Source organism: Mesoplodon mirus (genome assembly GCF_964341445.2).
Source record: "Mesoplodon mirus genome assembly, chromosome: 13".
NCBI classification, from domain to species: Eukaryota; Metazoa; Chordata; class Mammalia; order Artiodactyla; family Ziphiidae; genus Mesoplodon; species Mesoplodon mirus.
In genome coordinates this window covers 42314395-42436290 of record NC_138989.1, presented here as the reverse complement: position 1 = coordinate 42436290, position 121896 = coordinate 42314395, and the positions used below count along the sequence as shown (strand labels likewise).

The window sequence follows — 121896 nt, the reverse complement described above, 5'->3', positions numbered from 1 at the left end:
AGATGCAAGTCAGATGAAATCGACCCACATTTCTGACAAGGGTTTATCCTAAGAGGTGAACTCTTCAACTGTGGCCTTTCCAGCCAACTTGGCCGACCGCTCCCGAGTGCAGGACACAGCCTTCGTTTCCCGATTTTGGGTCGCGCTTACTTTCCAAGTGTTAAGAAAGACTGTGTGTGCGCGCGAGACCGTGGACTCGGAGGTGCGCACTCGGGGCGTAGCCGAGCCATTCAAACCAGCGAATCCGCGTTCTCCTCGTCCTCCCAACTCTGCCTCATCTTGGCAGATGCCCCACGGGTTGGCACGAGGTTGGCACGAACTCCCGGGTCCTGACCTCCCTCCTCCCATCTCCGGGGTACCCGGACAGCTCGGGGAGGCCACTTCTTCCCCGGAGGGGGTAAAGATGAAGTTGGAAAAACTAAACGCGGTCTACAGCAGAGCGCCGAAACGCAGCCGGAGGGACGCTCCAGTGAGCGGAGCGGGAGGAAAGCGGCCCCGCGCGAAAGGGGCGGGCCGGCTCGGGCGCTCGCATTTCCTGTGACAGGGGCTGCCCTAGCCGCTCCCTCTCCCGCGGCGGCGGGACCATTTCCTGAATCGCTGAAACGGAGGGAGGGCTGGGGCGCGGCCCTACCACAAGCGCAGAGGCCCGGGGGGTGGCGGGGAAGGAAAGGTGGAGGAACGAGTGGGCGATCAAGAGCAGGGAAGTTCTACCGGGGCTGTGGTCCCAAAGTACCACGCAGAAACTGGACTAGTACGGGCCAGAGTTCCCCGTCCAGGCTGGGCCGGCCGGCTGCCCGTCGGGCGCTGGAGCATCCCCCCTCCCCGCGTTCTCGACGTGGTTCGGCCCGAGAGACCGGCGTCTTTCCCCCAGTTTGCCGTTCACCCGGAGCGCTTGGGACTTGCCGATAGTGGTGACGGAGGCAACATGTCCGTGGCGTTCGCGGCCCCAAGGCAGCGCGGCAAGGGGGAGATCACTCCCGCTGCGATTCAGAAGGTGAAACCGCGCGGGGTCGGAGATGCCAGGCCCGGCCCGCGTTTGGGAGGGACCCGGGGGCCGGGCCGGGAGTCGGCCGGGCTGGGGGCGGAGGCGGGCCTGCTGGGAGGCGGGTGGGTGTGGGAACCCGAGCCGCGGGCTGCGCCCGAGTGGGTGGCGGAAGGGGGCGAACCGGTTCTCTCGAGGAGTTCTGCGCGCGTTTGGGCTCCTTTCTACAGGCACAAAAGCCCGAGCAACTGGCGCCCGATTTCTCTAGGGATGGGGCGGCGTTCTCGCGGCGGGGCGCGTGCACCCGGCGGTGGCGGCCGCGCGGGGAAGGGCTGTTTTCCGCGGCCCGCGCCCCCCGCGGCCCCGCGCGTCGCTCCGGAGTTACTTTGGCGTCGCCCCGCCCCGCGCGCCGAGGCAGCTCAGTGCAGACCCCACCTAGGGTCGCCGGGGGGCCGAGGGGAAGCCGGAGCGTTGCTCTCTCCCCGCGCAGAGCTGCAAACTCCCGCCGAGTTGGGGAGCTGTCACCAGAACTTGGGGGACGCGGCAGGGAACCTTAGTCGAGGCTCAGGGGTGGGCGAGGGAGAACCCTCTGGATTTCGGGGTTCTCTCGGAGTCCCTCCTCCCTTCCGGATCCACCCCTTACCTCTTTACAGCTGCAGCGAATACTCATTGAGCGCCTACTGCAGGCGCCGAGGCTGCAGTGGTGAACATGGCCCTTGGCTTCACAGAGCTTACAGTCGAGTAGTGGAGACAGTCTGATTCTCGTGACCAACTGCAGAAGTAGTGATAAATACACAGGGAGCTGTGCTGTCGTTGCTGTTACTTGCCAGTTGGGGACACAAAGGTTCTTTATTTTCTACCCCTTGTTGCCTATGAGCAAGGCAGCGTTCTGAGTTCTGGTTAACCAGACTTTGAAAAGTTACTTGGAAAATTCTGCAGTTTACCTTAAATATTTCGGTTTTGTTTTATGCACCGGAACAAAGGTGAAAATTGAAGAGAAGTCATCTTCTAGTACCACTCAGGATACCATCGTACTCCCGGTAGATTATGTTAATTGGCTTCTGTTGACTCTCAGGTTCTTTGTAGTGTGGCATTTGACATTTGCCCAACTGTTGCTTTATTTTTATGAACAAACCGGCTTGGCAGTGCCAGAAAATGCAGTGCTTTTCGTGTAGCGTACTGGGGTAAGTCTGCGGCCTGGCAAACAGCCCCAAGTACACATAGGCAAAACGTGTTTCTGGAAGGCTTCGCTTTTTATTTTTGGCCTGTAGAAAAGTTCTGAGTTTTTCTTTTCTGTAAAGAGTTTTTCTTACATACATCTAAAGATACTTATCATGGGTGATTAATTCAGGAGATGCTGATCAGTTAAAGTTTTCATCCTCAGCTGAGGAGAGAAAAAGGATTCCAAATTAAGTGCCTCATTCTATAGTGTGAGGGATTGATGTTAGGTATGAGACAAATATTCTAATGGTGAAGTTTATTAGGTTGAAGAATCCGAGAAGATAGGTTGTGAAATCGTTAGGTTGGAGATTGTATTAACACATTTTAAAGACCAATTTTTTGGCATCTGATGATTAAGAAGAAAACTACATTTTTTAGAAGGGCATGTTAATTTTTTTCCCAGCGATATGAATCATATGCACAGTATTTTTTTCTGCATATGAGTCATATGCAGAAAAGTCATACTCTTCAATGGGTTTTCGTGTTTAGTTAAAAGAATTACATTAACTGAATTAGTGGGAAAGTGGTTATGGTATTATATACTTCATGCTTTCGTTGAATCCTGGAAGGGTGGCGCAGTTTTAGGAGGAACATCTACTCCTGTCACTTGATAAATCTGAGACCCTGAAATCTTAAGTGGTTTGCACAGGGTAGCAAAGCTGGCACTAAAACTAACTGGCCTTTTAATTGCTGCATCAGTGCTTTTTCCTCAGTGCCACTTTGCTTAGATGAATTATTTAACCCTTAAAGCTAGTTTTGCTTTGAATTGTTATAAGATGAGAGTATGATAAATTGATATGCTTCTTATTTTTAAACTTTTGGGACAATTAAATTATAAGGTAGGCTCATAGAGTCTGCGATAAATATTACAGTACTTACCTAGAAATTATTGTAATTGATTATTGCATATTTGGAGAATCACAAAACCATGCTGTATAAAACTTGGAAACTAGCCAGCTGTCTCCTTAAGCCTCCTGAGCTGAAGTTTTCATGAGCTTATTCTGGATAAAGACAGATTTTTTTTTTCACTAAGACAAAGCATTACAATGATGCAAAGCCAACTTGGACTCTTAACTTTTAGTCTTTTTTGTTTGTGTTTTGTGGCTGTACCCCGCGGCTTGGGGGCTCTTAGTTCCCCTGCCAGGGATTGAACCCGTGCTCTCTGCAGTGGAAGCTCAGGAGTCCTCACCACTGGACCATCAGGGAATTCCCTCTTAACTTTTAGTCTTAGTAGGCTAAAACTTCTGTTTCAGATAGTAGAGGTAATTAAATGTTTGAACAGAAAAGAAACTCCAAATTTTCTGTGCTGAGCTTCAGAGGGAGAATAAGTGAAATAGAAATATTAGGGAATTCCCTGGTGGTCCAATGGTTAAGAGTCCACGCTTCCACTGCAGGGGGCGCGGGTTCAATCCCTGGTCAGGGAATAAGATCATGCAAGCCGGGCGGCACTGCCAAAAAAAAAAAATTAAAAAATGTTGATTAAACGTGATAACATTCCAAAGGTATAAAATAAGATCTTTTGTGCTGAGCTATATATAGTATGTATAAAAAAAGACCTGTGTGGATTCAGTTCCTGTAGAGATAAATGTTTCTAGAAATCTGAATTTTTTATTAATTGTTGCACTAGATTTACAGTAATCTTTTTCTCATTTCATTTCAGATGTTGGATGAAAATAACCATCTTATTCAGTGTATAATGGACTATCAGAATAAAGGAAAGACCTCAGAGTGTTCTCAGTAAGATTGATATGAATTTTTTTTGTATTTGTTTTTCTATGTTGGTTAATTTTTTACTTTTCTTTTTAAGAACAGCTTTATTGAGATATAATTCACATACCATATAATTCACCTATTTTAAAGTGTACAATTCAGTGGTTTTTAGTATATTCATAGAGTTGTACTGTTACTTTAATCAATTTTAGAACATTTTCATCATTCCCAAAGAAACCGTATCCCATTAGCAGTCACTCCCCGTTCTCACCTCCCAATCCCACATCCCGTTAACCACTAATTTGTTTTCTGTTTGTGTAGATTATTGTGGACACTTCATACTAATGGATTCATTCAATACATGTTTTTTTTTTTTTTTTTTTTTTTTTTTGCGGTATGTGGGCCTCTCACTGTTGTGGCCTTTCCCATTGCGGAGCACAGGCTCAGCGGCCATGGCTCACGGGCCCAGCCGCTCTGCGGCATGTGGGATCTTCCCGGACCGGGGCACGAACCCGTGTCCCCTGCATCGGCAGGCGGACTCGCAACCACTGCGCCACCAGGGAAGCCCAATACGTGTTTTTTTTTGACTGACTTCTTTCCCTTAGCATAGTGTTTTCAAGATTCATCCATGTTGAAGCTTGTATCAGTATTTCCTTCCTTTTTATTGCTGAATAATCTTCCATGGCTATACCACATTTTATTTATTCATCAGTGATGTTGTTTGGGTTGGTTCCAATTCTTGACTGTGATGAATAATGCTGCTGTGAACATTCGTGTACAATTTTTTTGTGCGACTTTTCTTGATTTTTTTATAAAAAAATTTTGTTCTTTGGGATGGAGTGGATATCAGTGTTTTTCTAATACTTCTTATCCTGCATTATAAAATAATGACTTCAAATTTGCATAGTCTGATTTGTGGAAAAGTTAGACCTTCACATTTATAAGGTATTTAGTTACATCCATGTACAGCTGACTCTTGAACAACATGGGTTTAAACTACACAGGTGCACTTCCACGTGGATTGTTTTCAGTAAAGATGTACTGCAGTGCTACATGATGTGCGGTTGGTTGAATATGGATGTGGAACCATGGATACTGGGGGCAGACTGTAGAGTTATACTCAGATTTTCAACTGCGCCGGGCTCAGTCCCTCCTACCACTGTGTTCAAAGGTCAGCTGTATGTGGTTGAGAATGCAAAGTTTATGTCTAGTACAGAATTGATTACCACTCATAAGAACCAAACTTCTTACTTTGAAGTGATGATGTGTCTGAAGTAAGCGGTATCCCCTAATAGAATCTGGTATAGTGGAACAAATTGAATATTTTATCAAAAGTCTCTAGAACAACACTGTCAGTAGGAATGTATTGGGAGCCACATAAGTAATTCTACATTTGCTAGTAGGCACATTAAACCAGTAAAAAGAAACATATGAAATTAATTTTTATAATATATTTTATTTAACTTACTATTTCTAAGATAATATCTCTTCAATATGTAATCAGTGTAAAAATACTAATGAGTTATTTTCGTTCTTTTGTTTCATAATAAGTCTTCGAAATCCATTGTGCATCTTACCCTGCTAACACGTCATTTTGTACTAGCCACAAGTTCAGTGTGTCTAGTGGCTACTGTATTGGACAACTCAGCTCTGAATATTTTACTCTCACCATTGTTTTGGGACATATGTATCTTTCCTAGAGATCTCATTGGTCTGCTCTCAGGAAGATTTTTTCAGCAACCCTGGCTCTTTCTCTGCGTGGCTTTCATGCTGTGCTGGTCGCCTGCTATCATCCGATTAACTCTTCACCTAGTTTTGAGTCCCTCTCCATGACTTTGTCTCTTTCCCCTTTGTTTAAAATTGTTTTTGAATTAAGAAACTTATAAACCATAAACGTTTGTAGGGATAAAAGTCGCTTTTTTACTTCTCACTCTTATATCTCTCTTCTCTCCACAGAGGTAATTACTTACAATGGTTTAGTACCTATCTTTCAAAACATTTTTCTGTGCATTTACAAATATGTGCTCACATTTATGTAAACACATTTAGACAGATATTTTAGTTTTCATAGATTAGGGTTTTCTAAATGGAATGGCTGGGTCAAAGACTGTTCTAAATCTCCAAATTACCCTGCAAAGAGATTGTATTGGTTTGCTTTCCTCCCACTAGGTTTCAGAGTCCTGGTTTTCAACCATATCTTCCAGCAACGGATACTGGCCATCTTTTAAAAGTTTTTTACACATCTGGTTGGTGAAAAGTGGTATCTCTTTCTAAAACTTTTTATTTTTAAATAATTTCACTCTTATAAAAAAGTTTCAAAGATAGTAGAAGAAATTGCTGTATGCCTTTCACTGAAATGCCTCAAATGTTAACATATTAGTCTGCCATGTCATTCACTTCTTCCCCATGTCGTTTTTCTGAAATATTTGAGAAAAAAGTTGCAGGTGGGGCTTCCCTGGTGGTTCAGTGGTTGAGAGTCTGCCTGCCGATGCAGGGGACGTGGGTTTGTGCCCCGGTCTGGGAGGATCCCACATGCCACGGAGCGGCTGGGCCCCTGAGCCATGGCCGCTGAGCCTGTGTGTCCAGAGCCTGTGCTCCGCAACGGGAGAGGCCACAGCAGTGAGAGGCCCGCATACCGCAAAAAAAAAAAAAAGTTGCAGGCATGATTCTCTCTTATCTTTATAACATCCATGTGTATTTCATAAAAACAAGCACAAATTCTTAGAGTCTAATTGCTAAAATCAAGAATACAGGGACTTCCCTGGTGCTCCAGTGATTAAATACTGTTATCAAATTTTCAGACCTTGCAAAAATTTTGCCAATTGTCCCGTTAGTGTATTTTTTCAGTTCCATGATCCAGTGCAGGATCCGATGTTATATTTAGGCGTGTGTCTTCAGAATACTTTAATCTGGAACTGTCCTTCAGTTTTTCTGTTATCTTTCATGATGTTGACATTGTTGAAGAGTACAGACCAGCTGTTGTGTTATATGTCCCTCATTTTGGGTTGACTGGTGTTTCTCCTTGATTAGACTCATGTTATACACTTTTGGCAGGAGTACCACAGACATGATGTTGCGTCCTTCTCAGTGCATCCTCAGTAGCCGTGTGATAGCTGTTTGTCCCAATATTCATGATAACTTTGGCTACTTTGTTAAGGTGGTGCCTGCCAGGATCTCAACTGTAAAGTTACTATTTCTTCCTTTGTTATTTCCGTGTATGTGTTGGGGAGATACCTTGAGACACACATAACCCTGTTTCATAGCCTATTTCCACACATTCGTTTTAACATCCACCAGTGATTCTTGACTAAAACAGTTATTACTGTGGCAGTTGCCAAAAGGTGACTGAACCCATCTTTCCTTCTACAGTTATTTGGAATCCTACTGTAAGGAACAAATTTCCCAGCCCCTGTCCCATTCATTCATTCACTGATTTATATCTGAATGAACTTATGGTTTCTTACTGTATTCTCTGGGTTTTAATTTGTTCGTCTATTTATTTATTTATTTTATTTTTCAAGTTGTCCCAGATGTTGGCCACTGGGAGCCTCTCATGCTGGCTTCTTGACTTGTCTCTATTATTTTTTGAGCATTTAAAAAATTTCTTGTATGACAGAATGTTCCAGGCTCCTCTTGTACTTTTTTCTGCCCCAGTCTAGAATCATTTCTCCAAGGCCTAGTTCTTTTTTTGGAGAACAGTATTTAGAAATTAAGATCTGGATGCTAGGATATCTTAATTTCTAATCACTTGTGCATTTTGCATTTTATGTAACCATTACCACTTCTTTTATGTATACTTTCTTTGATGAATCTTGTCTGTTTATATGTGAAAATTTCTTTTAAGAAATTACAACTGTGTGGGCTTCCCTGGTGGCGCAGTGGTTGAGAGTCCGCCTGCCGATGCAGGGGACACGGGTTCATGCCCCGGTCAAGGAAGATCCCACATGCCGTGGAGCGGCTGGGCCCGTGAGCCATGGCCGCTGAGCCTGCGCGTCCGGAGCCTGTGCTCCGTAACGGGAGAGGCCACAGCAGTGAGAGGCCCGCGTACTGCAAAAAAAAAAAAAAAAAAAACAAGCAAACTACAAAAGCATGATCTTGTTGGTGAAGAAACTTTAAGTTCAGTGAGAAGTAAGTTTTTTCCTCCCTAATAAGAAAACAGTAGTGAAACCAGTTTTTCCAGCAGGATAAAAATAATGCAGCGAAGAATTTACTAGGATTCCTCTTAACGGTGTCTGTTTTAGAAAATTACTTCATTTGGGATCCGTATTAGAAGACTTTATTTAGCTGAATAAAGTTCTTTTGACTTATTTTCATTATTTTAATTTGTATAGTATTAGTAAGTGAAATTCTGAAAGCTTAATTTGATGCACGTTTTACGTTTGTATTATTTTGTGGGTTTACCAGCACTAGTAATTGAATCACTACTAATTTCAGTCTGGTTTCATCTGAGTTAATTTTTTAAATTATGAAGAGTGGCTTAGCAGAACTAATTCACAGGTAAGTAAGATCGCAGTAAACATGTTTAACCACTGGACTCTGATGATGAGGATTTGCTTTATTGTTTAAAGTTAATTTGCAGTGTTGGTGTTGGTGTCCATTATTTCCTCCATCCCGGTGCTTTAGCATATAACTTTTTTCTTTTTTTTTGTAATTGGAGATGCCTCTTTATTGTCCTCTCTATACATCCTGATAGATGGGCAGCATAACCACAGCAGGCATAAATTGTTGGTCACTGCTGCAGGAATGAGAAGGGAAAAAATGTGTGGTTTCCACCTCCTTTCTGACATTTTAGCAGAGCGTGTTGACTGTACTTGGCTTTGAGGTTTTTGGCAACACGAAAATGGCAGAGGGTAGGGGATAAGCATATCAGTTTTGTTGATTCCTTCATTCTAGATCTCTTTGCATATGTTATATGTGTGGAGCCAGTACCTGTCTCAGTTATTCCATTTACTACGCTGTACAATCTTGTACAAGTTATTAACCTTTCTAAACCTCAGTTTCTTCATCTGTGAAATGGAGAAAATAAGAATCTTCACCTCATAGTGTTGGTTTGAGGATTAAATCGGATGTTTGAGTATGTAAAACAACTATAGCAATATCTAGCACATGGTAAGAGCTCCGTGTTTATTATTGTCTTTGAACATACTTACTTGGAATTATTTTGCAGAGGAACTAGGAAAAATTGAAGTGCTGTTGATGTTCAGGTAACAGAAATCGCTCATTAAACTTGAGAAATAAAATGCTGTTTGTATAATATGTAAGCAGATAGGAAGAAAATTATTTTTTAATATTGATATTTGTTTTGTTTTAATAGGTATCAACAGATGCTGCATACAAACCTGGTCTACCTTGCTACAATAGCAGATTCTAATCAAAACATGCAGTCTCTTTTACCAGCAGTAAGTACCTTTAAAATAGTGTGAAGTAGATAATTTTTATAGAGTTCTTTACAGAATAACACATTTTTGTTTGGTGATTCTGAGTTTTCTTTAGCAAATCCTGCCCTCTTCTGAGAACATGAAGATATTCTCCTATATGATCTATAAGCTTTATTATTTTGCCTTCATATTTAATTTGAATTCATTCACCTGGAATTGATTCCCTGACTGAGGAAGTTATATCCATCCATCTATTCACTAACCCACCTGTTTATTTATGTATGTATGTATGTAATTGCACAAATTATTTAGGAACAAATCTGTAATATTTTAAAGCAGATCCCCAGCCATCATATACATAATTTAATATGCATCTCTGGCAGATAAGGACTCTTATCCCACACCACAAAATTAACCAGAATCTCTTTATGTCTTATAATACCCAGGATGTTTTCACTTTTCACCAATTATCTAAAAAACTCAAATGTTTTAATGATTGTTTGCCGCAGAATCCAAACAGGGTCCACCTGTTGCATTTGTTGATCTGTGTCTTAAGTTTTTTTAAATCTGTATCAGTTTATATTTTTTATTCTCCATTTATTTGTTGAAGAAACTGGGTCATATATTTTGCAGAATTTCTCACATTTTGAATTTGGCTGATTGTATCCTTGTGGTTCTTTAACGTGTTCCTCCATCTCATCTCTATTTCCTCTAAACTGATTATTTATAGATTGATAGGCTCCATTAGAATTAGGTTTAGTTTTATGTTATTTCATTGGTGGCACCATGTTTGTGTTGCCTGTTGTATCTCATTAGCAAGGACATATTTTGTTGTCCCGTTTTTAGTGATGTCAGGATTGATCAGTGCACACAGTTGGTACCGGTCTGATCAGTCCATTATAAAGTTCCCCATCTATCTTTCAGTTAGTGGTTTTAGCAGTCATTGGTGCTTGCTTGTTGACCAGGTTCATTGTTTCATTTTGGGATCTAAGAACAATGAGTTTCTAATCTTACAGTTCCTCCTGCATTGTACTTCTTTTAAAAAGGAAAATTTCCTTTCATCAAATATTTGGTTATCCTGAAATAGAGAGTTCCTATAGGAAAATCATGATAAAGGCTTGATTCTATTCCTTTATCAATTTTCGTAGTAACAGGTTGGTCTCTAGCAACCTGCGAAAGATGACCAAGGATTTTGTCTTTTTTTAATTATCTGAACTTATACATTTTTATATTTTTAATGTGTTTAAATCCGTTGAGTCATTCTTTGTGATACTCAAGTTTTCTCACCTGTGGTCAGTGGGTACCCCTTCATTTGGCTCCTGTGTCCTTCTGACATGATTTCGGTATTGTATAGCTTCTTCGCTTCAGAATTTGTGAGAGAGATCAGACTGATTATATTTTCTGTCCCAGAACTATTCTGCCCCAACTGTTTTTCCAACCAGCCTTTTTCCTATGGGAATTGGTATTTAGAAACCACAATTTGGATGTTTGGGGCATTCATTATTATTGAGTTTCCATTTTTTCTTGGCATTTTCAGCAGGCAGAGGTAGTAAACATGCTTTTTAAAAAGAAAGAAAATATTAAATTAGTGATATTGCCACTTCAGGAAAAGTTTTTTTACCCAGATTTGATTTTATGTATTAGTATCTCTTCTGTCTTACTCTCAAAATCTTGATACCTCAATGACATTATTATAGTCACTTGTTTGCTTCATACTACTATATATGTAACATAATTTCAATATAACAATACCAAGGTTGCCGCTGACAATAATATGCTTGTCCTTAGATATATCTCACTAGGGATATATAATGAATAAATTTAGTTTTGAATCTGAAAGAATGTTAATGTGATTTTTGCCATGGGCTTCATTACCAGCTAGTATGAGCAATAGATTTGATTTCATTTGTTTCCAGGTAGGTAATTCTCTCCCAGCATTATCTGTTGGAAAAATAAAATATCTTTTCTCCATTTTGTCATGCCACTTGATATTATATATCAAGTGTCCATATATGTGCAGGTCTGTGTCTAATCGCTCTATTCTGTTCCATTGGCCAGTTTTTATAAATTCCACTATCTTGTCACAGTTGTCATAGTCCAATAAGTCTTGATGTATATTAGAGAAGTTCTTTACTTATTCCTTATATTCCTTATTTTTTTCAAGAATATCTTGTGTACTGGTCCTTTGCATTTCCATATACATTTAAACACCAGCATGTCCAACATAATCCACTTGTGATTTTCATTGAGGTGAACTTGACTATAAATCAATTTGGGGGGAATTGATGTCTCTACAATACTGAGTCTTTCAAATCATGATCATTGCATGTATTTTGATTTATTTAGTCCTTTACTATCTGTCAATGAAGTTTTGTGATTTTCCTGCAAAGGAAGTTTACACATCTCTCTCCTGCAGAGAAATTTACACATCTCTCTCCTGCAGAGAGATTTACACATCTCTCATTGGATTTATTGCTAAGTGCCTCGTATTTTTTTTTTTTTTTTAAGGGTACAGAATGTCATTTTAATAATACCTACAGGTAAGGGAGTACAGACAGAAGCCTGGTCGGGAGGATACCAGGTAACCTGGTAACAGAGCGGGGCGTGAAGGCTGACCTTCAAGGCCGCAGTGATCTGACTCCTTCATCCTCCAGGTGTTGTCAATGACCGTTCCCTCGCTTTTGATAAAAACGCATTGCAGGCGTATGGCAGTTTCCACGTGGGCCTTCCATGTGGCGAATGTAACTGTAAGCAGATAGGTTAGGGGGTCCCCAGAGAGAGAGAACTAGGAATGGCTTTCTTGACCTAAGAGAACCCATTTTGTGATCTAAGCCTGGCCACAGTGCTTGCCCTGAACGGGTCTTAGTCATTAATCTTTTTTTTTTTTTTTTTTTTTAATTTTTTTGCGGTACGCGGGCCTCTCACTGCTGCGGCCTCTCCCGCTGCGGAGCACAGGCCCCGGATGCGCAGGCTCAGCGGCCATGGCTCATGGGCCCAGCCGCTCCGCGGCATGTGGGATCCTCCCAGACGGAGGCACGAACCCGTGTCCCCTGCATCGGCAGGCGGACTCCCAACCACTGCGCCACCAAGGAAGCCCTCAGTCATTAATCTTAAGGGAACAGAGGAATGCAGGGAACAGAGAAGGGGCAGTGAAAGCAGTGCAGTGATAAGCAGAGTCCTAGCTTCTCTTCGAGGGACAGGCCTAATAATAAATACATCCTTGAGCTCTGAGGGAACCAAGGACCCCTCCCCAGTGGACGTTGGAAGAATAATGGTGACCCTCCTGACTTCAATCAACTAGAGCTTGGACTCTGTCGACCTTTGCCCCAATTCTATGCTGAGTTCTCCTCTGTTCAAGCCCCTCATGAATATGCGTGCACCCTAGCTTAAAACTTCCTCAGTTTTTCTGTCGGGGAGACACTGCCTTAAGATCCCCGGTGTTCTCCTTACTTGCTGCAAGTAACAGTAAATCCCTCCTTCTCTCCATCTTTGGCTTGGTTGTGTCTATTGGCTCGCCAACCACCAAGAGGCGAACCCAGTTTTTGGGTAACAAAACCACCAGCCTGTGGAGGCTCGAACTCCGTCGGGTATGCCTGGCTTCATGGCCCACGTAACTGGAATAACATGACTTCAAATCCAGCTGCCTTTGCTGCTCAGATCCGCCTCTGCACCATCCCCTCCCGGGGTGTGGACCCGTCTCTGGAGGCCGCTTAGTTCACTCAAGTTCTGGTTGCTGGAAGCTTCTGTATGGTGCCCCAGACAGCACTCTCCTTTAAAACTAATTTTGCCAGAGTAAAATCTCACTAAGTTGAGCCTTCAAACAGGGATGGCACACTTGATCTTTGTTAACAGAGTTCCTACACCAGTGAATTTTCAGGACTCTATTAGCCATAAGAGCAATTCAGGCTAAAATTAGTAGCTTCCTCCAAGGAGAGCTCAGTAAATGAAAGGTTCTGTAACCATGTCTTTCTAGATCTAGAAATGGATTCTTATGTGTAAGCGTTGTATTTTTCTATAATTAATTAATTAATTAATTTTTGGCTGCGTTAGGTCTTTGTTGCTGCACGTGGGCTTTCTCTAGTTGCGGTGAGCGGGGACTGCTCTTCGTTGCGGTGCTCGGGCTTCTCATTGCAGTGGCTTCTCTTGTTGCGGAGCATGGGCTCTAGGCATGCGGGCTTCAGTAGTTGTGGCCTGTGGGCTCAGTAGTTGTGGCGCATGGGCTTAGTTGCTCTGTGGCATGTGGGATCTTCCCGGACCAGGGCTTGAACCCGCGTCCCCTGAATTGGCAGGTGGATTCTCAACCACTGCGCCACCAGGGAAGCCCTGTAAGCGCTGTATTTTTGTGACACTGGATTGTGTCAAGCACACCTCTTATAGAACTTTAACAATAGCATGACTTAATTTTATAAAACTCATAAATGAGTAAATGAATGCCTAGGGCCAACTTCCTAGAACTCCGGAGAAGTGCTCAGAATTCCAGGATGCCTGAAGCTCAGTCACCATCCCCCTCCTGTTCGCCTCAGGCGCTGTGCTTTGGGTTGCAGGTCTTCCCTCCCGAGCTCTCCTCTCCTGCTTCTGAGTTTTGGTGAGAGGCCAGAGGACACTTCGGGCCGGTCCTCCTCTGCCCCAGGCTGGGGTTCGGGCGGGGGCCCTGCGACGTTCGCCGTGACTGTGGCTGTAACCTCTTACCTGAACGGCTGGGCTGCTGCGCAGCCCCGGGACCACCAGGCGCAGGGGCGGGGTGCCCTGGCGGGAACTCAGTGCCTCGTATTTTTGAGGCAATTTGAAATGGAATCATTGTTTTTTAAGTTTTATTTTGTAACTGTGATTGCAGTTTACATAGAAACGCAATTGATTTTGAATCTCACAGCCTTGTTCAACTCTTACTTCTAACAGTTTTTCTGTAGATACTTCCAGTTTTCTATATTCACGAACATATTTGTGAATAATGAGTTTTGTTTTTTCTTGCCAATCCTTACACCTTTTATTTCTTTCTCTTGCCTTACTTCTCTGGCTAGGACCTCCAGTACATTCCTGAATAGAAGTGGTGATAGAGGACATCTTAGTCTTGTTCCTGATCACAAAGGGAAAGCTTTCACTGTTTGACCATTATGTATGATGATTGCTGTAGTTTTTTTTGTGGATACCTTTTATCAGATTAAGGAAGTTCCCTTTCGTTTCTGTTGTGCTAATAGTTTATATATTGAATGGATATTAAATTTTATTAAATACTTTTATTACATCTGATGAGGTGATCATAGTTTTTTCTTTAATCTGTTAATGTGGTGAATTACATTGATTTACTTCTCAATGCTCAGTCAGTCTTGGATTTTTGTAATTAACCTACTTTTTCATGACCCACTTGGTCATGGTCTTTTTTAAAAAATTGCTGTATTCAGTTTGTTAAATTTTTGATCAAGATTTTTATGGCTGTTCATGAGTGTCATTGACTTTTAAATTTCTTTTCTTATAATGCCTTTGTCTGTTTTTTATTTTGAGCTTATGCTGGCTTCATAAAATGACCTGCAGAATTTTCCCACTTCTTCTTATCTGGAAGAATTTGCAGAGAGAGTATAGCCATTTCCTAAATGATTAGTATAATTCTTTAGAAAAGCCATCTGGATCTGAAGTTTTCTTTGTAGGCTTTTACTTACTGACTCAACTTCTTTATGGTTATAGGACAGTTTATACATTTCTATATCTTATGAGATAGCTATTTTGATAAGTTGTGCTTTTTAACATTTTATTCAAATTTATTGACAAAGTTTGTGAAATAATCTTTTTTCTAATGTTTGTGGGATCTGTAGTGATAGTTTATTTTATTCTTAATGTGGTTTATTTGTGTCTCCTCGTTAAAAAATTTTTTTGATAACTGTTGCCAAGTATTTATTGTATTTTCTTCTTTTAGTCTTTTTAAAGCATCAGTTTTTGACTTTGATCTTTCTCTGTTGCAGCATTTCTCAAACTTTTTGTTCACAGAACCCCATTATATTATACTTAAACATTACTGAGCACTCTGAGGAGTCTCATGTCAGTTATATACACTGATATTATTGATTATATTTTACTTATTATGCTAATATTCATTTAAAATGAACAACAGTAAACCCATTGCGTGTTAATATAAATAACATTCTTTAAAGGAAAAATAACTATCTTTGAAAAATTTAGTGAGTTAAATGACACTGTTTAATAATTTTGTAAATTTCTTTTAACTGGCTTAATAGGAAACATCTGTATTCTCATATCTACTTCTGGATTCAATCTAGCATATGTTTTGGTTGAAGTAGGAGAAAATCCAGTCCCACACAGATGTGAAATTTGAAAAGGGAAGAATATTTTTAGCCTTTTTAGGTTGTGGATAATCTGTGATAGTATAGCAGATCTCAGCAAGTGTTTTTTAAAGGTTAGTTGCAGTATGGAATCTGAAATTATATCAGTACATTTTTCTTATTCTGGTACATTAAATTCATTGGTCTGTCTTGCATTCTGTATGGATCTTTTACCCATGTGTGATTTCATAACATCATGCTTTGGTCATTTGGAAAATAATAAGTTCACTTAGTTATGCACCTTTTCCAAATACTGATATATTTCATTATATGATACCAAAAAATTGGCGATTTGTTCAAATCACCACCAATCTAATCAGAAAGGTCTCTTAAGTACTGGGATGTTGTCAAGCTCAAGGCAGTAAATATAAGTTTGCCAAATTCCCAATCCTTGAAAAGTCAAATTTGATCATTCGCAGAAAATGCCATCAGTTGTTTTCCAGGCTCACGGTGTTCAGTTTTGAGAAAATGTCTGCCAAATACCCAAGCCTGGATAAGTATAATTTGTCTAGATATTGTTCTTTTTTTTTTTTTTTTCTTTTTTTCCGGTACGTGGGCCTCTCAACTGCTGTGGCCTCTCCCGTTGTGGAGCACAGGCTCTGGACGCGCAGGCTCAGCGGCCATGGTTCAGGGGCCCAGCCACTCCACGGCATGTGGGATCTTCCTGGACTGGGGCATGAACCCGTGTTCCCTGCATCGGCAGGCGGACTCTCAACCACTGCACCACCAGGGAAGCCCTAGATGTTGTTCTTTTAAGTAAAATTGGTGTTCCATGAAAACAGTGCTTAAATCAGTAAGCAGCACAATCACAAAGTGTTTTCATTTTACTTTGATTTGCAGCAGATATGTTTATTATTTTCACATTTTGTCACACAGAATATTTAACTGACATGGAGAATTTAATAAATGAATAATTTTTACCGCTTCATCAAGGACATTCTTAAGTGAAAATGACTTTTTCTTTCTTTAACTGCTAGCCTGGGGCAGTCAATAGTACGATGATTTACAGTAGAGTTTGATACCTTTATATATATGCCAAGGCTCCATCAGTGACATCCACTTTTGCTTTTGCACCATGATGTTGTAAATATCAACATAGCCTAAAAGGCAAATGTCAACTTAGTATTATTACGGAAATAGTTGTGACCTTTTGGATTCCCTAAAAGAATCTTGAGAAGTAGACTTTGTGACCATTACTCTTTTGTATGTTTTCGGATATGATTAATTTCTGATCTCATCTTTATTATTTCATTTTATTTTCCTTCAGTGTATTTTGCTGTCCTTTTTCTGAGTTTTTTATTTTTTCTTTATTTTTATTTTTTTTGCGGTTCGCGGGCCTCTCCCTGCTGTGGCCTCTCCCGTTGCGGAGCACAGGCTCTGGACGCGCAGGCTCAGCGGCCATGGCTCACGGGCCCAGCCGCTCCACGGCATGTGGGATCCTCCCAGACCGGGGCACGAACCCTGCATCGGCAGGCGGACTCTCAACCACTGCGCCACCAGGGAAACCCCTTTTTCTGAGTTTTAAGATGAATGCCTTCTTCATCAGTTTTAATCCTTCCATACTAATACATGCATTTGAAGGGTGTAAATTTCTGTCTAATTAGTTCTGTTATGTAGTATATTCATATTTATTCAGTTCCAAATATTTTATAATTTCCATTGTTATTTCTTCTTTTTACATGGGTTGATAAATATATTTCTTAGTTTGCAAACATAGGGAGATTTTATTGTTTTCTTTTTCTTAATGATTTCTGACTTCATTGCATCGTGGGTAGGTAACACTCTGTATGATTTCAGTTCTTGGGAATTCTTTGAGATTTGTTTTACGATCCAGCATATGGTCAGTTTTTACAAATGTTCCATGTATTCTTTAGCCCCTGAGTGCAGAGTCCTGTATATGTTCACTAGTTCAAGTGTGTTAATCTTGTTTGAATCTTCTGCATAGCCTTACTGATTTTTTTTTTAACTTTGTGAAGTTTCATTTGTGTGTTTGTTCTATCAGTTACTGAGAGGTATATGTTTAAAATGTCCAAGTATAGTTGTGGATTGACTGTTTTTCCTTGTAACTCTTTCGAGTTTATTACATTTTGAGGCACTGTGGTGGATGCATATATGTTTAGAGATGTTATAGCTTTCTGGTTCTTTGTAATGTGTCATTATGAAGTATCCCTCCTTATCTGTAATTATGCTTTTGGTGTTAATGTCTACTTGTCTAGTTTTTGTGTAGCTGAGTCAGCTTTCTTTAGCATTTGCATGGTGTATCTACCTTTCCATTTCTTTGTGTTAGAGATATGTGTCTTATGAACAGCATGATGTTTTTTTAAAAAAAATCCAATCCAGCAATCTTTGTTATTTACTTGAAACATCAAATCCATTTTCAGTGAACATAATTGCTCATATATCTTAATTTAAACCTACCATCATAGAATGCACTTTATTTTTGTCTCATCTGTTTATATTCCTTTTTTTCTGTTCTTTTTGTCTTGATAATTATTAAAAAAAAATTTTTTCCCCACTAGTTTGGAAATTATATACTTACATACTTACTGTTATTTTAGAGGTTACTATATGGTTAACAATTCAAGGACCCTCAGATACTTTATTTCAGTTCATTCCCTCAATGACTTATCCATTGTGTTACACATTTTAAATCTGCGGATGTTTACTCACGAGTGATTTTTACTTTTTTTTAAAGTTAGTCTTCATTAGAAGATGATTATCATTGTTACCATTTTTGATGCCTTTCATTCCTCCCTTCATTTACAACCTTTTCTCTCAGATCATTTCTTTTTTCCTCCCTAGAGAACATATTTCAATACTTCCTTTTAGCATTGGTTTGGTGGTGACAAATACCTTCAGGTCTTTTTTTGTTTGTTTGTTTTTGTTTTTTTGTTGATCTGAAAATGCCTTTTCACTATCATTCTTAAAAGATGTTTTTGCCAGGGACAGATTTTAGGTTGGCATGTGAGCACATTAAATTAATCATTCTACTGTTTTCTGGCTTTTATCTATTGATAGTTGAATGTCAATGTAAACATTACTATTTTGAAGGCAGTTAGACTATTTTCTTTGACTATGTTGAAGATTTTTTGCTTTGTCTAGAGTTTTTTGTAGTTTTACTATGATCTCTCTAGGTGTGCGTTTCTTTTTATTTATCCTGCTTGGTGTTTGTTGAGATTTTTGAAACCTGTGGATTGATATCAGTTTTGGAAAATTCTCAACTGGCTTTCTATATTGGCTAACATGCCCACAGCAAATGTAGCCCCCAGGTTTGGGCCCATGTCTCTAGATTTTTTTCTTCTGGATCTTGGCCTGTTCATTTCTAACTACTTTGTCTGCTCTTCCATATCTTTAAACATATTTTAAAAGTATTTTCTCCAGCTTTTTTTGTTGTCCACAGTGGAGGGTTTGAATGACCTAATTTGCTGTTAACCTATGTGATTCCTAAGTATTAGAATAGAATTCTGTTTTGCTATCCATAGAATATTAGTTATTTTTGAGGCTTCTTAGATATGACTTTCACTGGAGAGAGAACAAACACTTGCAGAAGGACTACTAAGTATTGGGTCCTTTCAGTACTTTATTTTATCCTTAGAGTTTTTTAAGATATTAGTCCCATTCTATGGTTGAGGAAACTGAGTCTCAGGGTGATTAATGCGTCTAGGGACTTGTAGTTGGTAAGTGGTAGCATGGCATTTCAACCCAGGCCTTACTGAAAGCAGTTCATGCATTATGATACCAAGTCATGTTGCTATTAGGATGGAATAGAAATTAAAGTCTGACCCATTTGCTCTTAAGTTTGTGTATCAGGGTAGGACGTGGCTAGATTTTTCAAGAGCTTGAATCTAAATTTTACAACCTGCAGTGTCTTGATTGTTCTACTATGTTGTTATGGAAATGAATGCCTTGATCATTTTTGTTTCTTTCTTGTCTAGCATTATTCCTGTACTCAGGTGTTAAGTTTTAAAAAAAAGTTAAATTAATGAGTCTGCTTATAGTTTGGGGACTGTACTATAGATTTAAGAGGCAGGTTAAGAATTTAGCTTATTAGTGGGAAGCAGCCGCATAGCACAGGGAGATAAGCTTGGTGCTTTGTGACCACCTAGAGGGGTGGGATGGGGAGAGTGGGAGGAAGACGTAGGAGGGAGGGGATATGGGGGTATATGTATATGTATAGCTGATTCACTTTGTTATACAGCAGAAACTAATACACCATTGTAAAGCAATTATACTCCAATAAAGATGTTAAAAAAAAAAGAATTTAGCTTATTATCACCATGGTGGCCTATAACTCAGTGATTCTTTTTTTTTTTTTTTTTTTCCTGTTCTAGTACATCTGAAAGATGTGACACATTGTGAACGTGTTCTCATCAGAACAGTAACGCATTGCGCAGGGGTTCTCAAGTCAGGGCACTGAGTGTGGAGAGGGGACGTTCTTCTCCAGATAGTCTTATTAGAGTCTCATGGGTGGTTGGGGAATGAGGGTAGTTTGCAGAGTGTTCTCAAGTGATTCTGTTAACCCTTCCGTATCCCTTCTGCCCAACCAATTGAGAGTCTCTATGTGACTTATGATACTGTGCAATTCTGGATTTTGTCAGTTTGTCTTGACTTGAAATATTGTCTTCATAATATATGGCAATGTCTTAAAGTCTTAAACATTACAGTTTTTCATATATGTCCCATATTCTCTCCAGCTTCTATGCAGAACACAAAAATGTTGGGTCATACCACACATCTTGAGATTTAGTTACTCATTTCTCTTGCCCTTCCTCAAGGAGGTAGTAATTATTGAGAAGCCAATGTGGTAAAATTTAGCTTCCCATAGATATTCATTAAGGTACTACAAAATCTCTAATTCAGAATTTGCTATTCCATTCTCATCTGTTGCTAAGTTATACACTGTTATTGAAGTTTTTTTCATTTGTTTTTTATAGAGTTTACGTTTTTCCCTACAAATCAAATAGGACAGTAAAAATTATTACTATTTATATTCAGGGAATGTATTATGTTATTTTACCGTCACCTGGTTAAGAGCCATTACAAAGGAAAGACACACATTTCATTATAAACCTACCATTGTTTCAGATTCATTTAACACAGTCACTATTTTATATCATATTTTACTAAAGAATATAGTTATTGCCATTTGTGTATTTTGAAATAAAATTTTTCCTTCTTAATATTGGTCAAAGTTTTATTTAAAATATATGATCAAATTTTCATTTTAAAAAATGGGTATTTTGAAGGTTAGGTTGCTTGGGAAGCTAAGTTAACAAAGGAAGAGGGGTTTTAGAAAGCCTAGAAATAAATAGATCCTCATAGTAGGGGTAACAACAGAGAGTTGGACCAATAATAAAAGCGGGGCTAAAGAGGGGAAAAATCAGCAAGAAGGAAAGCAGTTGGATTAGAGATGAAATAGGAAGAAAGGTGAATTTGAGAAAACTAGAATAGTAGAATACATACAACCAATCTGCCAAAAGGGATAGAATATACTACTTACTAACTGTAGTTTGAGAAATTTTGACCCTGAAAAAGGACTGTGTGTTTTAGGGTGATTTTACTGAAGTTTTCCAGAACGGCATTTTTCACTTTATTTAACTGGTTAGTAGTGTGCTCATGATTATACGTATGCTCAACTTTTAAGTTTTTTAATGTCCTCCCAAAAGAGGAATTATGTATTTATAGTAATATTTCATGTATCTGGAACAAGACCAGATCTAGCAAACTTCTCCTATTTGAAAGAAAGTCAAGAATTAAAAAAACAGGAATAAATGGAAAAAGACCTAAAAGGAGAAAAACAATTTATAAAGCCAGTGTACTAACACTTAGGCATTTTGCTTCTTAGTTTGGGCCCTGGGTATTCTTTTCTTATTTCAAAGGCATTGTAAGTTTGTAACAGAAACTATTCTTAGTCTTACACATATTTGAACAAGTTTGCTTTTTCAATTTTAAGCCCATAGCCAAAAAGCAGCAAATCACACATCAGAACTTGGAGAGTGTATTCCGTAGGCAGGCATACTTACAAGCAGTGTACCTGACAGCTGAGGTGGCATTGAAAGAGACCAAACATTTGTACAAAACGGACATAATTCAAAATTTACACTATTCTGACTGCATTTAGTAGAGGTATATAGGATCCTATCTACCTTGGTAACTGTTGGAGGCATCATTAGAATGTTGGTTTTCAGAGTTGGTATTTACTTTCTGAAACAACATAAGCTATTGACATAATTATTTTCGTTATATGAACTAGGAACAATTTTACCAGTAGAAAATATGGCTATATTATGTGTATGTAAGTCCTTCCTACAAATGTACTTTGAAGAAATTGCATTTCTAAGTTTTAGGCTAATATTAGTTATTGTTAGTTTATTTTTGTCATCTGCTAGTATTATGAAGTAGTAAGCACCAATGATTTAAGAAAGAATTATGAGAGAACAATTTAAATTAAAAGAAAGCTTTTATCCATTGATTTAATTTTTCTTTGGGAAAAACTTGGGGAGAAAATATTCTTTTTATTGTGGTAGTTCATTTTGAAGGCATACAGTCTAGAAATATTCTAGAAAAACTTGGGGAGAAAATATTCTTTTTATTGTGGTAGTTCATTTTGAAGGTATACAGTCTAGAAATATTTCTACAGAATTAAAAGTTTTAGAACTGGAAGGAGCTTGGATAATCACATAGTCTAGTGTTTCTTTACCTTGGCTGCACATTTTAAAAGCTTTTCAGGTGATTCTGTTGTGTAACTAGGAATTGAGGATTTTATATTGCTACGCATTTTAAATGGAATATCCAGTGATGTTTGAGGATATGCAAAACTTTGGAAAAATATGATTCCTATTTCTGTAGTATCACCTTCATTTGATGTGTACCATGGCCATTTTTACAATATGAGAAAGATAATACTTATTCTATAATGCTATTAAATGAAGGATTAATTCAGATAATTCATGGTGTCCAATATGTAGGAGGTACTCAGTAAATATTGATGGTGATGAAGATGAAGGTAGTACGCAATTGGAACCTGTAAATGGAAAGAGAAGTCAGATTAAGGAGAATTTGAAAGAAGATTAGCAGGTTTCAGTTACTGAATACATATGCAGGATAAGGAAGGAGTTTGGAGACTCAACTGACATTAATGCCATTCCCTAAGATTGAGTATGTATGCATTTAATTTTCTTTTGTCAGTATGGAAGAAGGCAAAGCATATATTTGTAGAATCAAGTTTTTTTTTTTTAACATCTTTATTGGAGTATAATTGCTTTACAATGGTGTGTTAGTTTCTGCTGTATAACAAAGTGAATCAGCTATATGTATACATATATCCTCATATCCCCTCCCTCTTGCGTCTCCCTCCCACCCTCCCTATCCCACCCCTCTAGGTGGACACAAAGCACCAAGCTGATCTCCCTGTGCTATGCGGCTGCTTCCCACTAGCTATCTATTTTACATTTGGTAGTGTATATATGTCCATTCCACTCTCTCACTTCGTCCCAGCTTACCCTTCCTCCTCCCCGTGTCCTCAAGTCCATTCTCTATGTCTGTGTCTTTATTCTTGTCCTGCCTGAAGCTTCTTCAGAACCATTTTTTTTTAAGATTCCATATATATGTGTTAGCATACGGTATTTGTTTTTCTCTTTCTGACTTACTTGACTCTGTATGACAGTCTCTAGGTCCATCCACCTCGCTACAAATAACTCAATTTCATTTCTTTTTATGGTATGCATTTAATTTTATTATTTTATTTTATTTTATTTTATTTTTGCGAAACGCGGGCCTCTCACTGTCGTGGCCTCTCCCGTTATGGAGCACAGGCTCCGGATGCGCAGGCTCAGCGGCCATGGCTCACGGGCCCAGCCGCTCCGCGGCATGTGGGATCTTCCCGGACCTGGGCATGAACCCTTGTCCCCTGCATCAGCAGGCGGACTCTCAACCACTGCGCCACCAGGGAAGCCCCTGGGTTTAATTTTAAAAGAAGGCTGAAAGTTGATTGGAATTACTTGTCTTGCTTTTCACTTAATTCATTATGAGCATTGTTTAAAGAAATCTCTAATTTAATCAGATACACTTGAATTTTAAAAGTATTAAAGATCATTTTTGTTTAATAGGTGTTCTGTCCAAAAAATAAAAGTCTTAACTATTAATGAAAATTGGTGTGAGGAAGTAGCCTTACGTTTTATATATTGTTTTTTGTTTCCTAAATTTCATTTTTTGGTGATACCACACTTGATGTTTTGAGTTAGCATTGGGCACTTGATCAGCCTTTCCTTACACAAGTGTCAGTAAAAACGATAATATATCTGTCTTCAGGTTCAGTGACTGTGCTGGCAGAGCATCCATCTGTTAAAGTATTTCACTGACTAAAATTTGATATTATAGGATTTACTGTTTACAGGTGTGATCCAAGTGAAGTGAAGGAACACGTGGGAACACGTGGTTAGAGTTGTGGAACATTTTAAAGATTAGCAGAGTTTATTTTATAAATTTTAACTTAATTTTTAGCACAGGTAATACTTTGTGGTTAGAATATTAAAAACTACAAAAGGTCATACAGAAGCCTACTCCCACCTCTGTCTTATACCTGCTTTTTATGCAAATAAAAGGCAATGTAAATACATACTTTCCCCTTCTTTTCTAGGCAGGTAGAACCTTGCCATACACACTGTTCTGTACCTTGTTTTTTTATTACAGTTTTTTTAATGAAAGGGTTTAAGTTCTTATTTAGAATTATGGAAAGAACTTTTCTTCAATATTGTCATCATTTTCAGAATGTTTTAAGTGTTTGATGAACATTATCATATTTATTTGGTCAGTGTGATAATGTTGAAACTTGTATTCTTTAACTTCTGTGATAGTTTTCTTTTTTACCTTTCTAGCTGCTCGGCTCCCTATGTTTTACCTGCCTATCAAATGTTGATGATCTGTACTTGAACAACTTTTTACTATACACACCCTTCCTGGGAGATTTCACCCACACTCCTGGTTTTTTATATTCTTAACTTGATGTTCCCCTCCATATTCTTGGCTCCCAAATATGTATCTTCTTGCCCAAGTGTGCCCCCATGAATCTAGCTTCACTTGACATAACCAGTTTGGGTATTTTACAGGCCTCTCCACACAATGTAGGCAAAAGTCACCTGTCTCAGTTCCCCCTCTGTTCCCTGCTGTTAAAGGAAAAAAAAGTGCACAGCCTTTTTGCTATTTCCTATCTCAAGTGAGTAGTGTAAACACTGAGTTCTTTTAGTCAGAAACATAGTGATCATCTCAGGCTACTCCCCTTTCTTTCACCAGCCACAGCTGTCTTCTTTCTCTTCTACCTAATAAAGTGCTGCAAAATAAAAGGTGTCTAATTAAGACATTTTGGTATTAAAAACAGAAGCAAGACTACAGGTGAAATGGTCTTTTGAAATGTGTATGTGTATTTTATATGCCAAGAAGTTCTATAAATGATATTAAAGACAACAGATAGTAATTCTGTAGTATACTTATATGCTATTTTAGAATTATGTATATTTAAAGTACATTTGAAACATAGAAGTAATTAGTTCTGCTGTTGAGGATTAGGGAAGGTTTCATAAAGGAGGTAACCTGTATTTCATAGAGAATTGATTTATGGGGGCACATTTCTCTACATTAATGTACTGTAGGGAGCATTTTGCCAACATTGTTGCCTGTCTTGTCTTTTTAGAATCCTAGGAAAAACCATGTTAACTATTTGCTGGATAGCATATATAAAATTCAGAAGACTGTCTGAGTCCAAATATGTAAAGAAATTGGGTATATCTTACTGTGAGAAGTACAAATGTGTGTGTAATTTTCTTGCAGAACTATATTCGTGAATGAAGCTTATAAATGTACTAGAGAACCTAAAGGTTGTCCCTTTGTTATTAATTGAAAATAATGTATCTAGCTCACCTCTATAAAGAGCAGAATTTGTTTGCCATATAGCTAAGAAAGTAAAGAACCTAAATGTTGGAAATTAAGTAATTTACTCTTATTTGCACAGAATAAGTACAGAAAAGTATTTGTACAAGGTTGTTTAAGCATTATTTTTATTGGCAAAATAATAAAACAATACAAGGAAAAACTGTCAGTAGTAAGGGTGGGTTAAAAACTGTTATATCTTATTCAGTTGGGTTCTGTACTTTTGCATGAGATTGAATTATTTGCTGATATAGAATAATACCTACAGTAGAATTAATAACAGGATAGTGTGACCCTACTTTTAAAAACTAAATATATGTTTATATATATGAATTTTGAAAAAGATCCTGGAGATGTGCATACCAAGCTTTTAGCAATGGTTCCTGTGTGTATTGTTTCTATTTTTATAATGATTACACATTATTTTTGTAATTTAGCCAGACTGGTATAGATACAAAAGTAATATTTAAAAAATCCAAGATCAAGCAAATATATATTTCTTCTTTCTTTTTTTAAATGTATTTATTTATTTATTAGTTTTGGTTGTGCTGGGTCTTCCTTGCTGCGCACAGGCTTTCTCTAGTTGCGGCGAGCAGGGGTTACTCTTCTTTGCGGTGTGCGGGCTTCTCATTGCGGTGACTTCTCTTGTTGCGGAGCACAGGCTCTGGGTGCGCAGGCTTCGGTAGTTGTGGCTCGCGGGCTCTAGAGCACAGGCTCAGTAGTTGTGGCGCATGGGCTTAGTTGCTCTGCAGCATGTGGGATCTTCCTGGTCCAGGGCTTGAACCTGTGTCCCCTGCATTGGCACTGTGCCACCAGGGAAGTCCCAAGCCAAATATACATTTCTTAATGGGTGGTATTATTACAACTTTAAGAAAGGCTTAGAGTCCTATCTCCCAGTGTTTCAGGAGTAGATTAGTTTATTTATTTTTTTCTTTTCTTTTGAAAGAATACACTAGAGAAATCTTCTGCTCTGTGAAGAAAAAGACATTTACTTTTTGTTCTTTAGATTATATGGTTCTGGAGTGATTGTTTAGTGATTAACATCATCAGGGTCTGGAAGACTTGGTTTTTCAGAGCTGAGACAAAGTGTAATGTTGGATTTGTTATGGTAAAAATGTTTGCTGTTTCATAAAGTTGAATTTAGTGGGGAATCTAGTACTAAAACTGGGGAGAGTATTTTTAGTAGGTCAGTCATTCTGGGGCCTAAGCCTTTAGGACATTTGAAGAATCAAAATGCTGTGAAAATAACTGGGAGATATTATTAGTTATGACAGTTAAACTGATCACATTTTATGATAGGACTGAATATTAGCTATCTTTTTTGGAACAAGGTGCCATATGACAATTTATGAGATTGTTAAATCGAAGAAATCAATTGGTGAGGTCAAAAGCCAGCATAAATTCAAGGCTACCCATGGTGGCATCCTGAAATGTCTTGTAGGCACGAATGAGGAATCGAGGAGACCTTCCTAAACTGTTTCAGATATGTGTAAAATTCATTTTGGGGAGACTGATTTTAGGACTAGAAAGTAAGGCAAATATGATACAGATGGGGCTTTTGGATCCAGTCTTGGTTGACTAATCAAGAGTCTTGTGTGTGTATAGGGATCATCTCTTTATCAACTTTTGGAAGTATTTTATCTGTGTATATGTATCTATATATGTAAAATATGTGTAGCCTGTTTTGAATAATTTATTTTTAAATCTCCTATTTCTACATATCACTTTAGTGCCTCCTTTGGGGAACTATTTTAATGACAGCTATACTAATGATAGTTATACAGATGAAGAATTGTTAAAATTTGTATTTTTTAGTTTTTTTATATTCTAAAGAAATATTGAAGATAATTTTATAGTCAGAATTATTTTTAGTTTTATAGTAAATCATTTAAACTTGATGGTTTCTTCATTTATTTATAATTGAAGTGCCGTTTATAAGTGCCTACTGTGTGTCAGGCAATAGTTAGTTTTTGAAACATCAGTGAGCCAAACATTCCTGCTGTCTTGGGTTTTATATTCTAGCAAACGAGGCAGGCATAACAAATAATTAAATCATGTGGTCTGTCGAACAATGGAAAGAGCTAAGGAAAAGGAAAACAGATAGGAGAGGGAGAGGTGTATTGGGAATGCTGGAGGCGGGGGATGGAATTTGTAATATGAAGTAGAGTGGTCAGGGTATACCTCTTTGAGAAGGTGACATCTGAGCTAAGACTTGAGGAAGAGTGTTTTAGGCAGAGGAAAGAAGCAGTGGGAAGCTCCTGAAGTGAAACTGTGCCTGGCTTGTTGAAGGAACAACATGAAGGCTGCTGTGGCTGGGACAGAATCAGGAGTTTATATGAACAGAACCTGTTGTGTAGGCTATTGTAAGGACTTTTTCACAATGAAATCGGAAGCCCTTGGAGGATTTTGAGCCGAAGAGTGAATTGGTATATTTTAATAAGCTCATTCTGCTTACTGTGTGGAGAATTTACCATGGAGAAGTGTGGGTCGGAGCAGGAAATCCAGTAAGGAGGCCCTTGCAGTAATCAGCATGAGAGAGGTGATGGTGGCTGGTAGCAGGGTGGTAGCAGAAGAGGTAGTGGTAGAAGTGGTCAAACTGTGAGTATATATTAAAGGTAGAGCTCAAAGGATATGTTGAAAATTGGACGTAGGGGGCAGAGTGTAAGAAGAAAGGTGTCAAAGATGACCCCATGGTTTTCAGAGCAACCGGACAGATGAAATTGCCATCAGCTGATACTGTTGGGTAAAGGGATTTGAGGCTGAGGCAGAGATATCAGGGAGTCAGTGTTGTAGATTTTAAGTTGAGATGTCTGATAGACTTCCAGATGGAGATGAGGTAGAATAGGGAATTTTGACAATTAAAAAACATGAAAATTACCACAGGGATACTGGCCCCTGATTTAATTTTGAAATGCTATATTTTAAAATCATTTTTTCATTTAACAAATCTTTATTGAGTACCATATTTTACACTAGATGATTGGGGGCTACAGTGATAGGCAGATATAATTATGGACTCAGTCCTAACAGAAGTTAACATGTAGTGTGGTCGGCAGACATTCATTAAGTAATTACACAAACATTTTAAGTGCCGATTGTAAATGCTGTGAAGGAAGGGCATCTAGGACTAAGGAGGGAGCAGATAATGGGGGCTGATGATTCTGGTGGTCTTCCTTGAGGAAATGACATTTGAGGTATAATTTACAGAGAATAAAATTCATTCATTTAAATTGTGTAGATGGATTCATTTTGACAAATCCATGTAACCACCACTACAATCAGGATATAGAGCAATGCTGCCATTCCAGAAAAGTTTTCTGATGCCTGTTTTTTGCCCATTTTCCATTGGGTTTTCTTTTTTAAAATTTATTTGTAGGGGTTCTTTATTCTAGATGCAAATCTTTTATTGGCTATATATATTGCAGATACCTTCTTCCAGTTCGAAAGTTGCTTTTTTATTCTCTTTATGATGTCTTTGGATGAACAGAGTTTCTAATTTAAATGAAATCCAGTTTATCAATTTTTTAATTTCTTTTCTGTATCTTGTTTAAGAAATATTTTCTTGTATCAGGGTCATGAAGATATGCCTATGCATTCTTCTAAAAGTTTGTCTATCCATGATTCATTGCAAATTAAATTTGTTTATGATCTGAGCTAGGAGTCAGGGTTCATTTTTGTTCATATGATATTCAACTTATTCAGTACCATTTATTGGAAAGATCAGTTTTTACCCATTGAATATAAGTCGTTTTGTTGTAAGGTGACTGTATGTGTTACACTGTTCCTCAACTCTATTCTGTTGGTCTTTTTATTCTATTGGTCTGTTTATCTGTCCTTGCACCAACCAATATCTTAATTATAGCAGCAGGTAGTATTGTTCTTTGAGTGTCCTGGCTATTTTGTCTTTTGTATTTCCATATAAATTTTACAGTCAGTTTGTTAATTTCTACAGAAAGCCTGTTGGGATTTTGATTGAGATTACATGGAATCTCTAAGTCAACATTGGAGAAACTGGTATCTCCACAATATTTAGTCTTCCAGTCAATGAAGATGGCATATCCCTCTGTTTAGTAAACTCCTTAATTTCTCTCAACAGTGTCGCAGTGTAGAAGTAATGCACATCTCTTGCTAGATTTGTTCCTAGCTATTCAGTTTTTTTGGATGCTATTATACATGGTATCGTCTTTTAAATTTTAATTTTCTAGTTTATTGGCAATATATAGAAATACAGTTGATTTTTATATATTGACCTTGTCTCTAGTTACCTTAGTGATTCTCATAGTTTGTTACAGATTTTCTTGGGGTTTTCTATGCATTCAATCCTGTCATCTTTGAATAATAATTATATGTCTTTTCCAATCTTTTATTCCTTCTTATTTTTTTCCTACTTTATTTTTTTTATACTAATTTGTTTATTGGTTTATTTATTTTGTTGAATAGACTTGGTGTTAATGGATATTCTTGTCTTGTTCCTGAATTCTTGTTTTCTTTCCTGAAAGTCCAGTATTTCATCAGTAAGATGATATTGAGTATACATTTTTTTTTGTAAACTAGATTTGTTATATTAAGGATGCTCCTATTAATTTTTTAAAGTCTTTAGTGGGTGTTGAATTTTATTAGATACTTTTCCTTTATTGAGATGATTATATGAATTTTATTTTGGTAATTTGGTGAGTTACAATGATCAATTTCCAAAAGTTAAATCAGCCTGCACTCCTGGAATAAATTCCATTGGTTATATAATATATCGTCTTTTTAATACAGTCAGTATTTGATTTGAAAAATTTTGTTTAGGATTTTTGTGTCTGTTCATGAGAAATATTGGCATGTAAATTTCTTTTTTGTAATGTCATTTTGAGGTTTTGGTGTCAGAGTTTTGGTGACCTCATTAAGGATTGGGAATTGTTCTACATTTTTGTGTTCTCTGGAAGATTGTATATGGTTCATTGAGTACTTGTCTATTTTATTTCCTTCATTATACTACTTTGGGTTTGACTGATGTCTTTTCCTAGCTACTGCAGGTAGAAGCTTATATCATTAATTTTTCAACTTTTCTTTTTTTTTTTTTTTTTTTTTTTCTTTTGTGGTACGTGGGCCTCTCACTGTTGTGGCCTCTCCCGTTGCGGAGCACAGGCTCTGGATGCGCAGGCCCAGCCGCTCCGCGGCATGTGGGATCCCCCTGGACCTGGGCACGAACCCGCGTTCTCTGCATCAGCAGGCAGACTCTCAACCACTGCGCCACCAGGGAAGCCCTCAACTTTTCTTAAAAATGAATTTTAAATATGCATTTTAAAGCTATAATTTTCCTTTTAGCATAGCTGTAGCTGCGTCTCACAAATTTTGATGTTGCATTTTCATTACCATTCAGTTAAACGTATTTTCTAATTTCCATTGTTATTTCTTCATTAACTAACAGGTTATTGGTTTTCTGTTATTGATTTCTAGTTTAATTTCACTGTGCTCAAAACATACAGCATAAGATTTCAATCATTTGTTATTTGTTGACTTGCCCTGTGGCCCTGTATATGACCTAGTTTGGTCTATATTCCTTGAGTATTTGAGAAGAATGTGTATTATGCAATTGTTGCATATAGTAGTCTATGCATGTTAATTACATTGAGTTGTTAATAATGTTGTCAAATCTTTCATATTCTCAGGGTTTTTTTTTTCATTTGTTCGTTGTTTTTTTGGTCTCCTTGTTCTGTCAGTTACCAGAAGAAGTATATTAAAATCTCCAACCATTATTATGGATTATTCCGTTTTTCCTTTTACGTTGTAGATTTTGAAACTGCAATTATGAGATGTATACAAATTTATGCTTGTTACATTTCTGTTGAATCGATCCTTTTATTATAATAAACTATCCCTTTAGTATTTCTAGTAGTATTTCTTTTTATTTTATTTATTTGTTTATTTGGTCACACCACATGGCTTGTGGGATCTTAGTTCCCCAACCAGGGACCAGGGATTGAACCCGTGCCCCCTGCAGTGGAAGCACAGAGTCCTAACTGGACTGCCAGGGAATTCCCCCAGTAATATTTCTTGATTTAAGTCAACTATCTAATGTATGGTTACATCACCATACTTTTGATTAGAGTTTACATAGTATTCTTTTTCTTTTAACACATATGTGTTCTTAAGTTTAAAGTGGATCTCTTGTGAACAGAATGTAGTTGAGCGTTTTAAAAAATAATTTTGTTATTTTATTGAAATGAGGGGTCTATATACATTTACCTTTGAACATGATATAGTAGGCTTTCCGTCTATCACCCTGATACTAGTTTCCTATTTGTCTCTTTCTGGTCCTTCTTTGAATTAGTCAAGCATTATTTGTTCCTCTCTTCTAGTTTGTTAGTTATACATTTTTTATATGTGCATATGCATTTTTAAGTAGTTGCCTAACAGATTACAATATGCATCTTTGGTTTATTAGATTCCGCTCTAAATTTGTACTTTTAACAGTTGCTGAGAAATACAGGAAACTTGCAACAATATAACTTCATGTATCCTGCTGTCCTTTATGTTAGTCTTGTCATATTTTATACTTCTACATATGTTTAAACTATACTATTCATTGTTACTATTATTTAATTTAATTAATTAATTAATTTTTGGCTGCGTTGGGTCTTTGTTGCTGCACGTGGGCTTTCTGTAGTTGTGGCGAGCGGGGGCTACTCTTTGTTGCCGTGCGCATGCTTCTCTTATTGCGGAGCACAGGCCCTCGGCGCACGGGCTTCAGTAGTTGTGGCATGCGGGCTCAGTAGTTGTGGCTCACAGACTCTAGAGCACAGGCTCAGTAGTTGTGGCGCACGGGCTTAGTTGCTCCGTGGCATGTGGGATCTTCCTGGACCAGGGCTCAAACCCATGTCCCCTGCACTGGCAGGCGGATTCTTAACCACTGTGCCACCAGGAAAGTCCCACTATTATTTTAAATGTTAATATTTTTATTTATCTACATATTTACCTTTCCATTCCTATTAATCCCTCTAGTTCTGTGTCATTTTCATTTAGCTGGATGAATTCTCTTCATTTGTTACAGGTTATCTTAGCTTTTGTTCATCTGAAACTATTTTTGTTTCATTTTTGTGTTTGGAGGTTATTTTCTCTTAGTATAGAATTCTAGGTTGGTTGTTGATTATTTTCTTTTTCTGTCTTAGCACTTTAAAGATGTCATTTTTAAAATATTCTATTTCCATTATTTCTGATAAAAAATAGGTTTTTAGTCTAATTGCCATTCACCTGAAGGTAATGTGTTTTATTTTCCCTGGCTACTTTTAAGATTTTCACTTTGACTTTGGTTTTTAGGACTTTGAAGTATCTAGCCATGGTTATCTTCATACCCTGCTGAGGTTTGTAGCGCTTCATACGTTTGCTAGAGACTCATGTCTTTTGTTAGCTTTGGAAAATTCTTGAACAGTATTCTTATTGCTTATGTGTTATTTTCTCTTTTCTACATTTTTTCTCTCTTTTTGGCTGCACTGCATGGCTTGTGGGATTTTAGTTCCCCGACCAGGTATCAAGCCCATGTCCTTGGCAGTGAGAGCATGGAGTCCTAACCTCTGGACCTCCAGGGAATTCCGTCTCTTCTACTTTTGTAACTCCAGTTAGATGTGTTTTAGGCCTTTTCACCATGACGTACATGTCTTTCTTTACACTTTCTGTTCATATTTTCTCTCCTTTGTATCTTTTTGATGTGTCGTATTTTCTATACATTTGTTGCTCCCTTTGACTTAAGAATTCTAGGCTTTGCTGAAATTCTCCATTTGTCCTGTTTGTTTTTTGCCTTGAATATATTAATCAGTCATTTTTAAAGTCTCTCAGATAACTCTAAAATGTGAATGACCTATGTGTCTTCTCCTGTTTTCTATTATTTCTATTTGTTGTCCATCTACTCTTTTTTTTTTTTTAATGGAGATGAAATTCGCATAACATGAGGTTCATCATTTTAACCTTTTAAAGTACAGGCACCCCTCAGAGATATTGTGGATTCAGTTCCAGACCACCACAGTACAGTGAATATTGCAATAAAGCTAGTCACAGAAACTTTTCCGTTTCCCAGAGCATATAAAGGTTACGTTTGGGGCTTCCCTGGTGGCGCAGTGGTTGAGAGTCCGCCTGCCAATGCAGGGGACATGGGTTCGTACCCCGGTCTGGGAAGATCCCACATGCCGTGGAGCAGCTGGGCCCGTGAGCCGTGGCCGCTGAGCCTGCATGTCCGGAGCCTGTGCTCCGCAACAGGAGAGGCCACAACAGTGAGAGGCCCGCGTACCAAAAAAAAAAAAAAAGGTTATGTTTAGACTGTACTGTAGTCTGTGAAGTATGCAGTAGCACTGTGTCTAAAAATCAATTTACATACCTTAATTAAAAAATATTTTATTGCTAAAAAATGCTAACCATAATCTGAACCTTCAGTGAGTGATAATCTTTTTGCAATAGTAACATTGAAAGGCACTGCTCACAGACCACCATAAAATATATAATAATCATGAAAAAGTTTGAAGTATGGTGAAAATTACCAAAATGTGACATAAAGACATGAAATGAGCAGATGCTGTTGGAAAAATGGTGCCAGTCCACTTGTTCCACACAGGGTTGCCACAGACCTCTGATTTGTAGAAAAACATGGTATCTGTGGAGCACAATAAAATGAGGAATCCCTGTATACAATTCAGTGGGTGTTAGTATATTCATAGTGCTATGCAGCCATCACCATTATCTAATTCTAGGACACCATCACCCCAAAGAAGAAAACTCATGACCATTGACAGTCAACCCCAATTCTCCCCTCTGCCCATCCCCTGGCAAAGACTGATCAGTCTGTTTTCTGTCTCTCCGGCTTTGCCTATTCTGGACAGTTCATATAAATGGAATCATACAATGTATGGCCATTTGAGTCTGACTCCTTCACTTAGCATAGTGTTTTCAAGATTTATCCATGTTGTAGTGTGTATCACTACTTCATTCCATTTTGTGGCTGAATAATATTCCATTGTGTGGATTTTTACCACATTTTGTTTTTCAGTTCATCAGCTGAAGGACATTTAGGTTTTTTCCTACTGTCTGGCTATTATGAATAGTGCTGCTGTGAACATTCACGTATAAGTTTAGTGTGAATGTACGTCTTCAGTTCTCTTGGGTCTATACCAGGAGTGGAATTGCTAGGTCATATGATAACTCTATGTTTTAACTCTTTGAGAAACTGCTAAAGTGTACTCCACAATAGTTGCACCCTTTTACGATCCCATCAGCATGTACAAGTGTTTTTTCTCTGCATTCTTGCCAACACGTTACTTTCTGTAGTTTTTTTTTTTTTTTTTTTTTTTTTTTATGGCCATCCTAATGGGTGTTGGCCATTTATTCTTATTTTTTTTAGAATGCCTTGTAACTTTTAACTGAGGGCTTATTGACTTGTTAGGGCTGATCTGTTTCAATTTTGACCTTAGTCCAAGGAGAGGCTTTTTTGAAGTCTCAACAGAGAGACTGAATTGTTTTTGAAGGCACTTCTGATTTGGTGGGGCCTACACTCCAATCTTTGTCTCCCTCAAACTGGGCAGAAGCTGAAATCTCTTCTCAGCACTTTTGCTTCCTAACTGCTGTTTTCTGCTAGTTTTCTTGAATTTACTCCTTTTTGTGTTTCTTCCTCTCTGGAACTTGGTTCTTTAGTTTCCAGCTCTCTGTTAGCCAAAAATTCTGTCTTCTCTCAGTCTAGTAGGACTGCCACTTTCTACTTGGACTCTATTTTCCTGTTATACAGCAAAGTAAAGGAAAAGCCAAGTTGATTATGGGGCTGATTTTCTATTTTTCCCTTCTTTCAAGAGTTGTAGCCCCTCTTGTTCCTCTCTGTGTACATTACGCTTCAGTGCCTTCACATGGTTTCTACATTTGTCTAGATTTTATAACTTTTATTAGCAAGAGGGTTGGTTTGGTACAACCTAGTCTATTATGATGGGAACCACGCATACTGATGTTTCATGAATTGAATCACAAGAAAATGAAAAACTGATACCTATTGAGAGTGAGAGCATGAATTTTCCAGAGAAAATCTGGACAAGGATATAGGAGAAAGGAATTTTATTTTCAAGCAAGAGGGCCAAGTCAGCCATATTGAAGGATGGTAAAGGATGATTAAAAGTGAGATATGTGACACTAAGTTGATATTTAGTAAGTTTTTTGAAAACGGAACAAAGTGTTTAAAGAATACAAATTGGATGAAGAATTTAAGATAAGAATTGAAGAGAAAATATTTAATGAGCAATTATTGGATTGGATTTAGTAGTGAAGAAATTAAGATTATGAATTTGGAACGAGTGCTATTAGAGTAGTACTTGGTTAATTTTGTAAATGTTAGTGGTTATTAGGTGGTTGGAGATTTGAGTGTTTACTGTGATGTCTAAAGAACAATGTATGTCTGGTAAGTATGCCAGGGAGGATTGTGTTCGCAAAGTCTGGGTGGTACAGACACAATAAACATACGGGAGGAAGAGAATGACTGAAGTTCTAGGAATGGACATTATGTTTAAAACGTAGACAAGCAGAGAAAAAAGGCAGAAATAGAGTCGTAAAGAACAATACTTCCCTATCCTCTTGTAGGATTAAAAAACTGGGGTTTGGAAAGAAACTAACTATGTGCTTTCTCTACCCAAATATTCCCAAGAAGGGAGCCAGGTGTTATAGAGCACCTTGTATCTGTGTGTTTCCTTTCGCCCTTTTGTGAACTCTCAAGGTTAGTGATTTTTTTCACACTTTCATTAGGAAATTTGCCAAAGGCATCCTTTTGAGGCAGCTGTCTCTGTACCCTTGGAGGCCATCAGTAATGTTTCCAATCCATAGGAGTAGTCGGCACAGAAATGTTGGACTGAGCTGAGTCTTTGCGGTTTAAAACATTCCCCCTCCAAAACCACTCCCCCTCCTCAAACAGTATAAAATATATCACATTTTGAAGCTTCTGGTCCTTAGTCTTTTGTTACTATATCTTTTCAGGTAAAATTCATCATTAATAGTAAATATATCCAAATATATTAATAATGAAAGGAGACTTAATTTTTAAAACATAACTTAAATAACAACAATAGTGGGCACATTAGAAATCCTTATACATAAATAAATAAGAATTCTCTTTGTATAGAATGTTATAATTTTTAATTTTCACTGTAAAGTAGAATATACTTGAATCGTGGTGTTCTTTTGGTTTAAGGTGGTCGGATGATATATTCATGCTAACGATCTTGTGAAGTCTTTGGAGCATATTAAATATGATGGTGTTAAGTCCATGATTAAAATGCATTAGAATAACTTGAAATGCATTTGTGTTTTTGTCCCTACTCAACTGAATAGTATAGGCAACTGTTATACCATATGCATCTTTAGTATATTAGTTTGACTGTTTTTCTTATTTTACTAAACTGTCTCCTTTCAGCCACCCACACAGAGTATGCCTATGGGTCCTGGAGGGATGAATCAGAGCGGCCCTCCCCCACCTCCACGCTCACACAACATGCCTTCAGATGGAATGGTAGCTGGGGGTCCTCCTGCACCACACATGCAGAACCAGATGAACGGCCAGATGCCTGGTAAGTTTTTCTCCTCTAAGACATTAACACCGGAGTTGCTTAGCAACTGAAACGACGTGGGGGCTCAAGGGATACTAGATTGTTGATGACAAAACTGCTTTGAATGCCCCCGAGTCCAAGCTCTCTTAGAGTTTGTTAGCTACAGAGCTACGTGACCTGTATTCAGTGTTTATCAGGCTGCCCTTGGGCTTTGATGTAGCTGACACACAGCATTCCTCTGATGAACAGAACTGGCTAAATTTAGTCTGTCTGAAACTATGCAATACAGCTGGCTTTAGAAGCTTTTGGGGGAAAAAAGGCATTGTGCCATGGCTTAAGAATTAAGATCTGTTTATAAAAATGTGTAACATTTCTCTGAGTTTTGTATTTACTTAAAAATTTATTGGTCTCAGAAACAGTATTGCTGGAAAAGACACATGGGGAGAAAAAACAAAATGGGCTCTAAAGTGCTCATGTATTTAGTATTTCCTCATTGGTCTTTTGAAACTGAGTATGCATTTTTATGAATACATATGTTTATAGTATAATAGAAATATGGAAATTGATATTGAAGCAAAATTAAAAGCTGAGAAGTGTCAGGTTTCTTATATAATGAACCATTTACTATTTATCCATTTTAAGTTTAGAGCCGCTTAAAATATCTTTCAGACCATTGGATGCTTATTTAGTTAACTTTTGCTGGTTTGAATTTTTAATCTGAAAAGTATCAGTATCTTTAAACTATTTTGTTTTTGTAACATCAGTCACACCCATACCTATAATTCTTGGTGGGGCATACTTTTACTTTCTAAAGACAAAGGTTGTTTTCATTAACGAAAAGAAAGTATTAAACAAATAGCAATAAAGAGAGTAAATTAAAATAACAGAGCAATTTATTTTTTAAATTAATAATATTAGCATCCTTAGGATAGTGTTGTCTTAACTGATTATGTTCGTTGGTAGCATTGGTGTCCAGGGACTATGGGTGTAAAAAATGAAGCAAAAGAGAGCACAGAGCAAAAGAGGCCAGATAGCCTGGCTTATAGGAGATTGATGTGTGATGGGTCATGTAGGAGGGCTGTGGTGTCTTGGTGGCAACCTTCTCTTTCCTGCCAAGGCTTCCACGGTCATGGCCCAGTAGCCCTCCACCATGTGGAGGTAGGAATAAAGAGGTAACTACTTGTCTGGTTGTGGTCAGAAGCAAGCTTCTTGCTTAATCCACATCTAGCTCATTAGGACACGTTGTTTTAAAAACTGGTGGGGTAGTGCTAATGCAGGTTAGCACGTTAGAGGAGTTTTGTGACTTTTTATGGTGGTACCTTTTTTTTTGTGTGTGTGGTACACGGACCTCTCACTGTTGTGGCCTCTCCCATTGCGGAGCACAGGCTACGGATGCGCAGGCTCAGCGGCTATGGCTCACGGGCCCAGCCGCTCCGTGGCATGTGGGATCTTCCCAGACTGGGGCACGAACCCATGTCCCCTGCATCGGCAGGCAGACTCCCAACCACTGCGCCACCAAGGAAGCCCGGTGGTACCTTTAATTAGGATTTTGACTCAACTTCTCCAGATAACATTCAAGCCTAAGGCTGAGGAAGCAAGCAGCAGCAATATAATTATTGTTAACATGACATTTTTGTTTTTGTGTAAGGCTGTCTGGAGTAAGATACACTCTTTATGAGCCAGAGATTTTCAAGCACTTATGACCTAGATTGTCCAGAATACCTTAGAGCTTCTAAAACAATTTATAGTAGAGTTTACAGTTTAGGTGTATAGGAGAAATTGGAAGTCCAGTTACTTATATTATCTTTATTTAATAAGTTTTGTATAGTGTTTAGCCAACCTTTTTATGCACACAAATTTGTAACTAGGCTTTTAATTTCCAGTTTTAGTTTGTTTTTAATATTTTATTTTATAATGTAAGTTGTAGTGCTTCTTATATGCTGTTTGATTTGTTCGTATATCCTCTTAGTCTTAGGTTCCTTTTTAAAAAAATTTAATTGATTAAAAAAATTAGATAATACATACCTATGGCACCAAAATAAAAAAGGTACAAAAAAGGCATACAGCCCCTACCTTCCCAGACTCTTTGTTCCAGACAGGCATTGGTACCCAGTTATCCTTGAAACACATATGCATGTATACATTCTATTTTCTTTTTTCTTATTCTTTTTTTAAAAACACAAATGGTAGCATACAGTAGATATTACTATATATCATTTTTTTTTACCTCTTAAAGGCTTCTCTTGGAGACCATGAGTATATAAACATATATTTTGGAGACCACTCAGTATATAAAGAGCTGCCTCATTCCTTTTGATGACTGCATTACATTCTTTTTTACGGATGCCTCTAATTTACTTGGACAGTTCCCTTCTGATAGAAATATAGGTTATTTCTAGTCTTTTGGTGTTAAAAATTATGCTCTTGTGACTATGCCTGTAAAATATAAATAAATAAGTAAACAGATAAACTTAAAATTTTGCATCCATATACGTACACACACAAAAACTTGTATATTTATAGAATAAGTTCCTAGAACTGAAATTGCTAGGTTAAAGGTATATGCATTTTATTTTTATTCATTCATTCATTCATTCATGGCTGCGTTGGGTCCTTGTTGCTGCATGTGGGCTTTATTTAGTTTTGGGGGGCTACTCTTCGTTTCGGTGCGTGGGCTTCTCATTGCGGTGGCTTCTCTTGTTGCAGAGCACGGGCTTTAGGCGCGCAGGCTTCAGTAATTGTGACACACGGGCTCAGTAGTTGTGGTGCAGGGCTTAGTTGCTCTGCGGCATGTGGGATCTTCCCGGACCAGGGCTCGAACCCATGTCCCCTGCATTAGCACCACTTCCCCTGCACTGCGCCACCAGGGAAGCCCTAAAGGTATATGCATTTTAAAATATGGTAGTTATTACCATATTGGTCTACATAAAAATAGTAGACCAATTTATAGTAGACTTATTTATACATTTATATTCTCTCAACAAAGTATGAAAGTGCTTCTTCATAATATAGTTGGAACAAAACTTTTGATCTTTGCAAATCTAGAAGGTGAAAAATGGATCTCATAGTTTTAATTTGCCTTTTTATTATAGTAAATAAAGCAAGCAATTTTCTCATGTTTTATGACCCCTTTTGTAGTTTTCGTGTGAAGTGGTCATTCATATACTTGGCCCTTTTACTGCTGGTGGTCTTTTACTTGCTTTATATGTTAAGTAAGTAGTTTGGTCTGTGATATTTCTTGTAAATAATTTTTTCCCAGTTTATCTTTTTATTACTTAATTTTGTTTTGTTGGTCATGTGCAAATGTTTTATTTTTATGTACTCTACTTTATAAATCTTTTATGGTTCTGGGTTTTTTGGCATACTTAAAAAGGCCCTTACAGTCCAAGATTATTTATAAAATTCTCTGTTTTGAAATACTCTGTTACAACTTCTTTGCTTTTTCTTCTTTTTTAATGTTTAATTTTTTTTATCCATCTGGACTTCGTTTTGGTAGAAGAAATGTGGTAGGGACCCAACCTGTATTTTTCCAGATATCTACTCAGTTGTTAAACATCATTTATTGAATTATCTTTTCTTTTGCTCACTGATACTTAATGTCAGCGCCATTGTCATTTACCAAATTATGCATTTCGGTCACTTTCAGACTGTGCTCTAGGTTTATTGATCTGTTAATCGGTTCATTTATGTGTTAATACTACATACTTTTAATTCAGCTTTGTATGTTTTTGTCTCTTATAAAGCAAGTCCTCCTTCATTACTCTTTTTTTTTTTTCCAGGATGTTCCTGGCTTTTCAAAAGCAACAGTTTCTTAATCTGTAAAATGATAATAATGTCTACCTCACAGTATTTGCTATCATTCATGTAAAGCATTTACTTTGTTTGCTATTGATTAAATACTCAAGTTATTGTTTGTGCTCTTGTTACATTAATGCAAAGAAATAAATACGCTTTTTAAGGTACTTTTGTATAGATCATCTGTTTAACTTTCATATTTTGGTTCTGATCACTTTTCTTCAAAGGGCCTAACCATATGCCTATGCAGGGACCTGGACCCAATCAACTCAATATGACAAACAGTTCCATGAATATGCCTTCAAGTAGCCACGGGTCCATGGGAGGTTACAGCCATTCCGTGCCATCGTCCCAGAGCATGCCGGTACAGAACCAGATGACCATGAGTCAAGGGCAGCCGATGGGAAACTATGGCCCCAGACCAAATATGAATATTCAACCAAACCAAGGTAATTAAGCTTTATAAAATTCTTGACTAGGATGCTCCATTAGCCTTCAAAAATCAAACAATTTTTTCAAAATGTTAGCTGATTTTCAAAATTACAAGTTTGAAGTGAGGAATAATCATACCCATAGGAAAGGAACATCAAGTTCGAAACCAGCTTAAAATTATTTTTTCCTTTTACATTTAGAAATTAAAATGCTCAATTTAGCTTTTTAAGCTTATTTGTTTTTATGTCTTTTGGACAGTTTGAGATTTTATATTTTTGGATTTTTAAGCTAATCAATGAATAACCAAACATTTGGTTAGAGCTAGAAAACTGAGAAAATACAATTTTATCTTTGTAAGTACACTCCTTAAAGAACATCTGTTCTATGGTTCATTTTACTTGTGAAGAATATATTAATTTCTATGAATTTCCCTTGATTTAATGTTTTCTGATGCTGTGTTTCAGCATTAAAGGTAATTTTAACATAATTTGTTATTAGAATGTTCAGTGGAGGTGCTGCTGTATTCTTATATTCTTAGAGTGGTGTGAAGTCTATTAAAGTTTATTACCAGCCTCAGAGAATGAAATTGTTATCATGTTTCTCTTTTAAGTATTCTTGTGAATAATAACTAAAAACCGGTAAGTGGCGCTCTGTTCTGCTAATTGCCTGGGAAAACATTTGGCATGTTGCCAGCCTAAAGCTATTTCAGTTATTAAATGCGGTGAGGTTAAGAGTCTAAGATAGAATTAAATGTATTTGCAATAAAATTTTCTAGATTTTGCTTATGAAAAACACATCACCAAAGTACACCCAGAAAAAGGAAGTTAATGTTAATCTGTTGATCATGATTTTTGATAAAATAATATATTGTAATTTTAAAATATTAATAAAGATATTTTCTGTAATTTAGATAAAATACACCAGAAACAAAGGGAGATAATAGAGCAAATTGTCAATGAATGCAGCTTCACAAAACTGGCACTTGCTCCATTTTTCCCTGCAAAAGTTGTTCAGTGCCCATGGTGGAGTATTTTTTTTAATTTTTTTATTCTATCAATTAAAGGTTCAAAACAACAGCAAGATCCAGTCAGTGCTAGATCAGAAGGGGGTTCACATGTTTCTCTGTACAGTTTGGTTACCAGGAAAAAGCAGAAAAATTGATAGTGATTCTTTACAGCAACCGCTGTAGTTATGGTACACTTCTTAGAAACTATATTTAAGGAAAGGTAGGATGTGCGCAAAAATGGATGTTGCTGCAGCATGGTTTGATATGACATCATAAGATCTGAAGAAGAAAAAATAATGCATGCAGCAGTGTGTATGTAGAAAATAGTTAACTGTTTTTGGAGAAAGGACTTGAAGTGTTTATAGGAATTTTTTGTTCAAAACATAGGGACCAACTATTCTTTCTATTTTTTTTAACTAAAATTATTTTTCTTTTATTGAGTTATAATTAACATACAATATTAGTTTCAGGTGTACAACATGATTTGATATTTTCACACATTATGAAATGATCACCACGATAAGTCTAGTTACCAACTGTCACTGAACAAAATTGTTAAATGTTTTTGACTGTATTCCCTATGTGAAAAAAAAAACGTATTAATGCAAAGGCTAATATAATAAAAACATGTAGACCTGCCACACAAAACATGTCATTTCAAGAAGCTGCTCAAAAAGTTGGCCCTATTAAATTTACTGATTATATATTAGTATGTTCATGGTCATTATAAAAATTTCAACAGTTACTATTTTTTTAGCTTTAAAAGAAAAATGAGTTTATATGACAGTGGCATTGTAATTAGTGCCTACTTTTAGTTGTAGTTTTTTTTTTTTTTTAGTTGTGGTTTTATACATATCTATGAATTGAGAAAACCGAAATATTTTTTAATTCAGCATTTAGGTTTATTATTTTAACAGAATATTTCCCTCTAAGTTCTCTTATGAGGACTACTGCTTTTAGGTGAAAGGTTTAGCAAGTTTTTAATGTTAATTTCTTTCTTAACTTGCTAGGAAAATGTTGTAAATAGGCAATCCAACAAACTTTCCATGTTATTTTCACTGTTATCCAGATAAAGTTCAGTGACGATCACTTTGAACTTTAGGAGTAAGACCTGTGTTCAGAGTGAATCACTGTCTCCTTACGAACTGGATCTACTCACTCATGTAGAGAGAGCGTAAGCTCCACTGGAATTGAAAAAGCTTCAGAAAGGGAGAAGTTTGCCTCTTTTGTTCACACTGTTTTGTTCTGGTGCCTAGAACAAAACCTGAGGGTAGGCATAAAAATCTGTCTCTTCAGTGAATAGGAATTGAAACCAGAGGTTATATGATAACCCGGAAAGACAGAGTTAGTGCCTTAAAGCTGTTTCTTTAAAAGTCAAATTGGAATAGTAAGGCTTTCTGGACCAACAGATAGCATTTGATAGAATCAGCAGTTTTCATTCCCAGGCGTTAGTGATTATCACTTTCCACATTTAACACCATTTTACTTACTGATTCCATATTCAAATATAAGGATTTTCACAAATTGTTATATTTGTGTTAAAGCATGTATTTCACAAGTTCAGGGTATGGTATATAATTCTTCAGACTTGGATCCAAGTCTTGGCCCCATAGATTACCATGTGTGGGATCTTTGACTCACTCACTCAGTTTCTTTAGGTGAGATTAAGTGAGATGATAGCATTTAAAACTCCTAATTCGGTAATTGTAGAGTTTACATAAAATCAGTTAGAATAAACAAGGTTTTGTTTCTTTTTTTGTAATAAAAACTCGAGATCAGCTTATTGGCTGTTGTCTTTTTTAACCATAAGATCTAATTTATTTCTGGCTTTAATTTTGTTTGAATAGTATTAAGAAAGTTTTGATTCATTTAGCTAATAAGTTGCAAGTGATAATGATCTGATCTAGAGGCTTGGCATTAGAGTAGTGGGAAATTTTTCTTTCAGTACCTTTATTATTGTAAATATGAAGGGCAAAAAGTATGTATTACCATAGCCAAGACTGTTATATTTACTCTTATTATACAATGGTTTATTATCTGATCAGAGCTGTACACATCTTTGGGTTAGAAGCTACTGTTATTATCCTCATTCCGTGCATGAGGAAACACATCCTCTGGAAATACAGGCAGGCCTGCTGTTGCAAAGTTCTGATATGCATGAACTTCTGTGACCACAATTTAGTAAATAACACCTGTTGCCGAACAACATGGTTCAGAGTTCACTTACCATGCTGTATTAACTGTGAGTAGTTGCATAAAGCACAAACTTGGCTGCTATCTCCTCAGTCCACAAATCACTGTATTTATGAGCGTCATGATCGATGACCATTCACGTCACTTTCAGATTCCGTCAGTGATTGATCACTGTGCATCCATCAGTTATGCACATAACAGCAAAGCATGGAGTTGTGTTGCTTCCTTGGCTCCCAGAGATACATGTTATTTTATAAAAATAGATAATTCAAAGAGGGCCTTGGCCAACAAAGATAAAAGTCTAACAAAGAAATGAAAAGTAATACTGCGGGAAATAAATCCAAGTCCTTTGTAAGTAGAATTACAGAAGGAATTGCTGACCTTGGGAATGTTGACACTGCTGCCATTTGAGAGACTCTAGATCTGCATTGCGGGTCCTCAGTGAAGGTGAACTTGCTGATGTAAATGAGGAAACTGGCTGTGATGAAAGAACGAAGATGTCCCAGAGAAAGCGAGACTAGCAAAATATTTTGTATTAAGGAAAGTCTTGGAGACATTTCATAACATTGAAAGCGCAAAGGATAAAACGTTGGAGGTTGATCTGTACTCTTTTTTAAAATTTATTTATTTTTGGCTGCATTGAGTCTTCGTTGCTGCACGCGGGCTTTCTCTAGTTGCAGTGGGCAGGGGCTACTCTTCGTTGTGGTGTACAGGCTTCTCATTGCGGTGGCTTCTCTGGTTACGGAGCACAGGCTCTAGGCACGTGGCCTTCAGTAGTTGCAGCACGTGGGCTCAGTAGTTGTGGCTCACGGGCTCTAGAGCGCAGGCTCAGTAGTTGTGGTGCATGGGCTTAGATGTTCTGCAGCATGTGGGATCTTCCTGGGCCAGGGATCAAACCCTTGTCCCCTGCATTGGCAAGCGGATTCTTAACCACTGCGCCACCAGGGAAGCCCTGGAAGTTGGTCTATACTTAAAAAGGAATATGCCAATTTGCCAAGCTATAGAAAAGACACTAGCTCCGAATCATCAGTTACATCATGACAATTTGGAGCTAGCATCTTTTTGAACTAAAGATGGGAAGATACTAAATCATGTTTGTATACTGATAGGAATGATCCATTGGAGATAGGGGAGTTGATGCTGCAAGAGAGTGAGGAAAGGGACAATTGCAGGAGCAATGTATTTGAGCTGCTGGGAGGAGTTTGAGGTCAAACTCCCCAAGACTTCTGTCACCTCTGAGTCTAGCCAACTGCAGAGTTACAGGGAACAGTCCCCAAGATTGGCTTCATATCTGACACCAGTTACAAGTCTGGGGTTCCCAAAACTACTCTCAAGTTCAGTGATTTGCTGGAAAGACTCACAGAACTCACTAAAAGTTGTTATACTTAGAGTTATGATTTATTACAGTGAAAGGATACAGATTAACATCAGCCAAGGGAAGAATCCAGAAGACGTATGAATGCAGAGTTTCTTTCCTCATGCAGTCAGGATGCTTTGCTCTCCTGGTCTAGTGTGTGACAGTGCACACAGAGTATTGCTAACCAGGGGAATCACCCGAACCTCCCATCAATGTTCAGAGTTTATACTGGGACTCTATTATGTAGATTTGATTGATTGATTGATTGATTGATTGCTCACGGTGTCTGTCTCAGTCTCCAGTCTCTGGTCCCTCTGGGCATGATTCAAAGCTCCCGCCAACCAGGTTCAGGAGCTTTAGGAATCCTCAGTTTAATAAATTTAGTAAATCTTCAATATAAAAAAGCACTGTGATATTATACTGAATTTCAAGTACAACATAGAATATCTACAAATGAAAGAATTATTTCAAGTATTTTATTCCATAGAAATATCATGTGTACCTCCATAGTGGATTTGAATGAGTGATAACTGTGCATACACTCATCTTTCTTCACTCTAAAAATTGGTAAATCAACATTGGTAATATTGCAAGTTTCTTCTTGTTACAGTTTAGGTATACACAACCATTACATTGTAGTTCAGACTAGATGCTTTGCTTAAACATTTGATCATTATTCCTATATTGGATGGGTTTTTCAAGATTGTAATCTTTCCCCCACTGATGACATTTTTCTGGTTATAAAATATTTAATATGAAAAATTTGGAAAAGAAGGAAAAGCATAGAGCATAAAATAAAATCACCTATATAATCTTGCACTGTAAGTTTTAAATTACTCCACAGACAGGGTACAGTCCACTTATGGATAGTAAGTACCCTGTACTTAGGCTCTTTGTAGCAACAGTTTGAGTACCTGTAATTACATAATTATTTGTAAATATCTGTTTAATTATTTTTCCCTAGACGCTTTAAGTTCTGTGAATTCAGGAACTGTGTCACGTTTTGTTCATTATTTTAACCTATTTGTTAACTGATAGATAAGGTAGATTTCCTGCTGCTGTAACAAATTAGAAAACTAGCATCCTTGTCTGTTGTATTGTCATCCATTGGTTGTCATTCCATGAATGAACCGAAGAAGGAACCTGTCAGGTACTGTCAGAGAAAATGGATGATTGTCAGTTATACTAAAACCTTTCAGTTTTGGGAGACAGAATCCAGATGAATTTCTGTTCATCAGATTATAAACTTAGTTTCATTATGACTCATTTTAATATATTTTTTATTTTGAAATAATTATAGGTTTACAGGAAGTTGCAGAGGTAATATAGAGAGATCCTGTGTATCCTCCTTGCAATCATCTTTAAGCCCTGGCAACCACTGTTGCTCTTCTCTCCATTTCTATTATTTTGTCATTTTCAGAATGCTACATAAATGGTATCATGCAGTGTGCAGCCTTTTGAGATTGGCTTTTTTTACTCAGCGTGATTAATATTTATTCAACCTGTTGCATGTATCAGTTGTTCATTCCTTTTTGTTGCTGAGTAGTATTCCATGTTATGGCTGTACCACAGTTTGTTTAACCATTCATCTATTGAGGGCTAGTTTTTGGCTTTTACAAATAAAGATGCTCTGAACAGTCGTGTACATGATAATGTTTTTGTTTGGACATTAGTTTTCACTTCTCTGGGATAAATAACCAGGAGTGCTATTGCTGGGTCATATGATAAGTTATATATTCAGTTTTTTTAGAAACTGCCGAAGTGATCACCAAAGTAATTACCATTTTACCATCCCATCAGCAATGTGTGAGAGATCTGCTTTTTCCAAGTCCTTGCCAGCATTTGGTATTGTCAGTTTTTTTCTTTTTTATCTTAGCTGTTCTAAAAATGTGTAGTAGACTACATCTCATTGTGGTCCTAATTTGCATCTCCCCAATGGCTACTGATACTGCACATCTTTTCATGTGCTTATTTGCCATCTCTATATCCTCTTCAGTGAAATGTCTCTTCATGTCTTTTGCCCGTTTTCTAGTTGAATTATTTTTTAACTGTCTGTCTGTCCATCCATCTACTCATCCATTAATAGCATCTTCTTTTTCAAAATGCATTTCAGAGTAACTTGCAGATACTAGTACACTTTACCCATGAATACTTTAGTCTGCGTATCATTAGAGCTCAACGTTTAAAAATTTTTATTTTTTCTTTTAATAGTTTTTTATTTAGGTAATATTTACACGCAATGAAGTGCACCAATCTTAAGTGTATCATTCACTGGGTTTTGACGTATTTGTAACATTTACTCCTTGGGATTCATTTTATAGCTAACATCCTAGGTGCCCTTATGGGATGCAGTTCTAATCCAGTTTAACCATTTTTCATGAACTATAATCTGGCTGCTTTTATGGTAAAAGAGGATAATTGGTTACTTTTTTTCCATTACACCTCTGTCTCAATGTGTGATCCTAAGACTACCGGGATCAGAATCATCTGGGGTAGTTGTTAAAACAAGATTTGTCTGCTCCACCCCCATACCTGCTAAATCAGAATCTCGGTGGGTAAATTTTAGAAATTACGTTTTACAATCATTCCAAGTTCATAGTTACTTACAGTCCATTCCCTCAGAAGTTTTTTCTAGGCAGGATCATTTCTTCTGTACCTGATGGTTCATAACTTTTCAGCTTTCATGCTAAGTGACACAAAGCTATATGTTCTAATATAGCCCATCTCCATGGCTTTCTACTTGGACAAGATTGGACCTTACTTTCACAACAGATTGTCACATGTGTCCCATAAATCTAGAGCTTTTGGAATGCCTTTCATTCTACAATAGATGTTTAACAGTGACTTTGTTTTTGAATTAATATTGTATAGTATAGTTGAAACTATTAAGAGAAGTTGGCTAAGAAATTGCCTAGCTTTTTACTTTGCTGGATTTATGAAGCCACAATACATCCCTTTTCCGGTTTTCAATCACCAGAAAACTGAATACATAATCTAATTCTCAGACTAGTTTGTAGAGATGCCTGTGATTTAGAATTATGCCCTTGAGAATCCAGGACTTCTTAACTCAGCACTATTGACATTTTGAGCTGCATAATTTTTTGTTGTTGGGGCCTGTCCTGTGCATCGTGAGATATTTAGCAGTATTTCTGTCCTGTACCCACTAGGTGACAGTAGCAAACCCCCACACCAGTTGCGACGACCAAAAATGGCTCCAAACTTTACTGAATGTCCCCTGGGGACAAAATCACCCACAGTTGGAAATCACAGCCTTAAGAAATAATTACTGTAAGGAAGTACATATAAGGATTGTCTGTGCTACTGAAGAAACTAACAATAACAAAAGTTATTGATTGATACTATTATGTTTCAGTACTTTTTAATACTTTCATGAGATTTCTCTAAAAACTTCATGTTATGAAAAGTTTGTATCTCTTAATGAACTGTTCTTTTTACTAGATAAAATCTATCATGGTTCTATTTCTTCATTGGCTTCTAGGAAATTCAGCTAAGTTTGTACTAGTTAACAGTGACTTTACTAAGCTGCTGGGATTTTCTTAGTTACTTGGCTCATGTTCTTTTATCCTTGGTGTTATATCTAAATGTCTTATTATGAACTGCTTAAAACTCTTGATGAGGACAGATGTACGTTTTTGGTAAGTAAAGAATCCTATTCGCTTTAAGTGGCTATTTAATAGGTAGGTGAGCTAATTGAATTTACTGGAATACAGGGGTTTTTTTCCTTGCAAATAAACCATTAGTAATACATTCAAATGAGAGCTGTAAGTGGTTTAGTTTGAGACTGAATGGTTAAGGAACAAGTAGTAAAATGTGAGCAGTAGATGATGAAATATGAACAAGAAAATAGGCTTGGAGTAGGTATTATCTACGCGGTTTCGTGGTCACTATAACAGAGATAATAGATGAAGTGAAGAAACTTCTTGTATTCTAGGATTTTATTATTAGAGTGATGATGTTACATAGAACTGTTTTCCTGGGAGATATTACATGGGAGAAGTATGATTTGACTTCAAAGAAGAGGTACACATAATGGTTAAGAGCATGGCTTTAGAGTTCTCACCACCATTTCCTAGCTATACAACTTTAGGTAAGGTTCTTAATGCTTGTATGCCTTAAGTTTTCTTACTTGTAAAGTGAAGTTGATAACAATACTACATGTTTCATAGGGTTTGAGGAGGATAAATAATAGACATAAAGCTCTTAGCTTGGGCTTCCCTGGTGGCACAGTGGTTAAGGATCCGCCTGCCAATGCAGGGGACACGGGTTCAAACCCTGGTCCGGGAGGATCCCACATGCCGCGGAGCAACTAGGCCTGTGCGCCACAACTACTGAGCCCATGTGCCACAACTACTGAAGCCCGTGCACCTAGAGCCCGTGCTCTGCAACAAGAAAAAAAAGCTCTTAGCTTAATGCCTGGCCTGTAATAAGTGCTCATTAACTGTTAGCTGTCATATTTAACCTTCACTTAAAATAATTTGTAGATTAATGGTATGATTTACAGAGTTTTAGTGTATTGGTTTGCATCTCAATATATGAATATATATGCATGTATGTATATATTATATGTATATAGAATTTTAAAAATTATATAGTTCTGAATTCTTCACAGATTATTTGAAGCTTATTTTTTTAAATTAATTTAATTTATTTTATTTTTGGCTGCGTTGGGTCTCTGTTGCTGTGCAAAGCTTATTGTTATCTTTATAGTTGAGTCTTAAAAAAATTCTTCTTTTTGAACAAGTAACTTGAGACAAAACTAAGTATTAACTGTCTCATTGGAGCAAAGAATTCCAGTAATGTAAAATACGGTGAGTTGGGAATATTTCACATGTGTTTAAGATACAGGACATTGTTTCCATAGAATATCTGTTAGGGTGTGAAGCTCAAAATGGAAAGAAATAATGTGGTGATGTACATTTGTTACATGTCCTTTTAAAACACTTTTACAAAAGCATATTATAATTAAGACATTAGTAGGATCTTGGTATCACACTTTTTAGTTCATCTTAGCATCAGAATGATTTATGTAAAAGATAAAGAGTAACCTTTAAGCATACAGTAATGTGTGAGGTCAGTGTTTGTAGAAAATGATTTTAATAGACTTATTTTATAATCTTCACTCTGTAGCACAAATTTTTAGGACTTATTTTGGGGGTAACCTTTTGAGATTTAGCTCTCTTATTTCCATTAGTATCTCAAGAGATAACATACATTTATTTGCCAGTGTAGCATATTTCATTATCATAAGAAAAATAATATGCTTCCTAAACAATCAGAATTGAAGTCGTAATTTTTTTTTAATGGATAAGGCTTCAAGGGAAAACATGAAAAGTACCATGCTTTAGCAATGCTCTCCTCCTCCATTCTCTGCCGTTTTAGGCTTGATCTTGAATGATGTCAGGGATCCTTAGAGGGAGAGAAGTGACAGAGAATAAAAAGAAGGGTGGTAATTGAGCTCTTTGGGATTGGAAGTTCTGACTCTCCCCAAAGATAAAGCACAAGTGGCATGGTCTTTTCTATCTAGGACTTAAACTAGAATTACTTTTCTCCTTTACAGCAGAGCTTGGAATTTTGTTGTTATTGTATCCTTTGGGATTTTCCCCCAGCTATTGTGTTTTTGCTTTCTTTCTCCTTTATTTTTAATTTTGCTTCCAGTGCATATTATATGCTTTAATTTTATAGTTATCTTCTGTTAAGACAAGAGGTCTTTAATCAGTGATGGAGAAGAAAGACAAGGCAAAACCTTCATTTACTAAAAATGAATTCTATAAATGGCCAATCATGCTGCCTACTATATTATGAATGCTAGTATTCAGTACTTTATTATATACAAAATGCATTTTAAAAATTGTAACCTCAGTTAAAGTAGTTAGTGTTTTGGAACTTTTTAAATTGCATAATTTGTTTCTGAACTACTGAATTTGCTATAGCTTCAGTAGAGACAGTGAAGAACAGTAGAATAAATGTGCTTTTGAAATCAAACTTGAGTTATGCCTGATTCCCAGTTGATATCTATTAGCTTATATGATCTTGATCTTTGGATTCTTTGGCTAAAAACTTGAAAATTAGTATCCTTACCTTTGGTAGTTGTTAGTGATTTACATTAAATAAATGTGAAAGCGTGTCTGGTAGTGTTAAGTGCATTCTGTTTCAAGTTCTCTTCCCCTCCACTCTCCACTGAGCCACCTTATCCCTACTATTAAGAGTTTATTGTTGAAAAAAAAAAAGTCCCAGAGTAACCTTTGAAAGGTTTATATTTATGACAAAATTAGAAGGAAAAAGGAATTTGAAAAGAAGTAGAAGAACAGAAGAAGGCAAGTAGGAGAAAAAGAGTTAGCTCTGGTAAAATACTTCTTTAGATAACCAGTTCTTCAAACTGGAAAAGAGGGAGTTCTTTCTGCTTACATTGTTGCTGCTATTGTAGGTCAGCAACATATTTAAAGAGGTGGGCATGTTTTGTTTTGAATTTTTATATAAATAAGGAGCTTTTGGCTCATCTGGGCAGTTTTGCCTGTAAAAGTTTTCTAGTTCTTTGCCTTTTGTACTTTCTTCTTAAATTTTCCTCAAGTCAGTAAAGGGGGGGAGTATGTAGCTCTTTAGGCAGTAAACTGGGGGATGACTCATACATACTTCTCAGACAGTAATGGTTATAATGGTAGAATGATGAGCTCCCCATACCATAACTTAGCCTGGTGAACCTCTGAAGAGCTGCTTACATGTTTACATGACAACACGGAACCTTATGGCCATTGTTCATTATATCATGTGATATATTTTTACTGTTGCCAATGTGATACTATAGCAGTGGTAGTTGGGCTACCTCGATATTACTCACTTTGGAAACCGCATAGTTCTGACTTCTAAGTCTATGGCTTATTGTAGTTCTCTGCCTAGGTGTTTTTGATTGTGTATGTGTGTGTTAGAGCTTATTAAGAAGCATTGTATAGTCTTTTGATTTCAGGAAAACCTTTTTAGTTTATAAATCTTAAAGTTGGAAAAAGGAAAGAAGACCCTTAAATTTTTGTTTTAAAATTGTTTATGAAATTCCACCAATATAAGGAGTATATTCATAAATGTGTTTGTAGTTTCCCTGTCTACCATTATATAATGACTGGGCATTGAAAAAGGAAAAAAAAAAAAAGGATACACTGAAATTAGATTTCTTTCCGTTAGTTCGACTACTGATTTGCTGTGTGATTTTGTGGTTTACTTTGTTTTGGCATATGTTCTTACGTAGCATAAGGATTCTATCTTTCCTAGAAAGATTGCATAGATAAATACTATATAGTACATAATAAAAAATATATACATTCAGGATGTTCATATATTGTATCCACTCTGTTTTTTTAGAAATTGTTACAGTATTCCTCCAGTGGAATTCAAATCAGCTACCATGGATTACTTGTTTTCCCTTGTTTGCAGATTATTTTAGGCATGTGACCTGTAGTTCAAAGATTTGGTTTTATTACTTGAAGTCAGTTTATCTTGCAATAGATTATATAGTTTAGGGGTTATATGATAAAAGATTTTTGTATTTCTCTTAAGATGTTAAAATTATATGCAAAAAATTACGTGCATAATGTTTTGTCTGTTTTCAGGTCCAATGATGCACCAGCAGCCTCCTTCTCAACAGTACAATATGCCGCAGGGAGGTGGGCAGCATTACCAAGGCCAGCAGCCACCTATGGGAATGATGGGTCAAGTTAACCAGGGCAATCATATGATGGCACAGAGACAGATTCCTCCCTATAGACCACCGCAACAGGGTACGATTCCATTTGGAAAATTTTTAACAGTAGTCAGAAGGCTTTAAATTTTAATGAACTTTTCATACAGGCAAAGTCAGAGCTTTTTGTTTCTTGATTTTTAAAAATCATATTTTATTATTTTTCTTAAAAGGTAGTGAGTATAGTAGGTACAAAGGGTCACAGAAAGTGGATATGAACTTCCTGGTTTATAGCTTTCTTTTATTTATTCTTTTCTGGGAAAAGTTTACGTCAAAATTTTATATCGAAAGCTTACTAATTTACAGCAGAAAATACTGTTTTATTTTTGAGAAGTTACTAAATATATGATCAGAAACAAAGCCTAATTTATTTCAAACTGCTTTAATATCAAAATAAAAAGGAAATTAATTTTCTTCCAGTTTGAATCTCTTTTTAGGAAGTTAATGTTTGTTTTTTTGAGTTGGTATTGTTTGATATTGCATGTATGGTCTTAACATTAATTTTTGTGAAATGTGGTGTGTGGTGTTGCTGTGTGTTTATGTATGTGTGTGTATACGAATAGTCAAAAGTATCTGAAATGCCAAAGCATGGGAGGGGAATCTACAGAAATCATCTCTCATAACACCAGATTAGACGGAAAGCCTTTGAATGACCTGGAGAACAAATTATTTACATCTTGACTGGTTGTGGTTTTTCAGGCCCACCACAGCAGTACTCAGGCCAGGAAGACTATTATGGGGACCAGTACAGTCATGGTGGACAAGGTCCTCCAGAAGGCATGAACCAGCAATATTACCCTGATGGTAATCTCTCCTAATGTTAACTTTCCCATTTTCTATCCCTGCCCAGTATTAATGTGGGTAGCTACTCAAAACATTCTAATCAGAATGAAGAAACTAACAATGTGTTTCTTCCAAGTTTAGAAACACTTCAGTAATATAAAGCATCAATGGTAGCATTCGTTTATAATCTATTTTAAAGTATATTTTGTTTGGTTATTCCATATTAGTACCATCAGGAATCATGTTCTGTCATTGGAATCCTTTCTTATATAAAAGAGGATCCTTTTATATTTGGAATTGTTCATTTGAACCAAAGCAAGTGTTGCTGATTTACTTTTTTAAATAAAAGCTTTATTGAGGTAATTCATATACCGTAAAGTTCACCCACTGGTTTACTCTTATGCATTGTATAAATACGAAGAGAATATAGTTTTGAGTATTCTTCTAAATTTCATCATGTTCGTTAATGTTGCATATGTCTCAAAGAACAGAACTATGTTTATATACATTAGCATTTGCACTTGAGAAAGATTTTAGAGACTGAATCATATCCATAATATAGCTGTTTATAATAGAGTTAGTAGAATAGAAAGACATTTGGAAACCAGATTTTAACTTTAGTTATTTAGTTTAATGGTATGTTTATTTTTTAGTGGGAAGGTGGCTTGTGAAAAAGTGGTCAGTAAAAGATGTACTGTGCTTAGTAGTAATACAAGCATACAAGCAGGCTTTCATCATACAGTTCTTTGTTTTCCTGTATGTTTGAAAACTTTATGATACAATGTTGAAGAAAAATAATACAAACAAATAAAATTGATCAAATAGAGGTGGTTAGATTTTTCTTGTTTTGGAAGGACTTGCCAAAATCTTCATTTATATTAAGCTCCCTTGATGTATTTAAGGTAAACTGCTTAACAGAAAACCTGGGCAAACTAAGAACTTCAAGCTAAAGTGTTGGGACCATTTGACTAGAAGCTAATGTAAGCTAGCAAGAAGATATAATTTGGTGTATTTAAAAAATAATTTTGTCCACCACTTTTTATCAATGTATAAAGCATAAGTGGTATAGGGATGTTGGTTTTTTCCTGCAAAGATTCTGCTTACACAAGCAGAACACTCACCTGTAGAATTTTGCACACAAAATCTATGTTTGTTAGTGGCAGTGATATGTATGGATAATTCTGGTTAGAAAACAACATTTTTTTTAATGTTTTACTTGCCCTGAATTATTTAGAATGTTGGGGGTTTTTTTCTTTTTCCTTTCACATGTAGACATTATATTAAGTTTTTTTTATTAGTTTCTGCTTTATAACAAAGTGAATTAGTCATACATTTAAGTTTTTTTTTAATGAAAAATTTTAGTTACATTTATAGACTATAGATATTTTAAAGAAATGAACTCTAGGTTGTTAAATATTATATATTAGGAAGTCTGCTGAAAATAAATGATTGTTTTGTTTAATTTTAAAAATACATTTTAAGTAATTGAGTTGAATTTAACGCTGTTATTTTGGTCCTGAGTATTTCCTGAAATGTGAAATTTATATTGTTATAAATATGAACTTTCTATTCAAAATAGAGATGTTATTTTTGTAAATAGCAGAACTTTAAGGTTGCTATAAATAATTCATTTTATTACATAATGGAATTTTAAAATTTCAGTGGTATCATTTTTGCATAGCTGTGTATTAATATATTTGTCTGACATTTACATAGAGTATTTATTCCATTTATAACAACAATTAATTTTCTTAAACAGCATTGGATATTTTGTTATTATGTTCAGATACTATGTCAATAAATATGTAGATTAGGGGTTGGCAAACTTTTTTTCTGTAAAGGGCCAGGAACTAAATATTTTCATCTTTGCAAATCATGTGGTCGCAGTCTAAACTACTGAACTCTTGTGGTAGCATGAAAACAGCTATAGAAAATATGAATGGATATGACTGTTCCAGTGAAACTTTCTTTACAAAAACAGGCCACTGGCTGTGTTTAGACTGCAGACCATAGTTTGCCAATCCATAATATAGATATTTATGAGGTGGTTTGGGAACATTGGAATACTAGAGCAATGAGTATTACATTTATTCATAACTATATTCCTCCTTACTTAGTTAGGTATTTTTCTAAAATTTAGTTCAGATTTTAGCTAACTGAAAAGTTACTTCCTGCGATTTCTTTGAGCAGCTTAGTTAAAAGGACTAGAGTATTGATTTCATTAAAAGTCTAGTCATCTTGCAGGTGTAAATTTATCGTGCCTTAAAATTAAAGGTGTACTCTAGCACTTAACACAGTATTAATTTTATGAAGGTGTATGTTTATGATACTCTAGAAATATTTTCTAAAGGCTCCTAGAATGGCAGGATTAAGCAATATATTTTTGCATCTGAAAATACTTTGAGATACATATACTTTAAGCAAGTTAATAGAAAATGTGAAAAATTTGTTTCAGTTTCTTTTAGGGGAAAAAAACTTATGGAGCTCTTTTATATTTTGCATTGTTTTAGCATATGCTGTGGAATTGGCGACCAGCAGAACAGGTGTTTGACAAAATATAATTGCTTCCTTTGTTCGTTCTAATTTAGTTCAAGTTATTTACGTGTGAAAGTCCTAAATGCTTTCATTCTCTTTTTTTTTTTAAATTGAAGATAAAGTTTTTTTTTCCCTCCTTGATGAGGATTATCAGAGATAAGACTAAGTGTAATGTTTCTAAAACTGTTTTTTGCTTTAAAAAAAATTTGCACGTTATCTCAATATGAAAACAATCACATTTGGTAAATATTTGGCTAATGCAATTGAAATTATTTTTTATGTATTTCCATTTCTTTTTCTTTTTTTCAATTTTATCTGAAAGTTTAAATATATTTAGGGTTTTCACTCAGTGGCCATTAACGTTTCTTCCTGTCTCTTGTCGAATTGATGTAGGTCATAATGATTACGGTTATCAGCAACCGTCGTATCCTGAACAAGGCTACGATAGGCCTTATGAGGATTCCTCACAACATTACTACGAAGGAGGTATCTATATACCTTCACACACATACACATATATATCCCCTCCTACAGGAACGAAAATTCTTGCATAAGACAACTTCTACCCACGCAAAGCTCTCGTAGAATACTAGTTGCTGGCTGTCTTGAAAGTTGCAGGGAGCCTAGAACAATCAAAATAATTTTCTTACAAATATTTAAAATGTATAACCGTGACTTGCCATTTCTAACAACAATAAAAAGACTAAAACATTTAAAAATAATTTTTTCCTCAGTGGAAATTTTCTATTTGAACATAAATCCATCAATCCAATTTTTTTTTCTTGTGTGTGTTTACATATGTATAATTTTACATATAAGTTTAGTGCCTTTAGGAAACAGCTTGCTGATCTTGTGTAGCTAGTGTGTGCTCTTGTAGCTGTCTTTAATTTTGTCTTTTTTATTTTATTTAGCATAGTCATGATCTTATGACTGTGATGTTCCAGTAAATGTAATGCTCGTATGGCAGAGACGCTGAAAATGCTGCAGTTCAACCTTGCACAATTGGCTTTAACTGCAGTTTGTTTGGCCGAAATCCTTCTGTTTGGTTTGAGTTTTTTCTTTGTTTTGTTAACTTTTAAAAATCAATATGGCATTTTATTTTGTTCTTGTGTTGTTGGCTATGCATCTTAGAGGAAAAAAGTTAATTAAGCAAACTTCTCAGTTTTTTTTTTTTTTCCTCTTCTCCAATTATCCTGTAGGGAATTCACAGTATGGCCAACAGCAAGATGCTTACCAAGGACCACCTCCCCAACAGGGATATCCAGCCCAGCAGCAGCAGTACCCAGGGCAGCAGGGCTACCCAGGACAGCAGCAGGGCTACGGTAATGGCTTACTGCAGTTTATTCTTGTCACCAAAAAATGTGATGATTACTCTTTCATAATACAGAAGTGGATATTTAATGTTTATTTTTCTAAGAATTATTTTTGAAAATTCACAGTTGTAGCTTAGCTTGTTACTGGAGTGTTTATATTTAAAGTGTTGTTCTTAAACTAGTAATCCATTTAAAAAGAAACATAAACTAGAGATGGTTCATTGACCAAAGCTAGGGTATGTAGTCACTCAAAATGAAATCCTTAATGAATTCTTAAACCTATTTGGCATCCACAACCAGCCAATAGCTTTGTATGTGCTTGGAAAACTGATGAGTTGGGTGATTATTAACAACATCTACATAATCTGCTTGGCAAATTTGTTTCTAAAACTAATGACTGTTACCATGAAAAGTAACATTGATCTTTTAGTGTACAAGTGAGATCTATTTGGAATGCGTAAAGAAAATGTCTTTGTCATTCTCTGTTAAAATAGCAGTATACACATTCATAGGAGTATATTTATTGCAGGTATGTATCTTACACTTTGGGAGAAGTATAGCCATCTTTTCTTATTATATACTCACTATGATGTCTACTAGTTGGCTATCTGACTGTTAGATGGGGGGGGGGAATAATACAAACCTGAGATCTCAGTCTTAAATTTTCAGCTTCTATAATAACTAATTTAGATATAGGAAAATATGATTCCTACGATAGGAGAAGTAGCTGCTTAATCTGACATCATCTCTTGCTAACATGGCCTCTTTTTTAACATTAGTAATATCTTATTATTTTTATTCATTGTTTTAAACTCTGCTGTTATTATGGGCACCTCTTTCCACCTGTGATAGCAAATCTAAGAACCAGGATCAGGCTGAAATTCTCTTGCACCTTCAACAGAAGCACTGGAATTCAGCCAGGTATTGGGTGTCAGGAATTTTCCCCAAAATGATCAGTTCTGGTTCCCAAATTCCAGCTATGACTTTAGAAATACTCCATGTATTTCTTGTCTTTACAAAGGGACTTTCTTGCTCCTCTCAAATGGCATTCCATTTCATGACCATTAAATATTTGTACATTGAATAAATAGAGTATTCTGGTTTTATTGTGTTTGCATGAAAACAAATATTATGTGGATCAGTCAGGTAAGTTTATTGATTTAAGAGAAATACTATTTTCAGTGGAAAGAGAGAGTAAAATAAATTTAGTGATTTTGGCTTAGGTAGTTAAATGCTGTTTTGTCAGACATCGTTGGGCACCCTAAAGGAGACGTTCCCATTTTGCTTATCTGTAGGTTTCAGCTGTCAGACTTGCTTCTAATAAAAAATACAGAGTTTTAATAATTGGATGAATAACTAAATAAACAAAATAATAGACTGGTGGAATTTAAGCTTGAAAATTTCTTGTTCTCTTTGACATCTTTCTCTGCAGTGTTTTTTATGACAGGATTTGAATGGCTGTGATAGAAAACATTTAAGTATCAAAGCTTTTCAGCTTATGCTTTATAAATCATTCTTTACAATAGACAGGAGGAGAGTTTATGAAATAGACGTATTTGTTTGGCAAGCCAAATTAGTCCCTTGTCATCTCTGGAAGTTGAAATCATTCATTTATATGGGTTAAGTATTAAAGGTGATGGGTACGCAGAGTCTAACTTTTGAATCAGGTTTTTTCCACATACAGCCTGTGGCTTTTCAAGTCTTCTTTAGTTTCTGTTTGCAAATATTGTGATAATGAGTTTGTCAGTGCAGAACATAAAGCTTTCTTATGGTGATTGCAAATGCAAATCTAGAATTTACATGTAAAATCATTCTTTGTGATTCTTTTAGTGATTGCAAGTATAAGTCTTAGAGTTATACAGGTGTAACTATCACTGATTTCCAAACTTTATTCAGAAATTACTTCAGTATTTCAATTTGAGTCTGCTCCTTGCCTTTTCTTTTCACCGCTTGCTTATTATACTGGTTAACTTCCTAGTAGAGGTATAGATGAATTTCCTTAACATCATGGAGTTAACCTGCTTTACAACTCCTGAGTCTCTTTTACTCATTTTGACATATAAAATCTTAATGGCTAACACATAGCACAATAGTTATACTGAATCAGAGCATCTTGGTATATGGTAGTGTCCTTAACAGTATTTTTACTTCTTATAACTTTTGGAATGTATTTCAAAACGCATTTGAGAAAAACCCAGATACCAGACTGCAAGGGAATATGGTAACATCTAATCTTAAACCGCTTCTGGAATTCTAGGGACTTACTGTATTTTCTTCTGGGCTCTTGTGTGTGCTGATTATTTTACAGGTCCTTCGCAGGGTGGTCCAGGTCCTCAGTACCCTAACTACCCACAGGGGCAAGGGCAGCAGTATGGAGGTTACAGACCAGCCCAGCCTGGGCCACCCCAGCCCCCGCAGCAGAGGCCTTACGGGTATGACCAGGTGAGTTACCCGGGTGGCCGGGACTGCCCTGTTGTTCGCTCACTCTCGATTAGGTTGCACGTTTCTCAGCTGAAGATTCATTTTTCCCGCCTCTCGTTTATAGTGTTAACCGAAAAAAAGTGGTTACTTACTCTTGAGTCTTCTTCATAGAACGCTAACACAGTTAATCATCGTTGCTGTAGCCTACAAAACATGGCGTATCTCTCAGCGCCAGCATTCGTTCAGGCTTGTTCATTCATAGTCTCTCCCTGGGCTTTACCCTCCAGGCATACTTCCCTTCGCTATCCCAAACATTATTCCGTGTTCTGAAGCCCTTAACTTCTCTGATGTCCCTCGTTTATTGTTCAAGACTCTGCTTTGACCTATTGAAATGTGGAGTCCATCTGAGGCAGTGCTCCTCCTGGCTCTCGTCTTCACTCCAGCATATTCACCCCACTCCCCTCACATGCACGATATCCCTTCTCTTTAAACTCATACTCACCACCTGTCTCTGTTGCCTCCTTCCATACACATATCCATTATCTCAGATATTAATCATCTTTCTTTCTCCCATTATCTTTCCTTCTACTACCTTCAGATATCTATAAGTGTATCTTGTCCTAAGATGACTGTATTCTCTTGAACCTAGTGTTACCTTCTTTTCATCAGTAAATTTCTCAGACTTAATAATCTGTGCCACAGTCATTGTTCTGTGAATCTTCTCATACATACTCTAAATTATTATTAAAATGATTTATTATGTTGGCAGGTTTTTTTTTTAATTGATTTCAGGTTTGTCTGATGACTTTCTAGTGAGGAGAATCTGATCTCTTCACTGCTTAAGCTACCTAAAATAGGTTACTTTTTAATGTTAGGGTTCCAGGACCAGTGGGGATGATCTGGTTTGAGAAACAACGCGTATGCAGTGCTGATTAGACTCTAAGGCATAAGCAGCTCTCTCATCGACGCTCTCTCAAGTCTACAATCCCTGTACTGATACGTTCTAGTTAAGTGGAAAAAATAAAAGAGATATAAGAGGCTTAAAAGTATGGACAGGACTTCCCTGGTGGCGCAGTGGTTAAGAATCTGCCTGCCAGTGCAGGGGACATAGGTTTGAGCCCTGGTCCGGGAAGATCCCACATGCCGCAGAGCAGCTAAGCCCGTGCACCACAGTTGCTGAGGCGGTGTGCTGCAACAACTGAAGCCCACACGCCTAGAGCCTGTGCTCCGCAACAAGAGAAGCCACTGCAATGAGAAGCCCGCCCACCGTAACGAAGAGTAGCCCCCCGCTCGCCGCAACTAGAGAGAAAGCCCGCGCACAGCAACGGAGACCCAACACAGCCAAACATAAATTAATTAATTAATTTTTTTTTTAAAGTATGAACAGATAAGTAATACTAAAAAAAAATACACTAGAACTAAATCAAAGGAGTAGGCAGAAGTTTTATCTAAATTTTAAAAGTAAAATAAGTGTTGACTAGTGAGTATCTAAGGACAAGATCCCTGAGCAGATAAAATGTAGGCTCCTTCACATCCACAGGTTAACTGCTGAAAAGTGGTCCTTTACTCCCTAATTCAACAAATATTTATTAATTTTCTGTGTGTGCTGGATACTGTATTATGTCCTAGATGAGTAAAACAGACCTGGTCCTTATGGCTCATGGAGCAACTATCTGGATCTTCCTTGACTTCACTTTAGCATTTGACACCTGTTCCTGTCTTCATTCTTAAGTGGTCTTCTTTAGCCTCTATATTACTGTACTGTTTTGTTCTTCTTACATTTTCAGTGATTCCTCCTTTATTTTTTATTTGTTTCTCATCTTTCTTTTCCCCAGATATCAATCCTTGGCTTAGTGTTTTTCCCAGTCTCTGTATTCACCCTGTCTTACATTTTCAGTATCCTTAGCCTACTCTTCTCAACCCAACTTCAGCTCCATTTTTCCAGCTGTGAGCAGAACATCTCTTTTTGGATGTCTTTTCATTTTTCTCAGCTTCGTCATTTTCTCTCTAAATCAGCATATTTCTAAGTCTCCTAAACTTAACATCATTCCTTAAGCAAATGTTTCTCGAGTAACATTTATATGCCAAGTACCTAAGATGGGGCTATACTGGGAAATAAGATCGACATGGACTCTGCCTTTGTGAACTTAAGTCTAGGTGGGAACAGACAAGTAAGCAGATGATACGATATACTGTGAGAAGTACCTGGATGAGGAAAGGCAAGATTTTTGTGGAAGGGTGCTCCTAACCCAGACATGTGTTCCTTGGGAAGTATTATAGTGCGAGAGCCCAAGGATGAGTAGGTATTAGCCAGCTGGTTGTGGAGGAGAGAAGGATATTCTGGTCAGAAAGAAGTGCACTCACAAAGGACTCGTGTTAAGATGTGTGGCTCAGTAAAGCAGGAGTGTGGGGAAGAAGAGGCAAGAGTGGAGAGATGAATTGGGGCCAGATTAGGAGGGCTCTTCTAAGCCATGTTGGGGAACTTGGGCTTTATCCTGATAACAGTGTGGAGCCTTTAAAGTGTTTTAAATGATGTATCTAAAGTATATAGCAGTGGCTGGCATATATAATAGGTACATAATATGTTTCTTCTTTTATCATGATAATTATTCCACCCTTTAAAGTTCTCAGGAATTTTGGGACTATACAGTAGAAAAAGACCCGTGATGTTGGGGTAGTTGCCAGCCACATCTTCTTCCCCATTAGAAAAGGCTATGAGGAGGGGACCATTCTAGCTACTCTAGTGTTAGTAGCCTCCCCACATCTATCTCATGGATCCCCCCAACCCAAACACCTGTTGGTTTCTTCATTTTAGGGAAAGTAGTTCAACTCTTCAAGATAGTTAAGGCAATGGAAAAGAAATCTAATTATAGTGGTGTTTAGGCAGGTGACTCTTGTGGCAGTATGCAGGATGAATTAAAAGAGGGGCATTGGGGCTTCCCTGGTGGCACAGTGGTTGAGAGTCCGCCTGCCGATGCAGGGGACACGGGTTTGTGCCCCAGTTCGGGAAGATCCCACATGCCGCGGAGCGGCTGGGCCCGTGAGCCATGGCCGCTGAGCCTGCGCGTCCGGAGCCTGTGCTCCGCAACGGGAGAGGCCACAACAGTGAGTGAGAGGCCCGCGTACTGCAAAAATAAAAATAAAAATAAAAAAAGAATAAAAGAGGGGCATTGAGAGAGAACCCTGTTAGGGGCTGTGCCCCCCACCCCCCGTCAGTCTTTCCATCTCCGTGAACAGCAGCTCAGTTTTCCACTTCCTCAGGTGGAAAACCTGGAGTCATCCTTGACTCCCTTCTTTTTGCAAATCAAACATCTAGTCAGCCAGCAAATCTTCCTCAGCCAGCCACCTCTTCCTTCAAAATACATGCCATATCTATAGTCATTTTTCACAACTTCCTGCCCTTACCCAAGTCACAGTCATAACTCTCACTCATCTGGACTGCTGCGCTGTCCTCCTTCCTGGTCTTCCTGCTTTCCTCCTGGCTCCTCTACAGGATGTGCTCCTCACAGGACCTAGAGTGATCTTTTAAACACGTCAGTCCCATTAGGCCACCCCTCCACGCATAACCGTGTGGCGACTTCATTCCCACCCAGAGTAATATAATGGCCTAGAAGGCCCTGCTCAGCTCATGTCCCCAGCCCCTACCCCACCACCTCACCTCTGTATTTATAGCCACCTTCATTCATTCTGCTTCAGTCACACTGGCCTGTTTCCAGCATGTTTCTCCCTCAGAACCTTTGTATTTACCGCTCCCTCTTCTGTTGTGTCTTTATTTGCAGTCAGTTCAAAATATTTTCTGATTTCGCTTTTGATTTCATCTTTGACCCAAGAGTTACTTAGAAGTGTATAGTTTTTGAATATTTGGGCATCTTCCAGATTGTTTTCAGTTACTGATTTCCCATTTAATTTCATCATCTTGATAGAACATACTTGGTATGACTTGAATTCTTCTGCATTTATTGAGACTTCTTTTATGGCTCAGAATATGGTCTGTGAGGATGTTCTGTAAATGTCAATTAGATCAAGCTGCTTGATAGTGGTGTTCAAGTCTCCTATGACTTAGCTGATTTTCTGTTCTATTAGTTATTGAGAAAGGGATATTAAATATTAAATCTCTGGCTATATCTGTGTGTTTGTCTATATTTTCTTGCAGTTCTATTCATTTTTGCTTCATGTATTTTAATGTGACTTTTTAAAAAATTTATTTATTTTTATTTATTTGGCTGCATTGGGTCTTCATTGCTGCGCACAGGCTCTCTCCAGTTGCAGTGAGCAGGGGCTACTCTTCGCTGCGGTACATGGGCTTCTCATTGCGGTGGCTTCTCTCGTTGCAGAGAATGGGCTCTAGGTGTGCAGGCTTCAGCAGTTGTGGCACGGGCTCAGGAGGTATGGCTTGCGGGCTGTAGAGCGCAGGCTCAGTAGTTGTGGCGCACGGGCTTAGTTGCTCCACGGCACGTGGGATCTTCCTGGACCAGGGCTTGAACCCGTGTCTCCTGCATTGGCAGGCGGATTCTTAACCACTGCACCACCAGGGAAGTCCCAATGCTACATTTTTAAGGTGCATATGTTTTAGGGATTTTTATGTCTTGATTAATTTTCTCCTGTATCGTTATGTAATAACTTTCTTTATCCCTGGTAATATTCTTTGCTCTGAAATCTGTTTGTCTAATAGTAATATCGTTTTCTTTGGATTAGTGCTAGAATGATAATATATTTTTAATCTTTTTTATTTTTAACACATTTGTATTTTATGTTTAAGTTGTTTTATGAAGGCAGCATATACTTAGGACTTGCTTTTTTGTTTGTTTGTTTTTTCTGTTTTTACCCAATCTATCTCTGCCTTTTAATGAAGGGGGTTTGAACATTATGTTTAATGTGAATATGGATAATGGTTAAGTCTGTCATCTTGATATTTTTTCCTATTTGTCCCTTCTGTTCTTTGTCCTTTTTCCTCATTTTCTGTCTTAGTTTGAATTTTTTTCTGTTTTTAAAAAATGGTTTTTATTACAATATAATTCACATACCATTCATCATTTTAACTTGTACCATTCTTTTTTTTTTTTTTTTAAAGTATGTTTATTTCCCTCCAAACACCCAGCCCTGGGAAATAGCTGATTTAGTTTTTGTCTGTATGGATTTTCCTATTCTGAGCATTTAGGCTAAGTGGAGTCATGCATATGTGGTGTTTGTGATTGGCTGCTCTCACTTAGTATAATGTTTTCAGGGTTCATCCATATTGTATCATGTATCAGTACCTTTAAGTGATATTATACCACTTCATATAAAGTATAATAGTTTACTTTCATTTCTTCTCAACCTTTGTGTTATTGTTATAATTTCCACTTCTACATATGTTACAAACCCCATAGTATGTAGAATTAGTTTTGTTTAAAATATCAATTATCCCTTAAAGATACTTAAATGATAAGAAAAGAGTCACATATTTACTAATGTACTTACTGTTTCTTGTACTTTTCATTCCTATGATAAATCCATATTTCCATCTGGTATCATTTTCTTTTGCCAGAAGGATTTCCTTTTAACAGTTTTTGTAATGCAGGTTTTCTGGTGATAAACTGTTACTGTATTTTTTTTTTTCTGACTGTTCTTAAGACTTTTCCCCTTAACAAATTATTTGAGTGTTTTCTTATGCTTGGGGTTTGTATAGTTTCTTGAATTTGTGACTTTATGGTTTTCATCAAATTTGGAAAAATTCTGACCAAATATTTTTCCTTTCTCTACACCTGTACCCCTCTCTCTCTTCCCCAGACTCCAGTTACATGTGTATTTGACTGCTTAGAGTTGTGCCATACTTCAGTGATCCTCTGTTTGTTTATTTAATTTTTTAAGTCTTTTTTTCCTCTCTGTTTCATTTTGGGTAGTTTCTGTAGCTGTGTTTTTTTTTTTTTTTTTTTTTGCTGTACGCGGGCCTCTCACTGCTGTGGCCTCTCCCGTTGCGGAGCACAGGCTCCGGACACACAGGCTCCGCGGCCATGGCTCGCGGGCCCAGCCGCTCCGCGGCATGTGGGATCTTCCGGGATCGGGGCACGAACCCGTGTCCCCTGCATCGGCAGGCGGACTCTCAACCACTGCGCCACCAGGGAAGCCCTGTAGCTGTGTTTTGAAGTTCAATAATCTTTTCTTGTTCATTGTCTTACCAGCTTTTAATCCACTCCCAGATGTGTCTCATTGCAGACATTGTATTTCTCATCTCCAGGTGTTTGATATGGGTCTTTTTCATATCTTCCATGTCTCTGCCTAAAGTTTTGAACATGAGGAATACAAGTATGTTAACTGCTTTAATATCCTTTTCTGGTAATTCTAACATCTGGGCCAGTTTTGATCTACTGTTTTTTTTCCCTCCTTGCTTTGGGTCATATTTTCCTCATCCTTTCCATGTGCAATGATCTTTGATTAAATGCCAGAAATTGCAAATATTACTTTTATGTTGAGTGATGGATATATTTGTATTCCTACAAACATTCTTGAGTTTTGTTTTGGGATGCAGTTTAGTAATTTGAAAACAGCTTGATCTTTTGGGGATTGCTTTGAAGATTTGTTAGGCAGGACCAGACAGTGAGTGTTTAGTCCTGGGCTAAATATCCCCACTAGTAAGATAAGACCCTTTTGGGTACTCAACCCAATGCCCTGGAATTACGAGGTTTTCCACTCTGGCTGGCGGGAATAAACACTATTTCCGTTCCTGTGTGAGTGCAGGAATTGTTTCCTCTAATCCGTTGGGGTGTTTCTTTCCTTGGACTTGGGTATTTTCGTTGCATGCATTTGCATATCAGTGCTATGGTGAATCCTCAAGAGGTTTCCTCTGCAGATCTCCACAGTGCATTTCTTTTCTCTGTGCATTTCTTTCCTCTTTGGTACTATGGCCTGTGAACTCTAGCTCCTTTTTTTCTCTTCAGACTCTAAGCTTTACCTTCTTACCTCAGACCCAGCCTTACTTCCTCTCCATATGCTGTAGTGTGGAAACCCTCAGTGCAGTAAGGTGCAGTAATCAGTGCTCGCCTCATTTGTTTTCCATTTCTCACAGATTGCTGTTCTTTGTTACCTTCTGTCCTGTGTCCTGAATACAAGTATTTCATATATTTTTTGTAGTTTTGGGGTTTTCTTTGGCCGTGTTGGGTCTTCATTGCTGCGCGTGGGCTTTCTTCTAGTTGCGGTGAGTGGGGGCTCCTCTTCGTTGCGGTGCGCGGGCTTCTCATCGTGGTGGCTTCTCTTGTTGCAGAGCATGAGCTCTAGGCGCATGGGCGTCTATAGTTGTAGCACGCAGGCTCAGTAGTTGTGGCGCACGGGCACAAGGTGGCTTGTGGGATCTTCCCGGACCAGGGCTCGAACCTGTGTCCCCTTCATTGGCAGGCGGATTCTTAACCACTGTGCCACCAGGGAAGCCCTGGGTTTTTTTTTTATTTTGGAGTATAAATCTGTCTTGACCAGAAACCTACTTAATTTTTAAAAAATAGACTTTTTTTTTTTTCAGCAGTTTTATGTTCACAGCAAAATTGAGAAGAAAGTACAGAGAGTTTCCATTTACTCCCTACCCCTACACATACATAGCCTACTCCATTATCAACATCCCACACCCTAGTGGTGCATCTGTTATAATCAATAAACCTACCACCCCAGGTCCATAACTTACATTAGATTCACTCTTGGTGTTGTACAGTCTGTGCATTTTGACAAATATATAATGACCTGTATCCACCATTATAATACCATACAGAAGAGTTTCATTTCTTTAAAAATCCTCTGTGCTCCCTTTATTCATCCCTCTATCCTTCCTACTGATCTACATAGTTTGCGTTTTCCAGAATGTCATGCACTTGGAATCATGTAGTATGTAGCCTTTTCAGATTGGCTTTTCACTTAATAATATGCATTTAAAGTCTTCTCATGACTTGATAAAGTGTTTCTTTTTAGCACTGGATAGTAGCCCATTGTCTGGGTATACCATTCATTTATTGAAAGACATCTTGGTTGCTTTCAAGTTTTGGCAATTGTGAGTGAAACTGCTATAAACTTCCATGAGCAGGTTTTTGTGTGAACATAAAATTTCAACTCATTTGGATAAATGCCTAGGAATGAGCATGATTTTTGGATTATATGGTAATAGTATATTTAGTTTTGTAAGAAACTGCCATACTATCTTGTGTAGTGGCTATACCATATTGTATTCTCACCAGCAATGAATGAGAGTTCCTGTTAACTCCACATCTTCATCAGCATTTGCTGTTATCAGTGTTCAGAATTTTGGCCATTCCAGTAAGTTTCTGGGGTATCTCATTGTTGTTTTACTTTGCATTTCCCCAGTGACATGTGATGTAGACACCTTTTCAGTATGCTCACTTGCCATCTTTATATCTTCTTTGGTGAGGCGTCTGTTCAGGTCTTTGGCCCATTTTTTGATAGGGTTGTTCATTTTCTTACTGTTGAGTTGTAAGAGTTTTTTGCATAGTTTAGATAACAGTCCTTATCAGTAGTGTCTTTTGCAAATACTGCCTTGTCTTCTTGGCTTGTCTTCTCATTTTTTTGATATTGTCTTAGAGTAGATTTTAATTTTAATGAAGTCCAGTTTATCAGTTATTTCTTTCATGGATCACGCCTTTGGTGTTGTATCTATAAAGTCACTCCAAAACTAAAGGTCATCTACATTTTTTTTCATGTTATCTTCTAGGAGTTAGATAGTTTTCTATTTAACATTTAGGTAAAGGTCCTATTTGAGTTAATGTTCTGAATGAAGAAAATCTTAATTGTTAAGATTTGTGTCTAAAGTTCATTTTTTTGTACACGGATGTCCAGTTGTTCTAGCACCATTTGTTGACAAGACTATCTCTGCACTATTGTATTACCTTTGCTCCTTTGCCAAAGATCAGTTGACTGTATGTGGGTCTATTTCTGGGCTCTCTGTTCGGTTCCATTGATCTATTTTTCTGTTCCTTCACCAATATCACATTGTCTTGATTGCCGTAGCTTTATATTAAGTCTTGCAGTTGAATAGTCATTCCTCTGACTTTGTTCTTCTCCTCCAATATTGTATGGGTATTCTGGGTCTTCTGCCTCTCCATATAATTTTAGAATTATTTTTTCAATATCCAGAAATAACTTGCTTGCTGGGATTTTGATTGGGATTGTGTTGAATCTTTAGATCAAGTTGGGAAGAACTGACGTCACAACAATATTGATTTTCCTATCCATGAACATGGAACAACTCTGCATTTATTTAGTTCTTTGATTTCTTTCATTAATTTTTTAGTTTTTCTCATACAGTTCTCTCTATATATTTTGTTAGATTTATACCTAAGTATTCAATTTTGGGGAGTGCTTATGTAGATGGTATTGTTTTAAATTTCAAATTGGACTTATTCATTGCTAGTGTATAGGGGAATTTTCTGTGTTAACCTCGTATCCTGCAACCTTGCTCATTAGTTTCAGGAGTTTCTTTGGTTGATTCCTTGGGATTTTCTACCTAAACAATCATGTCATCTGTGAACAAAGACAGTTTTATTTCTTCTTTTCCAATCTGTTTACCTTTGTTTCTTTTTCTTACTGCATAAACTAGGAATTTCAGTACAGTGTAGAAAAAGAGTGGTGAGAGGGGACATCCCTGCTTTGTTCCTGATCTTAGAAGGAAAATTTCATGAAATATGGTGTTAGATGCTTTTATTTTTCAGCATAGCATTTATCTCCATGTGACAGATTATGTAGTTATTGTTTATTATCATACCCTCTTCCCCTAGGATGTCAGTTCTTTAAAGACATCACCACATCTGTTTTTTATCACTGTTGAGTCTCCATCAGCTAGTAGAACACATTGAGTAGTCAAATACTGGTGAGTGAATATGTAGGGCCTTCACTTACTAAATTTGAATGGTGATTGTAAGAATAGAGAAAGAAACCCCTAAAAAGTACTGGGACAGAATACTTTTAAGAAAGAAAGAAATTTATTGCTCAGTCTAGGGACTCTTCACTCCATACACTCCCTAGAAAATCTCATTTACGCACATGGTTTTAATTTACCACGCTGTTGACTGTCCAATCTCTATTTCTAGTCTGACTTTCTCTTCTGAAAGTCAGGTGCCTAGTAGTCATCTGCACTTGGAAATATCATGTCAATTTCGCATAACCAAAACGAATTCATAGTTTTTGTACCCACACATTCCTCCTTTCTGTGCTGTCTCTTAGAGGGAGGGGCACTATCGCCAAGCTAGAATGCCACGTGCCACATTTGATGCTTAAGTCTTCCTCCCTCTCCCCATCTAATAAATGACAAAATCTTGTTAGCCTGACTTCCTTCAACATTCTTGAATCCATTCACTTCTCTCTGACCACTGCCTTATCTTTGTTTATACCATTAGCATCTCCTAAGTTCATGATGGGATGAAGGATCCTCCCATGCTGTCTTCTTGCCTCCTTTCCCATTTATTCTTTACTAGTCAGAGGAATTTTGTAATTTACAAACAAAGAAGCTGAAGAAGCAAAGAGAGAGAGAAGCCGAGGCTTAGAGAGTTGGAGTGATCCACCCAAGATGACGGGTAAGCAGGGCTGAGCTTAGTGGCTAAGACCCAGGGACTGGGCCCTTCATGACGCCCCTGCCTCCAGCCACACCAGCACTTTGCAGAGCGCTGTCGTGCTTTTCTTCTTGAGCAACTGTTTGAAGAGAAATCATGATTATCCTCACTTTTTGGATGAGACAGTCAAGAAAGGGAAGGTAGGGGACTTCCCTGGTGGCGCAGTGAAGACTCCACACTCCCAATGCAGGGGGCCCAGGTTCGATCCCTGGCCAGGGAACTAGATGCCACATGCATGCCACAACTAAGACCCGGTGCAACCAAATAAATAAATAAGAAAGGGAAGGTAGATAGCTTGCCTCAAGGACAAGAAACTGGTAAGTGGGAGAATTAAAACTAGGCATTGATTTCTGCTTCTCAAACCCATACTTTTAACCCTAGAATTTGCTGATGGTCGCAGATATACAGTATTTTTTTAGGCTTGCCTGTGATTTGATTTTGTCCTAGCAAAGTGATCTGGTATGGGTCAAGTTACTTAAACTCTCAGTGCTTCAATTTCTTCATCCATAAAATGGATATCATATTTACTGCACAGGTAACAGATGGACACAAAGCACTTGTTACAGTGTTTGACACATGGTATGAGTTATTGAGATATATTAAGAGTTACTGAGATATATTGTTTTATTGAGATATATTAAGTTACTGAGATATATTAAGAGTCAGCTATTGTTGATATTAGCCAGACTTCTCGTATCCATTACTTCAAGCTCTGTGTTAACAAATAATCAATAGCTTCTAGTCCTGATTATTGTATATTCTTTTTTACTCTCCAATTTCCTAAGCATTTTTTACCTATTTTTTCTCCATTCTTTTGCTTTAGCTGTTTCTTCTATTTGAAGTGCCCCTTTTTCTTTTCTCTGCCATTCAAATTTTACTATTTTCTTAAGCCTCTCACAGTCTCTGAAATATTTTTCAAATTATTTTAGCTGCGATAGCCTTTTCCTTTCTGAACTCTTGTAGACCTTGTTCTGCAGTTATACTTTATTTGTAAGTCTTACCTTCCCTGTTTTTCAAATTTATGGTGATGAGCATATAGTATTTGCTCAGTAAATGTTTGTAATTGCTTGAATATCATATTTGGTGTACATTATTGAAGAAGTCTTATTATGTGTCAGGCACTCTTCAATACTTGGAGCATAAGAATGGATAAGACCTAGTCCCTATCATCAAGTAATTCATGCTATAGTTAGATACATTATAGCTTTTATCTATATAGCACACCAGTTCTTAACCTCTCTTCTGCTTTCACATCATTCATAATATGTGCAACTCGCTTTCATCATTAATATCTCATCACACATACTCACTGCGGGAGCATTTCCTTCCAGCATTGAGGCTTGCTTATTTATACTTCTTTATAATTTTTGAAAGCTCTTTCTCATGTCCTCTCTTATTTAAGTGTCCTAACAAATAAATGAGGTAGAACTAGTGTAACCTTAAACAGAAAGAAAATTGAGAGCCAGGGATGGGTATGTTACAGTCCCACCTTATAGGTGAAGAAACTGAATCTCAAAGAGCTTTCCTTGGGCTCAAGTGAAAAGGCAACAGTAGAGTTGGGACTTAAACTCAGTATTTAGATAATGTAACAATTGAACAGTAAGTTCCTGTATGCTAAGCATTTCTTACTTTAAACTTGGTATTATAGGAATTTTTCAACAAAGACAGCAAAAAGAGGAGCATCATGAATCCCTGTGTACCCACCAACCAAATTCAACAATTATCGGCATTTTACCAATGTTGTTTTATATACCCGCACCCTGTTTTGAGTATTTTAAAGCAAATCTTACCTACAGATATTTCAGGATGAGCACTGACTTTAAATTTTTCTGAATATAATTATGTAAAATACATCAATATTTTTTAAATACCTTAATTCTATTTATAGTGCATTATTCCATTAGATACAGTGGTATTCAACAGATTTTGAAGTATATCTTCTGTGGAAGTGTAAACTTTTAGGGTACTATTTCTTACTGTGCAGAAGGCTTTCAACTATAGAATACTTTCTTGATATAAAAGTTAATTTGACTTAGAGGGGGATATTTAGTCAAAGGAAACAGTTTACTGATTATGTGCCCAAGTGCTTTTATGAGCATCTATTTTAAACACATTTAAGACATTTTTGTTATTAAAAGAAATTTTTTTCTAGTACATTCCTCTTTTCTTCTACCTTTCTTCTCTTCTGAAGGAAAAGATGTTCCTTCTCTTCTCCAAAAGCTAGCCTTAACGGCTGTATACTGAACACTGTTTACCTCCCTTGTAGAATTTTGTTACTTCATTCATTACCTCTTTTATACCTGTGCTTCATTTTCTTTCCCTTCCTGTCAGCCTACAGGCCCTTCAAGTCTACCTTACTAAAAGCAACAAAATCAAAAATAATCTTTCTTTGATCTTATGTACCAGCTGCCTGTCTGAATACCTCTGTGAATACCTCACTGGCCTCAGGAAGAGGCCCAAATTCCATAGTGTGGCTAGAAGGTTCTTTTCCCTTTATCTCCCAGATATCTTTCCATCCTTGCTACTTATCCCAAATACCCTTGGTGTTAATTCATAAGTCACTATAATAATCTAAACAGTCACAAACTTGTACTAGAATATAATTGACACACTAATATATGCTATGCCAGCATTTAGAACCAGAACTTCTCACTCATTCTTGATTCAGTTCAATAGAATTCACCAAACATCTAAGTTCTCACTCTGATAGGTGCTGTTCTAGGCTCATAGACTTTGAAATCCATTTGCAGTTGACTGTAATATCAGAAGAAATTACAGAGATACTCTGTACCTAAATATTATATGTAACGGTTTTTGTTTGTTGTGATTGTAGTTGCTTTTGTAGTATGACAGTGTTAAGATTGATTTGTAATTTTCTGTGCCGAACTGTTATGGTCAAACTATGATCTAATTATATTTTTTAATTTATCTTTTAGGGACAGTATGGAAATTACCAGCAGTGAAAAGTACTTACATTCCAATAGCCAGAATCTGTTAGCAGCCATATTGTCGCCTCAGCACTGTGGACACCTCCCTGTGAAGAGACCCTTCCATTCCATCTAGTTTTTGGAAAAACCTTGTGGATAAGTGGCTGTTTCATCAGTAAACAGCCTTTGTGGCTTAGTTATAAAAGGCTTTAGTAGCGCAAAAATACTCTTGATTTCACATGTCTACTCTAGATGGCAACATTGGACAGAAAATAGAATGACATAACCAATTTGCAATGATTTCGGAACAGTATTTCAAATGGACTGTTACAGACTGAAAGGTGTGAACAGCTTTGTATGTTTATGAAGGTTAAGGGAATTTAATACTTTTCCACAGATTCTTTTGTAAGGGGAAGAGGGAAATGTACACTTTTTACAGCAGCAATATTTTGTATATTATGTTTATTTCATGTGGTGAATATGCAAGGAGGTACACTACGCACTGGACAGAATCAGAAGTCCTCTGTTAATGGGGATTGGAGCATGGTGGATGCTTGATTGTGTTGGTCTCAAAGTGGTGTTCTGTGAAGCTGAAGGTGAGGGAGAAGACAAAGCACACCATATGTCCACTGTTATGTTCTTTAGAGAAAATTCAGATCCCTTTTATGTGTTAGATAATCAAGGGCACTGTGATACAGTTTTACGTAAAAAGACATTTTTTAAAAGCTTTCCAGTTTTGTGGGTTAAAACCTTTTTATAAAAGATCATTTATAATACAGTTTTAAAATGTGAGGCAATAAGAATTACTTCATGTTGGATCTGAAGAATCTTGCTAACAGTTTCATGTAAATGAAGTGGTAATCCTCTCCTAAAAGAGCAATAACTGAAAATGAAAGTGTTAATTTTACCTTGTTTGAGTAATCAGGGAACTTAGTAATATCAAAACATTTTATAAATGATGTCAAAGAAGAGTCAATGTTGATTCAGTAACTTTATTTTTTAACATTAGAAGGATAATTGGTTTATATAATAAGAATAGTTCAGGAGACTTTACAAACCTTTATTGACTGGAAATAATGCCATTTATAAAGGAAGGAACACTTCTAAGTTTTTCCCTTTTTTATGTTGGTTAATATAACGTAGAGATGTTTAGGAAAACGCTTATTGATGATGTTTATTCTGATCTGTATTAAAAGCATAGAGGTTGCATTTCAGATCACTTTATTAGCATGGTATACTTAATCATATTTGAGACTGTCCTGTGCCTGACTATCTTAGGTGATTTCAGGGATATTGCATTGGGCAGGAAGTCATGCATTGAGAAGTTTATAACCACAGTTACTTAAGCATAATCTGAAAAGATCTAGCCCAAAGGTAAGTTGCTATTTTCATCACAGTTGCCTGTGCCCAGGGAATAAGGTATATTCTTTATAATTGAGTTGTTTTTTCCCTACTTCTAACTGGAAACAAAACAGAAGGGGTGCGATAAATCTGAATAAGCAAAATGTACTGTTCTCAACATACTGTAATCAAAAGGAGAGATTTTAATGTGTCTCTGTGTGTGTATGAAAGAGAGTGTGTGTGTTTTAAGGTCAGAATAGGGTTTTTTTCAACATGGTCAGTAGAAAATGGACATCAAGTTTGAACACATAAAGCATGGACAGCCTTATTGTGATGGAAACGCTTTTAGGTTCTGTGCCAATTTTCCACCACTGTGTACTTTGTTGCTATTTAAAACTGTATCAACTCTAACGGAAGAATAAATTATTTGTGATTTTAATTTTCTCATTTGTTGTTTTAAATTAGATCTCTTTGACTCTTGTTTTGTCTGGAGACTATGCTGTGGGTTTTTTATATAAGTTAGCCTAGTATAAGCAGACTATATTTGTATTGTAGGACTTTATCAAAATTCTCCTGTCATGCCCAAGTTAATTAGAATTAACTGTTCAGTAATCAGCATGTGTGTGGGCTGTTTGTTACAGAATTCTTTCTCTGAAAATGAAGTCCATGAGGCCATAATCAAGATGACTGAATTAGATAAATGAGTTGAAGAGACAAAATTGTACTGAACCCAACCTGGTGTAGATATGCTATCTCATTTGAAATAAGCTCAACTGACATTAAGAAATAATTTGTCTTGCAAGCCCATCTTCTGTTGTCTTATTCTCTTTTAATGGAAACTAAAATTGCAATTTTAATAAGCAGAATTTCCTCCAGGACTTTCTTCCTGGAGACTAGTGCATTTGCAAGGTTTAATTGTTCTATAACAGTCCTGTTTCGTAAAAGTTTTTAATTGGTGGTGACAAAAATTACCTTACTCCTTTGACACCTTGTAAGAAGCATAACTTTACCAATAGCTTTCTACCAAGTGTGACATTGCCATATAGACTATATATATTCCAAAGCTGGAAGTTTCGTTTTAGCAAAATGTATTATTACGAAGAAATATCATACCATCCCATGAAATTTCAGAAGCAAAATATTACTAAGAATAGAGCGGGGTGATTATTGATAAACATTTAAAAATATTTAACTGTGCTAGTTTAGTTGTTTGAGAAGATGTTAGTATTATTCTGTAGAGTTGTGGTGGCAAATTGCGGTTTTGTTTTTAATTTTTTAATGGAATTTTCAGACATATATCAAAGTGGAGAGAATGGTATAAAGATCCACATGTACCAGAAACCTAATTTATGCACACTTAGCAACTCATGGCCAATCTTGTGTTGCCTGTACATTCACCCACAAATTGAAGCAAACCCTATGTCCTTTAATTGCTTCAGTAAGTATCTCTAAAGGATAAGTACTTTTTAAAGTGACACCTTGGTACCAGGGTGCTTCCTGCTCCTGAAATTTTGTATTTTCAGTGTTAACAATGAATAAGAAACCATCTCAGAATTTGTACGACTAAATCACTGCCTTTCCTTTCATTTTAAAAAGTCATTTATGTTAAATAATTAAGACATTAGCAAAAGTATATAGCAAGTGAACATTTTCCATAATTTCATCTCTTAAAGGTAACACTTATTAAAAAGGTTTGATACATTTCTTCCAGCTTGATTTTACACACATAAGCCAACATATTATTCTATTGTCTTTTTAAACAAAAATGGAATTATACTAGCCACACTTTTGTAACTTTTTTTTTAAGGTTAAAAATATCTTGGATGCTCCTTATTCCTGTATTGTTCCAGATTTTTTTTTTTTTTTTTTTTTTTTTCACAGCTGCAGAAACAAAGTTGTCATAAACTATCTGGCTAGGTTTTTGGTTTTGTTTTTGTATGATTGTTGGGGTATTTCTATACAGTAAATTTCTGTTAGGTGTAAGGCTATGTACATTTTTGTCTTCCTAAAAGACATATCCTTGCTAACACCAGATTATTAGCCTAGCTAATTTTTGCAATTCTAGTATGCTTTAAAAAAATGCTACCTCAGAATTTGTAAGTTTGAGCATCTTTTCAAATACTTAAAGACACTTTATTATTTTTTGCTGTGAAATGCCTTTTAATGTTCTTTGTTTTTCTTTTGGGATGTAAGAGAGATAGGAAATGTAAGGACATATGTGCAAATATATGAAATTATATATGCAACATTTGCAAATGTTAATTCTCTGCCTCTATATGTTGCACATCTCTTCAGTCTATTTTTTAACTTTAGTTATACTGCCTTTTGCTGTATTAAAGTTTTAAGACTTTACATATTCAATTTCATAGCTTTACAATCATCCATAAAAATATTCCCCATACTTTTTGAATTTTTCTAAAATTTATTTTACATGGTAGGATTTAGAGCATTAACTTTTTTCCTACATGGATAACCAGTTGTTTCAACATCATTTATTGAATAAACCGACTGATCTGTCACCTTGTCACCTAATTTAAAACATTAATTATAGTTAAGGCATGTTTGATTTATGTCATTTCAAAGACTAGTTTTATTTAAGTATACGTCACTTAATTTTCATAGTTACGAGTTTTTCCCCCCTCACAAGGGGTTTTTTATTGGCTAAGAGTTAACTGCAAGGGTATAAACAATGAGTGGCTTCTTAAGAGAATTACTGAATGTGTAAGAGAATTACTGAAATGTGTATTTATAGAGAACTAGAACCTCTTGAAGATTTTTGCTTGCTGATGTTTTCAAGCTCTGTAATTTTTTGTACCCTACTAATTAATTTTCTCCATGGCCACCCCAAAGCATCTCAATTTGACTACTATTACAAAAAAATTTTTTTCATCAATGTAAACTTTTTTATTGTTTAAAACTTCATGTCTTGGAAGTAGACAATGCAATATAGTTTTCATTAATTCAGTAGACCTATAAATAGGGTGATCATTTAATTTATTGCTCAATCTGGGAAACTTCTGAGAATGAAAGGGGGATATTATACATACACATACATATACATTCATATATATATGTGTGTGTATTATATACTTGTATATATGTAGATAAATGTGTATATATCTTTTTTATTTTATCTTTTTCCTGATAGAGATATTTAGTTTCAGAACTTAGATATGTGATCAGCGCATTTATGTTTAGACTATAATCTTTAACTGATAACCTACTGAGAGGTTTTTCATGAGACGGTACGTTATAAATAATTAATGTTAAAATAGCTGAATGAAAAACCTTGAGAAATATCAAGGTTTTGATATTTGAGAGATATCAAATATATTTGGTCTCTGTTAGGGAATACTGATTATTCCCCAATATTCTCCTTTCCTTTTAAAAATAATCCCCAAGTTTTGGGTGGGCACATGGCTGCCTGCCCAATGACTACATTTTACAGCCTCCTTTGCAGCTAGGTGTGGTCATATGACTTTAAGTTCAGCCAGTGGGATGTGAGCTGGAGTGATATGTGTAGCTTCTAGATTACATTTTTAAAAGTGTGCTCCATATTTTTTTTCATTTCCCAAGGGCTGGCATATGACATATTAGTGGGGAGGTTTGGCCTTCTAGATTAGAAAAATACTCTATAGAGAATGGCAGTGCAGCTAGATAGAATGAAAAGTCTCCTGAATGTTCTGTCTCATGAATCTCCCTACTGCCTATCTGCTTGGATGTTGACATGAGAGAAGTAACACTTCTGTCACATTAGGCTCTTTGTTACAGCCGCAAACCCCGTACTCTAACGTAGGGTCACATAGTGGAGGGCCAGTTCATACTACCCTATGACATAGTCTGTCTGGGGTCACAGTTTTTAGGAATGACAGATTAGTGTATTGTGTGTGGAGTGTACTTCATGGTCATTCAGTTCATATTCTTGACTAATGAAATAGGACAGAATGCATTATATTTCCTTTAAGATCATCCTCTGCTTTCCATCATGTGAATTAATTGAATGCTGTATTTAGTAACAATAGATTTAGTTAATTTTAAAATACTGGGGAAAATATACATACTATTATTTTTTGGCATCTTTATAGTTATAAATTTTATAAATAGCATGTTTTCTAAGTACTTATTTTGAGAATTACGTTAGGTAGGACTTTATAAAATCTCTTCGGTTTTTAACTTTATTTTGGCTTCTGCTTTAACTTGTTCTTTGGATTTTTTTCTCTAATGTTTTCTTGATATTTCCTTAGTTTTCTGATTTTCACTCTAAAGTGTGTACATTGATTCTAATTTCCCTGCCAACTTTTCTTTTGGGAGAAAAAAAAAAGATGTATAATACTAAAAGCATTCTGATTTTACGCCTATAGTAGCTCTTATTTTCAGCTTTAGGTCAAATATAAAGAATTTCCTATCTGCAGGAGGTGTAACTATATTAGCCATGGAAGGATATTTTGGAATAGTGACCATTTTTCATATACTTTTTCATACACATCAAATTTTTTCACTTTTAAGACTCCTGATATCATGGATCAAAATACTGTTCATGGCTATCAAGGATTTTATCTTCTATTGATATGAGTATACTAGGGAATTATTTCTGTTAATGCTTAGTAAATTAAAAACAAGGAAGTGTGGCTGTGGCTTTCTTTTCGGTCCTAATATTATTCTCTCCATACAAATCCTATTTCCTGTTCATTAATTTCAGTATTCCATTCTTTTCCAAGATTTTGCTTCACAGCAAGCTTTCATACTTCAAGCTCAACATGTTAGTGCTCAGTCCTCATTCCCACATAAACACAACTATTTTGAGAACATGAACTGATATTAATTACCCCCTTGGCACCAAAAAAAGTCAGGATTTCCTGATGTGGCACGCTAATGTAAAATGCATTACTGCAAACGCTGGCTCCAAGGGGTAATACTCTCTAAATAAACACAGCAATGTTTTTCTTTATTCACGACTCTCAGGCTATTCTGAAAGTCATTCATCCTCCATGACCCCCCAAAAGCATTTTGAGTTTTAGTAACTTAATAACTGGATTTTTATAAGAAGAAATTGAATTCCAAGCTGCATATCAGTGGCACTTAACTCTTTGGTTCTTTGAAATAAAATATACCTAAACGTTCCCATGATTAAATGGCTTTGAACCATAATTTACAGTAGTCTTTGGAAGGTAACAGTTTGTTTAGTCATTAGTATCACTAAATATGTCACTTGACTTAAAAGTTTCATCGGAAATAGAAAATGAACAAGAAGATCAGTCACTCAAGGCCAGAAAGAATGTGTATGGGTTTTTTGTGGTTTGTTTTGGGGTGTGTGAGTGTATGTGGGTTTGTGTTTGAACATTCCGTGCAGACTTCTGATCAAGAAGGCATAGTTCATGCTTTGATGTACTGTCTCCTAACACATACTAGTACTACTACTATTAGATAAAACAGTGAGCCAAGAGACAGCCAGGCTCAAACAAACTAAGCATCTCGTGGAACCAAAAACAGAATAAAAATGTAAATTGGTGAGTGAGGCTGAAACCATGGACCACCTGGGTTCCGAGTCTAGAAGCAGATAGCGGTACTTAAGAAATTGGTTCCGGGCTTCCCTGGTGGCGCAGTGGTTGAGAGTCCGCCTGACGATGCAGGGGACATGGGTTCGTGCCCCCGTCTGGGAAGATCCCACATGCCGCAGAACGGCTGGGCCCGTGAGCCATGGCCGTTGAGCCTGCGCGTCCGGAGCCTGTGTTCCGCAACGGGAGAGGCCACAACAGTGAGAGGCCCACGTACGGAAAAAAAAGGGTTCCTGTGAAGTAGTAGAAACTAGAAATATTACACAGGATTGGATACTGGAGCCAAGTTTAACTGGTTGACATCAGAGGCAGCTAGAATGTGACTCTTCCCAACTGTTCACACATAAAAGCCTGCTGCTGCTGACCACTACCTAGGGCCTTCTTTTGAGGAAGCTAAGTATAATGATGCTAGAAAATACATATGTAGCATCCTAATATGGAGCAGAACCAAGGTATTCCAAAGCTTGGTAATTAGGTCTAAAATAGTCCTAAAATAATCACTGAAGGGAAAGAAGTTCTCAAAGATTTGGTTCTGGACTCCCTGTAGGGGTCCAGGAGTACAAATGGAGGAAGAAGGGTGGGGAAGAGAGAAAAATAAAAATACAAGTAAAACCTACTTTAAGCCCATGAACTAAAATTTCAAAATATGTCAGAATCTCTTGGCAGAACATGTATTCCCAGCACATAAAATTAACTTTTGTAGACCAGTCTGACATTTTAAAATATGAATGTTTAAGATGCTAAAGGAAACATATCCAGTCACATCATGAAATGGATATGAAATTACAAAACAAAAACATGGAGAAATGAAACATATGTAAAATCTATTGAGGAATCTTACAAGTAAAAAATATAATCATTGAAACAAGCTCAATTGGCATAAACTGTAGGCTGGACACAACTGAAGAGGAAATTTGTGAATTAGATGATAGTGTGAGAAATTGTCTCATACCCAAAACACAAAGAAATAAAAACATTAAAATATATATGAATGAAGGAACATTGGCGAATATGGAAGTGAATGCAGAGTTTTAATAAGGTAGCTCCAAAAGAAGAAAAATGGAGGGATTGTTGGAAAAGCTATACATAAATAAGAGCTGACAGTTTTCCACAATTCAGTCTGTTAATACTCAGATTGTTAATTTTCCCTAAATCCAATCAGGGCAAAGGAAAATGAATCCATATTCAGATACATTATCATCCTGTTCAAAAAGAAAAAGATGTAAAAACTACCTGAGAGAAAAGACACATTACTACCTATAAGGAAATAAAATTTAGACAAGAGAATTATATGCAACAATCAAAAGATACAGAGGAGTCAGATACTGAGGGAAAATAAGTCAGCCTAAATGTTACTCCCAGCTAAAACTAGCATTCTTTAATGAAGGCAAAATAGAAACATTTTCAGACTTACAAAGACCAAGAGAGTTTATCATCCATGGAAGATGTACTTCAGCCAAAAAATAATAATTCAGAAGAAGGTGTGGGATGAAAAAAATGATTACATAAAATTTGTCAAATGTATTTATTCATAGGAAACATCACTTCTTTTTGGGATGGAAAGGAAAGGTAAAGTTCAATGTGATAGGCTGGTTGCAGTCATGATCTCAGTTCTTTACCCCTCTCTGAGTTCATGCACCTTTGCCACGTGATTTTGCACTTCCTCACTGAAGAGGCAGCGTTAGTTTTCTTCCTCCTTGATTCTGAGTTTGGCTGTGTTACTTGATTTTGTCAGTGGGATGTTAGCAGATGTAACTTGCACGGAGTTCTGTAAAAGCATTGGTGCAGTTCTGCTGCCACTCTATACCTCTACCTTTGCCATGGAAATCTGCCCAGGATAACCTGCCCAGGAATGTAAGAGACATAAGAGGCAAAGCCAAATCAACATAGACAACACCAGCCAACCACCCCCAACCCCCAGCCAACCAGCCAGCTGACCACAGATGCAAGCCTAGTCCAGACCAGCTAGACCCCACAGGCTCTTAAGCTATGTAAATGTTTTTTGTTGTATGCCACTGACTGTGTTTCTTTGTTTTGCAGCATTGTTGTAACAATAGGTAGCTGATACAATAACAAGATACAAGATAGGAAGCAAATGGGTTTTCATGTTCAGGGGAATAGAAAGACTGAAAAACTTCAGACTTTGTTGGAAAGTTTTAAGGTGAAATTGTAAGAGTACTGTAAAAGTGTTAGTATAAAAAATATGAGTCATCATGTTAAAAAGACATATATTTTATAAGTTTAAGAGCCAGGAAAGAAGGAGGAAGAGGGAAAAGTGAGGAGAAATAGAGAAAATGTGTTAATTCCGTGGAAGGAAGGAAGGAAGGAAGAAAAAAGGGTGGGGGGGGAGTGGCAAAAAGTCACAAAAGAATATCATAGAATTAGATCTAAATACATCAATCACGATAAGTATAAACAGATTAAGCTTATTTATTAAAAGACATTAGAGACTTCCCTCGTGGTCCAACGGTTAAGACTTCACCTTCCAATGCAGGGGGTGCACGTTTGATCCCTGGTCAGGGAGCTAAGATCCCACATGCCTCGTGGCCAAAAAACCAAAACATAAAACAGAAGCAATACTGTAACACATTCAATAAAGACATTAAAAAAAAAAAGACATTAAATTGGGAAACCCAGCTAAACTCTTATTGAGATATTACTAAAATATAACAAAAAGGTAGAAAATAAACAGGTATATTGATATCAAAGTAGAATTTATAAGCAAAAGCAATAATAGGAATAAAAAAGGATCTGAAGTTAATTAAATAGGAAAACCACTTAAGATTTAATAACTTTGGAATATATAAAGCAAAAACCGAGAATTACAAGCAAAAATGTAAAACTCCAAAACCATAGTGAAAGGATTTTAATCTCGGCTCAAACAGACAACAATAAGGATAGAGAACGATTGTGTCTAATAGAAATTAATGTCAGCTCCATATGTAATTAAAATTTTTTCTAGTAGCTACATTTAAAATTATGGAAACAGGAAAACTTAATAATATATTTCATGTAACCCAAACTGCCCCAAATGCTATTTCAAGAGATATAAAATTCATGAGATGTTTTACATTCTCTTCATAGTGAGTCTTAGAAATGTAGTTTGTATTTCATACTTACAGTACATCATCTGCCACATTTAAAGTGGTCAGTAACCCCATCTGGTTAGTGGCTACCATGCTGGATAGTCTTGATGCAGAAAATCTAATAGGTAAATATAAAATCCTATACTTGACAGAGTATACATTTTTTTCAAGTACATGTAATATTTACAAAAATTGACCTTATGCTAATTTACAAAAGAAGTCTGATCAAATTTTAAAGAGTCAAAATTATAGAAGTCACTATCTGACAACAGTACATGTGCCAGGAGCCTTCAAAATTTATTAATAAACATCTGTAGTTAAAGAGAATATTGCAGTGGAAATTTAAAACATTTAGAACTGAGCTATAATAAAAGTCGTCAATATCAAAAACTCGTGAGGTGTTGATACAACAGTTCTTAGAAGTAAACTGATAGCCTTAAGTGCCTTCATATAAAAACAAAAAAAAAATGGAAAATAAATTCAACTCAGGAATATGGATGAGGAAGCCAAAACTAAATGCAGATAAAACAATATAACTATAAGGAAGGATTTTGAAGGGAATAATAAAGATCATAAATTAATAAGGCAAAAAATAGAGGATCATCAAGAAGAACCAAATCTGCATTTTTGAAAATAACATAAAGCTATAATCTGACAAAGAAAAAATACTAAGGCACAAGAAGCAGTTTTAGAAAGAGAGGAGTATGATTACAAATGTGCTGTATATTCCAAATAGTTTGCTAAAACTATACTATAAAAAAGCTGTATAGCAAGCCTAATCATAAAATTCTTACATTTGGCATTAATATCACAAAATATGATGGGCATGATGTGGGATGTGGTCTTTGTCCCCTTTAGGAGCCATGACAAGATTTAACAATCAAACTGAATTCTTTAATCACTTATAGCTCATCTATGAATTTTCCTATTGCCCAAAGGGAGTCATTGTCAACTCCCCAAAGTGAGAGACTTTGTTTTTATCTACTGCTGGTCACATGGTGCGTGGAATAATGCTTAATATGTAATGGGAGTTCCATAAATATTAGTTGAAAGAGAGTATCAGGAATTTTGGTTATGAATTAGGATATATGCAGAAATTAAGGAATCATATAAATGAAGTGATAAAACAGATGCGTTAAAATAAAAGTCAGGTTTTTAACAGAGCCACAGTACCTTCTCCACAATTCCCCCCTCCTGACCTATCCTGAGGTCATCTGGCTGCAAAACCTGGCCTGACTTATGGTGAGGTTATTTATAGTCTGTCTTTATCTGACTCAGATTCTGCTTGAGGTGCCAATGTAAGATACTGTATATGCCCACATTTTGTCCTAGGAGTTTCAGATAAGGGACTGTGAACCTGTTTCAATGTCTATACTTAAGATGTGTAGCAGAAGGATACATTTCATTTTTAAGTAGGCTAGGGGTAGTTGCCTGGTTATGCTGGTGATTTATTAATGAATTAGAGTATTGCAATAATTTTGTAGTTATAAAATGGTAAGCAAAGCTAACTTTGTCTCATTTCCCCTTGTTAATAAAAAAAGTCTCCTTAGGGGAGTCTATTTTTGTGGGAAGAATGATGACACTGATGACAACATTCCTCACTGGTCTCTGTTATCCTCTATTCTGTGCCCAGAGCTAAACCATTAGGATTCTACAACTTGCTAGGAAAATACGTGCTATTCTGCTCCTTCACCCACACAGCCAACTATATGATACATATAATGATCTTACCATCATGTGCTCCTTCGGCCTCTCCACTTCACATCTCTCTTGTAGCCTTGGCTGCATGGCAGTTCGACCTCAACAATGCTCCTTTTATTTCCTCGTGCTTCTCCCCCGCTCTGCATCACCCTCCACAAACATACTGTTACATTCCAAATGGCTTTCCTTACTGCGTAATATTCACTCAACCATGTTCAATCCAGTTGCCTGTTAAACCTGTTTCCTTTATTAACATTTTCTGGCTTCTAAGCATTTCCAAGTTCCTCTAGTAGACAGTTCCCTTACATGAGGGGTGATGGGCTTCTGACGTGGCTTTATCATTATTAATAATTTGTCTTCTGTGAAAAATAGATAGCAAGAGCTCCTTGGAGCACCTCGGTTAGCATGTGTGGGATCCGTACACTCATATTTGGGCTGACGCATCAATAAGTTTGCCACAGTGGAGAAAGGAAGATGTATGAAAATTCAGGCTGAAAAGGATAAGCCGTATTATATCACTTCAGTTTGGACACTCAGATCTAAGATGAGTCTTAGGTTAGATGAAATATAGTCTATTCAGCTCAAACTAGGAAGTAGTATTTCTTTCTGAAGATAATTTTATGGAGGAGTCTCAGTAATAGAAGGAGGACTGAACTCCTAAAGAGGTAAGCAGAGGGGGGAGTGGGTGGATACAGAGCATTAGTGAGACAACGTGAGAAATGTCACAGAAACTAAGGAAAGAACATTTTATACAGTAAATGGCAGCTGTAATCTCTGCATCCAAACATACACCTCCAGCCTTTCTGCGGAGACCGCCTAGCCCTCTGGCAGAACCTTCTTAGGATGCATTCAGTGGTTCTGAGGTTCTACTTCTCAAACATAGCCTCCTGCTCCGGCTGTAGACCACTTCAGCCCGCCTCTCACGTGTACTCTTTTTCCTGGCATGAGTCAGCCACCAGGCTGCTACATCCCCCAACTGTGTCTAAGGGGGCTAGCACCTTATTTGGAGTGTGTTTTGGTCCTCAGCCTCAAGTAAGGCTAACAGGTCCCACTTTAATATATTAGATTTCCAAGCACTCCAGAGTGCTCAGCAGAAATGAATTCTCAGTGTTGCATGAGTGGACAAATGATCCCGTGAATGAATGGATACTTTTCATTCCTTGTGATCACCTGTTGGCATCATCTCATACCGCTGACCACCCCGTTTCTTATGTCACTCTTCGCCCTTGCCCTGCCCCTACCGCCCTCTGCTTCCTACCCTTTTTACTCCTTCATAGTTTCTCATCTCCTCCCCATGCTCACTTTTTACTACCTGCCTTTAAACGCTGGTTTCCTCCAGGGTTTCATCCTCACTACTTTGTCTTACCTTCTTATTAAATATATTCGTCCTGGGGGAATTTCATCCATATCCCTGGTCTGACGACTATCTATACACTTAATGTCTCAGCCCGGACCTCTCAACTTCACTTTAAACCAGTGGTGTGCGGCAGCCAGCTTGTGCCACCTCAGGAGAGCCGACTGTTAAATTTTCAGGATTTTATTTAATTTTTAATTTTTTTTTTTTTTTCTGAGCCGTGTGGCTTGCGGGATCTCAGTTCCCCGACCAGGGATTGAACCTGGGCCATGGCAGTGAAAGTGCCAAATCCTACCACTGGACTGCCAGGGAACTACCAATTTTCAGGAATTTTGTGAGCCAGCTGCTAAACCCAGCCTTTATTATAAATTTATGATAAAATAAATTATAGTAAAAATAGAGGTAGTAAATACTTAAAACTCATTACTTCCTAACAAATTTTCTACATTTTAAAACTATTAATGCTCTTGAGAATTGGGATGTCTGTTGTATTTGTATATTGAAAGGACTCGATAGTGGTGTATCACTGCACATCTCTTCCAACTCGCATTCAGTGATGTCATCTCGGTAACTTGAAAGCTGCCACAGTGAGAATATTTATGCCATGGAAATTGGGAAATACTTCAAATCAGGGCTTAATTTATTGTTTTGTTGATTGTCTAGACTTAAGAAGGTGATTGAGAAAATGTTAATGCAGATTAAGCTTAATAGTGTATCATGTCTATAGCTGTAACATTGTAACACCAAAAAATTGAGGAAATATTCAAAAATTATTATCCAGTTCAGCAAAGAAATTACTCCTATCATTGATGAACAAGAGAATTCTGACCCACATCTTCACTGTTTCACTTTCTCTTAAAATAAACAAATATGGACCATAACTGCTGTCATTTGTCAACTGCACTTATAGGTTGTCTATGATACAACAAGCACTTGGTAAAAGTCAACAAAAACATTTTGTGAGTACTGATTGGTGGTATGGAATTTACAATAGAGTGTTACATACTTTATTATTTGTAAATTAGGCACCACACATCTTTCATATCAGGAAAATGTATAAAAACTTATGCACGTATGTGTGCATGTATTCCCCCTTCCCCACCAAGAGCCAGTTATATGTTTACCAGCACATCACTTCTTGAAACCTTCAATATCAATTGCCTACTAAACATTTGAAGTTTAATATCATAGGCATTTCAGACTTAACATGTCAAAAGCAGAACTCATTTTTCTCCTAAAATCTTTTCCTCTTCTGATACTACTCTGCATCTTCTCTATGGGGTAAGGAAGAAAGCTAAGCAAGAGTGTGATCTTGACTGGAAACTAATGTCAGTCTGATCATGGAAGGAGGGGCTGCATCACAAGGTTACCCACCTTGAGGCAGGGGACTGGCCTTTCCCCCTGTACCAGTTACTCATCGGTTAAGGTCTGCCCACCAGGAGAGTCGGTCATAGCCTTCCAGACTAGGTGTGTCTTGTTGGTCCGAGGGCAGTTCTCCAGGGAAGGCAATAGCTGGGAATTTTAAACAACCAGCTCTCAGAGCAGCTGAGGGACAAAAGCACCTGCCAGTAAGGGGATCTGGGCACCGCAGCCTCCACTGTAGTGTGGATCCATGCATAGGTGTAAGGTGGGGAGAGATGGTAGGGAGAAGAGACTGGGACAGGTCCTGGTGAGTGGGCTCTCTCTCTAAGAGCAATCCAAGTTAACTGCTGAGAGTAGGCAGGATCCTGGTGGGGGCAGAGAACTTGACTAGGGTGGGAAGCTTTGGAGCAGCTACTACATGTAGGCAGTATGAGAGAGGCTGCCCTGGGCAGTGTCAGGGTCCAGTTACTGTTGGAGACAGCACTGGACCCTGACAGCACTTGGCATTGCTATTTAACCATTCCTCAGCAGTCTCAGTGTAGGAGTGCAAAGGCAGGTGGTTGGCTTGACCCAGTGTTGAGATTTTGCTGTGTAAGTGTAATGCAAGCAGAAGAGGGTGAGGCATGAGGATGATGGTGAGAGTTATTGAAGGCTCTTACTACTTTTTGTCAAGGCACAAATGTACACAGTACATTACAGGACGAGACAGTGTGTTCTCATGTGATGACAGAAGTAGAAAGTATGGGCAAGATCAGAGAAGAGAGTGAAGCATTTTCTTAGAGTTAAGGATGTAAATTTTTACAACTTCACGTAAAGACTTTCACGTGAACGAGACTGCATTTGAACTGCCTCTTGAAGGGCCAGTGGGGAGACAAATCTCCCTGAGGGAAAATGAAAGGAGATAGTGTAGGAAAAGCATGGAGAAAAAAATGCATGAACACAATCTGGTTAGAGACCTGTGATTTAGAAGTATGGTAAAGCCTGCAACAAGGTACCCACAGGAAGTAAAATCAGGTAGAGTGGTTGGCATTGGCTTTTGTCCTCACTCAGCCCCATTTTCAAAGAGGGGCAGGCTAAGTCTCTTGTGCTGGGGCAAGAGGGTGGCAATGGTTTGGGATGGAGACCTGGCCAGGGGAGTGGCAGATAACCTCATCTTTGGAAGCAGAGAGGTAAGAAGAGTGTGTTGCCACATCCCAGTAGTGTCTTAGACTTATTTCCGTGGCTGTGAAATGGATACCAATTAAGTAGGAGATAACTGGGGTTATTGGCACTGCCTTTGAAATCCTAGCCAGACATGAACACTGAATTGTAGCTATTGATATTTAAACCAAAAGTAGCCACTGTCTAGACTAGTAGACAAACAAGACCTCAACCAAAGCACATTTGGATCCAGCACCCGACCCAGAACTACTGGTGGCAGTAGCTGTTGGAACTACCTAGTTGTGCAGGCTCCACTGACCTTTCATTAACTTTACAGTAACACATTGAGCTCAACTACATATTTTGGTTTCTGCAAATGGGGGATTTTGGTGGACTGTATATAGGTGGTATGGAGGCCAGAAAAAGTGAAAACCACTAGAAAAGGCATTTTTGAGGCCAGAGAAAGTGAAAATAGTTGAAAGGGGGGACTTCCCTGGTGACACAATGGTTAGGAATCCACCTGTCAATGCGGGGGACAAGGGTTTGAGCCCTGGTCCAGGAAGATCCCACATGCCATGGAGCAACTAAGACCGTGCGCCACAACTACTGAGCCTGCGTGCCACAACTACTGAAGTCTGTGCACCTAGAGCCCATGCTCCACAACAAGAGAAGCCACCGCAACGAGAAGCCCGCGCACCGCAACGAAGAGTAGCCCCCGCTCGCAGCAACTAGAGAAAACCCGCACACACCGCACAGCAACGAAGACCCAACACAGCCAAAAATAAATAATTTAAAAAGAAGAAGTTGAAAAGGTTTTTCTGTTGTTGAATAAGGCTATGAAAGTAATACATATTCTTAATACAAATTCAAATAACATAGGAGTGTGTGAAGAAAAACAAAAGGTAACCATTTTCCTATTGCACCAAAGCAACTCTTTCCTCCTAGAGACGATCACTGGTAAATGTTTGGTATATAGGCTTTCATGCATACGTAAGCACATACGGAATTTACATGTATATATGAATATGTGAAAAATATTATATATAATATTCTGGTCTTTAACCTACTACTTTTCAGTCAATACTACATCTTGGATATTTTAACACGATTAGTTTTACCCAATAGCTACCTAATATTCCATGATATTGAACAAATTCCCCATTGATAAGAATTTAAGTAGATTCTTTTTTATTACTATAAACAATATGATAAGGAACATCCAATATATACTCCTTTTTCTACTTAATTACTTTAGATAAGTTCCTAGAAGTTATCAAAGTTATCTATAAGTTCCTAGAATTATTGTGTCAAAGGGTCTGATTATTTTACATACCAGTTAATTAACTAATACACACTGCCAGACTGCCTTCCAAAAATCTGCATAAGTTTATTTCCCAGTCAACTGTGTAGAAGAGTGCTTGTTTCTTTACCCACACAGAACATTATCACTATTTCTATCTGATGGGTTAAAGTTATATTTTAAGATTAAAAAACTAATTCTGGTGATAAAAGATGAAAACCGACATTATGACAGTTGATATTGCAGGTGGAAAATATTCTCTCAGTAGTTGAGTTTAAAAATGTGTTTACTAGTTAACTTTTCTGAGAGCCTGTTGGACATCTTACTGAGTCGATGAAGATGGTTTAGAAATTCTGGGGCTGCTACCTCCACTCCTCATTAGTTTGAAACTCTCCCAAAATTCATGGAGATGGAATTCACCTCTACGGTTGAAGACAGTATCTTGGTAGAACACTTTTTGAGAGTTTACTTGTGATATACAGAAATGACACTATCAAAACCTTTCAGTACGTGGTGAATGCTTCTCAAAGAAGCTAAGGTCTCCATATTATAGAGCCATTATGAAGTTCTTTAAGTTTAAAAAGAAAAATGCCTTAGACTTTTTTTTATCCGTAAGAAGAGAATTGATTAATGTCAGCCATTAGAATTATATGCCCGAGTGAACATATACACACAGATGGAAAAGAAATTGAACACGTCATCATTTCATAAATATTTTGTTAAAAGTTGTACTTCTGTATCTCAGGTCCACCTTGATCTCTGTCTCTGGACTTTTTTTTTTTCCCGAGCTTTTTGATATATAACTTTGGAACAAAATTCTACTTGAATTCTTGGGCTCAGTTCTTCATCCTTCCTTGCATTCACATCCTGGATTCATAACACAGAAAGAGTGTGCTTCCCTGCTCCTTGACTTTGGGCTTGGCAATATTCCTCGCTTTGGCTGGCAGAATAGAGTGGAAGTTTCAGTTTTGAAGTCTGGAACCATGAGGAGAACATGCCCTGGCTAGCTCACTGGTTTAAGGAGAATGAGAGATGTGTGGAACAGTCCAGCCTCATGTGTGAAATAGAACAGCCCAAGAACCATGAGAGCAAGTGCTTGTTATATGCTACTAGTTTTTGTGGTTGTCTGTCATGCAGCATTATTTTGGCAATAGCTAACTGATACATAATGTCTTTTTAAAGTTTTTAGTGTTCCTGTAATGTCTCCACTGATTTTTTAATTTGGCATACTTACCTCTAATAAGGTCTGTATTTGATGCTTATAGTCTTTATTTCCTACAGGGCTTTCTTAGTCAAATCACAGGCCAAGAGAAAATTCACCCAACTTTGTTCCCTCATATACTGGTAAATATAAAAAAAGCAACCTGAATTTTATTTTCCTTAAATCCCTATTTAATTGTAAATAAACTTTGTCCTTTTAAAATCTTTGCTCAGATCATGACAGTGAGAAATGGATACAGAAGTTCTTAAAATGTTTCCTTTTTGCATTCAGTTTTCAGAATTCTCTTCATGTCATGCAGGTCTGAAAGGTTAAAAATAACTGTACCTCCAGAGACTACTTCTTGGGCTGTATTCTTCCTTGGGAACTTCTAAGCTTTTCCCACCCAAAATGGGTCATCATCCTTACCTAATTTAAAAATCTCTCAGATCCAATGCTCTACAAAAATCAATGAGATCTTTCCCACCAGATAATCCCAGCAGCCACACATGATATTCTCTGGTCTGATTCTGCATGAGTTTGATTTTATATACTCTATTGTAATAATTTATTAACTTGATAAAATCTGCTGACTCCTCATGGAAAATATTCTGTTTATATTTTATATTTCCTGCAGCTTTCTTTCCATAGCCTTTATTATTGCATATTTACATGAGAATAGGGCCTTTGTGTTTTAAATGTTCATCTGTGCCTGCTGACTGTATCCCCTCCCCTGAAGTTACAGCCCTCTGTTTGTGACATACATCGTGCTTTTCATATTGAAAGCACTCAATGAACCTGGAATAATTAATCTTCCTTTCATGTCTGTGAGTTATCTAGGTGAGCTGAATTAGCCCCATTTTATAGGCAGGGCAACACAGAGAGATACAGAAGGCGGTCACTTGAGGATCTCAGAGTTCAAGTGTAAAGCCCTTGCATCTCTCGTACTAGATGAAGCCCCTCTCCTTGGTTATAGTTAGTTCTGCTGGGTTACGATCTTGTATATTATGTTATGCTTGCTTTTACTCTGCACATTACTGATGGAAAGATATATCGGTGGGAAAGGAAAGATGAACATCAGGTGACAAAACTTCACAAATAGTCACTCCAAATATTTCTTAAGGGAGTGGTTGCTGCATCATCTGTTGGTCAAGCTGAGGCAGCGGCCTTATGTAACAGTTCCTCTGCATGGCCTGAGGGCCAAGTTCTGACTTTGAGATCTCCTTACCTGTTATCTATTCCTGGACCACAACTTTGGAGTCAACTGGCAAATAACAAAGTGAATCATGAGTAGAAGATCCAGTATATTTACATTAGTCATTAAATTAGCTTGATTTATTCTGGTTCTTTTGATTGTTATGCTCAGAGCACATTAAGAATTTGCTTACTGATTGGTGATCAACAGCAGTGATGATTAAAACAGAGTAAAATTTTAAAAGTCTGTGGAGCAGTCTTAACACTCAGTTTGGTTTTTCAGAGAAGAATAAGTCATGCAGTTCTTATAGATCAATGTTCAGGACCATGGGCAATGGGACGGGAGTATCCATGCTTTCCTGCTCCTTGAGATATCCTCCACAACTCTGCAGTCCTCTCCCTCCCCTCAATATATTCCTGATAAAATCCTTCAAGAACCTTCTCAAATGCAACAACCTCTAGCTCTCGACCCATATTTTTCTTTTGAATCTACATTATATTTTGCTTGAAGCTCTCTTATATAAGCCCGCTGTCTTATCCTCCTGTTGGATTATAAACATCTTGGGGGCAGGGACTATAATTAATTCATCTTCATATTCTCTGAAGGCCTAAATTCCAGTGATATTCTGCTATTCTTACAATCTGAATAGTGTTCAATTCAATGCTAAACTAACAAAATGAAATACTTAAAAAAAAATATATATATATATATATCCCCTTCCCCTAGTTGGGTTAGACTTGGATAGAGAATCTAGTCTCAGAGTAAACTCCATGAGGAAAACCAAACTTTAACAGAGCTAATAACTTTAGCTCTGTTATTGGGAGCTTATCTAAATCAAATCCAGGATCACAGTTTTGGTGAATTCCACAATTTTTTATAGCAATCATATAATAGAAACTCCAAAACTTTTTAGTTCAAGTTTTCAAAAGGATCAGGTTTTCTTAGTAAGAAATCAAGGACTGTGAAAGAAGCTCTGCTGTGTGCCATCTGTAAGAGAAAAACACGATGGGATTTAAGTAGGGGGAGAGCATGTTCTCATGTGTAATCAAGAATTAATTCCACTGCTGTTCACCAAATTTTAGGAATCTGGAAATAATATGCCTGTTGGCTATTTGTGTTAGAACAGATGTAAAATTAACCAGTCTAGCTAACAGTACCAGGTCTGCCTTGGCCAGTGAAAGATTTTAAAACAGTTTCCCCAAAACAGGAATCATATAAAAGTCCTCCAAGTCACATTATTAGTGGGCCCAAATATTGTTGTTGTGTCGTATTTACTCATGTTTCCCCTCATTTTTACCTTCTCCCAGGAAACATAGGGTCATTTCTCTCTGTAACTCACCGTTCTTGGAAGGCAGTCTTCTTGCCCACTGCATCAGTGCCTTCTTGGAAAGCTTGGTAAGAATAATGCAACTGAAGTTAGCAGCTAGCTCTTCAGCTGCTCTTCCAGAAATAGACTAGACAGCAAAGGATAGCCCTGCTGAATTCCAGAAAACACAGGGTGCCCCCGTTAGCCATGGTATTTGAAGCCATATACCTCCTAATTCTCTTCTTCCTCCCCTGCCCTTTTGCTACTAGCATGAACATGGACATGAATTACTTCAGTAAATATTCCTGATTCCTAATCATCTTTCCAGATTGAGCTACACAAGGAAGTTATTAACTAAGCTGTTAGATGAGAATGACATCTACAATCCATAAAATGGATTAAGGAAACCAAGAGCTTTATAACATAAAAAAACAATGTTAACGGCATTTGACTTTGAGGAAGAGGACCTCCACTTGAGTCCTTTCCTCAACATTTTCATACCAATCCCACACAACAGCCAGTAAATATAAATCTTGGAGATAATGTGAACAGCTCTGTTGTTTTGTGCCAATTATCCAGACCCCTCCTTGCTAGGTTTACATCCATGTGCTTCCAAGTATCCTAATTTTCTATCTTTTTCCCCTCTTAACTCCCAGCGCTCTTTAGAACCTAGATTCAAAGTCACTTTAATCTTAGCCTTTTTGAACTAAGTTATCTAGCCCTAGCACTTAGTTCCCATTCTGGCTCACCCAAGACCCTGTGAGGATGCGAGTTACACATAACTTGTCAGAGCCTCAAGTTTCCTCCTATAGAATGGAGCTGATAACCTACCTCATTTGGTTTTGTGACATTTAAAGTATCCTGCTAGCTCAATTTTATTAAACAAACTTAGCACTTCTCCAAGCACTGGGTTCTACAGATGAATAAATTACAGATTTCTGGTGAAGACAAATAAGAAGTCAAGGCTTAAGGAGAATAGAGAGGAAATTATGGGAGGAGGGGGATTGCTCAGTGGAGTTTCAGTTTATCAGCTTGGGTAGGAGAGAAGGTGCATCTCTAAAGGCTTCCAAAACAGAGTCACATTTGAGCTGAGTTTCAAAGCACATCTTGGAGTTAGGCACGTGAAGAAATAGGGTAAGAACCTTCTAGGCAAAGGGAGAAGAGAAGTGTTAGGAAGCATTGGTCATACTAGAGAGACCTGGCCTTTGTGATCCTGGCCAAGTGGCTTGATCTTTGTGAGCTTTATTGCCAAAACTGTAAAAAAAAAAAAAAAAAAAAAGAGGGAAGCATTATTTATGATCATGGGGTTGTATACTGGGTGTTAGTTATTTTTGTTATTTATTATTTACCTCCTTTTCTTGTTATAAGTGTATGCTAATTTTGCTTTGGAGAAACCACCCGTCTCTCATCTTTGGGTGAGACTCATGAGGCAGGGTCCACTCCCAGCTTCAAGTGGAGACATGTGTGTCTTCAGCCTGGGCCACTCAATGCCTTGTGTCCTCCCGATGGCAATGGTTGGTCCAGGAATGGGCACTTGAGGGCCAGCAAGATTCAATTTTGAGTCTTTTTTTGATTCGCGACTTTTTCTGGGGAGGCTTGAACCTAGAATTATACTGGGCTAGACCTTCTACAGCCATCTGAATCCCACAGAAATGCCAATATAAGGAAAGCAGATCTCAGAACTGAGAAAAGGGAAACTGAGTGCCAAGGTCCTCACTGTCACCCCGGTGAGGTCAGGCCTGACCCCCGTTTTGCTCCTGCACTCTACTATTATGAATCAAATCTCCCTATGCATAAGTCAATTTCTGTGAGGGTTTCTGTCCACTGCCATTAAAACAAAAGTTCTTAGATTGTTTTAAGTCCTGAATGAGATAATATATTAAAAGCACCTGGTACCATGTTTGATTCATAACAGGCCTCAAGAAATGCCAGTTCTTGTTGTGAGCAAAGGCCCAGAGAGCTGAGAGCATGCAGTGCATTGGGTGGGAGAGGGGGGTTTGATAAGTTGCCACGATGGGGATGAATTGTGAGCACGTGGCAGAAGTGAGCAGTAAAAGCCACATATTATACTTTAGTTTAACTTCATCCTTAAGCAGTTTAACAGTGGTAAGGACCATAATGAAGAAAGGCAGGACACCAGGAAGACATCTGACCTGGGCATCCAACCCAGTCTGTAGGATGAGGAAAATCTCTCCTGAGCACGTGGCATTTCAGCTCAGACCTGAAGGATGAGTAAAGAGTTGGGAACGTCCTTCTGACATCATTGTGGAGAATGAATTAAAGTGAGGTAAGACCCACCAGCGTGTAACCTCCATGAGGTTACACACAAATGAGGAGACACACAAAGGTGAAAACTCATCCACTTGGATTTAGTGATTGAGTGAGAAGGATTTCAGGGTTGTTATGTGGCGTGGTGGGGACTGAATTCAGCACTCGGGAGTTGAAGAGGGAGCCTGTTGAAGAAATAAAAGGCATAGACTAGTCATTTAAGGAGCTCAACTAATTACTTCCAGTAAAGTGTAGAGTTTAGGAAATGCATTTTCTCTTACTTCAAACCTTTCTATAGAGAGGAAAACAGGTTAAAAGGCATATCAAGTACAGCCTCAGTCCTATTGAGGCAAAGTCTAGGGGAAAAGTGAATATTACAGTGTGAACTTTACACAGATAATGTGGCTGAGATTGTGTTTATATGTATGTTGTTTATGGATTTGTATTCCTTTTTTATTCGACAAATATTTACAGAGTGTTTCTCCTGCGCTAGGCACCATTCTAGGAACTGGGGATAGAGGAGTGACCAAAAAACTAAAAATCCGTGTGTGTGTGTGTGTGTGTGTGTGTGTGTGTCTGATGGTCTGTGTGCGTGCACAGTGGCTCTGGAGAAAAAGCAGAGAGGGATAACGGTTTGGGGGTGGAGGGGCTGCAATGTAAAATAGGCGGTCAGGGAGGTCCTACCTGAGAAGGTGGCAATTGAGTGACCTAAAAGAGGTGAGGGAGTGAGCCATTGTGTCGTGTAATCTGCTTGAAGAGTATTTTAGGCAGAGGGAACATAATTATATGAATAGCTCAAAAAATTATTTTTACATTAGCCATTTCCTTTCTCCTTGAGTCACTCTATAGAACCAATGCACAGTGGTGAGTCTGAAGCATTCAAAAAAGAAATAGTTCTACTGAGAGGAACTTGTCTCCGGGGCCACTTAGTCACTGCTTCCTCTAGTCAGTAGACGGGCCCTGTGGGGTTCTGGGCATAAGACTGACCGAAAGAGGGGGGCCTCAACACCCTAAAGCGGTTAGGAGAGCAACTGTAGAGACCGGTGAAATTCAAAATATCAATTTTCCCTTCAACTTTTATGTGTAAATTTACAATTATGTTCCACTAAGTATAAATGAGTTCATTTTGCCTTTGCTCAGAACCAGTTTATGAGAGAAATGTTACAAATCATCCTTTTGTATTTGCTAAATCGGGACCTAATTCCATTTCTCAAGAAATCGTGTTTGCAGAAATAAGGCCACATGGAAATGAACAAATAATGAAAAATGGAATATAACAAACCCCCCAAGTCCTAAAGAATTAAAACTCTGCCAGAATTATTTATAAAATGTACACCAGTATCCAAAAGTATTTACAATTTGCTCTGTGGCTTATAAAGTCTGGTGCCATCTAAACATACTTGGTAGTTCCATGAGACCCAAAACATGTTTCTGAAATCCAGTGCCCAAGTCCAGTGCAAAGCCAAGAGCCCCACATGGTGGGGTCATCATTTTGACATGCAAAATTCTTTGTAACTAGAGACCTTTAGGATCATTCAGAAAAGAAGTTTAATTCTATATGTGACTCTGGGTTACCCTCTAGCATAAATGTAGATGAATATCCAATTTCCTATGACTCAGTGAAGTTGGTGCAGAATGCAGAGAGTCAGGAATCCTAAATCTGGGGTTGGTGGGGGAGGCGGGGGTCAAGAGGTTTGGATTGCACAAAAATCAACACAGAGGGGACTTTCCTGGTGGCGCAGTGGTTAAGAATCCACCTGCCAATGCAGGGGACACGGGTTCGATACCTGGTCCAGGAAGATCCCACACGCCACGGAGCAACTAAGCCCGTGCGCCACAACTACTGAAGTCCGCATGCCTAGAGCCTGTGCTCCGCAACAAAAGAAGGCACTGAAATGAGAAGCCCGCATGCAGCAACGAAGACCCAACACAGCCAAAAATAAATAAATTTTTATAAAAAAAAATATATGGAGGAGAAAACTGAATAAAGATCAGAAGGCCCTCTGAAATACAAACAGGTGTCTCAAGACTAAACAGTCAAGTGATTTATTCATGTCTGAGCATTGTAGAATCAGATCAAGCTTTCAAAGTTCCCCAGAATATAGTGATGTTGGGAGGGACACTGCACAGAGGGATTTCGGTGTACGTCCTCCACCACACATCCCTCGCTCCCATGACCCATTCAGGTGGTGGAAACACAATGCCATCCATCTGTACCTCTCTGAAACAAGAATCTCACATTCAAGCATCCCTTTTAAATGGTGGATACAAGAGCCAACTCTTGCTGCTACCGCAAGGTCTCACAAGGCTGTTAATCATCAAGTACTGATAGCTACTGTTCCGCGTTGGATGAATACCAATTAGAGAGATGGGGCGACCTGAGGACTGGAGAGGAGAGAGCAGTGGGGGACCGGCTTTGTTGTTTTGGGGAGGGGTTGCCAAAAAAACATTACCTGGGGCGCCAGTGCTCTTCTCGCCAACCCTGAGGGGAGACTGATGGGAATGGCAGACTAATTTACAAAGTATAAAGTAGGGGATGTTTCAGAAGCATCATATTATTATTAATAGGGTCTGTTTTTCTAGATAGTGATGGCTGACTCTTGTTTTTAGTTTTAGAATCAGGCAGCATTTGTCTCAACTTTATAATTCTGTTTGCCTTTTCTCTTATGGTATCTCCTAAAAGAGGCTGTGTGAAGCTCCAGGGAAGCTTAGAAGGAAAAGCCTTGGAGACAAAAAACTTACCATATGCAAAAGAGAAGAATTTATCAGGGAATGTTTAGGAAAATAGAAGGAAGAGTTCTTCCAAGTTAAAGGGCATCTCAATTGGAAAACAGCCCAAATTGGAGCAGGGAGCTGAAACAAATAGGGCTTTTCAACAAAATGAGATTGTATTTGCTCACATACATCTCTCTGCTCAGCCAATGATGTACAGATCCAGCATCCAGCATGGAGACTTGCTCTCTTGAGCGCCCCCTCCTTGGTCTTGTGCAAGCCCCCGTCTGGTATCAGAAGTCTCTCAGCACCTTTTGATGCATCTTGGGGGCAGTGATTCTCAATATGATCACAAGGTTTTATGCTTGGCTACGGTATCAGAAGCAAACTTATTGAGAACCAACTGCATACTTGGGAATAGGGAAAGAAAAACATTTCCCCCAGTTTATTTCAGAGTTGTCTTCCATTGTCCCACAGTGTTGAGAGCACAGCACGGAGCTGCTTAGAAAACCTGATTAGGTCCCACAGTGCTAAGCACATAGTTTCAAGAGGCTGGGAAATTGTTACCATTGGAAGTAGTATGAAAAATGGTTCATGTGGGGGAAGGACAAAAATTAAACTGAGATGACTAAGAAACATATTAGCTAAAATTATGTTTGATTTGCCATCAAGAGCTCTCTCTTCTAGATGCTTGTGAGAGTGCCTCCATGGGGAGTTGAAAAGTGTTCAAGGCCTCTTCTGAATTGATAGTGCTCCCAGGGCTGATGTGAGCTGTTTAGGAGTAGGGAAAGCCATGGAGACCTTTCAATTAGCTAGGAGGCCCTTTTGATGGATTTGAGAAGAACAGGCTTGAAGAAATAAGAAAAAAAATCATTTAACCATGTGAGTTTTTCCTTTGTTCTTGCATCTAGTAGGCAACTGAATAGATATTGACTGCATAAAGGAATGTTTATTCTAACATATTAAAATAGTATGCAATTTGAAACGAAGTTGTGGATCTGGCCAGATGTTGTTTCTCAGATTATCCCATGACAAGAAACACTTCACTCTGTGTGAAAATAGAGTCAAAGACAGCTTTGTAGAAATTTCCCTTGGATTTGTGTTTATTGGCTCGTTATTTGCTCAAGTGATTCATAATGTTGAGTTTCTGGAAGTCAAAGCAAAACTAAAATTGCCAAGTAGAAATAAAAGCAAACCCTATGTAGCAAAATCTTGGATCAAATGTAATCATGGAGGCAACTGACAAGCAAGTATATGTGGGAGAGGAGAAGAATCTACAGAGGCTACCTGGAGCACAAAGCCGACCTTGGCCTTTTGGTTGATATACTAGTTACCACAGTGATTGATTGGACTTTGCCATAGTTAAATCTTTTTGTATCTGTATGAACATGATGCAATGGACCTCATGTAGCTAGGTTTGTATTTTTGTTTTTCCTTTTTCTTAAAGTTCATTAGAGGGTCTATGTCCTCAGGTATTGATATCCTTTGCAATCTTCCAACAAACTCACACACAATGGGAAAACTGTTCCACCTCTGCTGATGGGTAGAGTGAAAAAGTGGGAACCTGAGAAGGCCATGGAAGAAGGTCTTTGGAGTCATTGTAGGGAGGACACATTCCTGATAGGCCACATCTATAGAGGGCAGTGTCATTTTACAAAGAGTTTCCTTTTGCATCAATTCTATCAGAGCAAAACCGATTAAACCCAGACAAATGAAGAAGAAAAGCAGAGTAGTATCTATAGAAGAAAAACTGGAAGAAGAATAGAAAACTTGATAAACTTAGGCTGCCAAGTTGCAACAGACTGTTAGATCAGGGGAGGCATATGTCAGGTACGGGCAGAAAAGCAATCCATCCTAACAACAGTTCAGGTGCAGAAAGATCAGTCTGAGGACTAAACTGAAAATGTATAGCATCAATATCTTGTTAATGTTTCTGTGAGGAGCTCAGTAAAAGCAGCTCTACTGAAAAGAGGGGGGATCCAATCCTCTAGACGGGTGGTATTTGTAAAGCATTCTTGGAAACTGCCAAAATGCAGTGTGACTTTAGGGAGATCAGCCACATCATGAAAGTCAAGGAAATGACTGACCAGTGGGGAAGTAGAAAAAGGTGGTACCTGTCCTGTGACTAAAAGGCTTTGTGAATTTGGGCTGACCTGGGTCCCTGAAAACAGGCAGGAAGCCAAGGATCTAGATCAGTGCTTCTCCTACTTAAATATGTGAATGAATGAATCATCTGGAGATCTTGTTAAAATATAGATTCAGGGGGCTTCCCTGGTGGTCCAGTGGTTAAGACTCCACGCTCCCAATGCAGGGGGCCCGGGTTCGATCCCTGGTCAGGGAACTAGATCCCGCATGCCACAACTAAAGATCCTGCATGCCACAACTAAAGATCCTGCGTGCCACAACTAAGACCTGGCACAGCCAAATAAATAAATAGTAATTTTAAAAAATATATAGAGAGATTCAGATTCAGTAGGTCTTGGGTGGGGCTAAGATTCTGCATTTCCAACAAACTCCCAAACTGTGCTTATAATATTGCTTCAAAGACCATACCTGGAGTAGCAAGGGGCAAGTTCCTAAGACCATACTTTGGGTAGCTAATAGCAAGGGGCTGGACCTTTATGTCTTAGTTTAGTCAGCTTAAATTGCTGTCGAAGAGGAGTTTAGCATGGTGCTATGTTCAAGATTATCTAGCTTAATTTTGTTAGGTAATTATTAACAAGTTTTTAATTGTTAATATTCTAAATTTATCGGATTATAGGTTGTTCAAGCTGCTTCGGTGAACAACTATTGTATCAATGTTCCATTCAGATTGCCAACGATTTGTATTTTGGGTTGTTGGGATTTGATTGTCTCTTTCCAGATGGTATTATGTAGGGAAAAGTCTGAGATGTGACATTACCTTCATCTAATTCTAACTGCAATGGGAAGTGCTAAGATTCCTTTCTTTCTCTTGATTTCTTTCTTTCCTTTTTTTTCAAACCACTACTGAGTTCATGGATCTCAGCCAAATCCCTGGAAATAATCCAGACCTACGCATTTCTCTTGCCCATTACCACTGAAACAGGAGTAGCAAAATAGAAATAGCTCTATTTACGAAAACATTTCCTCCCCTACAATTCAAGGTTACAACTGGCATGCCAAATCAATATTAGGGACATGTTTAATACACTTATGTATTTTGGAGGTAGGGAATAGAAATAACACCTTTTATTTCAGAATCAATTTGAAGGGAGCTGACTTCAGACACTGAATAGAGATCTCAGCCTATAATCTTGGGTTCCTGAGCACACAGCACCAGTTTACTTTCTAACGTACTCTCGGGTGACTTAATGGCATTGCTTAATTATAACAGTTGCAAATTCCATCTTCCAAAATATATCACAGGCAGCCAAACATCTGCAGGGTTTTGTAGTAGGGAGGATGCCAAAATGAAATGCTCATTTTTTGTCTTATTTTGCTTTTATTAGTTTTTAATACATATATGTAATAAACAAGATGAGCAAGACAACATTTAAATATGCACCGATGGTAATCAAATATAAGATATTAAGTTGCGAAAATGCCCATTCCATGGAATGGAATATGCTCCTCGGGAGAATCTAGGCTCTGACGGGACATTTTAAAATAACATTAACTTTGCAGTGATAGAAAAGAAATAGGAAGACTCCTCAACATGGGAAGTGCAGATGAGAACTAGGAAGACAACCCTGCAGAATGTACTGAACACCAACAAGAAAATTTTCTTTTTCTGGGAGAAGGAGGGCTAACTGCTAACTAATTGAATGCAAAGTGGTGTCAACAAACTCAGAAAGTTAAAAATGAGATTAGCTCCAGTTTGTCTCAAGCTTGTGGCTGACAAATAATTAAGATAATCTGGGGTGGTTTTTTTTAATACAATAAGAGAAAGATGTGTTCAATAAGAGAAAAGATGTGTTCAAGATGAGGACAAAATACATAACTATCATTTCTAGAGATTAAAATTACACCTTATTTGGCAAAGGAATGAATGATGTAATTTTACATATAACATAGTTTGGGAAATTACTTTAGAGCTAGTTTTTCTTTATTTTGTTATACAAAGATATTCCTCACCCTTAAAAAATATGGATATATTTCTAAATTGTATAGGTCTAAAAGAGAAAAGATATTTTTTACCATAATGCCTTAAAAAAATCCTGACAAATAAAACTTCTCACTTCACCAATGACTCATCTCCCTTTTGCAATAGTATTTGCTTAAATTTTAAAAAAGAAGAAGAAAGAAAAGTACAAAATATATTTTAAAAAATAGCCCAATTAAAAAAATTGCTTCTGTGTATGCTCAGTAGGGATCTGGTAAAAATTAAGCTGGGGCTAAGGAAACTCCAAGCCCCTGCATAACGCCACAGAGGGAGGAAGACTGGATATTGCCTGCTACGAGGCAAACTGCTTAAGGAGTTTTGTGAAAGTCTCACTGAAACCAACTTAGCAAGTGCTCCTGTCCCCCAGCCTTTATGAAGATCATCTCCAATCCTGATATTGCTGCTGTGGCGGAGCTAGGTGAGACTCCAGTGCATGCTTACAGCTTAGTCACCTCGGTGAGGTGTTAACTTGAAAGTCGAGGGAGCCTGGGAAGGGGGTCTTATTAAACAATCCAGGACTCCAGGCTCTTGTGGATGCCCAGGTGGGTGCTAAGCATAGAGATGGCTCATTATAAGACTCACCCATTCCCTTGGCTGAACCCAGCTTTGTACTTTCTTTTTCAAACTAGCCAGCTTCCAGCAAAACAGTCTTTGGTGCCCTGCCTTTTCTGTGCCTCGTGACCACACTCAGGCCCTTCTTAGAAAATTTTTAGAATCTCCCACACTAGAAGCCCCGAAGGCCTGGCCTTTCTGAATCTGGAACTCATGCAGAAGCTCTGCCACCAGATTTATGCCTGTGCTCTATTCCCCCTAGGTCTTTTTTGGACACTTGTTTGCTTAGTTTCAAAGAGTGGTCCTCAGGCTAGCAGCATCACGGCACCTGCATCTTGTTTGAAATGCAGAAGCTCAGGCTTCACCCCAGAATGACTGAATCAGAAGTTGCTTTGTAAGGAGAGCCCAAGATAAAGGCTGTGTACAATTTTCTGAATCACTGTTCTAATTCATTTTGATAATGACTGAATGAATTGGTCTACCCAGGAACATTTGCATTTGAAAAAGGGACTTCTGGTGATGCAAAATTTTGTACTGAAAGAACAGAAGTCTGTGATAAACAAGATATATACACTATTGATACTCTGTAAAAAATAGATAACTAATGAGAACCTACTGTATAGCACAGGAAACTCTACTCAGTGCTCTGTGGTGACCTAAATGGGAAGGAAATCCAAAAAAGAGGGGATATATGTATACGTATAGTCGATTTATTTTGTTGTACAGTAGAAACTAACACAGCAATGTAAAGGAACTATACGCCAATAAAAAATAATTAAAAAAATAAAAGGATGTGGAAATTGGGTTCTCTACGGTGTTGCCATAGCCACTCCTCTCCAAGTTGCACCACCTAGGGAACCCTCTGTCCTATCTCAACTCAAAGCTAGGTCCTGGAAAAGCCATGACCAACCATGACGATGGAGCTGAATATATTTTCCTGGAAGTGTGCATCAATTTTTACATGAAGCAGATTAGTGCAATTATTCGGCAAGTATTTATTAAACTTAGGACCCTAATAACTGAAAGCAGTGTGACAATGGCAGTCATAACCCTGGGCTGGGAATCTGGAGACCTCGGTTCCAGTCCCAGCTTAGTACTGACCAACAGTGTCGTTTTGGGCAAGTGCCTTAATTCAACCAACATTTATGGAGTTGCTTCTGCAGACCAAGATGATGGGGGCAATAAGAAAGTGAAGGCCATCTAATGGCTTTTGTAAATAAGCATACTGCTTTTGAGCAGGGTTTTGTTTTCCAGAGGACCCTTTAAAAAATTTATGAAACATTTTGTGAAAGCCTAATAATGAAACATTAAATTTAAGCTGTTCCATTTAAAGCTGAAGTGGAAAGTTCTGAGTCACATGCTCCGTCTCCCCTTTACTCCTGGTGGCATTTCTTCAGAATTCCGTTTCCAAAGTTTGAAAAGAATTGAACTTGATAATATTTATAGTCACCTTTGACACTGCCAGCTTTAACATTCCCCAACTGTCTATGTGTCTTGCCACTGAAACCGAGTCCCCCTAAAACCGAGTTCTCCTGCTGAGTTGATGACTAACCTCTCCATCCAAAACTTCATTCCCTTTCTTGTCCCACCCCTGTTCCCCTCAGGATTGAGAAGTGTCAAAGCAAAGAAGGGATTGAAACTGAGCAGGACCCTGGGGGGACCTTCCTGGGTACAAAAGCCCCTCCATGTACCCTGTTTCTTGTTTGCAGGAAAAAGCCTTTAGTCTCCTAGGCCTTTCCTGAGTCCCAAAGAGCAGGCAAGAGAGTTACTCTCTAGGGAAGTGAGGGAATGCAGAAACAAAGGAAAAGCAGTCAAGAAACGAGCTCAGTGATAAAACAGAGACCTAGTTTCTCCTCAAGGGATAGTCATAACAATTTGACACATACCTTTCAGTTGTTCTGCAGGAACTAAGTCGCCCACGCAGGTGGAGGATGGTGGCTACATGCTGAGAACAAGCAGGAAGACCCCAGACTGGTTGGAAACAGAAGGCTGATGATTAGTGTTACCAAACCTTTCAAGTCGTGACCCAACAAGGGTCCTCCTTCACGGTATCCTTCAAGCCAACCTTTATCCCTTGATCAAACAATAGAGTGACGGAAGCTCTCGCTCTGGGGCACAAGCTCTCCCAGACAGGCGTGGGCGGGGCTACCTTATAGGGATCTCATGGCGGGGGAACGGGGTTCTCGCGGCGCTAGAGGGTTCTCGCGGGGCTAGGGGATTCTCGCGGGGCTAGGGGGTTCTCGTGGGGCTAGGGAGTTCTCGCAGGGCGGGCGCAGCTGGGAAGCTCCTGGCTCCAGACTGCAGTGCCGGGTGAAGTCCTTCTGTACACGGCCTGCCACCGCCACCTTGGGTTGAGGTGTCACATGCACGGTCTCTGCACATGGTCTGCCGAGCTGAGCTGTCGGAGCAGCCATTTTGCATGAGGAAGTCTGGTCTGAAGAGCAAGGTGCGAGGCCTCTGCCAGCAGCATCCTGTGGGCCAGTGAAACTAGCCTAAGCACAAAAGGGAAAAAAAGGTTAGTGCTTTATTACCCAGATTCTATTTCTGTTCCCCGGAAATTGTTAATCATCTTTGCTGGTGATAAATTTCTCCTCTGCCTTTTGCCCTGCTCCTCATTCTCGAGGGACGCTGAGGGCTGCAGGTGCGTCTTATGTAACCGCTGCCTGCTGAGTGTGGGCGTCGTCATAACCGCGGGTGGAGGAGCAGACCTTCTCCTCAGCTGCCTTTAGATGTGTTTGTTTGCCCCCAGACCTCAGCCCTCACTGTTTGTTTCTCTGAGCGACCACCATTTGTCAAACCTTTGGGCGACAGAGGATGCCAGAAAATTTAGGATGCATGGCCCAAATATTAGGAAAGGAATAATGGTCACATGTCAAATTTTACCTAAAAATGCAGGTATCTAGATCTTGTCGCCTGTATGCCAGTGTGCCCTGGTGTCGAGGCTCACTGCCGGGGCCTGAATATCCCTGGTGTATTGTAGTTTTTGTTGTCTTGTTTTTCAGAAGAAAAGCTTTAGGTAAATCAAATACAGATACCAGGTTCTGGTGGACGTAGAGCGGCCAGCAGGGTATAGGGATTGGGGACCACTGGATATATATCCTCAGCTGCTTCACTGACTGCCTTGAGGTCCTGTACCACCCGGTACTCCCCAGTACATTTCTTTACAGGGAGATTGGGGAGATGACAGGCTGGCCTGATCTAACAAGGCCCTGGTCAATTAGGCAGTGCCCAACAAGGCCTTCTGCCAAAGAGGATGCTCTTTTCTATTGGGCATATATGTCCGGGGTTTTGATGGACTATCACGGGATTCGCTCCTGCAGCTCAGCCCGCCCGTCCCTGAGCTCAGACCTCGGGATTTACTCCAGGGAGATGGACTTGCTCTGTCTGGGGAGGTTTGCTCTCAGCCATTAATATTATCGTCTTGTGCCCTTTGTCTAAGGGGACACCAATCTCCAATTTGTACAAACAGGAAGGAATGGCAATGTAAAGGCTCTAAGAATGCCTGTTCCTAGGCTTTCTCTGATACTCCCTTAGTTTTACAACCCTTGTGACTGGGTCTGCTCGATCTGGTTTTCAGAACCCAGTAAGTGGCACTGGTGTCGACTAAGAATTCAACAGGGTTTTCCCCACGTCCAGTGTCAGCTGGGGCTCCTTGGAGGTCAATTGGCGTGCAGCTTTCTTAATCTATTTGGACCATCTGTGTTCAAGTGTAGTGGCTGGGATCTGTCATTTACATCCCCCTTTGGGTCGGCGAGGGCATTCTCTTTCCCAGTGTCCCTCTTGTTTACATATGGCGCACTGACTGGATCCTAGTTTCCTTGGCTTCTCTCCTTTGATGGGAGCCAGGAATTACTCACTGGAGTCAAGAATCTCTGTGGGTGGTTAGTCTGGATTCACGTGCTGACTGGTTGACATTGGAGGACAACAGCCAGTAAGTAGGCTTGCCTCTGGGCCTTTTTATCTTCCTCTATGTCTTGTTATTTTTTTTTTTTACAGATCTTTATTGGAGTATAATTGCTTTACAATGGTGTGTTAGTTTCTGCTTTATAACAAAGTGAATCAGTTATACATATACATATGTTCCCATATCTCTTCCCTCTTGCATCTCCCTCCCTCCCACCCTCCCTATCCCACCCCTCTAGGTGGTCACAGAGCACCGAGCTGATCTCCCTGTGCTATGCAGCTGCTTCCCACTAGCTATGTCTTTCACATTTGGTAGTGTATATATGTCCATGCCACTCTCTCACTTCGTCCCAGCTTACCCTCCCCCCTCCCCTGTCCTCATGTCCGTTCTCTACGTCTGTGTCTTTATTCCTGTCCTGCCCCTAGGTTCATCAGAACCTTTTTTTTTTTTTAAGATTCCATATATATGTGTTAGCATAAGGTATTTGTTTTTCTCTTTCTGACTTACTTCACTCTTTATGACAGACTCTAAGTCCATCCACCTCACTACAAATAACTCAATTTCGTTTCTTTTTATGGCTGAGTAATAGTCCATTGTATATATATGCCACATCTTCTTTATCCATTCATCTGTCAATGGACACTTAGGTTGCTTCCATGTCCTGGCTATTGTATGTCTTGTTATTAAATACCCGATGGGCAACCTTGACCAGGCAAGAGGTAGGAAGTTTATGCCTGATATTGGGGGTGCTTAGGGAAACGAAATATGACCTCAGGATTGTTTTCCCTTCCAATGACTGAGGGTCAGGGGTAGGCATTCCCCAGGTGCTCTAGGATTGCCAAAGGCTTCTGATTGATTTCCTTTATCTCATTCCAATCGACAGTTTCTTTCCTGCTGCCTAGATTCCCTTTTGGATCAAATTTTTATAATGGGTTGGCCTCTGTCTTCTACTCCCTTCTCCATTGTCTCAGTGGTCCCAGTTGGGTTTGTTATCTGGGATCACTTGATTCCCTAGTCTGAAAATAGCATGAGGCTCTGGATGTATCTTCCCTCAATACCTTACTATGAATTTTCCAGTTATACAAACCTGGATGAGCCCTCCTTCTCCACTGGGGACCTGCCTCAAAGGGAGAACTTTTCCTGGTGGATTGTTGGACCCTGGCTGGTAATTAGTAGACCCATTGACGGGCCACGTTTCCCCATCTTACAGCTGGTATTGGGGCCAAGCTGTGTTATACAGGATGATTAAATGTTTTGGGGTCAGGCAATGATACCTGAAAAACTTCCAGTTCGGCAAGATGCATCCTCATGGGCTATCCTTCAGTACGCTGGACGTTTGTTCCCTATACCTTAGATGTCCTGTTGTGGATTTGTTTCCAGGTACCTAACGGGTCACTGGAGTGATTTGTTGGCATACAAATACCACAAGATGTGACTCAAATAAGATTTCTGATTTGGGAAATTTGGCACCACCACCAAACTGTTAATGGATTCCTCAAGAGACCCAATAGACATGGGCTCTGATACAGTTGGGGGTTTCCCTTGAATTTATAACAGCCTGTGCTTGACATAGTCCTTCCTCAGTCAGAATGTCCCACAGGAGGTTAGACAGGATGGCCTCTGGGCCAGAGCAGCTTAGCCACATAAGGTCCTGACCAACTTGGTCCATTAGGGAGTGGTACAGCTGTCTGAGGCAGGCATCTTCTCTTTCCTCCTTTTGGCTGAAAAGGAGGAGTTTTTGGACTTCCTGCTGGGTGAGAGCTAAAAGCACGAGGGAGTCCCATGGGGTACTCACTGGATCACTGGGGCAGCTGGTATTCTGTGCTGATCCCAGGAGGAGAGCCTGCAGAACCTCAGTTGATAAAGAATCACCTAAGTTCCCCCTCACAAGCAGAGGGGGGAGGAGAGTAAGGGCGGTGGGTGTTTCCTGTTCTTGCCAGCAGCTCACAGGGCTTCCCGATAATGGGGTTCCTGGTCTTTCAAGGGGCTCAGAGGGCTCCCCAGCCCAACTCAGAGAAACTGGTGCTGACCAGCAGAGGTCAAGTCACCGGTCACGTACCTACGTTGGGATCTTTTCGTCCCCGGGTGTCCTCTGGTGCCTTTTCCTAAACTTGGATCTAGCGTCCTTGTTCCATTTTGTCAGGTGGCCTCATGACCTGGGCCTTTTCCTGGTCTTGCCTCTTGGCTCATGGGGCTGGCCACTTTACCAAACCAAAAGTGACAATGGAGAATGCTGATAATGATGCCTGAAGGTCGGCAAGGAGGGCAAAAGCCCTGGTGCCGCCGTTACTGCCTTGTACAAGGGTCAAAAGAACAGCACTAATGGCAAGAGAAAAGTCAGGACTGCCATGGCTCCCACTCATCCACAGATCCCCACCGTCCCCGGGCGTTGGTACTGTGGGAAGGCCAGCCAGAGGCAGCGGGAAGACGTGTGAGTTTCACTCTCAGATCCCCAGCGATGCCACAGTGTAATCCCCTCAAGGGAATACAATCCAGATTACTCTGGGGGCTACACTCTGTGTGTTCCACATCCAAGTATCGAGTTGCTGGGCAGAGCTGCTCTGAATTCAGCCGAAGGCTGCCCCCGTTCTACCCTGTCAGAGTGTCCTCAAAGACCAGAGTCCATCATCCCTACACGAACTGCCCCAAACCTCCACTGTCCTCCTGCTAGAGCTGGAGTGAGCCCAGAGCCTAGTGAATAGGCCTAGTGGATAGGTGTAGGTGAAAAAGCCACGGTCTGTCCCATCTGGGGCATCAAAATTCGTTACTGACCCTTTTGGGCGCCATCAAGTGTCCCCTTGCCCAGTGTCATTTGAGCCAATAGAACGAGACCGAGTTCAGTTCAGAAACAAAGGAAAGCAAAGAATGGAGAGGTGCTGGCTCCAGAGCTAGAACGCTTGCTCTCCCCAACAGGTGTGGGCTGCTTTATAGGGATCTTGTGGTGGGGATGGGGGTGGTGGTGGTGAATTGCAGTGCCAGGTGCAGCCTCTCTGCACACAGCCCACCACCACCATTTTGAATCGAGGTGTCTTGCACAGCCTTCTGCACTCGGCCAGCTGAGCTGAGCTATCAGCGTGGCCATTTTGCAGTAGAAACTCTGATCTGAAGTGCTGGGTGCAAGGCCCTGCACTCAACTTCCTGTGAGCAAGTGAAACTAGACTAAGCATAAAGGAAAAAAGAAAGGTGAGACTTTATTTTATTACCAACTTTCTATTTTTATTCCCCGGGACTTGTTAATGGACTTTGCTGGTGACATTACGATTCCTGAAATATCATTGTTACCTCACAACCAACCAATCAGAAGAAAGTCATGTACCCCGCAGTCCTCACCCCAAATGTTGCCTTTAAAAATCCTTCCCTGAAAGTTACTGGGGAATTTGGGGTTTTTGAGCATGAGTTGCCCGTTCTCCTCTCTTGGTGCCTGCAACAAATCCTTCACCACAACCTGGTGTCAGTAGATTGGCTTTGTTTTGCCAGTTGGGCAAAGCAGACCCAAGCTGAGTTCGGTAACACCACTATGGAATCACTATGGCTCTGCTGGAGCCAGTTCCTCCCTTTTCTTCCTCCAAATACGTCAGGCCATATGCTCTTTTAAGAATTGTGGGCACCAAGTGGAACTGTGAACACCTTAAAGGGAAAGAATGATACATTTGACCAAGAAACAATTTAAACCTTTTTATGTCAGAAGAAAAAGCAACACATTAAATAACATTAAAAAAACTTGATAAACTTGGGGGGAAAAACTTGCAATTTATATGATTAAGGGTTAATATACTTATTTAAGAAGCTTTGTAAATCAATAACAAAAAGATAAATTCCAGTAGAAAAACAGGCAAAAGAGAGTAGGCAATGTATCAGATAATAAATACAAATGGATAAGGGTTAGTTAACTTCAAATTAAAATAATAGTAAGATACAATTTAAAATTTTTCAGATAAGTGAAGTTTAAGAAGAATGCCAATTCTTGTTATTGGTAAGGGTGTTGGGAAATGGCACTCAAAATCACTGCTGGTTTCTGTTCTTTCTGGAGGGCAACCTCAAAAACATGCACACTCTCTCTCACTGTACAATTCTGTTTCTAAAATTTGTCATTAGAAATCAATCAGAAATATATACAAAAATGCAAAGATGCAAAGGCATATTCATTGCAGTGCAGAGATATTCACTGGAAAAACAACGTAGAAACTATCCAAATTTTCAACAATACAAGAATGATGATATATATATATATATATATATATATATCTCTCACCATTTTTTGCTAAACTTGTACTACAGAATACTACATGGCAATTAAAAATGAGGTAACAATAATAATTGACATGGAAAGAAGTTTATGCAAAAACAGTATATACATTATGGTGCCAGTTTTGAAAATCAAATACGTGTGTACATGTATTTTGTAATTCTGCAAAAGTAAAAAAAAAAATCATGGAACCATTGTAATGAAGGGGGCTGCACTCAGCTGGGTATCAGGACATTTATATTCTTATGTTGACTTTAACTCATTGCATGGTTTTTAGGGAACATCTCTTCTCTTGGTCTCAGTTTCCTCATTTCTAAAATGGTCAGTGTATTAGGCTGAATAATGACCCACAAAGATAGCAAGTCCTCATCCGTGGAAACTGTAAATGTTACCTAAAATGGAAAAAAGTCTTGATAGATGTGATTACATTAATGATTTTGAGATGAAGAGATTATCCTGGATTATCGTAAGTGTAATCCTTATAAATGTGTCCTTATAAGAGGAAGGCAGAGGAGGATTTCACACAGAAGAGGAAGAGGCACGGTAGCCATGGAGACAGATATTAGAGTGATGTGACCACAAGCTAAGGAATGCTGGCATCCACCAGGAATAGTCAAGGAACAGATTCTCCTAGAGCCTGGGAGGGAGCACAGACCTGCTAACACCTAGATTTTGGCCCAGTGATACTGATTTTGGATTGACAGCCTCCAGAACTGTGAGAGAAAAGAATTTCTTTTAAAGCCATAGAGTTTGTGGTAATTTGATACAGCAGCCACAGGAAACTTATACAGGTAGTTTAGAACAAATTATTCCTAAAGTCTATTTTGTTTTAAAAGTGTTAGAATCATACAATTTGCTTTGTAAAGTGGAGGGAAAGTAAGGGATAAATATTTCCATGCAATAGTTTGGCTACCCCTATTGTATGTTTTTTCTTTCTTTTAAAATAGAAGTTAAAGAAATTAAATATTACAAATCCAAAGTTATCTATGGGAGGGAACAAATAGTATTATATTAACTTATTTTGCAGAGAACTAAATTGTGCTGTGTTATTATAAGTAATTTTATGGCCAACTTCTTTTGTAGTTACTTGTAGACCATATTTAGCTATATCTAAACAAATTGGAAAATGGTGAGAATAAACATAAAGAGAGTCATCTTCAGAATAGTTTTTGGAGTTCTATGCTCATTCCCTGAATCTTTGGTGGCAAGGAAATTTTTCATTTGGTGCTATGTTGGGGCCCATGAATCCTTATGAAGTGGTCTTGTGGAGTTATGTGGAGGAATGTGAATGCATTTGGTCCCAGAGATAATTGTAGATAGAAGTCATAAACCTGGATATGCCACTTTTAATAGTTTCACTAGAATTTTGTGTTATGATAGGAACTTGCAGGCACATTAATGTTGGTGTACAAATGTAATGTGTATCTTCCCCTCCTTTTAGATTTACTTGTATGTGTAATACTGGGTCTAAAATTATTGTATTAAAACAGTATAAATTGAATGCTTACTACTACATTCTCCAATCTTGGCTTTTTTACATTCCAGTGTGTCTTAATTATCTTGGCAGATATTGCAAAAGTATTAAGAACAAGATGTTAAAAACTGTGATCCGTTCTGGCTCAGGTCCCATGACAATAAGTACCAACTGAGTTCCAGACTACCAAGGGAGGAATTGTAAAGAGGTTGTCCAAGAACTGGTTTGGTAACCCTTAGCTGGTCACCCATCTCCAACCTGTAAGAGCTGTTGAAGAGACTAAGAGCAGAGTTGGAAATAAGAAACTTTGGGGAAAGTTAGGAAGTTACAAAGGGAGAGGAGGAAGGGGTGTGTACTCTCCTCTCATGCCTATGGAACGATACTGCCTCAGGACTGACCCTGGTTGCTTGCTTTGGCAGAAGGGGGGATACTGGTACTGGGTAGGGGACAGGCTATACACTCAGAATTTGTGAAACAACAAATGCCATTGGTTTCTCTGGAACCAGTGTGGGCTGCAAAATAGAACTGATATAGGATTGTCCAAGATCTGCCCCAAAGGTCCAGCTGGAGGGGCGAGGAGACCTTGGCAGGAAGATTCTGGGGGAGTACAGACAGATGGCAGTTGAGGGAGAAGGTGTAAGTTCTCAGCCTAAGATGATACCTTCTCCAGAATGTCGGCATTGCAGGTAGGAGGTCCTCTACTGCCCAAGAACCCACTGAAGAGCCCAGGAGAGGGAGTCAGCTATGCAAGTCTTCCAGAAGACAGTGTCACACCATATTGCTGCTCTTACCCCTCTTCCTCTCCCACTCCCCTCCAACCCTGAGAGGTCTGAGGGCCCAGCTAGAGCTGAGTTGGGGATGGTGGGGAGGAAAGGGATAGTGCTGATAGGATAATAAAGAAGTCATCATGCTCATCTTTTTTTTTTTTTTTGCGGTATGCCGCCTCTCACTGTTGTGGCCTCTCCCACTGTGGAGCACAGGCTCCGGACGCGCAGGCCCAGCGGCCACGGCCCACGGGCCCAGCCTCTCCGCGGCATATGGGATCCTCCCAGACTGGGGCACGAACCCACGTCCCCTGCATAGGCAGGCGGACTCCCAACCACTGCGCCACCAGGGAAGCCCCATCGTGCTCATCTTTGTCACTGTCAGTGTCCAGCCTGAATCAGGCCAAGCTGCAGAACAGAAGAACATGTAACTTTAAGCATTGTTGGAAAATTTTAACAGGTATCGGAGAGTGAACATTTTATTAATGAACTGAGATGGGGGGACCAGAGTCACCAGAGGAACGTTTCTTACCTAAGAGTGTCGAGAAAATCTCTTGAACCTGCCCTAATTTTCATCCAAGGAGGTGGGAGAAACTAGCTTCAGACAGGGCTAATTTGAAGGACAGTGGGAGACAACATAGTTGTTTTATGCCCATCAGGCCTATTTGTTCGAATGAACAGTTTAACTTAAAACATTAATTTATTAATCTATTAATAAATTGCTTTTTTACATCTAGAAAAAGTATTGCAAAACCAAATAAAAATAATTGTGTTAAATTCTTAAACCTTGTGAGTTTAAGACTTTGCATATGTTACTACAGAACATGTAATCAAGGTAATATGAGAACACGTTTGGCTGCCCCCAAATATGCCATAATGGCATTGATTATTTTGAATTAAAGTTACTCAAGAAACAGCCAGTGCAAAAGGGATGCTCTGACCCTCCTCTCTGTTTCCTTGAAAGCAGGAAATAAATCTCTCATGTGAAAAGTGCACTGCCTGAATCTGGTGGTAGAAAGACATCCTTTTCACCAGAGATAGGGTGTTTATAAACAAACCTTGTGATTTCTTTAATTTACTACCCCAAGTCCAGACTCTGTCTAGATTCTTCACTCATTAAGCACCCAAAACCTAAGTTTCTTTGTCCTGTCAATTTCTCACAAACTTACTGTTTCTTTATCTAAAAACTATAAAAGCTGCCTGCTATGGCCACTTCTTAAGTCCCACATCTTTAAGACCTACATGTGCATGAATTAAAATTTGTTACTTTTTCCCCTGTTAATCTGTCTTGTGTCAATTTTATTATTAGTCCAACCACAAGAACTCAACATGGGTAGAAGGGGAAATTTCCCCCTCCCTGACACATGCTACTGAAAAGTCTCATTTTAGGTTATGGATTATGTTCTCTTAGGTCAAAACTTTCCAAATCAACAGGTATGTGAGTCTTTTTAAAGCTTCCGCTGGGTCACTTTAGCCATATTTGAGTTACGTGAGTGTGAAAAAACATACTTCTCTAAAAAAATGCTTTGACCTTTTGAGGCTTATATAACTTAAAGAGCTGAAGCCATAAACTTCAAACTGAATGTGAGTAGCATTCTCATTGAGCAAAGAAAATGGGGTCAAATTAGAAGAAAAATGGTTCATATTTTTTTAGATGGGAATATTAAAAATTTAAGCCTGTGTCCAGACATTTAGACAATTCATGATAATTCATATGACTTTTTAGAGATACCCAGGTTAAGCTAAAACAAGGCACTATTCACATTAACTTTTAACTTTGCTTTATTTTCTGCTCAGGAGGTTTCATACTCATAAAATTAAATGCAAATATATATGTTAATAAAATGTTTAGGTTGGAAAAGGAATCACTTTGGTTTGAAATTTTACTGAAATTGAAAAAAAATTAGTAATGTAGCCATAATATTCATATTTATGATGATTTCCTCTTATTTTAGCTTAGAGAACTGTTTCTAAGAGGGTGAGGAGATCAACCCACTCTCCTAGATGTTAATCTAAAAACTAGGGACATCTGACCTCTTACCTTCTGAGATGGTTCACACTCTGTCTGTAGAGTGTTTTTCTCTCTAATAAATCCACTTCTTACCTAAAAAACAAAAACAAAAGCCTAGGGACATTTGAAAAATTCATTAAGTTTCTGACCAAATTACTAATATTAAATACATGAAACATAATGCAGGAGGCATATGCTCTTCTTGGTTTTGCCACTGGATTTTACAGATTGTCTAGGACCATTATTTGACTTCTTGTTCCAACTACATTTCATCTGCACTGATATTTTTCTCTATATCAGTTAAAATAAAAGGGAGAGTGAATCTCATCCTTCTGAAAGAGGGATCCATTGATTGGTGTAAAGGAAGGTGAAGAACTCATACATGCTCCTGGTAAAACATTTGTTAAACAATCATCCAGTGAACCCAAGCCTAGGACCCAGTTTAGAGCAATTTGTGCAGGGACTTTTTATCAATGGTGGGTATTGCTACTTCCATTCCCATCAATTTCCTCTCCCCAAACCTCCTCTACATTTAGTATAGTAGGGAGTTGGCAGGGGGATCTTCCTCTTTTAAAAGGTACTGATTTTTTTGGGGGGGGGAATCATTCTTTCCTTTGACAATAATTTTTCCATTTTCTGAAATAAGTAAGCCTCAGCTTTTAAAATATATTTATTGCTAACCTGTGAGAAACCTGTCCACATTCTAAAGTCTCTTTCCAGATATCAGGCTTTGAATGTAATGATCCCAGCTTTTTGTTTTTGTTTTTTAACTTATTGCTAGGTATTTCCTTCTTGAAACAGTGCTCCCTCATACATATTTTTAGGATAAAACACCCTAGTAGGAGTCTTGACCCCTTAATATGTTTCTCTTTTTAAATACTTCTAAAGGTTGAATAAGAGTGCATGTATTATAGTTAAATTTTTAACTTTATATATTTTTATTTAAAAATATTTTTATTTGCTTTTCATTTTGACAGTTTCAGATTTCCAGAGAGCTTAGAAGAATAGTACAAAGAATTCTTGTATGCCCTTTAGTCAGTCTCCATATTTTTATACTACTGCATTTGCTTTATTTATACTGCCCCTATTCTGTGTGTATAGCATATATATACGCACATATATACATTTTATTAGTTTTTTCTGAACTGTATTTTGAAGAGTAGGTTGCAGACATGATGCCCCTCTGCTCTTCAATGCTTGTATGTTCCCTAAAGCAAGGACATTCTCTTACAAAATTAGCATTTATGTAATACTATTATCTAATCTACCTTATTCAAATTGCTGGTTTTCCCAATAATTTTCTTTATAGCAAGAGAAAACCCCAGATGATGCATTGCACTCAACTGTCAAGTCTTTTTAGTCTTCTTCAATCTGGAACAGTCTCCAGTCTGTCTTTGTCATGACCTTGACATTTTGAAGAATACAATTCAGTTATTTTGTAAAATGTCTCTCAGTTTGGGTTTGCTTATATATTTTTAAAAGTATAAAATATTTACTGTGAAGGAGTTGGAAAATTCTTGTTGTTCTAGAAACCCATAACTTCAAAATTTATTGACTTATGTGAGCTCAGATATGAAACACTAAAGGGATTTAATCTCTGAATTTATACATATGGTTCCTAAGCCAAATGGAATGTACACACATGGAATGTACACATGTGTGTACATTCTTCAGACTCTGTACACTTTGTTCTGAAATAAAAATAGTAAATGGCTAAAGTCATGACTTAAAAAATTTATAATGCATTTTTAAGGGAAAAACTCTAAGTTCTTGATTTTAGTAAGCATTACTATAGTTTTTTGTTTTTTTTTCCTGTTTGGGCTATTTGTCTCACTTTGCCTTAAGTAACAGAGAGGAGCGAAAAGTTGCTAGTGAAAGGTTCAGGAGAGGTTTAGTAGATAATTGAACTAGTTTATAGAAAAAGTCCAAAAAGATATGCCATGAACTGAAGGCCTTTTTTTGAGGGACAGCTGGCCCATCGCTATCCAGGGATTCTTTGTCTCTTTATTGCAAGACTTCTCTTCTTCAGTCATGTCTTTGTTTTGGTGACTATAACATTCAGGCCTGTTAGGTAAACATGACTTTCCACACACAACATTGTAGGATTCTTTTTTTCAATCATCAACTGAAGTTTTGGAACCTTGAGATCCCTCAGAAGTGCAGTGAGGACTTGAGGGATCAGCATTCTTTATCCTTCAGTGCAGCAAATAAACTGAAGCATGACAACTATCTCAGGAACGATGTCTCTCCTTGAACAATAGGTTTTTATTGTAGAGCTGAGGAGGAGGCTGCTTGGGTAACACAAATGTTGTTAGGAAAACATATGAGCATAAAGCTGTTTTCCACTGAGGGTGAAATTTATCTCCCAGGATACAAAAAGTTGATTTTTTTCTTTCTGTTTTTTTAGAAAGGCAGAAAGAAATGATGATAAATAACTTTTAGAAACACAAGTAGCTCTTCCGGGTAAGATGGCGGAAGAGTAAGACGCGGAGATCACCTTCCTCCCCACGGATACACCAGAAATACAGCTACACGTGGAACAACTCCTACAGAACACCTACTGAACGCTGGCAGAAGACCCCAGACCTCCCAAAAGGCAAGAAACCCCCCACATACCTGGGTAGGGCGGGGCGGAGGGATCCCCACACAGAGGATCAGTGCCGAGCGGCGCTCACCAGCCCGAGAGGCTTGTCTGCTCGCCCGCCGGGGCGCGCAGCGCTGGAAGCTGAGGCTCGGGCTTCGGTCGGGGCGCAGGGAGGGGACTGGGGCTGGCGGCGAGAACTCAGCCTGAAGGGGGCTGGTGTGCCACGGCTGGCCGGGAGGGAGTCCGAGAGAACTTTGGAGCTGCCGAGGAGGCAGGAGACTTTTTCTTCCCTCTTGGTTTCCTGGTGCGCGAGGGGAGGGGATTGAGAGCGCTGCTTAAAGGGGCTCCACAGACGGGCGCGGGTCGCGGCTGAAGGAGCGGGGCCCGGTGGCGGGCGTGGGACGCTGGGGCTGCTGCTGCCGCCGCCGGGGGGCCTGTGTGCGGGCGCAGGTCACTGTCCGCGCCGCCCTTCCGGGAGCCTGTGCAGCCCGCCACTGCCGGGGTCCCGGGATCCAGGGGCGGCTTCCCTGGGAGAACGCACGGCGCGCCTCGGGCTGGTGCAACGTCACGCCGACCTCTGCCGCTGCAGGCTCGCCCCGCACTCCGTGCCCCTCCCTCCCGCCTGGCCTGAGTGAGCCAGAGTCCCCGAAGAGGCTGCTCCTTTAACCCTGTCCTGTCTGAGCGAAGAACAGACGCCCTCCGGCGACCTACACGCAGAGGCGGGGCCAAATCCAAAGCTGAGACCCAGGAGCTGTGAGAACAAAGAAGAGAAAGGGAAACCTCTCCCAGCAGCCTCAGAAGCAGCGGATTAAAGCTCCACAATCAACTTGATGTACCCTGCATCTGTGGAATACATGAATAGACAACAAATCATCCCAAATTGAGGAGCCAGGAGTCAGTGCTGTGCCTCTGAGGTGGGAGAGCCAACTTCAGGACACTGGTCCACAAGAGACCTCCCAGCTCCACATAATATCAAACGGCAAAAATCTTCCAGAGATCTCCATCTCAACACCAGCACCCAGCTTCACTCAACGACCAGCAAGCTACAGTGCTGGACACCCTAAGCCAAACAACTAGCAAGACAGGAACACAACGCCACCCATTAGCAGAGAGGTGGCCTAAACTCATAAAAAGTCCGCAGACACCCCAAAACACACCACCAGACGTGGACCTGCCCACCAGAAAGACAAGATCCAGCCTCATCCACCAGAACACAGGCACTAGTCCCCTCCACCAGGAAGCCTACACAACCCACTAAACCAACCTTAGCCACTGGGGACAGACACCAAAAACAACGGGAACTACGAACCTGCAGCTTGCAAAAAGGAGACCCCAAACACAGTAACATAAGCAAAATGAGAAGACAGAAAAACACACAGCAGGAGAAGGAGCAAGATAAAAACCCACCAGACCTAACAAATGAAGAGGTAATAGGCAGTCTACCTGAAAAAGAATTCAGAATAATGATGGTAAAGATGATCCAAGATTCTTTTTCCCAGATCCAAAATCTTGGAAATAGAATAGACAAAATGCAAGAAACAGTTAACAAGGACCTAGAAGAACTAAAGATGAATCAAGCATCGATTAAAAACACAATAAATGAAGTAAAAAATACTCTAGATGGGATCAATAGCAGAATAACTGAGGCAGAAGAACGGATAAGTGAGGTGGAAGATAAAATAGTGGAAATAACTGCTGCAGAGCAAAATAAAGAAAAAAGAATGAAAAGAACAGAGGACAGTCTCAGAGACCTCTGGGACAACATTAAACGCACCAACATTCGAATTATAGGGGTTCCAGAAGAAGAAGAGAAAAAGAAAGGGACTGAGAAAATATTTGAAGAGATTATAGTTGAAAACTTCCCTAATATGGGAAAGGAAATAGTTAATCAAGTCCAGGAGGCACAGAGAGTCCCATACAGAATAAATCCAAGGAGAAATACGCCAAGACACATATTAATCAAACTGTCAAAAATTAAATACAAAGAAAACACATTAAAAGCAGCAAAGGAAAAACAACAAATAACACACAAGGGAATCCCCATAAGGTTAACAGCTGATCTTTCAGCAGAAACTCTGCAAGCCAGAAGGGAGTGGCAGGACATAATTAAAGTGATGAAGGAGAAAAACCTGCAACCAAGATTACTCTACCCAGCAAGGATCTCATTCAGATTTGATGGAGAAATTAAAACGTTTACAGACAAGCAAAAGCTGAGAGAGTTCAGCACCACCAAACCAGCTTTACAACAAATGCTAAAGGAACTTCTCTAGGCAAGAAACACAACAGAAGTAGAAACACAAATAGCAAATGACATTCAAGCCCCAGATGGCTGTTGACTTTGATAGAACCGTCAACTGGACGTTAGGAGCATTTTTGTGCTGGAACTTCTGCAGGTCTTGTCCCTGTACAACCATCAGTTCCCTCTCTCCAAAGATTTTCTCTATAACAGCAAACAGTTAGTGTAAGAATTATTGAATAACTGTCTTGGAAAAACAATTGTAGCCCTCTTCGCCATTAAAAAATGTGACTGGACTC

General features: G+C 38.3%; 1 protein-coding gene across 3 annotated transcripts; it reads left to right on the top strand.

Annotated features, from left to right (window-relative positions):
- The first annotated feature begins 316 nt into the window (after nucleotides 1-316).
- Nucleotides 317-75965, top strand: SS18 (SS18 subunit of BAF chromatin remodeling complex). Of its 3 annotated transcripts, XM_082641721.1 has the most exons (11): nucleotides 631-994; nucleotides 3864-3940; nucleotides 9228-9312; nucleotides 36964-37117; nucleotides 41119-41340; nucleotides 53499-53666; nucleotides 54326-54430; nucleotides 57338-57430; nucleotides 58144-58266; nucleotides 60566-60699; nucleotides 74195-75965. In XM_082641721.1, the coding sequence occupies exons 1-11, from the start codon at nucleotides 926-928 to the stop codon at nucleotides 74219-74221; spliced, it is 1257 nt and encodes a 418-aa protein (XP_082497847.1). In that variant the 5' UTR covers nucleotides 631-925; the 3' UTR covers nucleotides 74222-75965. The 3 variants fall into 3 exon arrangements, with proteins under 3 accessions (XP_082497848.1, XP_082497847.1, XP_082497849.1); XM_082641722.1 differs by lacking the exons at nucleotides 631-994; nucleotides 60566-60699 and adding an exon at nucleotides 317-397; XM_082641723.1 differs by lacking the exon at nucleotides 57338-57430 and having other exon boundaries at nucleotides 634-994.
- The last annotated feature ends 45931 nt before the right edge of the window (nucleotides 75966-121896 follow it).

Excerpts from the sequence above, each read along its gene's own strand:
- SS18 (XM_082641721.1), top strand. The coding sequence starts at position 926 with ATGTCCGTGGCGTTCGCGGCCCCAAGGCAGCGCGGCAAGGGGGAGATC. Across the intron at positions 9,313-36,963 it reads TGCAGTCTCTTTTACCAGCA|CCACCCACACAGAGTATGCC; the intron begins GTAAGTACCTTT and ends GTCTCCTTTCAG. Across the intron at positions 54,431-57,337 it reads CCAGCAATATTACCCTGATG|GTCATAATGATTACGGTTAT; the intron begins GTAATCTCTCCT and ends GAATTGATGTAG.